Source organism: Bos indicus x Bos taurus, chromosome 2, assembly GCF_003369695.1.
Source record: "Bos indicus x Bos taurus breed Angus x Brahman F1 hybrid chromosome 2, Bos_hybrid_MaternalHap_v2.0, whole genome shotgun sequence".
In the NCBI taxonomy this organism is placed as follows: domain Eukaryota; kingdom Metazoa; phylum Chordata; class Mammalia; order Artiodactyla; family Bovidae; genus Bos; species Bos indicus x Bos taurus.
This window is the reverse complement of record NC_040077.1, coordinates 9,379,030-9,500,925: the sequence shown is the minus strand read 5'-3', so window position 1 is coordinate 9,500,925 and position 121,896 is coordinate 9,379,030. Positions and strand designations below refer to the sequence as shown.

At 38.8% G+C, this 121,896-nt stretch overlaps 2 protein-coding genes across 2 annotated transcripts in view; one reads left to right on the top strand and one right to left on the bottom strand.

The window, feature by feature from the left end:
- The first annotated feature begins 963 nt into the window (after positions 1-963).
- Positions 964-81,152, top strand: FAM171B (family with sequence similarity 171 member B). Its single transcript, XM_027555846.1, has 8 exons — positions 964-1,330; positions 54,759-54,992; positions 60,988-61,080; positions 64,373-64,531; positions 67,247-67,417; positions 71,462-71,578; positions 76,211-76,334; positions 76,577-81,152. The coding sequence occupies exons 1-8, from the start codon at positions 1,114-1,116 to the stop codon at positions 77,922-77,924; spliced, it is 2,463 nt and encodes an 820-aa protein (XP_027411647.1). The 5' UTR covers positions 964-1,113; the 3' UTR covers positions 77,925-81,152.
- Positions 81,153-121,652: 40,500 nt separating this feature from the next.
- Positions 121,653-121,896, bottom strand: part of ZSWIM2 (zinc finger SWIM-type containing 2) — a 21,205-nt gene continuing 20,961 nt past the window's right edge. Inside the window, exon 9 of the mRNA XM_027555832.1 lies at positions 121,653-121,896. This exon is cut by the window's right edge and continues 627 nt beyond it. Coding sequence (XP_027411633.1) covers positions 121,717-121,896 — 180 coding nt within the window. The 3' untranslated portion in view covers positions 121,653-121,716.

Sequence of the window (121,896 nt, the reverse complement as noted above, 5' to 3'; positions counted from 1 at the left end):
TCCTTTTCAATCTAAAACACTGTCACTCTATGACAATTATTGCTCACAATTTTCCGAGCACACTGCACTGTTAACTCTAGGTGTATGCGCGCGCACACACACACGACTCCACTTTTTAGATGACCTGGTTGCCCCCACCTATGCGTGGAACTCGTAATCTTCTTTAAATCTCACCTCTCATAGTGTTTCATAGCCCCCTTCCATATACCACATTGTTAATTTCTTCCAATTTGATGTAATTTCTGCGTGTTGTAGTGTTTCTTCATCACCTTGGGTTATAATCTGCTTTTATGTTCCTCTGCTCTAACAGGGAGTGAGCTCCTAGAATGCAGGGATTCTAACTTGCTTATTCAAATCCTCATCAAAATACTGGAACGCACGCGGTAAGCACCTCGTAGGCATTTAGAAAAATATTGAGCAAATGAAAACTGTAGACTATAATTAGACAAAATGTAATTAAGGACATTTTATGATACAGAAAGAAAATTCAACTTGGGAAGAAAAAGGGAGTTTAATCAAAATCTGTAGAACTGTAGTTTAATTTCGAGCTAGCCAATGATGGCCGCGGTGCCCCCAAAGCCCATATGGTTAAGAGATGCTGGCTTTTGGATTCGTTGTTGCGGCCTCGCGTGTTGTAGGAGTGTAATCAATATGTTAATATCACCTGCTCTTCTTTGCGGTCAGGAGGAGGGAATTTTATTCCACTTTCTGCAAAATTTCTGTGTCTCAGTAGGGGTTGGAGGACCTGGTCTGCCAGTCCCCTGAAAGGCTTTCCTTTTTCCTTTACCCTCGGAGGCCACCAGTGGCACGGCGCCCCAGCACCCCGCCGCGTGCGCTCCCTCGGAGCAGCCCAGCCCCGGGTTGACCGCGGAGACGCGGTCCCTGGCGCCGGGTTCGTCCCGCCTCCAGCATCACGTGCGCCAAGGATGCTAACTTCCCCCTCCTCCTCCCGCGGCGTCCCCTCCGCCTCTGCGGCCTCCTTCTGCTGAGCGTGTGCGAGTCAGACTGCGCGAGGGGGCGCGAGCGGGCGGGCGCAGCCGGAGCCCGCAGCCCTGGCGCCCGTCGCCGCCCGCAGCTCCGCAATATGCCGCCGCGGCCCTCTGGCTCTCGGCCATGGCGAGGCTCAGCCGGCGCGTCCCTTGCACCCTGCTCCTTGGCCTGGCCGCGGTGCTGCTGAAGGCGAGGCTGGTCCCCGCGGCCGCCAGAGCCGAGCTCAGCCGCTCAGACCTCAGCCTCATCCAGCAGCAGCAGCAGCAGCAAAGGCAGCGGGAGGAAGCTGAGGAAGAGAGGCCGGAGGTGCCCGGGGCATCCTCTACAGCCGCTGCTCCAGGTAGGTCCCGGGAGCCCGGCCCTGCCTTTCCATCTCCGCCGGCGACTCTTCTGATTTCACTGGCGGCCTCGCGCAATCCCTAGCCAGATGGTTTTCCATCGCCTGACTCTACCCACCCCCCACCTCCCCAGCCTTCCTGCCCAGGACTGGGGCTTAGCTTTGGTTTCTGGAATCTGCCCTTTGGGTGATGAGCTTTCTGGTAAGCGAAGAGTACTGCAGTGGGGTGGGGAGGGGTCGGGAGGGATGGGATTGAGAGACTGCCTCGATTGATCCTTTTCTTCTCCTCCCTTCCTGAATTTTCCCTCTGCCCTGGGGATGATTGTGTACACACACACACACACACACACACACACACACACACACGGTTCTCAAATCCTTTTAGCCTGGGGATGATTTACACACACACACACACACACACACACACACGGTTCTCACATCCCTTTAGCCTTCTGTTCTGTAACGTTTTCTCTCCTGGAGACTGAAAAATTTTGCGATAGACACCCACACACCCCTTTTCATCATCTGGCTCAGCCTGTATATTTAAATTTGGCTCTAGAGAAAAATCTCGATTTATTTATTATTTATTTCTATCTCTTCTTATGCTGGGAATGGTTTTAAGGCAGTTTGCAAGAACGCCTTCTGTTTAATAAAAATGAAACAAACCAAAAATGAAATAGGAGTTTGTGATTGAAAGAAAGGGAAAAGGAGAGAGGGGGTGGTTGAGATCAAGTCTGTAGTGGATGTTGGTATAGCAAAGCCTGCCCCCAGAGAGGGGAATCTCCTTACTTGTTAGTAGGAGTAATGAGGCAGATTCTCCGCACTATTCAGTGAGGGTGAGGAAGTCCCTTTCAGTACTGTAACAGTCCCTCCATTCCTGCCTGGTTCCCCTCCATTAAGGCTCCACCGGTAAGCAAAAAGCGGATTGTCCATTTTAATAGCCTCTCTCCACCCCCCACCCCAGTTGCCTTCCCTACTGTAGAAGCTGCCTGCTATTTGGAAAGAAAAAAAGCCATCAGTTTTTTTTTTTTTTTTTGGCGAATGGACTTAGGTTTCTGCAAAACCAAAGTGAATTGTAGCATTTAATTTTGCTTTAACATCCTGCCTAGTAACATCATACCAGATGCCGAAAATGAGATTTTTGAAGAGTAGGATTCAGTATCTTATTTTTTACTGCTTGTTCATCCTCAAAGAGCAGTATTCTGACAACACCAGCTGTGATTCCTGACAGAGCCAGGATGATTTAATTTATCAGAGTGCTCTGAGCAAAGGATGAAATCACCAAAGTGTGGAGGAAAGGATGTGTCTCTGGCACCCTTTTAAACCAATTAATAAGACTTGAGCATGGCTGAAAGTCCTGAAAGGTGTGTGGAGGGTGGTGGTTTTCCTTCCTGGCTTTTTATAACTGACATTGCTAACCACAGAGCTTCGATGAGGCAGCTGTTAGACACAATGTTTGCTGAATTTAAGGAAATCAGAGATAGAGTGATTGAGAGCCTGTCTTCATGATTTCATAAATTACGGAACAGAAGTCTGAGAGTAGAGATGAATTATGGTTTGCAGTATATTTTTATTTGGATTTATCTTTCAGAAATATTCGTAACATGGGTTTTGACTACTGCCGTTGTGAAATAATATGAGAAACTTCTGTATCCTGCATGCATGTGAAAATATTTGCTTTCTGATATTTGGGATAGAATATTTTTGAAAAGGATTATTTGGGGGGAAGTACAGTTTTGGAGCATATTTACCTATTAGATTAATGGAGATAAAGGAACCACTAGTGAACAGAGCAGACTCGAGCCTGAAACGTAATATGACTCTTGCATTTCCCTCAAAAACTCTACCTCTCCAAGGCAGTGCCAACCAGGAGAGCAATTCAGATGATTGCTGTTTTAGTTAGAGATATTGGGTTGCATCTCTGGAGAAGGGAACGGCAATCCACTCTAGTATTCTTGCCTGGAGAATCTCAGGGACAGAGAAGCCTGGCAGGCTACAGTCCGTGGGGTCGCAGGGAGTCGGACACGACTGAGCGACTAACACACACATTCGGCTGCCCATTGAAACACAACCCGTACACAAAGAAGTTAAAATATTCCTCTCAGCACATTGTGGTCTACATTGAACTGGTCTTCCTGCTTCAACCTTTGTTCCTCTACTCTCTGTTCTCCTCACACAGTTAGTAATCTTTTAAAAAATATTAAAAAGGACCATTTCAGCTCACAGTCCCACAGTGGCTTCCCGTGGCTCTCACACTAGATGCCCAGACCCTGAAAATGGACTTCAAAGGCCTGGATCCTCTATGCCCACCTCCTTCCTGTGTCCCTTGGCTCTCACTCTGAGTGCTGGGGCCACACTCTCCCTCTGCTTCTTCAGTTGGCAAGTGGGCTCTGGTGTCGGACCTTTGTGCTTTTCATTTTCTCTGCCTGGAATTCTGGACCTTCACATTCATCAGATTTGCTCAGATATCACTAGAACAGAGAAGCTTTTCTGACCGCTATATTAAATAGCAATCTGCATGCTCTTTTCCTACCAATTCTCCTCCATGGCATTTAATATCCTCAGCCCTTCTTGTAAACCTGTCTCCTCTTACTAGAATGTAAGCTCTCTGAGGGCATGAACTTTGCTTTGTTCATTATTACATAGAATTATTACATATCTTTCTAGCACCTAGAAGAGCATATGTGACTCATAGGCACACATTAAGTTTTTTGAATGAATAAACTAAAATGCTGGCATTGGGCATCTCTTTTACTTTGAGTTTATGTTATTTAACATCTTGTGAAATTCTTCGTTGAAATTTAGCAGGGGCATATAAAAATAAATAGTAGGTAGAAATATTTATAGGAGGAGGTTATAAAGTGCATTTATCTTGGACTTTTAATTTTAGCTAATTTCACTGTTTATCTTGATTGCAGACAACTTCTAGAACAATACTTAAGTCCACTTTTTAGGTTCTGTCAAGAAGATTCTTTACCCAGGCGCACTTATAATTCTCTTATGACCTAGGAGGGTATTATATACCTTTAAATAGCTCTGACTGAGCCTGGCAGTTCTTTCTTTGCCTCTGTATGGTGCTTCTGATTTTTCAGACATTTGCCCTTCTCAGGCAAAATGTAGAAAACTAATAAGATGTGTTTAGTGACTCGTATATGATTGAGCTTCATAAGTCCATATAGAAAAACTGACGACTTTTATTTCAGATTTTATTATTTTCAAAATTTTTGTCTCTTTATATAGCTGAGAAATAAGAAAGTGATGTTAAAAGAAGTTGAATATGCGATTTATAAAATCAAGGTATAAAAACAAATCTTTGTTACCTCATTAATTTCCAAAACATCATCCTCAGAGTAGCGAGAAAAAAGACGAAAGTTGAGATCTATTTTCTCTAGTGTCTACAGCAGCTCTGATTTCTCCATCTGCACCAGTAACTGTTAGAAATAAATATTTGAGGGATGAGGGAAGAATTAATTTGAGGGTTGGTAATAACTGAAACAATAATATCATATCCAGTCTGATGGCCTATTAGATGGGAGACATACTGGGGGTTGGGGTGAGCAGAGCTGGAGAAAATGACGAGCTTCATTGCAGATTCTCCACGTGAAGTACAGACACAGGGAACCTCCACGGATTTCTATAAAAGTCTTCTGCATACAATGAAAGCTTGTTGAGGGGTATGTTTTCACAGTATAAATGTGTGTTTATACTGATATACTGTTTATATCAGTGATTGTGTGTTTCACTGATTCAGTTCAGTTGCTCAGTCATGTCCGACTCTTTGTGACCCCATGGACTGCAGCACACTAGGCTTCCCTGTCCATCACCATCTCCCCTTGCTTTCTCAAACTTACGTCCATTGAGTCAGTGATGCCATCCAACCATCTCATTCTCTGTCGTCTCCTTCTCCTCTCGCCTTCAGTCTTTCCCAGCATCAGAGTCTTTTCTAATGAGTCGACTCTTTGCATCAGGTGGCCAAAGTATTGGAGCTGCGCATCAGTCCTTCCAATGAATATTCAGGACTGATTTCCTTTAGGATTGACTGGTTTGATTTCCTTGCAGTCCAAGGGACTCTCAAGAGTCTTCTCCAATGTCATGGTTCAAAAGTATCAATTTGTTGGTGCTCAGCTTTCTTTATGGTCCTACTCTCATATCTGTACATGATTACTAGAAAAACCATGCTTTGACTATATGGTCCTTTGTTGGCAAAGGACCAATAACCTTTAGAGACAACATATAGACAACCATATGTTGTCTCTGCTTTTTAATATGCTGTCTAGGTTTGTCATAGCTTTTCTTCCAAGGAGCAATTTTAATTTCATGGTTGCAGTTACCGTCTGCAGTGGTTTTGGAGCCCAAGAAAATAAAGTCTGACACTGTTTCCATTGTTTCTCCATCTATTTGCCATGAAGTGATGAGATTGGATGCCATGATATTCGTTTTTTCAATGTTGAGTTTTAAGCCAAGTTTTTCACTTTTCTCTTTCACTTTCATCTGCCATAAGGGTGGTGTCATCTGCATATCTGAGGTTATTAATATTTCTCCTGGCAATCTTGGTTACAGCTTGTGCTTCATCCAGCCCAGCGTTTCTCATGATGTACTCTGTATGTAAGTTAAATAAGCAGGTGACAATATATAGTCTTGATGTACTCCTTTCCTGATTTGGAACCGGTCTAGTTCCACATCCAGTTCTAACTATTGCTTCTTGACCTGCATACAGATTTCTCAAGAGGCAGGTCAGGTGGTCTGGTATTAATCTACACAGTCAAAAAGGCTTTAGCATAATCAGTGAAGCAGAAGTAGATGTTTTTCTGGAACTCTTGCTTTTTCTATCATCCACCGGATGTTGGCAATTTGCTCTTTGGTTCCTCTGCCTTTTCTAAATCCAGCTTGAACATCTAAAGTTCTCAATTCACGCACTGTTGAAGCCTGGCTTGGAGAATTTTGAGCATTACTTTGCTAGTGTGTGAGATGAGTGCAGTTGTGCAGTAGTTTGAACATTCTTTGGCATTACCTTTCTTTGGGATTGGAATGAAAACTGACCTTTTCCAGTCCTATGGCCACTGCTGAGATTTCTAAATTTGCTGGCCTTTTGAGTATAGCACTTTAACAGCATCATCTTTTAGGACTTGAAATAGCTCAGCTGGAATTCCATCACCCTCATTAGCTTTGTTCATAGTGATGCTTCCTAAGGCCCGCTTCACTTCGCAGTCCAGGATATCTGGCTATAGGTCAGTGATCACACCATCATGGTTATCTGTGTCATTAAGATCTTTTTTGTATAGTTCGTCTGTGTATTCTTGCCATCTCTTCTTAGTATCTTCTGCTTCTGTTAAGTGCATACCATTTCACTGATAAGTAGTTTTAAACCTTTTAGCTTGGAAAATGTCAAATATATAGAAAGTAAAGGATAGTATTCATAAAGCCATACCCATCACCCAGCTTTAACAGTGATCAAATTCTGCTGTCCCTGTTTTCCTTCACAGTTCCATTCATTTCTACTATGTGGGATTTGGGGGAAGTGGAGAGGTAAAATGTACTTATATTAAAATGGACATACCTAAACTGTACACTTTTTAAACAATAAGCTAGTTTATTAGGTGGGGAAAGTGGTGCTTGATTTAGAGTTGCCACATTTTATGTATATATATATATTTAAACTGACATTAAAACTTTTATTACTCTATTTTTGTCTTGCAAAAAATTCAAAAGTCATTTTCAAGTTAGCTTATGATTATATACACTTTGTAAATATTAGTTTAAAAATATCAAAAGTCATAAAATGAAAAAAAAAAGAACTATAGGAGCTATTTAATGGACATCCATACTTCAGATTCTGGTAGTAACATAAACTGTAGTCTCTTGACAAACAGATACACCCCTGTAAGCATTACCCCTATTAAGACAGAAGACATTTATATCACCTTAGAAAGTTCCCTCATGTCCCCTTCTCAGGCAGTCTTTGACCCTGACCCATTGACCACTGATTTGATTATTTTTGTCATTAATTTTGTGTTTTCTAGACTTCATAAAATAGAAGCATATATCATGTACTTCTTTGTCTAGCTTCTTTAGCTAAGTCTAATTTCCAACGGTTTTGTTGTTGCTTGTTGAGTAGTTTATTCCTTTATACTGCTGAGTAGTATTCCATTGTATGAATTATTGCAGTTTGATTTATCATTTCTATTGAAGGATATTTGGGTTATTTCAGTTTTAGCCATTGTAAATGAAGCTGCTACATTCTTGTACTTTTAAAGTTAAAACCTTTTTTATATTCTGTATAGCTGGGACCTATTTAACTTAATGAAATTTAAAAATAGTGAAATTCAGTGTAGAATATTACTCAATATATTACTCTATAATTTTTATTATGTTCAAAAAACTTGATTAAACTTCTTGATTTAAGCAGACCTGTTTGAAATCTCCCATCCATGAAGGCATTTGTTTAGATTTTTTTTTCTGTTCAAGGAATTTGAAAATCAGTAGAAGTAGGACTAGACATTGACTGTTTTATTTAAAGTACTCATGCTTTGAAGGCCATCATCCCAGATGGAGTAATTATGATTTCTTTCCAGGATTTTAATCACTAAAGGGAGCCATTTCTTGGTGTTGATTACAGGTTGAAAAACTCATGCCATTGTGTTGAATTTCAGTTTGTTTCAGTGGTGGTTTTTCATTGTTCTTAATGTGCCTGAACAGAAACCATGAAATATTTTTCGGAAACAAAACTCTTCCACCTAAGTATATAAACATTGAACTTGAGTCTCTTTCAACAGTCTGTTTGACTAGGTTAGTGGCAGTATTGTCATTCATTGACCTGGTTTAGTGTAATGTGTCCTAATTTCTTTTTCATAGCCAAGTTGCCTTCCCTAGGAAATCGATACAAGATTTTCCATCTGCTGTTGGTAAAAAAAAGTATGCTTTGGAGTAGTTACCTGGAAAATTCTAAAACTATGAAAGCTGTGTGCATTGTAGTGAAATATATAATAATCTTAAGAAAATAGCTTCTGTTTGCTTTGAAGATTCTGTTTGGAGATGTCTCTGTAATTGCCCTTTTGTGTAAGCACAATATGTCCAAGACATACCAGATTCTCTGCCTCTTACTTTTTTGTGACTGGGTTATAAGGACTAGGCAGCATTCTTGACTACTTGTTGATGATGTCTGTGAGTGTAAAGGCCAGTTCATTTGGACCTGAAATGAGAAGTGATTTTTGGGTGCCGTTTCATGTAGGGTAGAGGGTGTCAGTGAAGTGAAGCGAAAGTGGGTCAGTCGTGTCCCGATTCTTTGTGATCACATAGATGGTAGCCTGCCAGGCTCCTCTGTCCATGGAATTCTCTAGTCAAGAATACTGGAGTGGGTAGCCGTTCCCTTCTCCAGGGAATCTTCCCAAGCCAGGGATTGAACCCAGGTCTCCCTCACTGCAGCTGATTCTTTACCAGCTGAGCCACCAAGGAAGCTCAGCGGGTGTCAAGGAAAATAGCAATGCTTGTTTCAGATCTGCCTCAGTGACCTAGTGAACCACGATTGCAGAGTGTCTCAGCAGTGTCTTGGGCTTCTCTGAAGCCTTGAGTTGATAATACCCGTAAATCTCTCCATGTTAAGCTTCTCTGTCTTGCATGGAAACTAAGATTTTAAATTAATTTTATTTATATGTGACCGAGGTTTCAGTTGCTATTTACTGTGCTTTTTTTTTTTCTCAACTAGGTTTCTATATCATAACGTTTGAGGGGCTAATTTAAAATTAAACATTTACTGGTTATCATCAGTTATTGTACCTAGTTTACTTTGGTTTCTGTTCAGTAGAGAAATAGCATTTATAAACTATATACTCTTAACTCACTCATTAGCTGTGCTGAAATTTAGAACACTCATATAGCTAAGCCAATGACACTTCTTATCTGTGGACCTAAATATTAATTGGGCTTTCATTGACCACTTGACTAGTTGGAAGCTGGTTGAAATATCCAGCCTCAACTCAAGGCTTGTACTGTGAGGCCTTTGGGTTACCTCGGTGGTAAGTGCTCCAGGGATGTTGTAGAATTTCATATCCATTGTCTTAATACCAGTGTCCCTGGTTTTATTCATACCTACCTATTCCGATTCTTTTTTGTAACAGAAATATGATACAATAGAAACAGAATGGGAGATGGATGCTTTGTTTTTTCTAATGGGTTGACTATAACCAGGAGTTGAAGCTACAAAGGTCCTGGATTTTGTGACCCATTCCACCCTTGCCTGTCTCCCCATCCTGCCCCCCACCAGCAGTATTTTTAGAAATGATAGAAATTAATCTGCCTGCAGTGTGGGAGACCTACATTTATCCATGGATCAGGAAGAGCCCCTGGAGAAGGGAATGACTACCCACTCCAGTATTCTTTCCTAGAGAATTCCATGGACAGAGGAGCCTGGCCGGCTACAATCCATGGGGTCGCAGAGAGTCAGACATGACTGAGTGACTAACCCTAGGTTAAAGCTGTCAAAATATGGCTGTATATAGTTAAAACTTAAGTCTTGGAATAGTTGGCTCTTGGAACTGGGATGAGGTAGAAATGGCCTCCTAAGTGCTTTGCTTTGGCTCTGTTTGAAAAGTATATGACATAAGCTGGAACACTTTAAGAAAAAAATCTGGTAATTTGTAAATCTTTTTTTTTTTTTTTAAGACAGTTATTTTTTAATTGAAATATCATTGATTTACAATGTTATATGTTTCAGGTGTACAACTATAATGATTCATAATTCTTAAAGGTTATATACTCCATTTATAGTTATTATATTCTCTGTGCTATACAATACATCCTTCTAGCTTATTTATCTAATATGCAGTAGTTTTTGCCTCTTAAATCCCTACCCCTGTCTTCCCTCTGCCCCCATAACCATTAGTTTGTTCTCTGTATCTGAAGTAGTTTGTTTTTATTTATTCTTATTTTTAAATTTTTATTGATGTATAGCTGCTTTATAATATTGTGTTAGTTTTTGGTGTACAGCAAAGTGATTCAGTTATTTATATATATATATATATATATATATATACATACATATATCTGTACACATACACGTGGCTCAGACAGTAAAGAATCTGCAATGTGGGGGACCCAGGTTCGATTCCTAGGTCAGGAAGATCCCCTGGAAAAGGGCGTGGCTACTCACGCCAGTATTCTTGCCTGGAGAATTCCATGGACGGAGAGGAGTCTGGCCGACTACAGTCCATGGGGTTGCAAATAGTCGGACACGACTGAGCACCTACCTCTTTCACATACATACAAATATCCATATCCATATATATATATTTATGTGTGTGTGTGCTAAGTCACTTCAGTCGTGTCTGACTCTTTGCAACCCTGTGGACTGTAGCCTGCCAGTTTCCTCTGTCCATGGGATTCTCCAGGCAAGAATACTAGAGTAGGTTACCATTTCCTCCTCCAGGGGATCTTCCTGACCCAGGGATCAAACCGCATGTCCTGCGGCTTCTTCATTGCAGGTGGATTCTATACCATCTGAGCCACCAGGGAAGGCCGTATATATACACACGTATATTATATGTTCTTTTTCAGGTTTTTTTCCATTATACATCATTAACAAGATATTGAATATAGTTCCTGTGCTATGCAGTAGGTCCTTCTTGTTTATCTGTTTTATATATAATAGTGTGTATATGTTACTCCCAAATTCCTATTTTATCCCTTCTCACTGTCTTTCCCTTTTTTAACTATAAGGTTTTTTTTTTAATGTCCGTTTCTGTTTTATAAATAGGTTCATTTGTATCATTCTTTTCAGATTCCACATATAAGTGATCCCATGATATTTCTCTTTCTCTGATTTACTTCACTTCATATGATAATCTCCAGGTCCCACATCCACATCTTAAAAGAAATTGTGGTACCACCTGGCAGATACAAAGCCTGATAACACTGTTACTTAAGGATAATTTGATTTTCTTCACAGCAAATATGACTAAGATAAGTGAGCTCTTTCCTTACCAACGAATTCAATTTTGTGAATCAGAAGAGTCAAAAAAATGTATTTTTAAATTGCTTCTATGCCATGGTATTTCAGATAGGAAAGAAGTCGTGCGAATCAGTAAAGCTTGGTGAATCTTCTTCTCCCCTGGTATGTGTAAGGGACTCACTGTCCCTTATACTTATATGGCAGAGGTTCTAGGGAACCAGTGCAGGGTGTAGTGAGCTCCCTGCAATTAATTACACAGTCAGCAGTTACCTAGTGTTGAGATCAGCTGTAAGATTTTCAAAGCAATCCTTGACCCCCAAAAGGTTAAGAAAACCTGCCATGGTTAATTAGGCCTTTGTAAGTGGACTCAAGGAGAACAAGGGTAACATTCAGACTCAGATAACATTTTTCTGTTCTTTTTTAATATGTAAAGTTCCTGTTATTGTGTGTCTGTGATGGGTAAAACTAGCGTTTCAGTGACATAACCAATCCTGCCAGAAGGCCTTAACCCTTAAAGGAACTGACTGCTTGAGATGCATGTACCTTGGCTGATTCTTTCAACCTTTGGCTTTTCCTTTCTGTTTATAGAATGGCTACCAAAATGCAGCAGTTATCTTTTTTCAAAATTTTAATTAATGTATTTTTGGTTACACTGAGTCTTCACTGCTGTGCTCAGGCTTTGTCTCATTGCAGCGAGTGGGAGCTCCTCGCAGTTGTGACACACAGGCTTATCAAACAGCGGCTTCCTTTGAAGCGCAGCCCAGGTTGTAGGCAGCGGGGCTTCGGTAGTTGTGGTGCATGGGCTCAGTTGCTCTGCAGCGTGTGCAGTCTTCCCGGACCAGGGATCGAACCCATGTCCCCTACACCAGCAGGCAGATGTACCGATACAGTGGCGGTATCCACTGTACTGCTAGGGAAGTCCCAGGTTTATCTTTTGATAAACTACGTGACTTTGAATTGTTTTGCATCCAGGTTTCATTATATAATAACCTGGTGGGATATCTTATACCTGAAAAAAGCCCTCTGTTCAGAATTTTTTGGCAGTCAACCCAGAAACTCTCTGGATTTTGGCTCTTGGCTCTTGCACTGAAGGATAGAGTCACAAAGATTAAGTTAATATCTTAACAAGGGCTCTGATGACTTTGTGATTCATCCAATCCCTCAGGCCTGATGATAAACTTCAATCAGTTTTAGCAGATGAGGGCCTGCCCTGGTTCTTATTAGTTTACAGAGAAGGCATTTATAAAAATGTAAGCTCTTTCCCACCTGCTGAAATAAGTATTAATCTTTGGTTTTAAAACAGTTTCTGGGTCAAAATAGTAACTTCAGCCTACTGTGACTCAAGTTTGTGGTTTGAACTTGCTCTCTTTATCACCAGTGCTGTTCTAGGCTTTCAGAATTTTAGAATATCATCTCTAAACTTACTGAGACTCGTTTTCCTTACGGTTTTTGATTTACACCTCTCCTACTTTCACTAATAACTGACTGCGTTGGAAAAGCTAGATGCTACGAAGAGTGAATAACAGAGTGATTCCTTGTTTTGAGAAGTGGCTTAATATTGCACATTTTTTCTTTCATTTGAAAGTCCAAATGGAAAAATTTATGTTTCAACACATTTTGATGTTCCAAAGATAAATAATAGCATGTGTTGAGACTTGGAAAACTAAAGCTTCAGAAAACAGTGTAAGTGCACAGGCAGGGAGGTAAAAACAATGTAAGCTCCCTGACAAATCTGGGTTTTTCTGTGGCCATTGTGTATCCTGTCTGTAAGGACTGGCTCACAGACTAGAGCTCTATGCAGGGTCTACGTGTGGGACCCTTTATGGATCCAGCAGCTTAGAGATCTGACAAAGAAAGAGGAAAATACAGTGACTCACATTTACTCCCCTTTCTTTGTATCAGTATTCTTTGTAGTGAAGTCTGAAGTTTGTAACTTTTGAATAATTTGCTATGCAGTAATTACATGATATTTTAGAGTTATACTTAAGTATCATTACAACCATAAAATATTCGATACTGTAACATGTAGATAATTAAAATGTCTTTATGTTCTAAAACGTTAAAGTAGAAAAAGATTTTTTTCATTCCACATTCTCTCTTCTCACTCTCCCTTCTCACAAGGTGATCTCATCTACTCCAGTTGCTTTAAATACTATCTATAGGCTAAGACTCCCCAGAGTGTACTTCTGAATATATCCACCAATTATTTTGACATCTTTATCTGGATAGATTTCAAGATTTTCTGTTAAACCATGCCTAAGTCTGGATTCTTCATTTCTTACCACACCTTCCAGGATAAAAAAATCCTCTCCTGGCTTTTTTTTTTAACTGCAGTCCCTATGCTATACACTACCTTCCAGAACTTACGTTAACTAGCAGTTTTTACCTTTCACCTACCTTCAGTCATCCTTGTTGTTAACTAAAAACTCCACTGTTACTAAAGTGCCCCTGTGACCAATAAGGAGAATTGAGGATGCTGTCCTTGCGATTTCCTTCTTCTCCTGGCCTGTCACCAAACCCATCAAGTCTGTTTCCTAAGTATTTCTCATCTGTTAACTTCTCTTCATCTTCACTGCCCCTCCGTCAGCCCAGGTTACTCTTAATGCTCTAGTTGGGTTCTCATATTGACTGGCCTCCCTGTGTCCATTCTTGGTGCTGTGAAATCCATGCCCTAGAGCAACGATGGAGACCATCCACCCACACCCACAGTAGCGGTTATTTTATTTTTAAGTACAAACCTGATCAGGCTTCCCAAGACATTGAGAACCAATGACCTGTGTGTAAAAGTCTGTGTGCTCTCCTGCCCAGTCTCAGTGCCAGCTTCTCTCCTGCTTCATCACTACACTCCTGCTCTCTGTGCCTTGAGTGTGACAGGTTTTGCTCCTCAGCACCTTTGCAGGTTGTTTCTCTGCTTGCAGTACTTCCCTGCTCCAACATGCACACACCTTCTGCCCCCGCCCTTCCCTCCCCTAATTCATCCAAACTTCCAGTATTAGCTTAAGTGCTACTTCGTTGGATTTTCTTTGGCTTTCCAGTCTGAACTAGGTTCCTCTGCTATTCTGTGCTCTCATAAGCATTTTATAATTGCTCAGGGTCTGTAGTTGAGCTGTAACTAGGCACCTTAATTCCTAGCTAGGCATCTTGTTCCATAATTCCATATTTGTCTTCACCTCTATATTGGAAGCCAGGGGAGGCCAGCTGCAATAATTGTTTTGGTTGGGGCCATATCTTGTATAAATAGTCATTGAGTGAAAAAAATAATAACTCCATGTGGATAAATATGTGCCATTGAGTATCTTCTTTCTTCCCTAGCTTGAGTGGGTTTCTCTAGCGAGTATATATATGAAAAGAACATTATATAGGGAAAAGGCTGTAGTCTTGCAGAATGAAGTGGCCAAAGTATGCAGGTTTTGGATCAAGAGCAATGTTGGCTTTGAAAAAAATTGATTGAAAGAGGAACTGATATTTATTTGGATTTAACTCAACATCAGATCAGATCAGTCGCTCAGTTGTGTCCGACTCTTTGCAACCCCATGAATTGAAGCACGCCAGGCCTCCGTGTCCAACACCAACTCCCGGAGTTCACTGAGACTCACGTCCATCAAGTCAGTGATGCCATCCAGCCATCTCATCCTCTGTCGTCCCCTTCTCCTCCTGCCCCCAATCCCTCACAGCATTAGAGTCTTTTCCAATGAGTCAACTCTTCGCATGAGGTGGCCAAAGTACTGGAGTTTCAGCTTTAGCTGAAACTAAAGGATTTCATTCCTTCCAAAGAAATCCCAGGGCTGATCTCCTTCAGGATGGACTGGTTGGATCTCCTTGCAGTCCAAGGGACTCTCAAGAGTCTTCTCCAACACCACAGTTCAAAAGCATCAATTCTTCGGTGCTCAGCTTTCTTCACAGTCCAACTCTCACATCCATACATGACCACAGGAAAAACCATGGCCTTGACTAGACGGACCTTATATGTTAGTTTATATATGGTGCTGCAGATAACATACGAGATTCCTATAGGAACTGATTTCATTCATTTTTTTTTTCCTTTTTTAAACAAAACTCTCATTGCAGAGAACACTTGGTGGGGACATAGAAAGACCGCAAATGCTAAGAGTGTGATAAATGCTGTATTAGAGGAATATATAGAAGACTGTGGGAACCCAGGTTTGGGGGAAATGATTTAGCCTGTTTCCTGGAAGAAAGAACACTTAAAGTGAAACCAAAGTGATAAAAGCAGAAAGAAATATTTTTTTTAAGTCATTTTATTTATTTTTAGCTATCCTGGTTCTTTGTTGCTACATGGGCTTTTCTCTAGTTGCGGCGAGCACAGGCTACTCTCTAGTTGCGGTGATAAGGCTTCTCATTGCTGTGGCTTCTCTTGCTGCAGAGCACGGGCTCTAGGGCATGCGGGCTTCAGTATCTGCAGCACGTGGGCTCAGGAGTTGCAGTTCCTTGGCTCTAGAGCACAGACTCAGTACTTGTGGTGCATGGGCCTTGTTCCACGTATATGGGATCCTCCCATGTCGGGGATCAATACTCATGCCTCCTGCATTGGCAGGCAGGTTCTTTACCACTGAGCCACTAGGGAAACCCAGAAATAATTTATTTTTGACTAAGGTCTATTTTTTCATTTCTTTATGATTAACAGTACGATAATTCTTTTCCCTTTAGTATCTTATATTCTCTAGAATTCTTTTTCTTTCCTTTAATTCCTCTTTATTTCGTATTCCTAATGGCTCACCATTCCATACTGTTATGAAGAAAAAGAGCATAGTTCTTCCACTGTGCTCACATTTCCTAAAGACCAGACTGATGTGCATACTTCTTTCTAAATAAAGGAATGGAATTCAGGATTCAAACATAAGCCCCATTTCTATCAGTTTAGATCTGCTGTAACCTAGCAGAGACTTCATCTTGCCTCTGCACTGATATATAGCCGAAATACTTTCCCCTGCAGTTAGCTATGAGCTGTCGCCACCTTGACCAACTTGTGCTGTTTTTTTAGCATCTCAGCTCTCCACATGAACACAACACTGAGAGCTGTGTCTTGACATTTCTTGTAACCTCCCTCTCCCATCTGGGCCAAACTGTTGGCCATTACCCCAGTCTGTCTCGGAAACAGCCTGGCTTCTCTTCTTTCCTCTTCAGTGACCCGCAATTTCATTTCCACACCCCACCGCAAGGCAGTGAGTGATTTAAAATTTGTTAATGATTGTGATTGTACCATCTGAATTGTACTTTAAAGAAATGTAATTGCACATAACAATTGCCTGGTTTTCTGCTAAATGGGAAAGTTTAAGAAAACTAATAGAGAGGAATTTTATGTATTCATGAACTTTTTCTCCATTAAGATACTCTAGAGGTGTCTGCATAGCAAGAGGCCATTTAACTGACATTATCTAAGCATGAGAAAAGGTCTCACACTTGTGTGTAAGTCACTTCACTTGGGTCCAACTCTTTGCAACCCTATGGACTGCAGCCTGCTCATGGGGCTCCTCTGTCCATAGGATTCCCCAGACAAGATTACTGCAGTGGGTTGCCATGCCTTCCTCCAGGGGATCTTCCCCTCCCAGCGATTGAACCCACGTCTCTGTCTCCTGAATTAGCTGGCAGGTTCCTAGGAAGCCCTCTCACATTTACGTGAAGCTGTAGGCTTGGATGTATTTTTGTGGATCAAGTTCAGGTTTGTTCTTACCACTTTAAAGCACCCTATCCTGCAGTTTTTGTGTTTTTTAAAAAGCCCTTAAATTTTGTACATCTTCCCGGCTGGGGGAGCTGAGACACTGAGGCAGGTGGCTTGCCAGGGGGAGCATATGGGCTGACGCACGCTGTTCCGCCTCGGGCTCCAGCTCACTGTGTCTGCTGCTCTTGCTCTGAGGATGATGGTGTGCTATGCTGTCTTTTGGGCTTTCAGAGACTGAGGAGGAGATGATAGCACATACACCACCATTCAGCATGTGAACTGTACTTACATGATTCACAGGGAAGAGGCAATATATTAACCTATTTAATGAAAGACATCGTCTTAGCCCAACAGATCTGCTCCCTGCTTTAGATCTGTTTCTCTCCCTTCTCTATGTGACCTGGGAAACCAGGATTCATCGATTCTGTCCTCTCCCCCACACTCACCTAGCACTCACTGGTTTCAGTTAAGTATTCATCAGAGTGTCTTCCGGGTTCATTCCTTCTGTTTCATTCTCTCGGCCACTCGCTCATCTAGCCCATCCCCCTCTCCATCTGCTTGGACTCTGACAGTAATCTCCTAGGTCTCCCTGTGTTTTTCCTGCCCCTCACTCAAACCATACCCTTACTCCATGCGTCTTCCTGAAACACCATTTTCATTTTTAAGCATTCATTATGTTTTCATTTAAAATGTGAAGCCGTCTGTCAAGCTTCTACTCTTCACATTTTTACAATGAATAAGGTACTGTATACCAAAAAATTGAATTATTGTAACAGGTATCCATATATCCTCCAAAATGCAACAGTTACTAAAATTTTGTTATTTTTACTTTATCTCTTTTATTATCTATCTACACACACACACATGGTATAGCAGAACCAGTTGAAACTTAGATTTATATATCCTGACTTCTCATGTCTAAAAGCTTTAGCATGCCTCTTTTAAGATCTGGGGAAACATTTAGTGGGCAGGTAATACATTTTTTTTGAAATGATAATTTTTTGAAATGGTAAAACAAGTACTAAAAACTTTTAATTGAACTGTATAAAAATGATCAAAGAAAAGATATAGAGCTTCAAGTACAGGATGAATGAATAAATGAATCTTACAGATTGTGCAGTATAGGTTTCACTTTGTTAATATTTGTACAATTAACATGTTACAAATCCACTTTCAGTTCAGTTCAGTCGCTCAGTTGTGTCCGACTCTTTGCGACCCCATGAACCACAGCACACCAGGCTTCCCTGTCCATCACCAACTCCTGGAAAAAAAAATCGACTAGGTTGTGATAAGACCGAGTTTTGTATTGTTGTTCAGTTGCTAAGTCATGTCCAACTCTTTGCTATCCCATGGACTGCATAAAGGTAGCATTTTAGCTTCATTATGCTCCAAAATGGGAGGTTCTGCCAGGCTTTCAATTTATCTTGTCTTTTGGTCGTTTCCTACCAGTCTAAGATCAATTCCCATTAGTCAGCTTTTTAAGTGTATCTTTGATGGTGGACATATATAGAACCATGTCCGCTTGGTACCTCTCTCCCCCTTTCTTCTGCTTATGCTGCCCTCATCCATCCACGTTTGATGGTCGAAATGGTAAGACGTAAAACCTGAGAGTTGTCATCAGTCATGTTCCCCACCGTGTGGAGAAAGTGAGTCAGCCTGTGGATGGAAAGGATGAAGCCGATATAACAGAGGTGGAGCTCCTGGTTACAGTCATTCTCCAGATCAACTGGATAATTGCCATCCCTGTGGTTTGCTTGTAATTTTTCTTGTATCCATCAATTGATAAATTTCCCTTTTGCCTCGGGAAATTCTGGTTGATTTCTGTAACGATTTTAATCCAAAACGTTATAACTAGATTAATATGTTATTTCCAGTGGTAAGTCCTAACTCCAAGCAGATTTTAAATTCATTGACTCTTCCCTCCTCCCCCATTGTATGTGCTCAGTCATTCCTGACTCTTCGTGACCCTATAGACTGTAGCCCACCAAGCTCCTCTGTCCATGGGATTTCCCAGGCAAGAATACTGGAGTGGGTTGCCATTCTCTTCTCCAGGGGATCTTCCTGACCCAGGAATCGAACCTACGTCTCATATGTCTCCTGCATTGGCAGGTGGGTTCTTTACTGTTAGCACCACCTGGGAGCTACTGTTAGCACCCCATTGGCATTGCCCTAACTGTTTTATCCCTAACTCCATCAGAAACCAACTTAACTCTAGTCTTTTCATGAAGGTTTTTCAGTTCTCAATTATTTTTCTCTTGCTGCATCACTTGGTGATCTCTCTTTGGTGATTTAGTATTTGATAACACGGTATTTTGAATTAGTCCCTAATTGTTTCTGGTGTGTGTGTCTCTTCTGAATTCCTTTAGCGCATAGATATACTTTTTAATCCATTTTTACCTTCCAGAATGCCTGACACTCAGTAAGTGCGCAATAGAAGCATGGCATGTTGATTCCTAACATGCTGTGACACTGTATATTAAGACACATAGCTAAGGAACCAAGGGTCTTTTGTTAGGCACGTTATTCATTTGCTCTTCATGCCTGCTACAGTGCTAGAAAAATGGTAGGTGTGTGTAAATTCATGTTAATTAAAATATTCTTATATTTATGAGTTTGGAGGAAATACTGATGATATTAAATGAATTTGAAGATGATGAAAATTGTATGATGCTCTAAGGTTGAGAGTGGTCAGTTGTGTGCAGTTCTTACACCTGGACTGCTTTGTCAGAGACAGTTTTTTCCCTTTTCTATATCTTTGTTCCCTTTTACTTCTACTTTTATTTTTTTGTCTCTCATTAGCACTCAGTTTTATCACTTTTTGGTCCGTGATGAAAGCCTCATGCCTCTCACTCCCTCTCCCTCTTTTTTCTCACTCACTTTCCCCCCACCTCACTTCACAGGACCAATTTAGATGTCCTAAGGATTCCAAACTGAAATCTTTTTTTCTCCTCCAAATACTGCTCTAGAGCCTCTGACTTACATAAACAAATCTCAAAATCTACATTGCAAACAAGTGCATTTAATTAATCAGTCCTCAGTAATTATCAAATAAAAGTTCTTTGTCACAAAACTCATAATAAATGAGGGCAGTCATGAGACTTCATGGCACTTATAAAAAGCTGCCTGACTAGCTGACTTATGGTTCTTGATTGTGATGTTGAAGTGGAGAGGCCTTGGAGAATTTGAGCCACAGAAGAAGGCCCATGTGGCGTGGCTGCCCTGAGGGGAGTGAGGTGAGAAGGTGATGGGATTGGGTGGTGAAGGCAAGCAGGACTTGGGTGTGGTTGTTTATGGCAGCTCTCTGGGTTCTGTGCGCTCACTTGCTCCTGTGTCTTTGTCAGAAGAGGAATTGTTCTCAGGCTCTGTAGTTTGGTGGCTATTCCATGGGCTTTGGAACTTGGACAGCTAGAATTCAAAATCTGTTCTGCCCCTTCTTAGGCGTGCTCTTGGGCAAACTAAACTTCCTCTGAGATAAAGATACTGAGACTTAACGTTGCAGCATTGTCAAGTATTAGAGTTGTTGTGAAACACCCAGAACTTAACAGGTACCTATCTATTACTGCTGTTATTAGAGATGGTTTTTAGTAAGTTAAGTATTTCAGAACTATGAGTGTTCTGTCTTGGTCTCTGGTGGTAAGGATTGAATAAGTAGACAGAAATGATAATGTGTCGATTTTTACCACTTTCTAGTAAATGAGGCTGGATTTCTTTTCATTGCTTTAATGCATTTCCTATAAGTTGATTCTAAAGAGAATGTTCTATTAATAAGAAGTTTTAAAGCATATTGTGGAATAAAGTTTCTGTTTTTCTTTTCAGACAACCTAGAAATGACATTGTCTTTGGAACCTTACCTCAAGCAAGCACGCAAAATATATTTGAAAGCCAAAAATTCATCTGTGAGCTTCCTGCTTTCACTGTTATAGTGATTACTTTTGTTTTGCTGAAAACACAACTTGGTTCTTAAGAAAGGCTGAATTCAAACATAGTTTATATTATTCTTTTGTTATCTGTCCAGAAAATCTTAACACGATCTAGAATATTTTCAGCATACAAATAAGCCAATGAATACTGGCTGTGGTCCTTGGAAAACTATGTATTGAAAAGATAGTGTTTCTTTGTTGAACAAACAGGAATATTTTGCACTTCACCTCCTGTCTTTTTGCTAGCCTTGGATTGTGCTGGGGAGAAGGATCTGTCCATGAAAATGATGTGTCTGGAAGCATTCTTGTTAGAAAAGAATTCTGCAAAGCAGATGAAATCTTATTTATTTTTGAATACAGCGTATCTCAGAGGAGTAGTAAATTATGTTTCTCTCTAGTATTGTGGTTCCTACCATAGCAGAGAAGGGCATTAACATCCTAATGGAGGCAGCTGATTGATTAACATATTGATTAGATCTAGAAGGTTGTGTTCTGTGAATTTGGTAGGGCAGTTGCATCTGACTAGTTTAAAATTTTCTGTTAACAACATTCACAAGTAAAACAAATTCTAAGGTGTTTTCATTAAAGGACGAGATGGAAGAATGAAATAGAATTATTATAAACTACACATTAAAAGTATTCAGAAATGATTTGCCATTCTTCTTTCTATAAGTAGGAAGCAAGAGGACGTCATGCATTGTAAAGGCCAAATAAGATTCATCAGGAGTTTACTGAAAATTCCTAATCATGATGATATAGTTGTGTTCAAATTAAAGTAATAAACAAGATGAAGGTTTATAAAGCTAGTAGGACAAAAATAAATGAAAGCTCATAGTTTAGGAGTTATTTTTAGTCCACTTTGAATGTACACAGAAACAAAGGATTCAGTGTTAGTGATTTTTTTTTTTTTTTTCCCGCTCTGTACTTACAGAGCCTGGCAATTGGCAGGAAGGCAATTATCAATCCTGGACTTGTGTTGGGTTCACAGTAATAACTTCCTGGGTGGTTGGTTCAGTGGATATATGTTTGCTTCTTGATTGGTTAGGTGGAATTGATTGACAGGTTGGGCACAGGCTAATAAGTCAGCTGTGTCTAAGTTGATGGCTGGCTAAATATAAGATTTGATCTTGTTCAATTCTTAGCATAAAGCAGCTTATGCTATCCTCTCAGGTTTTGCCAAAAGAGAACGACCTAGAAACGCTTAGTTTAAAGGTGGTAGCTTCCTATGGCTGATTCATGTTGATGTTTGGCAGAAACCAACACGATACTGTAAAGCCATTATCCTTCAATTAAAAATAAATAAATTTAAAAAATTTAGCTCTATATTTAAAAAGGTGATAGTTTCTTAGTCTATTAAACCTGACAATTGAAAATTGAATGTGATATACTGAAATTCTAAGATGGAAAATGATCCAGTCAAATAGATGGACATAGAGAGTAACACTCAAATTCAGTATAGCAACTGCAGGTGAACATTTACAAAGTCTTACTTTTTGAAGGAACTTTGAAGAGCAAGTTTTTTGCTCTCAAGATACTTAACATTAAATTGATTAAGAGGGCATAAACATATGTAAATATAATTTAATGTAAGATGCCATAATATATCCCCTTAGAGTTAAAAAGTGTTATGGGAACCTGAGGGAAGGAGAAACAGACTTTCAGTTTTTAAGGGACTGATTTCCCAATTGCTATGGCTTAATTACCTTCTTTATTGTTACCACAGTTTTAGAGCCTACGTTAAAGGGAGTGGCTGGAAAGGAGTAAGGAGAATTTTTTTTTAATTGTCTCTCATTAGAAGGTTAGCTGTTAAGAAGGAGAAAATGGAAACTAAGATTTTGGTTTGTGTTTTTATATTCACTCACCTATTCACTGTAGGAATTCATTTTCCCACTTCTGTTTTTATATTTCATATTATATGAAAGATTCCAAACATATAGAAATGTAGTCTGTATGTCTACATAGTTTCATCAGTGAAATTAGTCAAATATTAGCTTTTTGCTATTTGCTTCAGATTTCTTTTTTTCAAGAAGCAAAAATTAAACTTAGACTCAAGCTCCACTCTCCACTCTGAATTAATCACTGTCCTGAAATTGGTGTTAATCTTTCTGTTTAAAAAACTGTTTTATATATATAATATATATGTGTGTATATGTGTGTGTGTGTGTGTGTGTATTAGGTATGGGTTGGTGGTGTTCTGCCACAGGGATAGGGGCTCTGGGTACAGCAGACTTGGGTATGGCATAAGCCCTCCTGGAGGACTGACTGAGGTCTGACAGAATGTGGTCCACTGGAGAAGGGAATGGCAAACCACTTTAGTATTCTTGCCTTGAGAACCCCATGAACAGTATGAAAAGGCAAAAAGATAGGATACTGAAAGAGGAACTCCCCAGGTTGGTAGGTGCCCAGTATGCTACTGGAGATCAGTGGAGAAATAACTCCAGAAACAATGAAGAGATGGAGCCAAAGCAAAAACAATACCCAGTTGTGGATGTGAGTGGTGATAGAAGCAAGGTCTGATGCTGTAAAGAGCTATATTGCATAGGAACCTGGAATGTTAGGTCCATGAATCAAGGCAAATTGGAAGTGGTCAAACAGGAGATGGGAAGAGTGAATATCGACATTCTAGGAATCAGTGAACTAAAATGAACTAGAATGGGTGAATTTAACTCAGATGACCATTGTATCTACTACTGTGGGCAAGAATCCTCTAGAAGAAGTGGAGTAGCCATCATAGTCAACAAGAGTCCAAAATGCAGTACTTGGATACAATCTCAAAAACAAAAAAGAATGATCTCTCTTTGTTTCCAAGGCAAACCATTCAATATCACAGTAATCCAAGTCTATGCCCTGACCAGTAATGCTGAAGAAGCTGAAGTTGAAAGGTTCTATGAAGACCTACAAGACCTTCTAGAACTAACACCTATAAAAGATGTCCTTTTCATTATAGGGGACTGGAATGCAAAAGTAGGAAGTCAAGAAACACCTGGAGTAACAGGCAAATTTGGCCTTGGAGTACAGAATGAAGCAGGGCAAAGGCTAATTGAGTTTTGTCAAGAGAAATCACTGGTCATAGCAAACATTGTCTTCCAACAACACAAGAGAAGACTCTACACATGGACATCAACAAATGGTCAACACCGAAATCAGATTGATTATATTCTTTGCAGCCAAAGATGGAGAAGCTCTATAGAGTCAGCAAAAACAAGACAGGGAGATGACCGTGGCTCAGATCATGAACTCCTTATTACCAAATTCAGACTTAAATTGAAGAAAAGTAGACCATTCAGGCATGACCTAAATGAAATCCCTAACCATTATACCAGACCACCTGACCTGCCTCTTGAGAAATTTGTATGCAGGTCAAGAAGCAACAGTTAGAACTGGACATGGAACAATAGACTGGTTCCAAATAGGAAAAGGAGTACGTCAAGGCTGTATATTGTCACCCTGCTTATTTAACTTATATGCAGAGTACATCATGAGAAACGCTGGACTGGAAGAAGCACATGCTGGAATCAAGATTGCCGGGAGAAATATCAATAACCTCAGATATGCAGATGATACCACCCTTATGGCAGAAAGTGAAGAGGAACTCAAAAGCCTCTTGATGAAAGTGAAAGTGGAGAGTGAAAAAGTTGGCTTAAATCTCAACATTCAGAAAACAAAGATCATGGCATCCGGTCCCATCACTTCATGGGAAATAGATGGGGAAACAGTGGAAACAGTGTCAGACTTTATTTTTCTGGGCTCCAAAATCACTGCAGATGGTGACTGCAGCCATGAAATTAAAAGACGCTTACTCGTTGGAAGGAGAGTTATGACCAACCTAGATAGCATATTCAAAAGCAGAGACGTACTTTGCCAACAAGGTTCGTCTAGTCAAGGCTATGGTTTTTCCTGTGGTCATGTATGGATGTGAGAGTTGGACTGTGAAGAAGGGTGAGCGCCGAAGAATTGATGCTTTTGGACTGTGGTGTTGGAGAAGACTCCTGAGAGTCCCTTGGACTGCAAGGAGATCCAACCAGTCCATTCTGAAGGAGATCAGCCCTGGGATTTCTTTGGAAGGACTGATGCTGAAGTTGAAACTCGAGTGCTTTGGCCACCTCATGCGAAGAGTTGACTCATTGGAAAAGACTCTGATGCTGGGAGGGATTGGGGGCAGGAGGAGAAGGGGACGACAGAGGATGAGATGGCTGGATGGCATCACTGACTCGATGGACTTGAGTCTGAGTGAACTCTGGGAGTTGGTGATGGACAGGGAGGCCTGGTGTGCTGCAATTCATGGGGTCACAAAGAGTCAGACACGACTGAGCTACTGAACTGAACAATTATATAGTGGAAGTGAGAAATAGATTTTAAGGGACTAGGTCTGATAGAGTACCTGATGAACTATGGATGGAAGTTTGTGACATTATACAGGAGACAGGTACAAGACATGTCAATGTATGGCAGAAACCACTACAATATTGTAAAGTAATTAGCCTCCAATTAAAATAAATTAAAAGAAATGCAAAAAAGCAAAATGGCTGTTTGAGGAGGCCTTACAAATAACTGTGAAAAGAAGAGAAGTGAAAAGCAAAGGAGGAAAGGAAAGATATATCCATCAGAATGCAGAGTTCCAAAGATAGCAAGGACAGATAAGAAAGCCTTCCTCAGTGATCAGTGCAAAGAAATAGAGGAAAACAATAGAATGGGAAAGACTAGAGATCAAAATTAGAGATGCCAAGGGAACATTTCATGCAAACATGGGCTCAATAAAGGACAGAAATTGTATGGACCTAACAGAAGCAGCAGATATTAAGAAGAGGTGGCAAGAATACACAGAAGAACTATACAAAAAAGATCTTCACAACCCAGATAATCACAATGGAGTGACCACTCACCTAGGGCCAGACATCCTGGAATGTGAAGTCAAGTGGGCCTTAGAAAGCATCACTATGAATAAAGCTAGTGCTGCTGCTGCTGCTAAGTCGCTTCAGTTGTGTCTGACTCTGTGCAACCCCGTAGACGGCAGCCCACCAGGCTTCCCCATCCCTGGGATTCTCCAGGCAAGAACACTGGAGCGGGTTGCAATTTCCTTCTCCAGTGCATGAAAGTTGAAAGTGAAAGTGAAGTCCCTCAGTCGTGTTTGACTTGTAGTGACCCCATGGACTGCAGCCCACCAGGCTCCTCCGTCCATGGGATTTTCCAGGCAAGAGTACTGGTTGCCATTGCCATTGCCTTCTCCAAAAGCTAGTAGAAGTGATGGAATTCCAGTTGAGCTATTTCAAATCCTAAAAGATGATGCTGTGAAAGTGCTGCACTCAGTATGCCAGCAAATTTGGAAAACTCAGCAGTGGCCACAGGACTGGAAAAGGGCAGTTTTCATTCCAATCCCAAAGAAAGGCCGTGCCAAAGAATGCTCCAACTACCACACAATTGCACTCCTATCACACACTAGTAAAGTAATGCTCAAAATTCTCCAAGCCAGTCTTCAACAATACGTGAACTGTGAACTTCCAGATGTTCCAGCTGGTTTTAGAAAAGGCAGAAGAACCAGAGATCAAATTGCCAACATCCACTGGATCATCAAAAAAGCAAAAGAGTTCCAGAGAAACATCTATTTCTGCTTTATTGACTATGCCAAAGCCTTTGACTGTGTGGATCACAGTAAACTTTGGAAAACCGTGAAAGAGTTGTGAATACCAGACCACCTGACCTGCCTCTTGAGAAATCTGTGTGCAGGTCAGGAAGCAACAGTCAGATATGGACATGGAACAACAGACTGGTTCCAAATAGGAAAAGGAGTATGTACTTTTTATATGCAGAGTACAACATGAGAAATACTGGACTAGATGAAGCACAAGCTGGAATCAAGATTGCTGGGAGAAATATCAATAACCTCAGATATGCAGATGACACCACCCATATGGCAGAAAGTCAAGAAGAGCTAAAGAGCCTCTTGAGGAAAGTGAAAGAGGAGAGTGAAAAAGTTGGCTTAAAGCTCAACATTCAGAAAACAGAGATCATGGCATCTAGTCCCATCACTTCATGGGAAATAGATGGGGAAACAGTGGAAACAGTGTCAGACTTTATTTTTTTGGGCTCCAAAATCACTGCAGATGGTGACTGCAGCCATGAAATTAAAAGATGCTTGCTCCTTGAAAGAAAAGTTATGACCAACCTAGACAGTATATTATAAAGCAGAGACATTACTTTGCCAATAAAGATCCGTCTATTCAAGGCTATGGTTTTTCCAGTAGTCATGTATGGATGTGAGAATTGGACTATAAAGAAAACTGAGCACTGAAGAACTCTTGAGAGTCCCTTGGACTGCAAGGAGATCCAACCAATCCATCCTAAAGGAAATCAGTCCTGAATATTCATTGGAAGGACTGATGTTGAAGCTGAAACTCCAATACTTTGGCAATCTGATGTGAAGAGCTGACTCATTGGAAAAGACCCCAATACTGGGAAGGATTGAAGGCAGGAGGAGAAGGGGATGACAGAGGATGAGATGGTTGGATGGCATCACCAACTCAACGGAAATGCTGCTGCTGCTATTAAGTCGCTTCAGTCATGTCTGACTCTGTGCGACCCTATAGTTAGCAGACCACCAGGCTCCTCTGTCCCTGGGATTCTCAGGGAAGAATACTGGAGTGGGTTGCCATTTTCTTCTCCGTCAATGGACATGAGTTTGGGTAATCTCAGGGACTTGGTGATGAACAGGGAGGCCTGGTGTGCTGCAGTCCGTGGGGTCGCAAAGAGTTGGACACGACTGAGTGACTGAACTGAATATATATGTATATTCATATTATACATATCCTTTAGCAGTTTATTTTTCACTCAGTATCCTGTTTGGGAACTTCCGTTGTTGATGGATTAACATGTTATTACTTCAGTTTAATTGCTACATAATAGCCCATCATATAAAAGAGCCTCACGGGGCAGTTAGATTTTATCTAGTGCTTTTTCAGTTCAGAAGCTTTGAGAAATATGAGAATTTTAAAAGAACCTATACAGTATGTTCTGGAGAAGGCAGTGGCAACCCACTCCAGTACTCTTGCCTGGAAAATCCCATGGACAGAGGAGCCTGGTGGTCTGCAGTCCATGGGGTCGCGAAGAGTGGGAGACGACTGGGCAACTTCACTTACACTTTTCAGTTTCATGCATTGGAGGAGGAAATGGCAACCCACTCCAGTGTTCTTGCCTGGAGAATTCCAGGGACGGGGAAACCCGGTGGGCTGCCTTCTATGGGGTCACACAGAGTCGGACGTGACTGAAGTGACTTAGCAGCAGCATACGTTATATTCAGTATATGAAGTTATTTGTATTTATATCATATTTATATAATATAAAGAGAACTCTTTATGAAATAATAATAATTCTCTTTATTTATGAAGTAATCCTGCTTTCAGAGCACTCAAAATGAAAGCAGTTGATGAAGGATGGGATACTAGGCTTGGAACAGTGTTAGCAAAAAAAATTTTTTTTTTTTTTTTTATGTGGCAAGTATTGTTTTCAGTGTCTGTTTAGGCCTGAAATAGCATGCTTTATGTCAAAGGATGAAACTACCAGTTGATACCTGAAGCAAAAGCAAAATGCTGAATTTGTTGCATACTTGATGGAGAGAGCTATATGATCAGGCAGTTTTTCGAAGCAGAGCAGGAAACTGGCCTTACGTGAAGGTGTTTGGTAAGTGTTGAGTTCTTGGATTGGCGGACTTCCAGGAGTGCCAGTGGGATGACATTGGCAATGGAAACTGGCTTCTCAGGTGAAGCTTTTGCTGTCTGGATGGCAGGACAGAGGCACCATCCATGAGTATCTCTGTTCCAGATTGGCTGATGCTCAGGAGTGTTGGTCACTGATTGGTTGCCTTATAGAGGCGCCTTCACTGTGGCAACTTGTCAATCATTGGTTAAAGGAGTTTCAAACCAATTCTCTGGTTTAAAGGCTATTTCAAGCTGTCATATATTAATTAAGCATGTTTAAAGCCTGTTCTTGTGCCTACCTATTGCCATGGTTACAGAAGAGTCTTTTTTAGGAGTGTGGGAACTTTTATTCTTGCATGAATAATTTATTTTCAGAGTTGGCTGCTTCAGAAATTAGATTATTATATAACTTCTTTGGAGAAACTTATATTCAGATTTGAAGGTAGAAAAGAGCAACTTATCTGGTTTTGTCGTAAATTTGCCTTTGCACCAGTTTTGGTATTGCTTGAGATTGGGAAAGGAATTGTATACAAGTCCAGCTGCTGCTGTGGAATCTTCCATATAATGGCTGATGTCACACTACTGGATGCTTCAGTTTTCTTCTTGGGAAAGAATAATGTATGTAATTGAGCAGTATACTATCTTCACTCTTCCTTGAGGATTTCAGTACTCAAGTAATGAGACCTTGAGCAGTTTCTTTTTTGAATCCTGTTTCCTCACTTTTAAATTGTGAAGGGTAATGCTTAAAATGGGTTAGTGAGACTTGAGATGAGTTCATATATACAAGATACTAAACACTGTAACTCAGAAGGCAAAACTGTTGTTAAATCCATCCTGGTCTCAGTGTTTTTTGCTTAATGTTTGTTGAATACAGAAAATTTCTTATTTGAACTAGACTTCCTTTTCTATACAGTTTATTCCAGATCAGTTAAATGAAAGCTACAATATACAAGTAATATCTTTGCCTAACAGAAATAATAAAAACAGTATTTTCTAATTGTTAACTCACCTATATGGATCACTTGTCAAGATTTGCTGTAAGACTTTTTAGTAATTTAAGTATCCATATATATATGTAAAATTTTTGTTTCATAAAAGAATATTTTATTGAAGGTAATTATTTTCAAAGAAATAAACAGCCCCCCCCTTTTTTTTTAGCAGACTGTTTTCTTTTCTTTCTTTCTTCTTTTTTTTTTAACCACACTGCTCAGCATTCAAGATCTTAGTTCCCTGACCAGGGATAAAACCTGTGCCCGCTGTGGTGGAACCACTGGGACACCAGGGAAGTCCCAACAGCCTTCTTATACAAATATTAAAGTGAAGACAAAAGTTCCAGGAAGGCCAAAGTATACAAACTGAAATGTATATAAATATGTGCTCATTTTTCTGAGAAAGATCTTGGTAAAGTGAGAGTGATTCTTCAAAAATACCAGAGGAGACTTATGTTCAGAAGCTAAGGAAATATTTACAAATATGGAATAACAGTACCAAATGCTAGTAATACTCAGGGCCAGGAGCTGTTCTAAGCATTGTTTAATATTTCATTTAATCCCGCAGTAACTTTATGATATATAGCCATTGCCTGGGTCCTGTTATTCTCACTTCATAGATGAAATTCAGGCACAGGTTAGCTATGTAACTTGCCACAGTCACATAAATAGTAAGAGACAGAGTTGGAACTGGAACTGTGGCTGTTTGGCTCTTAAAATAGACTGTATTGGCCTCTTGGAAAATTACCTGTGTTTATAAAACGAAGACACATTTTTGAAATTAAGATAATGATAGTTAAAATAATCTTGTTTTTAAAAAATGTGAAGCAGGGAATATGCTGATATCCTCAGCAATTTAGAAACCCTAGTTTATGGGAATGTTTGAGCCCAGTGAAATTAACATGCAAAATTGTTGTGCACTTTCTTTTTTGTGGGGTGGAGATGAAGAGAGACCATGGACTTGTCAGATTCTTGAAGGGATTGAAGTATCACTGGCACGAAGAGGGCAGACCTTTTCCGTGGAGTTATATCATAGAATCACTAGGCTGGGCAACCTATGAAAGTTCATTCACATTGCTTTCCAGAAGGACAGTAGCTGAATCTACTATAATGGGTGCTTCTGTTCAGATGCTTCTTGCTCGTAGAGCCCTGACGTTCTGGGCTCTAGGCAGGCTTTCCTGTCTCCTGCCTTCTACTGCCTCAGCATTTTGCTTCACTCTTCTGTCTAGATCACTGTCTGGAGAGCTTCTTCTCGGTAATGTAGAAGAGCTTTCTAGTGTCAGCTTACCTGTCACCTTTATTAGGGGCTGTTCTGGCTCCTCCGGGTCTGGGTTGGTGTCCTGCTCTAGGTTCCATGTCATTGGACGTCTTAAAGCACTCTTGGTTCTCAGTTGAAATGGCCTTTGATTTGTCTGTGTCTTCCCACTAGACTTTTCTGTCCACAGAGTAGGGAGTATCTTGTTCTGTTCGGCTGACCATCAGTTCAGGTCAGTTCGGTCACTCAGTCGTGTCCGACGCTTTGCAAGCCCGTGAATCGCAGCACACCAGGCCTCCTTGTCTATCACTATCTCCCAGAGTTTACTCAAACTCATGTCCATCGAGTCGGTGATGCCATCCAGCCATCTCATCCTCTCTTGTGAGTCAACTCTTTGCATGAGTTGGCCAAAGTATTGGAGTTTCAGCTTCAGCATCAGTCCTTCCAGTGAACACCCAGGACTGATCTCCTTTAGGATGGACTGGTTGGATCTCCTTGCAGTCCAAGGGACTCTCAAGAGTCTTCTCCAACACCACAGTTCAAAAGCATCAATTCTTCGGCGCTCAGCTTTCTTCACTGACCATCATTGCCTGCCATTTTCATCAGCAATGATTAGGTACTCAGTAAATAATATTAAATAACAAGAATATTATTTCTGTTCTCCTAGTTGTTGAAGTTCAAAAATCTCACGTAATTTTAACTTTACCTCATTCTCAGTTATTGTCAGTGGCCAGATCCTAAATGTTTTTGTTTCCAATCCTCCTTTGCTCTGCATCTACTCTAACTTTGACTTTCTTCACTTGATCCTAAATTATTTCTTCACTTGATCCCAAGTTATTTCAATAGATATATCTATTTCTCACTATCCAAGTCGATTTTTCCCCTCCACTGCCAGAGAAGTCTTTTTATACACTCCTCAACCTTTCATCACATAGACAGTGGAATGAAATCCTGTCCTCTCCCATTGTACATGGACTTTTAAATTTTCAGGCTACCACTGACTGTCGTGTTCTGAATACTTCATTTATTTTCTTTTTTCCCCTAACTTTGGTGCCCATTCTCATGCTAGTCCTTCTTCTTGCTGTGTCCTTACATCAAGCCTGTATTTTAAAATTTATCTTACTCTTTTAAGTTTGTTGTTCAGTTGCCCATTCGTGTCCGACTCTTTGCAATCCCGTGGACTGCAGCAATCCAGGCCTCCTTGTCCCTCACCATCTCCCAGAGTTCACCCAAGTTCATGTCCATTGCATTGGTGATGCCATCTAGCCATCTCATCCTCTAAAACTCTCTTCTCCTTCTGCCCTCAATCTTTCCCAGCATCGGGGACTTTCCCATTGAGTCAGCTATTCACATCAAGTGACCAAAATACTGGAGCTTCAGCTTCAGCATCAGTCCTTCCAATGAGTTTTCAGGGTTGATTTCCCTTAAGATTGACTGGTTTGATCTCCTCGCTGTCCAGGGGACTCTCAGGAGTCTTCTCCAGCACCACAATTCCAAGGCATCAATTCTTTGGCATTCTGCTTTCTTTATGGTCAGCTCTCACAACCGGAAGACCACTTTTAAGTTTAGCCTCAGTTAATTGCTGCTTGAAAATGTCTCACATTCTCTCACTTAGAATTCATATTTCCCTTTTTGCATACCTGTAATACTTTGTTCATATCATTTCTATATGCCTTTCTTGCTAGATTTTGAACTATTTCAGATCTAAAACTAGGTACTATTAAATAGAATCACATAAAAATTTAGAAGAGCATAGTTTCTGATACAGAGATCATGGTGAATAAATCCAAGTTACGATATGTGCTCCACTGGACCTGGCCCTTTACCTGATGATGCCTGGTCAGTATTCGATAAATGTTTACTCAGGTGAGTTTCATCTGACTTTTTAAAAATACTGTGATTTTTAAAAAGTAATTTTTTAAATATTTTTAAAGTATTTTAAAAGTATTTTAAAGTATTTTCAAAGAAAAGTCCATTTCTTTCATACAAAATTCATACTGCTTTGTCTTTTAAGATCTTTTGATTTCATGTTATTTTTTTCACTGAAAAAATAAATTAATGAATGATTCATTTTGCTTAAAATGTGCATACCCATATATTACCTCTCTGCCATACTGTAAACTGCATTCCCTTCAGGCTGTAGTAGTCTTTCTGTGGTCATGGCTTAGGTACTTGTTCTTCTAACACCTGAATTTCTATTTTCTGGTCACTATTCCTTTCATATGTCTATTTGCAGGGAAGTTGCTTCATTTTACTAAGTTGTTAGAGGAGCACTGGAGAAAATGCTGGAACGCAGTCTGTTTAAATCTGAGCACTCTCCCCGCAGGGTGGGTCTCATCTGCTTAAATGAAATGCTGACAGTAGTTTCAGACCCTTTTAAAAAGCTACTCTGCTTAAACTATAAGCAAAGTGAAAAGACAGCCTTCAGAATGGGAGAAAATAATAGCAAATGAAGCAACTGACAAAGGACTAATCTCAAAAATATACAAGCAACTCCTACAGCTCAATTCCAGAAAAATAAATGACCCAATCAAAAAATGGGCCAAAGAACTAAATAGACATTTCTCCAAAGAAGACATACAGATGGCTAACAAACACATGAAAAGATGCTCACCATCACTCATTATCAGAGAAATGCAAATCAAAACCACAATGAGGTACCATTTCAGGCCAGTCAGAATGGCTATGATCCAAAAGTCTACAATCAATAAATGCTGGAGAGGGTGTGGAGAAAAGGGAACCCTCTTACACTGTTGGTGGGAATGCAAACTAGTACAGCCACTATGGAGAACAGTGTGGAGATTCCTTAAAAAACTGGAAATAGAACTGCCATACAACCGAGTAATCCCACTGCTGGGCATACACACTGAGGAAACCAGAATTGAAAGAGACACGTGTACCCCAATGTTCATCGCAGCACTGTTTATAATAGCCAGGATGTGGAAGCAACCTAGATGTCCATCAGCAGATGAGTGGATAAGAAAGCAGTGGTACATATATACAATGGAGTATTACTCAGCCATTAAAAAGAATGCATTTGAATCAGTTCTAATGAGGTGGATGAAACTGGAGCCTATTATACAGAGTGAAGTAAGCCAGAAAGAAAAACACCAATACAGTAAACTAACGCATATATATGGAATTTAGAAAAATGGTAACAATAACCCTATGAGACATATGAGACAGCAAAAGAGACACTGATGTATAGAACAGTCTTTTGGACTCTGTGGGAGAGGGAGAGGGTGGGATGATTTGGGAGAATGGCACTGAAACATGTATAATATCATATGTGAAACGAGTTGCCAGTCCAGGTTCGACGCACGATACTGGATGCTTGGGGCGGGTGCACTGGGACGACCCAGAGCGATGGTATGGGGAGGGAAGAGGGGGAAGGGTTCAAGATGGGGAACACATGTATACCTGTGGCAGATTCATTATGATATATGGCAAAACCAATACAATATTGTAAAGTTAAAAAATAAAATAAAAAAAGCCACTCTGAAGCATGTATCTGGCAAGTTCTAAGTAAGTTCTATTTTCTTTTTATTTATTTAAACATACTTTGCATGTAGAAAGAACAAGGAGAGAACAAGAAGAGAGCCTTCGGAAAAAGGGAAGATAGATGTTTTAAGTCCTTTCCACCTCATTTGACTGCGAATTAAGTCTATAAGTTCATCAGTGCAATCCCCAAACAACAAAATAGGCAGTACATGTTGGCTCTTTGTCAGGCTATTTCTTACTTAATTTTGTTCATAAGAAGGCTCCTCTCAGCCTCTCAGGAGGGTATCAAAAGAAAAATAGCAAAAAACATAAAATGACTAAAAGGTAAAGTAGAAAAAAAAAGTAGAATAAATAATTTCAAAACTTTAGTATTTTTCATGGCAACTCCCTGGAGAGACAGAAGCAGGCATATTGATACGTTGACTACAACAAAATAAAGTATGAATACTCTTCTGTTTCCAAATTCGTATCACATTCTGGAAAGCAATTTAATAATTATATATCAAGACTCTTTTTTTAAAAACAGGAACCTTTAAAGAGTTTATACCTTTGGGCCTATTATTTTTCCTCCCCCCAAAATAATGAAAGATTCAGATGAAGATATTTGTACATGGATTTTAATTAGAGCATTGTTTGCACATGTGAAAAGTTAGAAATGACTAAACATATACTAATGAGAGAAGTATTAGGTGAATAAACAACCATAGAATATTCTTCACTGATGAAATATGGTAATTTTGAAAAATACTTAATAGCATGGATACATGTTCACAGTATAATCTTAACAAAAGACACAACATATAGCATTCTTTATTTTTTATTTTTATTCTTCCTACCTCTAATGCATGCTCACTGTAGTAAGTCACATCACGTTTTAGCAAGTCAAATGGTATCTTCCCGTGACCCAAATAATACAGTCAATATTTGGTCAATTTTTTCACACCTTACCTCATGCTTACATAAATATATACACGATTATATACATGTATACAATATGCTTTTAATTTTGTAAGTCTTTTTTTAGTATGCTTTTAAAAGTACTGGATGGAATCCAAGTTATTTCTGAGAAATTGGGTTAGAAAATTTTATTTTTCCATATTTTCCCAATTATCTATATAGATCATTTAAAAGACATTGTGTGGAGCCATATCTAAGTTAACCAGTTGTTTTTAATGTGAGAAGGACACAGAAATAAATGATTAGAAAATAGTAAATATCAGATTAAAAAGAAAAAAAAAGCAGCTAACAATAACTATTAGTAGATAGCCACCAAGGTTAGCTTTCTTTCATGTCAGTATCCTATGTCTCTGATTCTCTGGGGTACCTGTGCAAGCCTTGGAATAAATAAATCTCATTTCAAAGATAAGTTTATATTTTTTTATAGTAAAAGAAACCAAACAATTGAAGAGGATGACTTTAGGTCATGTCCCTACCCCCTAGGAATATCCAATATTTTTTTATGTCAGCGATTCTCAACCATGGCTGTACATTAGAATCATCTGGGACCTTTTGAAAACTTGATTCCCTGGACCCCATCTGCAGTGATGCTGACTTAATTGGAGTGAGGTGGGGCCTGGGAATATAAAGGTTTCCGGGCAATTTTGATGTCTACACAGGGTTGAGAACTACTGTCCTAGGCCAAGAGAATTGGACATACTAGAAAGGTAACAATAGTAAACACATCATTTGCAAGTTGATAATTTTGAGATTTTGTAAGAGTTTCATTTAATATATCATGTATTTTTTATTCAATCACACATTCAGAAAATAATTGAGTAAACACATGTGTTTATAATTCTAAATGTGTTTTGTTCCCCAAAGAACAGTTGTTTCCTGAAATGTTCTTACTAACAAAAGTGAACTGGCACTTTTAGAAAGATGGACACTATGAGTTCACATGTGACTCATTTCTTGTTTAATGAACCAGCATAATTTAATCATACACTTCTCTTAACTCTTAAATATCTTTGTGTGCTTTTTTGGTACTATTACTCTTTTTATTTGACTCTTGTCATGTACATATTTGAAGGCAGCCGACTCAGTGATGAAGAATCGCCTGTTATGCAGGAGCCTCAGGAGACATGACTTCGATCCCTGGGTCAGGAACATCCCCTGGAGAAGGAAATGGTCACCCACTCCAGTATTCTTGCCTGGAAAATCCCACAGACAGAGGAGTCTGGTGGGCTACAGTCCATGGAGTCCAATGAGTAGGACACGACTGAAGCGACATAGCACACAGTTTCTTTGTGTCTCTCACAGTGACTAGTACAAATCATGCATATAGTCGGTGCTTAATAAAAGTGTGTAGCATAAAATGACTGCTCAGACCCAGACTCTGAAACTTTCTTGGTTCACACTCGCTTTAGTAGCTCAGTAATTTTTCATGTGGCCACACAGCAACTTCTAACAAATTAGTAGTCATTTGAAAAAAATAATACATATTTGCTATTTACTTAGTGGGATGTATTTTTCTGTTAGACACTGCACAGCTTCTCAGATATTGGAGTAAAACTAAATATGGCCATCCTTATTTCCTGTTCAGCATTGGTTTTCATGCGCTGTTTACCTTTTAGCAGAACAATCACTAAATATTCAGCTACACAAAAATCTCATGTCATTGCTTTGAGTATAGAATCTTGAATTATGAACTCTCTCGAGTTGGTTTGCTTTCATGAAAGTTTAAAATACCTTCTGTCACCCCTGTGAGTTTGTTGTATAATCTTTGGTGGCTTCAAACACAGTTTAGGAACTGTGGCCCCAAATCTCTGGCTTTGGTATTTTTCTGTTTTGGGCATGACAGAGGATTTGTCTGTTAAGGGTGTGTTGATTGTTTTGTTAGCTTTCGATATCTAGTTGCTAAGCCTATGCATACATTCTAACAAAGAAGACTAATCATAGTCTTCGTTTGTATCATTGAGATGTGGGAACACTAAAAATGATTACTTTAAAAAAGAAAAGCACTTCACTGGATTCAAGGCGCTGCACTAATAAGTACTTTATAGTACTATATTCTTTGATGTTTTTGAAATTGGAACGCATTTCACAAACAGTGGTAAAGAAAACCACCCTGGTTCTAAAGAAAGAGTAGGAGGTTGTTTTGTAGGGTGGGGCTTGGAGGTGGTGGTCTTCGGGCAGTGCTGGGCTGTTCACTAGACAAGTGGTGGACGCTGCTGGCCATTCCAGTGGGTATGGACTGTGACCCTAGCTCATTATGGAGAAATGTGCTAATGTGGGCTCCAGGGATGAGTTCTGTCTTGTACCAGGTCCCCTGGCTTAGAGTTGTGCAGCTCAAAATAGTGATCACACTTTACAGTTATTTGCTCTTGGAGTGTTACATCCTTACTGGAAGCTTGGTGGGGAATATTTTGGGGAGATCATTTGGGAAGACAGTTTAGTAAACTAAATCCTTTTCAGGATATTAATTGTATAAATAGCAGTCACTTAATTCTTCTTTTTGCCTGGATGACATAGTCCTTTCCAGACTTCATCCATCAATTATACTAAATTAGGAATGCTTAGTCAAAGCTATGGTTTTTCCAGTAGTCATGTATGGATGTGAGAGTTGGACTATAAAGAAGGCTGAGCCCTGCAGAATTGATGCTTTTGAACTGATTCTTGAGAGTCCCTTGGACTGCAAGGAGACCCAACTAGTCCATCCTAAAGGAAATCAGTCCTGAATATCCATTGAAAGGACTGATGCTGAAACTGAAACTCCAGTGCTTTGGCCACCTGAAGTGAAAGGCTGACTCATTGGAAAAGACCCTGATGCTGGGAAAGATTGAAGGCAGGAGAAGGGGACGACAAAGAATGAGATGGTTGGATACATCACTGACTCCATGCACGTGAATTTGAGTAAGATCCGGGTGTTGGTGATGGAAAGGGAAGCCTGGCGTGCTGCAGTCCATGGGGTCACAAAGGGTTGGACACAACCAGCAACTGAACTGAAGGGCATTGACTCATTAAGTTTCAAAGGAGGCTAGAGTACCCTGTGTTCAAGTAGTTCATACTTAATTCTTCCCCAAGCAGGTGTTGCATCCCAACTAACACATCTAACCTGATTTCCATGTTACATTCATGGGAGGGAGCATTCAGTGATTGTTGGTTCTCTAAAGGTCCTCTCTCCTATGTATCATCGTTAATATATTTGAAATACCTAGGGGAAAAGCATTTACTACTCAACCGATTCCTAATGGATTGTTCCTATTAAATAGCAATTTATTAAGAAGCCTAAATCTGTGTGAAATAGATTTTGTAACAACTTTTTATTTTAAAATTCTTTAATTATTTTTCTAGATAGGGGTCCCCCCCCCCGCCTTATAGCAGTCTCTTGTTTTCACTCATATTACTTGTTTCCGTTTTTATTGCCAACTTCAATTTTGGTTCCTTGATGATATGCTAAAGAGATTTTTTACAGTTATTTAGAATTGGGTAATAATTGGTAGAACTTAATCTTCATTTAATTGCTTTTCTAAGGAAAAGCCACAATGGTTGCCTTAATCTTGTTTTTAAAAGTTCTTTCTTGACATCACAAGAATGAACATATCTGTTGAAGAAATTATTGAAGGAAGAACTGGTAAGGAATCAAAGAATCTGTACTTTGCTTAAAGTATATAACTTACGAATATTCTATGCACAGAAGTTGTTGATTACACATTATCTCCTTGTCCCAGATGCCACTGCAAGGCTTATCCACCTCATTTCACATGTTTGTATCCTCCCTTGCAATTATTGCTTCCCTGGTGGCTGAGACGGTAAAGAAGGTGCCTGCAATGCGGGAGACCTGAGTTCAGTCCCTGGGTTGGGAAGATCCCGTGGAGGAGGGCATGGTAACCAACTCCAGCATTCTTAGCTGGAGAATCCCACAGAGGAGCTTGGCAGGCTATAGTTGATGGGGTTGTAGAGTTGTACACAACTGAGTGACTAAGCACAGCACACTTACAGAAGTGGTTCTGAGTTGTAGTCTCACTTTGTGATTTCAGAGTAAGGAATTCATTCACTAATTTGATCATTAATTCGAAAATAAGGATTGATAGTTTAGGATACAACAATAAATAAAATGAAAAATCTCAATATCTCATAGAACTAATAGGGGAAACAGAAAATGAACACTCTGAGTAAATTAAACAGTATGTAAAGATGGTAGTATGGAAAAAATAGGATATAAGAAAAGTGATAACACAGCAGGTGTAGTTGCTCAACCCTTGCGTGTCTCCAGCAGACCCTGGAACCATGGCTGTTCCTTGGCCAGCTCCTGAGACTAGGCTCTTGAAATGTTCTTTCTGTTACTAACGAATGATGATATGCACAGAGCAATAGGGTGTACTATTCCAGCTTGTCAAGACTTCTCAGGATTATTTAGCAGGTACACCTGGTATCTTTGCTTGGGTTCTGTGTTTCAGCATCCATGGCTAGTTACGTAACAGGAATATGGCTACATGACCGGTGTCCCCATGGCAGGCTCTGACCCTAAGATTCCATGTGCCTGCAGTTCACAGCTAGAGAAGAATTGTGTCTTGTGTAAACTGAACAGGAGAAGGACTTGAAAGCCCATGCCTGACTTCTCTGGGCTTGCCTGATGCATTTAATTTTCCTGTTGTTTTTACTTTTTATCCTTGACTGTTACAAATCTTAGTTTTGAGTATGACCTCCTATTAAGTGGTGTGAGTCCTTCTGATAAGTCACTGAACTGGAAGTGGTCTTGGGACTCCTGAAACATAGAGTAAGAAGGACTGGGAGAGTATGGAGTCATGAGAAGTGTAATTTTGACAAAGACTCTAAGGAGGTGAGAAAGTAAGCTGTTCATTTATGGGGGTAGGGTGGGAGGTAGGGAGAGAATTCTAGGCAGAAGGGACAGCCTGTGCAAAGACCCAGAGGTGGGAACTTGCCTGGTTCAAGAAAGTGCTGGAGCCCAAGTGGATCAGAGGAGTGAGGATGGAACGGGGAGGATTAAGCTCAGAGACTCAGGGGCCTATAAGGACCTTCTTGAGGGAAGCGGGTGATATTGCTCAGTGCATGTTTGTGGGGTCGGTCACTAAATTCCCATCTTTCCTCTGAGGAGGAATATCTGCTTCTCATGTTTTCTTAGCTCAGTTGTTTCTGGTTTTGGCAGAGACTTAACATATTCTTTTTAACCTCATTTTTTTCTTTCATCAGTCCTTAACTTTTTTTTTTTTTGCTGACTTTTCACAGGAAAATAAGTCTCACCTTTTTATTTTTCTTTTAGTCTTTTCATCTGTGTTGCCACTCACTGGGCTATTGGTTCTTCTGTCACCCCATACTTAGTGCCTCCCTATATAGTGTGCTCAATTCATGCGTGTTGGGTGAATGTGTGAGTGAGTGAATAATTGTGATCCTGAGGCAGGATAAGAGATTGCAAAGAAAAAAAGAGTGAGAAATGCCTGTGGAGTTTGATTTGTTTATTTATCAGACTGAATTATTTCCACTGAGGGAAAGGGCCCTTTGGGTAGGCAAGAAGGGACTGAGTCCAACTGCAAATGGCTCACTTTCTCACTGGCTCCCTATTGAGGCCTCTGCCATGTGCTTGTTCTTAAGTTATAAGGACTTTTTCACGTTACTCATCTCATTAGTTTTGGCAAATCACACTCAAGTTTCTGGTCCTAATGAAGACAACGTGCATTTTACTTGCTTCATACCATTTTTCACCTTTGGAGATCATGTCTTCATTCCAGCTCCATAATTTCTTCTTCGATTTGACATTTTCTCTGTAATAAGTATTAGTGCATTAAGTTTGTTTTTGCTTCAGACAGGCGCAGATTGTTTTTTTTTCCCTTAAACTCTAAAGCCTGTAAGAATTTTGGATCCAATATGGTGCTTAAGCAACGAAAAGAAGCCTTTTCTGATTTGTTGAACTCGTTCTTTAATTCAGCTCCCTTTTGTTCCTTTAAAAGAAGGAGGCTGTGTGTCCATGTTTGAAATGCTGTAAAGCTTAGACTGTTGAAGTCCTTTCCATTCTGCTTTATAGAATGTGGAATAATATGGTCCTTTCTCTCATAAACTCCTTGGTTGTCCTTATTCTTTCCTAAACTTTCAGTCCTCCTTCCAATTAAGTAGGAAAATTGGGCTGGTATCCTGGGAGAAAGAATTGTAAACCTACTTTGTTGGTATTGTTTTGTAATAGTGAAAGTAAATTAGACTTAATCTGCTTGCATTATATTTATTTAGCAAATTTTGCTACTTATGGGTTTTTTTTTTAATAAAAATTTCCGAGTTAAATTTTCTTATAAGAAGGAAACATTAATTTCCAAAAAGAATGCACTCTTAATATTTGTTTTTGTGATTATTGTAATAATGTGAAATATTTGTCACCAGCAACTATGGGGTCAAGCCCAAAACTTCACCAATCCTAGGACTGGAAAGCTGGCTATAATTTCAAGTGACTTCTGTGGATATCCAACAATTATCACTCTTTACCCTGGTGCTTGGTCACTTCTGATTGTCTCTATCTTCTTTTCTTTTCTTCTTCATTTCTTTTCTTTTTCCTACTTTTCCCAACTTTCTGCTCTTCCTTCCTCTCCCTGTTCCATTCACCTAGAAGCTACATGCTAACTACCCTTAGTAAACCCTGGCAAAACACAAGGCTGAGTTTGAAACAGCATTGACTGTCAAGAAGCTTGTTCTCACAGAGAAGATCAATACACAGAGAATAAAAACATACACCACAATATATCATGTGCCATTAGATGAGTCAGTACAGGAGAGGAGGGCCATCTAACTGGGATAAGTGCAAATTTATCCCAGCGCAAGTTTATGAAGAGGGTTGTTTGTCCTAAACTTTGAAGGATAGGTTAGGGTTTTTGATGGGTAGAGATTAAGATTTTCTTCAGATAGAAGAAAGGAAGGATGTAGCAGTAGAGTGGGTTGGTCTAGGATAGTGACTAGTGACCCATTTATGTCATGGTCATTGGAAAAGACCCTGATGCTGGGAAAGGTTGACGGCAGGAGGAGAAGGGGACGACAGAGGATGAGATGGTTGGATGGCATCACTGACTTGATGGACATAAGTTTGAGCAAGCTCTGGGGGTTGGTGATGGACAGGGAAGCCTGGTGTGCTGCAGTCCATGGGGTCACAAAGAGTCGGACACGACGGAGCGACTGAACTGAACTGATAGAGCAGAGTTCTTCAGACGTTTTCAGTAAAGTGCCAGAGAGTAAATAATTTCTTTGCAGACCATGTGGCCTCTGCTGTTGTAGCAGAAGCAACCATAGGCAATCCATAAATGAGTACACTGGCAGTGTTCCAATAAAACTTTATTTACAAAATGGGCTGCAGGTCTGAGTTTGCCCATGGGCTATCGTCTGCTAATCCCTGATAAAATGGTGGTTAGTGGGAAATAAATATGCTGTGCTTAGTAGTCAGTTGTGTGCAACTCTTTTCGACCCTTTGTACTGTAGCCCACCAGGCTCCTCGTCCATGGGGATTTTCCAGGCAAGAATACTGGAGTGGATTGTCATTTCCTTCTCTAGTGGGAAATAAGGCTAGAATGGGAGGTGATGGCCAGATGTCAGCTTATAAATGCTAAGCTAAAGACGTGGAAATTAATTGTACTCTCTTTAGTAAAACCATGATTATGTCTCTACTAAAGACTTTAAATACCTTGATATTTAAATATGGAACCAGATGTTTTCTGTTTACATCCTTTAGATACCTGTATAGCTAGCTCAATACTAAGATTTCTCTGATTAATATTTAGTATAAAAATAGTGGATAGAGAACAAACTAGGCCTTTGAATGCCCCGCAGTAAAGTTTGAGTCATAGCATCTTTGGGCTTCTTCTTCTTTTTTTTAATTTTATTTTTTATTTTTATTTTTAAATTTTATTTTATTTTTTAACTTTACAATATTGTATTGGTTTCTCACAATAAAGTCTTCACTGGAATGGATCAAAAAAATCAGAGCTCAGAAAGTGGGAGAGAATGAATGGGTGGGCCCTTTGGAGATCTGGACTCAAAATGTCCATATTCTTCCCTGTTCAAAAACTGATAGTGTGAACTTGATTCCAAAGTAGATATAAAATCCACATTTTTTGATACTCTTTAAAAGGCATTTTATTGGGCATGATTGACATGTAAAGGCTGTAGATATGTCACGTATATAACTTAATGAGTTCAGGGATAAATGTACACATGTGAAACCATCGCCACCGTCAAAGCCATAGACATATGCATCACCTCCCAAGGTTTCTTCCTGCTCCTATTATTATTATCTTGTGGTAGGAACACTGAAAGTAAGATCAGTCCTGTTAGGAAGTATGAAATATGCAGTGTTGTTGGCAGTAGGTACTGTTGTACACTAAATCTCTAGTACTTATTTATCTTGTGTAACTGAAACTTCACACCCTTTTACCCCCACGTCTCCTTCTTCTCTGCCCCTGGAAACTCCATTCTAATCTTTGACTGTTTTGTGTTATTGTTCAGTCACTAAGTCATGTCCAACTCTTTGCGACCTCATGGACTGCACCCTGCCAGGCTTCCCTGTCCTTCACTGTCTCCTGGAGTTTGCTCAAACTCATGTCAATTGAGTTAACTCTTTTAGATTCCATGTATAAATGAGAGCATACATTATTATCTTTGTGCATCTGGCTTATTTCACTTAACATAATCCTCTAGCTCTATCCATCTTGTTGCAAATGGCAAATTTCTTTATTTTTTAAGACTGAATAATATTCCATTGTATGTATATACCAGTTTCCTTTATTCACTTGCTGATGGACATTTATGTTTTTTCCGTGTCTTGGCTGTTGGGAATAATGCTGCATTGAACATGGGAGTACAAGCCTCTCTCTTCAAGATTGATACCTTCAGGAATAGTTACACGTGTTGATTCTAAAATTCTACGTAATTTCATAGAAGATTGTATTAGGTACTATAGACAGTTCTTCTCTTGTCTCTGGTTCATTTCCTTTTTAAAACTTCCTCTACGGTAATATCAGACAAATCTGCAGTACTATTTCTCATGTCTTTCCTCAGAATCTTCCTCAAGGTAAGGATGTACCTTATTCATGTTTGCAGCCCTGTTATCTCCTGGTGTAAATCTGGCCGAAAGCAGACTATCAGTCTACATTTGCTAACTGAATGAATGTAGGTAAACATTTCTAATTGTTCCCAACAAGTTATTTCACTATATTTTGTGTTTTTCATTTCTTAATAGTTCTCATATAGAATGCATAAACCTCAAAGTTTAAAAGTCTTCAGTGTTAAAATATTAAATTTCATCTGTGATCTGTTTACAAAAACTTTATATACTTAGTGTATTTGTAGCATTATATTCCTAGAGAGAAAAAAAATTGTATATGAAATGAAATTATTGTAGATGCTTTATACATAGTTGAAAAGAAGTAGGCTAGTTTTTGTACCAGAGAAATCTGAAAATAGAGTTTCTCCATACGTACATTTGTAACCTACATAATAATACCAACATAATAAGATGTCAGATTCTCTTGGAAAGAAGTGGGGTTGTAATTTCTCAGCCCACCCTACTCCAGATGTTGCCAGATAAATGACTAGCAGTACTTTTTGTTTTAGCCCTTTCTGAATTTTGAGTTTTACCTATCTATACCCTATAGTCGGAGAAGGCAATGGCACCCCACTCCAGTACTCTTGCCTGGAAAATCCCATGGACAGAGGAGCCTGGTAGGCTGCAGTCCATGGGGTCCCTAAGAGTCGGACACGGCTGAGCAACTTCACTTTCACTTTTCACTTTCATGCATTGGAGAAGAAAATGGCAACCCACTCCAGTCTTCTTGCCTGGAGAATCCCAGGGACGGGGGAGCCTGGTGGGCTGCCGTCTATGGGCTCGCACAGAGTCGGACATGACTGAAGCGACTTAGCAACATACCCTATAGCAAAACCATAATACAGTGTTGATTCTAATAGGCTTTTTCAAGAACATTTCTTTATACCTATTTAGCAGTCTTTTGAATTTTAGTGATTCTCATTACTTAATGCTTCTAATCATGTGCTAAGTGGTTAAATCTTTGCCAGCAACCTCAGGGTCTTGCTCATGCATGTATATTTTATTTTTACTTGTTTCTTTCAATGTTTAGATTATATGTTTTCTAAGGGTGTAGTTGAAATCATTTGATATTGAACCATTTTTAAACCAATGCTGACATACTGAAAAGAAGATTGTGTGGGCAAGACATAATGATTATAATTAAGTGACAGAGAAAATAATATGGGCATGGAGAGCTGAAAAATACAATGGAGAACAGTAGGTAGATTATGGAGACAAAAGCACCTCTGGTGGAAAATCATATATTTAACCACACAATCTGTCCAATCTAAATGCCAAAGTATTTTTGTTGAAGAAGAAAGCTAGTGAGGGGGATTATTATGGCTATATATTATTTCTGGCTGCCAGTACCATTTGCCTGATCAAACTGTTGACATCACAGAAGCCAGAAGCATCCTGTTTTTTAAGTCATGGCAGACAATTCTTTTTTTTTTTTTTGTGAAGCATCTTTTTTTTTTTTTTTTCTATTTTATTTTTAAACTTTACATAATTGTATTAGTTTTGCCAAACATCAAAATGAATCCACCACAGGTATACATGTGTTCCCCATCCTGAACCCTCCTCCCTCCTCCCTCCCCATACCATCCCTCTGGGTCGTCCCAGTGCTCTAGCCCCAAGCATCCAGCATCGTGCATCGAACCTGTACTGGCAACTCATCTCTTACATGACATTTTACATGTTTCAATGCCATTCTCCAAAATCTTCCCACCCTCTCCCTCTCCCACAGAGTCCATAAGACTGTTCTATACGTCAGTGTCTCCTTTGCTGTCTCGTACACCGGGTTATTGTTACCATCTTTCTAAATTCCATATATATGCGTTAGTATACTGTATTTATGTTTTTCCTTCTGGCTTACTTCACTCTGTATAATAGGCTCCAGTTTCATCCACCTCATTAGAACTGATTCAAATGTATTCTTTTTAATGGCCGAGTAATACTCCATTGTGTATATGTACCACTGCTTTCTTATCCATTCATCTGCTGATGGACATCTAGGTTGCTTCCATGTCCTGGCTATTATAAACAGTGCTGCGATGAACATTGGGGTACACGTGTCTCTTTCCCTTCTGGTTTCCTCAGTGTGTATGCCCAGCAGTGGGATTGCTGGATCATAAGGCAGTTCTATTTCCAGTTTTTTAAGGAATCTCCACACGGTTCTCCATAGTGGCTATACTAGTTTGCATTCCCACCAACAGTGTAAGAGGGTTCCCTTTTCTCCACACCCTCTCCAGCATTTATTATTTGTAGACTTTTGGATCGCAGCCATTCTGACTGGTGTGAAGTGGTACCTCATAGTGGTTTTGATTTGCATTTCTCTGATAATGAGTGATGTTGAGCATCTTTTCATGTGTTTGTTAGCCATCTGTGTGTCTTCTTTGGAGAAATGTCTATTTAGTTCTTTGGCCCATTTTTTGATTGGGTCGTTTATTTTTCTGGAGTTGAGCTGCAAGAGTTGCTTGTATATTTTTGAGATTAGTTGTTTGTCAGTTGTTTCATTTGCTATTATTTTCTCCCATTCTGAAGGCTGTCTTTTCACCTTGCTAATAGTTTCCTTTGATGTGCAGAAGCTTTTAAGGTTAATTAGGTCCCATTTGTTTATTTTTGCTTTTATTTCCAATATTCTGGGAGGTGGGTCATAGAGGATCCTGCTGTGATGTATGTCGGAGAGTGTTTTGCCTATGTTCTCCTCTAGGAGTTTTATAGTTTCTGGTCTTACATTTAGATCTTTAATCCATTTTGAGTTTATTTTTGTGTATGGTGTTAGAAAGTGGTCTAGTTTCATTCTTTTACAAGTGGTTGACCAGATTTCCCAGCACCACTTGTTAAAGAGATTGTCTTTAATCCATTGTATATTCTTGCCTCCTTTGTCAAAGATAAGGTGTCCATATGTGCGTGGATTTATCTCTGGGCTTTCTATTTTGTTCCATTGATCTATATTTCTGTCTTTGTGCCAGTACCATACTGTCTTGATGACTGTGGCTTTGTAGTAGAGCCTGAAGTCAGGTAGGTTGATTCCTCCAGTTCCATTCTTCTTTCTCAAGATCGCTTTGGCTATTCGAGGTTTTTTGTATTTCCATACAAATTGTGAAATTATTTGTTCTAGCTCTGTGAAGAGTACTGTTGGTAGCTTGATAGGGATTGCGTGGAATCTATAAATTGCTTTGGGTAGTATACTCATTTTCACTATATTGATTCTTCCAATCCATGAACATGGTATATTTCTCCATCTATTAGTGTCCTCTTTGATTTCTTTCACCAGTGTTTTATAGTTTTCTATATATAGGTCTTTAGTTTCTTTAGGTAGATATATTCCTAAGTATTTTATTCTTTCCGTTGCAATGGTGAATGGAATTGTTTCCTTAATTTCTCTTTCTGTTTTCTCATTATTAGTGTATAGGAATGCAAGGGATTTCTGTGTGTTGATTTTATATCCTGCAACTTTACTATAGTCATTGATTATTTCTAGTAATTTTCTGGTGGAATCTTTAGGGTTTTCTATGTAGAGGATCATGTCATCTGCAAATAGTGAGAGTTTTAAATGGGTTGAATGCCCCAACCAAAAGACAAAGACTGGCTGAATGGATACAAAAACAAGACCCCTACATATGTTGTCTACAAGAGACCCACCTCAAAACAGGGGACACATACAGCCTGAAAGTGAAGGGCTGGAAAAAGATTTTCCATGCAAATAGGGACCAAAAGAAAGCAGGAGTAGCAATACTCATATCAGATAAAATAGAATTTAACACAAAGGCTGTGAAAAGAGACAAAGAAGGTCACTACATAATGATCAAAGGATCAATCCAAGAAGAAGATATAATAATTATAAATATATATGCACCCAACACGGGAGCACCACTGTACGAAAGACAAATCCTAATAAGTATGAAAGGAGAAATTAATAATAACACAATAATAGTGGGAGACTTTAATACCCCACTTACACCTATGGATAGATCAACTAAACAGAAAATTAACAAGGAAACACAAACTTTAAATGATACAATAGACCAGTTAGACCTAATTGATATCTATAGGACATTTCATTCCAAAACAATGAATTTCACCTTTTTCTCAAGCGCACATGGAACCTTCTCCAGGATAGATCACATCCTGGGCCATAAAGCTAGCCTTGGTGAATTCAAAAAAATAGAAATCATTCCAAGCATTTTTTCTGACCACAATGCAGTAAGATTAGATCTCAATTACAGGAGAAAAACTATTAAAAATTCCAACATATGGAGGCTGAACAACACACTGCTGAATAACCAACAAATCACAGAAGAAATCAAAAAAGAAATCAAAATTTGCATAGAAACGAATGAAAATGAAAACACAACAACCCAAAACCTGTGGGACATGGTAAAAGCAGTCCTAAGGGGAAAGTTCATAGCAATACAGGCACACCTCAAGAAACAAGAAAAAAGTCAAATAAATAACCTAACTCTACACCTAAAGCAACTAGAAAAGGAAGAAATGAAGAACCCCAGGGTTAGTAGAAGGAAAGAAATCTTAAAAATTAGAGCAGAAATAAATGCAAAAGAAACAAAAGAGACCATAGCAAAAATCAACAAAACCAAAAGCTGGTTCTTTGAAAGGATAAATAAAATTGACAAACCATTAGCCAGACTCATCAAGAAACAAAGGGAGAAAAATCAAATCAACAAAATTAGAAACGAAAATGGAGAGATCACAACAGACAACACAGAAATACAAAGGATCATAAGAGACTACTATCAACAATTATATGCCAATAAAATGGACAACGTGGAAGAAATGGACAAATTCTTAGAAAAGTACAACTTTCCAAAACTGGACCAGGAAGAAATAGAAAATCTTAACAGACCCATCACAAGCACGGAAATTGAAACTGTAATCAAAAATCTTCCAGCAAACAAAAGCCCTGGTCCAGACAGCTTCACAGCTGAATTCTACCAAAAATTTAGAGAAGAGCTAACACCTATCCTGCTCAAACTCTTCCAGAAAATTGCAGAGGAAGGTAAACTTCCAAACTCATTCTATGAGGCCACCATCACCCTAATACCAAAACCTGACAAAGATCCCACAAAAAAAGAAAACTATAGGCCAATATCACTGATGAACATAGATGCAAAAATCCTTAACAAAATTCTAGCAATCAGAATCCAGCAACACATTAAAAAGATCATACACCATGACCAAGTGGGCTTTATCCCAGGGATGCAAGGATTCTTCAATATCCGTAAATCAATCAATGTAATACACCACATTAACAAATTGAAAAATAAAAACCATATGATTATCTCAATAGATGCAGAGAAAGCCTTTGACAAAATTCAACATCCATTTATGATAAAAACTCTCCAGAAAGCAGGAATAGAAGGAACATACCTCAACATAATAAAAGCTATATATGACAAACCCACAGCAAACATTATCCTCAATGGTGAAAAATTGAAAGCATTTCCTCTAAAGTCAGGAACAAGACAAGGGTGCCCACTTTCACCATTACTATTCAACATAGTTTTGGAAGTTTTGGCCACAGCAATCAGAGCAGAAAAAGAAATAAATGGCAGACAATTCTTTATAACTTTTTATTTGAAGGAAAAAGAATTGTTTGTGCCTCTTTAATTTCTATAACTAGGCTTTCAGCCAAGATTCTGTTTTTAGGGTTTTTTTTTTTTTTTTTTAATGCTGTTTTTTTGCTGCTGCTTATGCTGGGGCCAGAAAAACCAAGCTGAAGGAGGGAGTGGGTGGCTCAGAGGGTCAGCAAATGAGGGCTTCCTTCTCTGGTTGGGAGGAAATAAGCTAGTGAATATTTTTTTGTTGTTCAGTTGCCAAGTCACGTCCGACTCTTTGAAACCCCATGCGCTACAGCACTCCAGGCCTCCTGGTCTTTGCCCAAGTTTGCCCAGGTTCATGTCTATTGAATTGGTGATGCCATCCAACCATCTCATCCTCTGTCACCCTCTTCTCCTTCTGCCTTCAGTCTTTCTCAGAGAGCATCAATGTCTTTTCCCGTAAGTCGGCTCTTCCCATCAGGTGGCCAAAATACTGAAGCTTTAGTTTGTGCATCAGTGAGTGATATTCAGGGGTGATTTCCTTTAGGATTGACTGGTTTGATCTCTTTGATGTCCAAGGGACTCTGAAAGCAGAAACTAGTAAATATGGTGGAAACCAAATTCCTAAGGCTTTTCGGTGAGAGAGAAAGTACAAATACATGGAACTTGGAGTAAAATGAACCTGTTAATCCTGCCTGTGCTCTATTAGCTGCTCAATGTTTGCCTCAGTTTTCTTGCCTTAAAACGGGGGAAGTCTTGCGGGTTTGTATTGAGATGAAATTGGACAACGTATATAAAGTTTCTAGTACTGGGCCTGGGGGAAGAGGTGTGTGTGTGTGTGTTACACAAATACTAATTTTTTTCCTATTTGAGCTTAGAAAGACAGTTTTGGTCAGGCCTACATTATATCCTAAGTCTGTCAGGCAACCTAAGGTATAGATAGAGGAGATCTCCTCAGAGAGAGACAGTGTGTTTTTGATAGTGAAGATTTGACCTTTGCAAGTTGTTTTTTTCTGAATTTGATACTCATTTCTCATCAGATTTACTAACAGTATTGGACTTCCCTGGTGGCTCAGAGGTTAAAGCATCTGTATTAGTACATGTGAAAAAGTAAAATCATCCATTCTGGATTGGAAGACATTTTGTGAATCAAACCCAGTTTCAGAATGCCAAGAGGTTTTTGGGTGTCTTATTTTGGTAACTGTACTTTTATAAAGATGGAACAGATGGAATATGCAGAGTTTTTAATTAATTTAGTTTAGACTCTTACTACACTTGGACTTTGTCTATAAATCCAAAGGCTCTGAGAATTTCTGAAACTAATCTTTGGAGCAAACAAATTAGTAAAAATTCCCTATTGAGTCCCATTCCTGAAAATGCTGTTGAAAGAACCATTGTAGTACCTTTGGTTTGAATAAGGCCCATGACCAAATTTTAAAAGCTTTTAAAATTATTAGTTTCCTTATCTTCTAGTTCAGTTCAGTTCAGTTCAGTCACTCAGTCGTGTCCAACTCTTTGCGACCCCATGAACAGCAGCATGCCAGGCCTCCCTGTCCATCACCCAACTCCCACAGTCCACCCAAACCCATGTCCATCAAGTCGGTGATGCCATCCAACCATCTCATCCTCTGCTGTCCCCTTCTCCTCCTGCCCTCAATCTTTCCCAGTATCGGGGTCTTTTATAATGAGTCAGCTCTTCACATGAGGTGGCCAAAGTATTGGCGTTTCAGCTTCAGCATCAGTCCTTCCAATGAACACCCAGGACTGATGTCCTTTAGGATGGACTGGTTGGATCTCCTTGCACTCCAAGGGACTCTCAAGAGTCTTCTCCAACACCACAGTTCAAAAGCATCAATTCTTTGGTGCTCAGATTTCTTCACAGTCCAACTCTGACATCCATACATGACCACTGGAAAAACCATAGTGTGCAGTATTCCTCTTATATGGTTTATCTGAGTTTGGTACATTATCCTTCCCTCCTTCTCTTTCTCTTACGGAAGATAGCGTGTAAAGAGAAAAAAGTGAAAGGGTTAGTTGTCAGTCGTGTCTGACTCTTTGTGACCCCATGGACTGTAGTCTGCCATGCTCCTCTGTCAATGGAATTCTCCAGGTAAGAATATTTGAGTGGGTAGCCATTCCTTTTTCCTGGGGATCTTCCCAACCAAGGGATTGAACCCAGGTCTTTTGCGTTACAGTCAGATTCTTTACCATCTGAGGAATAAACTATTCTGTACTTACAGTTGTGTCCTATGTCATTTAAGGTACTTGCTTTGGAAACAAGCAACAGAACCCAACTCATGCTATAAGATTCAGGGGAGTTTGATACAACTCACAGATCATCAGGAGGGGCAGTATAACACTTCTTCTGGAAGGAGAGGGAAGCACAGAGAGGGGAAGCTTATAGACTCCCAGAGATGATTCAGCTTCAGCAACTGTTAGCCTCTGTGTATCTTTAATCAACATTTCAAGGGCCTAACAGACTGTCTGGCCTGCGGTTTTGTTGTTGTTCAGTCACTAAGTTGTGTCCGACTCTTTGTGAACCCATCGACTGTAGCCTACCAGGCTCCTCTGTCCTCCTCTGTCTCCTGGAGTTTGCATTAGTTGGATGCTTTATGCCAGTGGCTCAGTACATTTTGTCTCGGGGTTTAGGGGCAGGTGGCTGGGCTATTTACTTTAGATTGAGCAGCAGCTACTTGTCCTCTACGCATAGTTTATTGTACTAGGTGGACCTGTACAAGGACATCTGGTTTAGAAGCTCATCATACCATTTTTATTACAACCTTTTATTATTTTGCCAAGAGTTATATTTCCCATTTGAATTTGAAGCCATGGTCTGGCACAAGCGTGTGTTTGTGATTACTTTTTTATTTTTAATTAATGTTATATAAAAATTTAATGATTCTATTTTTGACAATTCTATTTTGATCTAAATGCCTTTGTTGTGGTCCAAAAGCAATTTAAAGTCTCGATTATTTTAACAAAGAATAGATAAGGTGTGATAAGTTTTGTAGCAATACTAAATTCAGTCAGTGCTGCAATTGCTTCACTGCAATTCAGTCAGTGCTGACTGGGATTTTTTACCTGACATGATGTTCTTGCTAAAAATTCTTAAATATAGGTTTATACAAACGCATAGCAGCATAGTTAATCCTTATGAGCTCTTTCTTAGTGATGTTCTCATGTTTGTGAAGTGGTCTCCAATTGTGAAGTAATAATTTTTGTTATAAATAACAATATTATAATTTGATTTGACAAACACTATACAGAGCACATTATTTGCATTATTTCACTTTATTAGCTCAAATTAGTGGCTGCTGTCCTGATTTTACAGATGAGCAAATGGACTGAGAGGTGAGTAACTTACCTAAAGTCACACGTCTAGGGAACAGCAAAGATGGACCTTGACTGACCTCAGAGCCCATAAATAGTGGAAGAGAAGAAAGACATTTTTAGCAAAGGTGTTGTGATGCTGGCTTTGCAAAGGTATTTCCATGATGGTAAAAGTTCTTCCGTAGCCAGATATTATCAATGGTAAATCCACGAACACATTGTCAAAATCTGTAAGGCTGAAGGTGTTAAGTAGAAGCCAGCCTTAGTTCTTTTTTCTTGAATTTATCGTCTATATATTTAACTGATAATGTTTTTTATATTTTAGTAAAATTTTTTTTAACTTAAGGTGGAGCTAGGGGCAAACGTATCTGCCAGTGCAGGAGACTTCAGAGATTTGGATTAGATCCTTGGGTCAGGAATACCTCCTGGAGGAGGGCATGGCAACTCACTCCAGTATTCTTGCCGGGGGAATCCTGTGGACAGAGGCGCCTGATGGGCTACAGTCCGTAGGGTCGAAAAGAGCTGGACATGACTGAAGCAACTTAGCACACACACATAGGTGATCTACAGTATTAGTGTCAGCAGTACAGCATAGTGATTCAGTATTTTTGTAGATTTTATTCCATTATAGGCTATTACAAGATAATGGCTGTAATTCCTTGTGCAATACAACACATTCTTGTTGCTTATCTATTTTATAAATAGTAGTTTGTTAATCCCATACCTCTAATTTGTCCCCTCAGCTTCCCTCTCACCTTTGGTTATCTTAAGTTTATTTTCTATGTGAGTTTGCTTGTTTTGGGTATACGTTCATTTGTATTATTTTTTAGATTTTATTTAAAAGTAATATCATAGTATTTATCTTTCTCTAACTTATTTCACTAAGCATAATATTCTCTAGGTCCATCTGAGATTTTGTTTTGATATTTTGTAATTTGGAACTAAAACACATCCTCTGCTTTCCAGACAACAGAGCAAAATAAAAGAGCTATCCATGCACTAATGGGTTTGGTGAATAGCATTTTATTCTAAGACCTTTGACTGTATTTTATTAGTATTAAATCTATGTAACTTGATAATACCCACTCCAGTGTTCTTGCCTGGTGAATCCTGGGGACGGAGGAGCCTGGTGGGCTTCCATCTGTGGGGTCGCACAGAGTCGGACATGACTGAAGCGACTTAGCAGCAGTAGCAGCAACTTGATAATATTAGAAATTTGTCATATAAAGTAAAAATTTTCCTAAAGCCAGAAGCTGTCTTTGCATTATTTACTATTCTCACTTTCCGTTATTCACTATTCTCCCTTCTTTTCCTTTTAACTGGCAGACAAAATAGTGATAATACTATACCTTATTAATAATATTCAACTTAATCAGTTTTAGGAAGAATGAATTTGGTGGAATGTTTAACACCTTTCTATCCATCCGTATGTATGTATCTTCTAAGTTTTTCAACAGTTTGGTATTGTTCAGGTGTTTTAAATGACATTTTACAGTATAGTGACATATGCTTTCTAGGATTTAATGTGCTGTGATTTTGTCTTTTCTAGTGTCTGTATTTATGCTGAAAGTCCAGGTGAATGACATCATCAGTCGTCAGTACCTGAGTCAAGCAGTTGTAGAAGTGTTTGTAAACTACACAAAGACAAATTCCACAGTAACTAGAAACAATGGAGCAGTGTTGATAAGCGTTCCCTACAAGTTAGGACTCAGCTTAACCATTATTGCTTACAAAGATGGCTACGTGTTGACGCCTCTACCTTGGAAGACCAGAAGAATGCCAAGTAAGCACTTAAATAGTGTTTTGCCTTCACTAAATGTAAATGATTTTTTACTCTTTGAGAATTGCTTGTTCTGGTAAACTGAAAATATGACTGTCTATGTGAAGCCAGTATAAGGAAATTAGAAAGGTGTGCCAGTTTGAAGAAAATATGAAGGCCTTTTTCCTGCTACAGAGGCCTGAAGGAATCCTGAGAAACATCTCTGCTCTGGTATAAAACTTGTCTGCAGGTGTATGGGGGTAGGGGGCATGGCATGCCTACAGGATTGCTAAGTTGTTTCAGTCGTGTCTGACTCTGTGCGACCCCAGAGACGGCAGCCCACCAGGCTCGCCTGCCCCTGGGATTCTCCAGGTAAGAACACTGGAGTGGGTTGCCATTTCCTTCTCCAATGCATGAAAGTGAAGAGTGAAAGTGAAGTCGCTCAGTCTTGTCTGACTCTTAGCGACCCTATAGACTGAACCCAACCAGGCTCCTCCGTCCATGGGATTTGCCAGGCAAGAGTCCTGGAGTGGGTTGCCATTGCCTTCTCCGGCCTACAGGATTAGGATGGGCCAAAGTATTGGTGAAGGGACCTTCTCTAAAGGTAGATGAACAGTTTAGATTTACATGATGACTAATAAAGCCATTCTTATAGATTCTTGAACACATGAATTTTAGTTGTTTAGAAACTGAGTTTACAGCATATAGGGAATAGGTCAACAGCAGGGCTAAAATAGATTCAGGGAGTCTAGCTATGAAACTGTGGCTGTGCTGGGGGACTGTAAGGCTAGCCTGATGTAAGAAAGGAGATGAAAGGAGATGTAAGCATACAAGAGGCATACTAGAGAAAGAATCAGTATTTATTATGGTAATCATTTTACAATATATACAAATATCATGCCATTGTATACCTTAAGGTTATATAATGTTATGTGTCAGTTATATCTCAACAAAGCTGGAAAAAATTGGTAGTACTTAGTATCACTAATTTGGAGAAGGAAATGGCAGCCCACTCCAGTATTCTTGCTTGGAGAATCCCATGGACAGAGGAGCCTGGTGGGCTACAGTCCATGGGTTGCAAAGAGTTGGACATGACTGAGTGACTACCACAGTATAACTAATTGGATATTGGGGGTAAAATGGCCAACCAGTTTCCAGAATACAAGTCTGACTGGAAGGATGATCCATTCGGCAGTCAGTCTTTTCAAAAATTTTATATTTTATTGTTCTTGTTAAATTTTAGATATTATAGTTCATATTGGAAACATTTTAATCATTGAACTATTTAAAATTAGATTGAGAAAGAAAATGAAAAATTAGGTAATTTAATAAGATTCACATGAGTAAAATTCTAGAAAATAATGACTAGAAAATCTGTATAGGGATATGGTTGAGATAAATTCATGGTCTCAAATGATTTAATTTTTTTTAAAGATAGAAATTAAGCACAACTATTCATTCAGAAAAAGTGAGAAAAACAATGAAAGAAGAAACCAACTATTGGGAAAAGGAAATAATAAAGACAGAAGTATATTGGCATATGTTAGAAAAATATAAAGAAATAGTTGACAAAAATACATAAAAGTTTTAAAAGTCATAAAAGTTATTGATAACAAATTTGATGGCAAATATCTTAAAAATCCAATAAAACAAACAATTTTGTTATAATGTAAATGATTATTGCTTTTAGATGAGGTAAATTAATCATGCATAAAATGTTCTAGATAAAAATAACTTCTGAGGCTATAAGGAAAAGTACTGCAGGTCATTCCACCATATCAATCAGTACAGCCTTGATCCTGAGACCTAACAAAGGTCAAAATTAAATGCCCTCTTGTGAGCATACTCTTTCTCATTTACACATCCCTCTATAGATCAATCTTACCTGTAACTTGAAATGCAAAAATCCTAAGCAGAATAGTGAAAAAGAATTTCACCATTATTTAAATATAGCGTACTGTCCAGACCAAGTAGAATTTTTCTCTTTGCAGGACTATACAGATGTCAGACTTTATTAATTTTATATATCATACTATTAGAACAAGTTGGAATCAAGATTGCCAGGAGAACTGTCAGTAACCTCAGATGTGCATATGACACCACTGTTATGGCAGAAAGTGAAGAGGAACTAAAGAGCCTCTTGATGAAGGTGAAAGAGGAGAGTAAAAGTCAAGTGTTAGTTGCTCAGCTGTGTCCAACTCTTTGCGACCCCATGGACTTAGCCCACCAGGCTCCTCTGTCCATGGAATTCTCCAGGCAAGAATACTGGAGTGGGTTGCCACTCCCTTCTCCAGGGGATCTTCCCAACCCAGGGATCAAATGTGTGTCTTCTGCATTACAGACAGATTCTTTACTGTATGAACCACCAGGGAACATTCAAAAAAATGAAGATCAAGGCATCTAGTCCCATCACTTCATGGCAAATAGATGGGGAAACAATGGAAACAGACAGATTTTATTTTCTTGGGCTCCAAAATCACTGCAAATGGTGACTACAGCCATGAAATTAAAAGACGCTTGCTCCTTGGAAGAAAAGCTATGAAAAACCTAGACAGCATGTTAAAAAGCAGAGACAGCAAGGGTTTTTCCAGTAGTCATGTATGGATGTGAGAGTTCGACCATGGAGAAGGCTGAGTGCTGAAGAATTGATACTTTTGAACTGCGGTGTTGGAGAAGACTCTTGAGGGTCCCTTGGACAGCAAGGAGATCAAGCCAGTCCATCCTAAAGGAAATCAATCCTGAATTTTCATTGAAGGGACTGATGCTGAAACTGAAGCTCCAACACTTTGGCCACCTGATGCGAAGAGCCGACTCATTAGGAAAGATCCTGATGCTGGGAAAGATTGAGGGCAGGAGGAGAAGGGGACAACAGAGGGTGAGATGGTTGGATGGCATCACCGACTCAATGGACACGAGTTTGAGCAAGCTCTGGGAGATGATGAAGGACAGGGAAGCCTGGTGTGCTGAAGTCCATGGGGTCTCAAAGAGTCAGACATGACTGAGCGACTGAACAACAACAATTAAAACAAATTAAAACTAGTATGTGATAATATCAACAAGTGCCTGAAATGTATTTTGTAAGTTTACCATTCATGCGTAACCAAGAATAAACTCTTTAAAAACTAGGACCATAAAGATATACTTAGATATCTCAAACTCATACTAAGCATAAAATATTAGAGGTGATCCTACTAAAGTAAGAAACTAAATACAGATATCTGTATTATTTTACATTGTAGTAGAAGTTCTCATCAGAACAAAAAGATATTAACAGACAAAAAAGAGGAGAGCTATTAGGAAGAATCAAAGCCATTATTTGTGGTTATGATCATATCCCTGGAAAACTGAAAGTTAGCACTGGTAAAAATCAATAGATGTTCTTACATACATTTCCAATTAGGAAAAAGGAAAATAAATGCTTCTCAGAACACTATGAGAAGGGAAACCTACAAAAAAAGTGAAGTAACTGTGGGGAGGAAAATAAAACTACCAAATGTTACTGATAGAACTAGAAAAAAAAATCAACTAAAACACCGAATAACTGGAAAAATATATATTTTTCTTACTCTGAATATTGTAAAGATTTTAATTCTTCCCATATTAATTTACAGATTTAACGTATTAGCAAAATACTTGGCAAAATAATTCTTGAAGAATAAATATGTAAAAATACCTGAAGTTTTAAGAGATTTACTAGAGGCAGTTTGAAATTCCAGATAACTAAAATATCTAGCTACAGATTTATTGTGATATTTTACAAATCAGATACTAGTAGGTATAAAAAATATAATCTATGGTAAGGAACTATTATAAATCATTGAGGAAAAAGCTGAATATTCAATAAGTAATACTGGAATATTTTGCTAACCATTTGCAGTAAATTAATTTGAATCCATATTCCAAAATACATTGCTCAAAGAGTTCGAATGTGGAAAATTATATTTAATATAATAAACTATCTTTTTTTAGGATGGTCTTTTTAAACTGAAAAGCAATGAATGATGTCGTAAAAGGTAAATTTCACCATAATTTTAAAAAGTAGGAAAAATATGTGAAGTAATAAGGAATGATACCTTTTATGTGCTAAGAATTCATTCATGTCAGTAAAAGACACCAGGACACTGCCTAAATAATATAAATGGACAGAACCATGACTTAGCAGATTTAAAACAGGAAATACAAGTTAAAGAATGTGATAAAATATTTACCTTTCTAATAATCTAAGTACACCCCCAAAACATGCATTTCTTAGATTTTTCACCTCAGGGAAGTTTTATAGAGTGAACATCCTCAGTATTGACAGGATGGGCCTCCTCTAACACTGCTGGTGGGAGAAGTTGGCAGTATTATTGGGATGACAGTTTTGAAATATGTGTGTCGGAGTCTTTGAAATCTTCATCTTTGCTGGGAATCTTTTCTAAACATGAACATACAAATAAAGTGGACAGATACTTGTGCACAAGGATAATGAGGCGAATATTCTGTAATCGTGAAAATGGAAACAGTCTGCAGTATTATACAGTTTAAGTGAATCTTGATACTTTAAGGAATATGACCTTGAAAATGTTATGAAAAGTTTCTACTGAGGGACAGAAATGCTTACAACATTATCTTAAGTGAAAACTCAGGGTGAAAATACTCTGTGTATGATATCACACTCCCTCTTTTTTAAACCGCAGGACAAATCCAGGAAGAGCTACAGTGAAATACTAATGGTGGTGGTCTCTGTGGTGGTCCTGTGATGACCATCATTTTCTTCCTTTTCTGTATTTCTCAGCTTTTCCAGAGAAGATACACATCCCTTTTAAAATCAGAAACATTTCTGTAAATCGAAGGAAATCTGAATGCAAATTTTAATGAGATTCAGAAAGATTCTCCTCAGGCTTAATAGGAAAAGCTGTCAGGGTAGCCCCTTTCCACAGTGTGGGATCCAGTCATCTCAAGGTCCAAGCTATTATCCCACCACCTCCTCTCCAATCTTGGAACTCCAGCAATCTGTCTAAATATTAATAATTTCTGAATTAAAATTACTTTCATTGATAGTCTTCCTTTTCTATTTAATAAAAAAAATTGTTTTACATCCACCCATAATTTTTGTATAGTTTTATATTTTATCTTCTTTTTCATATTTCCTTTAACAGTAAGCTCTAATTAAAAGTATTCCCAGGCAAGTGTATTTTATCTTTTACGTGATTTAGGGGTACTATATAGTTTCTGCTGATATTTAAATACATTGCATGGAGGAGATCAATGAGAACTTGTACTTTAGGTAATGCCTCAAAACATTTTTCTTTTGCAGGATTGGTAAGCTTATCTGACTTGTTCTTGCTTATAAAATGATGGTCTTTTATCCCTGCCTCTTGCTCCTCATCTGGAAAGAATTGTTATCTTTCAGGGATTTGCACTTACTCATCCCACCAGTCATTTCAGATGCCTACTCTTGTAGACAGGTTCAGCCTCATCCTGCCTACTACTAAAGGTTGCCTATGGATCATGTGTATGTTAAACTGTTTTATCCTTTGCCAACTCAGTCTGTTTGGTGAACCACGCTGTGAAGAAAAGCATTGAACCTTTGTGTGGGAAGTTAAAACAGAATGGATGTACTCCCCTTAAAGAACCTAAAATCATGGAGGCAGGAAAAAAGGTTTTAAGAATTATAAGAAGGAAATAAGTAATGATTGTATAGAGAAAAGAGCAGAGGGTTGTTTAAGCATTTAGCTTGACCACACACACACACACACACACACACACATAGGGTTAGAGAACATCATTAGTCATCTTGGTACAAAGTATTATATGAAATTTTTAACAAATTAGTAGTGATGCCCAATCTTCTCACTTTATTATGTTCCTTTTTTCCCCTCTATATTTTACATTCATTCTTCCTTGTTTTGAATTGCTTTTCCCATCACATAGTTTGTTTTTCCTACGTTTTTAGGGCCTGCTGGAGCAGAACTGTATTTGTCCCAGTTTTACTTCCATGTCTAATAAAATATTCTAATTGTGCTATATTTCACAGTATATTCATCAGTTACACTTTCATTGTTCCCACAAAACCAAGCAAATATATGGCTATTTGAAGACACTATTTTAATTACTGGAAAATTAGCTGGTAAGTACTCTACTTCTTCTTAACTAGTAAGTAAACACTTGAAAGTGACTGTATTGTATAACTGTACTACTTCACCAATGGATCAATGTTGATTATAAGGTGGGAAAAATTTTAATTGAACTGGGATGACTAGTATTGACTATAAGTTGACCTGAACCGATTCTTATTTCACTATCAAGCTATAGCATACATATTTTTTTGTGTGTAGTGGGACTCATTCTCTTTTATCATTTTAGCCACCCTCAATAGAACATTTGACTTTCAGAAATACTGGAAAGAGTTTCTGAACTTCTCAAATCACAGCTCTTTCTGGGCTTTGGTGGTTGATGAAATTGGGAAAAGGACTCAGACCTTTGGGGCATTCTCGTCGGCAGGTCACCTTCATTCCTGCCTCTGACATTAATCTTGCTGCCTTCGAGGGAAAGGTCTGAGGCTGGGGAATTCAGTATCTACTGAGCAGACATGATTTGCCCCACTCACATGTCCCGAGGGCAGGAATACAAGAAGCCTGATTTGGGCTGTGATTCAAACTGTGTTTTCCAACTCTGCTTAGCAACCTCGAAGATGCTAGCTTTCATCCTCACCTACCTCCTCCCCTCCCTTAACTAGTCCTTAGGGAACATCCCAGCATTTTGTAACTCTTACTGCGTATTATGTAAAACGTCTGTAAATGACAATAATTCACTTATTTCTTTTGGGAAATCAATGTTTAGAACCAAAGCATATTAGGAATGACTGGTAAAAGTAGAAAATCTTAGAGTCCAAGACAAGAGTCATGGTAAAGAAACAGTTTTTGAAATTCTTCATTTTTAGAAGCTATCTTATTTAGTCCTAATGTATTAAAGAAAACCTAATACTATCATTTGGGAAAAACTGGGGCTTGATTAATCTTGGAGTCATTTACTGAGCGAGGTAGTAGAATCTCTCACTCTTGCACTGATTTTGCTGGTGCACAGCAGGATGGATGTAGAGCTGTGTGTGAAGGGTAAAAAGTAAATAGGACCTGCATGTGTGCAGAGAAAGGCCATTATCTTGACATAGTCCCACTCCTTACTGGCCTCTTCAAACTCTTTCCATTTTTCAACTTTCCGCCCCTTATTGTCTATTTTCAAATGAGTTCTCATTTCTGGTCACAAAATGGCTTTTGCGACTCCTGGACATACCTGCTCACATTAAATCTAGTAGGGAATAGCATGTCTTTGCCCCTAGAAGTCCAAGCAAAATTCACATTGTCTGTGCTCAGATGCTTAGTGTGTCCTACTCTTTGTGATCCCATAGACTGTAGCCCACCAGGCTCCTCTGTTCATGGGAATCTCCTGGCAAGAATACTGGAGTGGGTTGCCATTTCCTATTCCAGGGGATCTTCCCAACCCAAGGATCGAACCCATTCTCTTGCATCTTCTGCATTGGCAGGTGGATTCTTTATACTGTCTGCTGCCTGAGAAGCCCAAAATCCACGTTGGGTCTCACTAACTGTGGTTGGCACAGGTTCCATCACTCAGCAAGTCACTGTGGTCAAGAGGACAATGAGATGCTGTTGATTGCTTTCAGCCCATTCTAGCATGCTCCAGTGCCTCTACTCTTGTTGCAGAAATGAAACCCCAGATGTGCCACATGGGTCAACGTGTGGTTCCCCAGAGTGAAACTCAAAGGTGAAGAAATTCTGGGCAGATGAATCAAGCTCAAGCAGGCTCTAGCCTAAATGTGCCTTGTGTGATCTAAGTTCAGTTCAGTCGCTCAGTCGTGTCCAACTCTTTGCTGCTCATGGACTGCAGCACGCCAGGCTTCCCTGTCCATCACCAACTCCCGGAGCTTACTTAAACTCATGTCTATCAAGTCGGTGATGCCATCCAACCATCTCATCCTTTGTCGTCCCCTTCTCCTCCCATCTTCAATCTTTCCCAACATCAGGGTCTTTTCAGAGTCAGTTCTTCACATCAGGTGGCCAAAGTATTGGAGTTTCAGCTTCAGCATCAGTCCTTCCAATGAATATTCAGGACTGATTTCCTTTAGGATTGACTGGTTTGATCTTGCAGCCCAAGGGACTCTCAAGAGTCTTCTCCAACAACACAGTTTCAAAGCATCAATTCTTCGGCACTCAGCTTTCTTTACAGTCTGACTCTGACATCCATACATGACCACTGGAAAAACCATAGCTTTGACTAGAAGGACGTTTGTTGGCACGGTTATGTCTCTGCTTTTTAATATGCGGTCTAGGTTGGTCATAACTTTTCTTTCAAGGAGCAAGTGTCTTAATTTCATGGCTTCAGTAACCATCTGCAGTGATTTTGAAGCCCCAAAAAATAAAGTCTCCCACTGTTTCCACTGTTTCCCCATCTATTTGTCATGAAGTGATGGGACCAGATGCCGTGATCTTAGTTTTCTGAATGTTGAGTGTTAAACAAACTTTTTCACTCTCCTCTTTCACTTTCATCAAGAGGCTCTTTAGTTCTTCTTCATTTTCTGCCATAAGGGTGATGTCATCTGCATATCTGAAGTTATTGATATATCTCCCAGCAATCTTCATTCCAGCTTGTGCTTCATCCAGCCCAGTGTTTTTCATGATGTACTCTGTATGTAAGTTAAATAAACAGGATGACAATATACAGCCTTGATGTTCTCCTTTCCCGATTTGCAACTGGACATTGTTCCATGTCCAGTTCTAACTATTGCTTCCTGACCTGCATACAGATTTCTCAGGGGGCAGGTCAGATGGTCTGGTATTCCCATCTTTTGAAGAATTTTCCACAGTTTGTGATCCACATAGTCAAAGGCTTTGGCATAGTCAGTAAAGCAGAAGTATATGTTTTTCTGGAACTGTCTTGCTTTTTTGATGATCCAGCGGATGTTGGCAATTTAAACTCTGGTTCCTTTGCCTTTTCTAAACCCAGCTTGAACATCTGGAAGTTCACGGTTCATGTACTGTTGAAACCTGGCCTGGAGAATTTTGGGCATTACTTTGCTATCGTGTGAGAGGAAAGCAATTGTGTGGTAGTTTGAACATTCTTTGGCATTGCCTTTCTTTGGGATTGGAATGAAAGCTGACCTTTTTCAGTCCTGTGGCCACTGCTGAGATTTCCAAATTTGCTGGCATGTTGAGTGCAGGACTTTGAGTTAAAGAAAGGGGCATTTCTTGTTTATTCAGATCTGAATATAAAATAATCATTATAATAAGATGTTAGTAATGTTTTAGAAATAACTGGTTCACTTAGAGTAACATGTCCTGACCAGTAGTGCTGTGCTTTCTGTGCATTTGTTTTGTTTATTGGCTAATGAGGTTTTCTTTTTCCAGATGCCAAATCTCAACCAAGTGTTCAGTTTTCAAAAGCCTTAATTAAACTACCCAACAACCATCATATTAGCAATGTTACAGGCTACCTTACAGTTCTACAACAGTTTTTGAAGGTGGATAATTTTCTGTATACAACTGGCATTACTCTCAATAAGTCAGGTATTTCCTAATTTTTATATAATCTCTTTATAAAAATAGTACATATTCAAATTCTATTTATTTAGATGTTTGATATTAATTTACACTTTGGAGGAGACATCAGTTTTGAAACATAAACACAGTTATTAAAGTGTTTATAGGCAGTCCTTTTATTCTAGTACATTATGAAAGAGATTACATCAGAACCTTATGCATAAATTACAAGTTAATGGGGAATTTAATTTACAGGGTATTTTTATTCAAAGTAGGTAAACAAACTATAGAAAACAGTAATGTTTACTGTAAAATTTTGCAAATTAAAAAATGCATTTAAAAGTGGAAATTTGACTAAGAAGTTTAGACATATGATTTGACCAGTCATTCTCAAATTGATCAGAAGTGTCAATAATTGTTGGAAACAAAAAAGTTTGTAGATTGGAGTGAGCAATTGGAAATTTTGAAATATTTGAAATACTTCAAGTAAAAGGGTAAATATTGAAAAAGTATATTTTTCAGTTTCAACAGTAGTAATATGTAAGGCTGTCATGACCTAAGTTAAGGAGGTGATGGGATTTTACATTTTATTTAACAATTTACTTATGAATGACCCCTGTAAAAGCTGTATCTTTCCTCTGTACATCCATACTTGTTCCACCATTTCTGCCACTTGTTGCCAGTAAGAAACTCCACAGTTTTAAAAATCACCTCAGACAATCTGTAATTTTTATGGTTTCACGTGAGTCAAATTTTTGGTCCATATCATTTGGGGGCTAGTCAGAAATTAGAGTAATAAGCAAATACGTGTTATGGTTACATAGGCATTTTTTCTACCTGCTGTAGCTGATGTTATTGATACCCCAGGCAGATGACCCTCTCTTCTGTTACAAGCCTAAATATTTCCTACTGCATGTATCTGTGACTCTGCATAAGGGCATTCCCTGGCCCAGGAAGTAGACTGAGCCCTCACAAGAGGCAGGCTCTCAAGCAGTGACAGAAAAGAGTACGTAAAGTGTACACACCTCTTCATTAACACATCGTGTGTTGGCTTCCTTCCTTCTTCTGTATTACTCCTCCATTCCCTCAGTGGTGGGTGCTTCCTTCCTTCCAAAGTGTTATTTCAGGGTCTGCTTCTTGAGGAAGCCAATCTAAGACACCTGCCAAAGTTTTCCAGGTATAAGTTATAGGATGCTCCAAATAAAAGCATTGCAAGCATGGTAGCCAATATACACTATCACAAATGAAGCTCATGTTGCCCTGGAGGGTTTTTATGAACAAGACTCATTAGATTCAGTGGGAGGAAGTTATAATATGTTCTGCTCTTCATCATTTCTCTACCACCTGCTTTTGAGATTGTTCATTAGACGTTTCAATGGTCCTGAAGCTGCTAACATTTGAAAAGTCCTAGAGCCATGGTGTCAAATGAAAATGTTCTGTCCTGCCCAATATGGTAGCAGTTAACCACAGGTGGCAGTTGAGCTCTTGAAATATAACCAGTGCACTGAGGAACTAAATTGATAATTTCATTTAAATTGAAATTGCCATATGTTGCTCATGGCTAATATACTGATTGCACAGTTCTAGAGTTCTGTGAATATGAAGATGCTTTTTTAAAGTCTCCTCATTGTCTTTCAGACTCTTTTTTCCTTTTCTTTTAGTTGGCCTTATCCCAAATGATAGGGTGTTGACCTCATCAGTTTCAGACGCATTCAGTATGTGAAGCCACTGACTTCACAGACCCGAGGGGTGGAGTTAAGAAAGCCAGCTGGTTTTACAGTTTGATATGAGATATTATAATTACTCACATAGTACTTTTTATAGTACATTACTTACCAGTGCAACTAGTCTACAGAATATGTATGGCACTATTTTGCTTATCTTATGGATAGAATTTTAGGATGTTTACAAAGGTTAAATCTGTTACATTTAACAGAAAATCTCCAATAAGCCCAGTGGTTGCCCTGTCTGATAACTGGAGATACATTCCCAGGTTCGGTGGCAGCGATAATTAGAATTCCTTTCCGTGGCCTCATGCTGGTTCCATCTCCCTCTGCGCTCTCATCTGCCTTCTTACACATGCCAAGATCACTTCTGATTTGGGGGATTTGCCCTGGTTTCCTCTGCCTGGAAGGCTCTTCTCTGAGGTCTCTGCATGGATGGCACCTGTCATTTGGCCACTGCTCAAATGTCTCCTCAGAGAGGCAGCCTTCCTGATGGTTTTGTAGGTTTTTAAAAACATCAAATTATTGAAATAGATAACCAACAAAGGCCCTACTGGATAGCACAGGGATCCCTGCTCAGTATTAGATAACAACCTAATGGGAAAAGAATTAGAAAATGAATAGATACATGTATATGTATAACTGAATCACTTTGCTGTACACCTGAAACTCTCACAGCATTTTTAACCAACTATACTCCAATGTAAAATACAAGTTAAAAACAAAAAAATATTGACTTTTAGATTCCAGTGACATTAAATCAGAGGAGTCTGAGAGAATTAGATCATTAGGCTCATAACATGATGTCTCAGTGTTACATAAGTATAGCATTTACTTACGATATATTTTATAGTTTAAAAATCTTCGAATAGAATCTAGTATCTATTTGGTATTACACTGGATAGCTCTGGTTGAAATAGAGGAACTAGATATTTTAGGCCAATATTAGTTTATTGTTAATATTTGTTGTTAACAGTTTGTGCTTTACATATTTTAATGAACTGTCTTCTGTTTTTAGGTTTTGAAAGCATTGAATTAACTCCTCTTGCTGCAATATGTGTGAAAATATATTCTGGAGGAAAAGAATTAAAGGTGGATGGCTCTATTCAAATTTCTCTTCCTCTTCTACATACAAATGATGTAAGTGCAGGCGATCACGTACCTGCCTGGACATTTGATATGAACACAGGTATGTGAACTATGGGAAAAAGTTCTGAATATTTGGAATTTTTTGAATATTTGCAGGTTTACCTTAAAAATAGGTTTCTATTGTTATTAAAAATTTTCAGCTTTATTAAGGTACAATTGACAAATTTCTATTTTACATAGAATATTAAATTTTAATATTCCTTATTATTTAAACATTAATATTTATATATGAATGTTTTATCTTTAGTAGAGCACTAAATCAGTAATATTATAATTTTAAGCACTTTATCAGTGACCAAAAGTGGCCCCACTTTGATTAGTATAATAAAATTGTAGGGAAAATGATATCACTATTATTTTAAAATAGCATTATTTACTCACATTCCCATGTTTTATATTTTGAGGTTCTTATGGGTTTTTGCTATGATAGTGCTAATGCTTAGTTGCTCAGTTGTGTCCAATTCTTTGTGACCCCACGTTCTGTAACATGCCAGGCTCCTCTGTCCATGGGGATTCTCCTGGCAAGAATATTGGAGTAGGTTTCCATGCCCTCCACCAGGGGATGGTCCCCACACCAGGGATCATACCCAGGTCTCCCTTATTGCAGGTGGATTTTTAACCATCTGAGCCACCAGCGAAGCCCAAGAATACTGAGCCTGCCCCTTCTCCAGGGTATCTTCCCGACCCATGAAGCAAACTGGGGTCTCCTGCATTGCAGGTGGATTCATAGGCAGTATAAACTTATATCTAAAAGCCTGGATAAAGCAATTAATAAATGTATGCAAATTTCATGAAAATAAATAACATTGTATTCTGTGTGTATGTGTGTGTGTGTGTGTGTGTGTGTGTGTGTGTGTATAAAGGTAGAAAGTGATTATTTTCCAAAAAAACACTTCGGTACCAATTTTGTTTCCTGAGATTAGCCTCCTAAATAGCAACTGGATGCATTTTTCTCTTCTGCTTCTCTTGGTTTTGTTTTTCCATGTAAATAAAGTGGAGTCCTGATCAAAAAACAAAAAAAGATGATCAGTCCCCCACAACTGAAAAGCCCCGGGGTAGAGCTGTGTTGGATTAAGTCACGATGCACAGACTAGACTGATTTGTAGGGCTTGATTTCTTTCTCATCTGTTTCCTCTGTTAATAACCTTTCTGAAATAGGATTTTCCTTTGGAGTAGCAGGAAGGCCGTAGGCGCTCTCACTTTATACTACCCAGGTTAAAGTCCAGAAGGTAGAGAAATTCTTTTCCTATAGCTAGTACACAAGCCCTTGGAGTCCGTGCATTTCTAGAAGGAGGTTTGCATGCCTATTCTCAGAACAAATGTCTGTGGCCTGCAAATAGATTTCATAGATTTATTTAGGCTTAAGTCATGTGTTGGAGCTGGGACTGGAGCCCTAAACTAATCATGTGGACTAAGAAGAGGGAGCAGTGTATTCTCAAAGAGATTTGGAATTGAGGTTTCATTGTAACTGAAAAGGTACGTAGTGAGGCACAAACATGTTCACTACAGAAGATAAAAACAGATATGTTATTTTTAAAAGACTGGAAATTATGTAAGTAACAAAGGTAGTTGTAAGCGACAAACTCTTCTTTCAACTCTATTCTGCACTCAGAAGTTTCACTTCTGGTCACCAAATGTGAGGGTATTTTTCTTGTACCCTCCAACATGAGCTAAGTGTCCTAAAATTTCCTTCAGTGGTCCGTCTAGTCAAAGCTATGGTTTTTCCAGTAGTCATGTATGGATGTAAAGAAAGCTGAGTGCCAAAGAATTGATGCTTTTGAACTGTGGTGTTGAAGAAGTCTCTTGAACTGCAAGGAGATCCAACCAGTCCATCCTAAAGGAAATCAGTCCTGAATATTCATTGGAAGGACTGATGCTGAAGCTGAAACTCCAATACTTTGGCCACCTGATGTGAAGAACTGACTCATTTGAAAAGACCCTGATGCTGGGCAAGATTGAAGGTGGGAAGAGAAGGGGACGACAGAGGATGAGATGGTTGGATGGCATAACTGACTCAATGGACATGAGTTTGAGTAAACTCCGGGAGTTGGTGATGGACAGGGAGGCCTGGCGTACTGCAGTCCATGGGGTTGCAAAGAGTCGGACACAGCTGAGCAACTGAAGTAAACTTACTGAGATCCTATCTACCTGGAGTTAGTGTCAGATCCCGCAGGTTAAAGGCAAGCTCACAACCTGCAACTCAAGAGGCCAACTGCAAGTCCAGCTTATCAGCCATGCTCCTGCTGCGATTGGCTATAAGTTGGAAGCTTCAGTGACCCTCTCCTCAAGTTTGGTAACTTGCTAGAATAGCTCACAGGAAGACAGGTTACTAACTAGGTCATCGGTCTTCTGTAGAAGGATACAGTTTGGTAATAGCCAGATGAAAGAGATGCACAGGGCAAGGGGTTTGGAGCCACAGTGCTCTCTCCTCTGGGCGCATCACCTTCCTAGCGCCTCCACGTGTTCACCAGCTCTGCTCTCTGAACCCTGCAGTTCAGGGGCTTTTGTGGAGGCCACAGTATGTAGGCATGCTTGATTAAATCTTTGAACACTGACAATTGAATTCAAGGTCCAGCCCCTCTCCCTTCTCTAGAGGGTTGTGTGGGGGTGGGGATGAAAGGTACATGCAGTTGGTTCCCCTGGCAACCAGCCCCCATCCACTGGGACTTTCCAAAATTCACCTCATTAACATAAACTCAGACATGGTTGAAATTAGCTTGTTGTCAACAAGAAAAGACACTGTTTCCACCTTTATGGATCTTATCACATAGGGAATTACAAAGTTTTAGGCGCTCTGTGCCAGGACTGGGGATTCAAGACCGTATATATAAATTTCCTATTATAAGTCGCAGTGTCACAGTGGTATGGTACTGTAAAACACTGGATTAAAAGCTGTAAGACCTGGATTCTGTCCATTTACCAGCAACATGATGTTGAACAAGTCACTGACTTATTCTGGCCTCAATCCCCTGACTTGTTGAATGAGAGAATTGTTTCAAGGCACTTTAAAGAAGAATATCTGCTTTGAGTTCTGCTTTCTGATTGTTTCTCCTGAAAAAAGCCTGTGTTTCTCATGTACCTTCCAGTGGCAGAATTTTTGAATTGATTCATCACATGTACTGCTTAAGTTTAACGTGACTATTCAAAAAGCAGGTTGACTCACTCCCATAATTTCATCTATATACATCATTACAATGAATCAGTAAACCAAATACATAGACCAAACTTATAAACAAGCTTTGTAATGCTGGACTTCATAAAAGATACTGGTTTTACTGAATTCTTTTTTCTGTGGTTGATATTTAAATGAATCAGAATAGCACTTTTTAAAAGACGTTTAGTTCTAAAAGAACCATGCCAGCAGTACTAGAACAAAACACCATTTAATAAAAATATTAATAAGGTCATAAAACACATACTATAAGCATTTAATGAGAACCCCAGAGCAGGTAACAACCATCTGTTGATAAATTTGGATTTAATTACATTCTTACTAAGACATATCTCAACATACACAATTTAGACATTATTTGGAGAGTATGATTTCCCTAAGTTGCTGCTAAGTCACTTCAGTCGTGTCCGACTCTGTGCAACCCCACAGACGGCAGCCCACCAGGCTCCTCTGTCCCTGGGATTCTCCAGGCAAGAACACTGGAGTGGGTTGCCATTTCCTTCTCCAATGCGTGAAAGTGAAGTCGCTCAGTCATGCCCGACTCTTAGCGACCCCATGGACTGCAGCCCACCAGGCTCCTCTGCCCATGGGATTTTCCAGGCAAAAGTACTGGAGTGGGGTGCCATTGCCTTCTCCAACTCTTAAATAAATACCCTTTTTATATTTATATAAAATTTATATTGATTTTATATATTATATAAAGTTTATTTATATTGATTGTATATTCTTTGGTCATAAATTATTCTATTTAATATATTATGATATATATTATCCCATGAAAATATATTGTCACAGTTTTCATCTTTGAAAATATCCTACAAAGTATTCTGTACATGACTATCAGCAAACTCCTATTAGCATTCAAGATAAATAAGGTAACTGATTAGTACTTTTTTTTGCCTTCCTTTTTAGGTGCGTGGGTAAATCATGGCCAGGGAATGGTCAAGGAATATAACAGTCATTTAATTTGGACATATGATGCACCACATTTGGGCTACTGGATAGCAGCTCCACTTCCAGGAACTAGAGGTATGGTAAAAATGAAACAAAATATAAACTTAAAAAAATCCAATAGTCATGCTGAAACTGATATTAGTTTCCCATTTTATTGTAAGCATTGCTACTTACTGTATTACACTGGAAAAAGCTCCTAGTCTCTTGATCTCAGCTTTATTTTACTATAGTAAAATTAGAAAATATCTATATTTTACTATATTTACTATAGTAAAATATAGAAAATATCTATATTTTCCAGATATATAGGGAAAGATTAAGTTCCATGAACTCTAGGGTCCTTTACAGCTGTAATACCTGATGAATCTGAAGTACAAAGTTTATTCAAATGAAGAATTTTCTTAGTTTGCTTTTTATGAATGAATTCTACCCAGATCAGTTAAGAGCTTTTGATTGCAAACAACAGGAGCAGAGTTTGGATAATTAGAAATATGTAGTAGGATATCAGGAGTTTGCAGGATCCTAGGGAAGGCTGAAAAAGCAGACTGTAAAAGGCAGGAATCCTAGAGGACCCAGTTAGCAGACCTGCTCCACTGTCTTTGGAAGATTGCTGCTTCAAGATAGCGGAACCTAACCCTTTGCAGTCTTTTCCTCACACTGTTCCTGATCTTTCTAGGGATGAAGAATTTGCAGACTTAGATCATGAGCATTTTCCTTGGTGGGGGTGTGGTGGGGACGAGGGACTGTTGAATAATAGTGTCCCCAGTGTTCATAGGATAAGACAGGTGATGGCCCAAATGAAGATTGGCCTGACATGTGAACAGAAGGTGGGCAAAAACCAAGAGCTGTGTGCTAGAAATGGTCTTATTCATATTCTAGGAGAAATAAGTGTTTCATTTTTCCTGGATTTAACTGGTATCAAATTAACATGGTATCAGTCTATCTATATACTTTGTACTTAGAAAACCTACATCTTGAGTTGTGTAAAAGTCTCAAAATTCTCAAACATTGCATATCTCATCCATTAAGTCATCTTAAAAAAAGAAATACTCTAACCAGCTGTCATGTAGCCTGGCTGCACCGTGGGCCGGCAACCACTCATTAGGTCTCCTGGGTGTTCACTGGTATGAGTTGAGTTGCTTCTTGGTTTTCCCTGCTGCACACTCTGCTAAGTCAACTCTCCAGCTGTCAGCATCTTGTTGCTCCTGTCTTTGATCTCATTCTCCTTTAACCTGTGGACATGTATATTTATAAAAACAAGACAGAGCAAAACTTTCAGTGTCCTTTTTGTAAAGTTTAGGGAAAGTGTAAAAGCTGAATGCATATGTCCCTCCTTCATCTTTAATTGGGTCAGAAGTAATTCTTTTGGTTTAGCTAGTGTCTTGGCTTCCAGCTGAAAGGCAGCTGCAACCTGGCTATTTCATACTGTTCAGGAATAGTCCTTGTACATGCCCTGATCCAGGTTACGGATAACATTTTACATCCATTTCTCAGTAGCAGTGTATCAGCTAACTTTGTTATGGCTGCCTATTTGAAAGCTTTGAGTTTTTTGAAACTTTTTATGTAGTTTATTTTTATTTTACATTTGACAACCGTCCATTTTTAAACCATGCAAGGTAACAAGACTTTATTTCAAAAATGAAGCTAAAATAGAGTATTTGAGTAGAAGAAATATGAGCTATTAACCATTATAATCATGAGGAATGTTCTGTTTTTATTTCAATGTAGTGCTTATGAGTTTATATTTATCCAGAAAACAGAGGGTGATTGCTTTTGTTGTTTATGGTGCAAAATATCATGCAGTCTTGCCAGCTGTCTGATCTTATTGTATTCTAAATTTGCAACTATAAAATATTGATGAAAAAGAACAATTAATATTTAATACTTCAACTCAACTAAATCCAAGTTATTTCATTTCTGATAAAAATAACCACAGGAGCACTTGAGTTTTACAGAGAAATGTGGTTTCCACTAAAAATATACCATTTATGCAAGATGACTGAATTATAAGAGCTGAAGTAATTTTCTAAAATAGAAGTTTTATTTTGGCTTTTATGTTGGGAACAATTTTGTGTGAATCAGAGTACTAACAGAAATGTAGGATTATTAAGATAATTTCTAGTTATGCTTTTGAAAGGTCCATATGAAAAATATGGGTAACATTAATTTGATTGTAGTTCTGGCTCTGACAGTAATTAACAGGGTGAACTTGAAATAGGTACTTACCCATCTGAGTATTAGTTTTCCTTTTTCTAAATTGCAGGAGTTGGATATGAGGATCACTCATGTCCCTAAACAGTTTAGGATGCAAATATTACTGTAAAATCAAACTGGTTTTGTGATGGGCTGGTTAGTGTCTGGTGTGCTGAAGCTATAATTTGGTTAATAATATTACTAAATATGTTTTTAAAATAAATCTTAAACCAATTTCTAGAAAAAATATTAAGTGCAAAAAATTAAAATCAATTAGTTTTTCACATATTATTATAGGTAAGTAGGTAGCTGAGTATAGAATTAAACAAGTACCATTAATTTTCAAATATCAGAATGAAAATTTATGTAATTTTCTAACTTTCTGACCTCTCTTGGGCACGTGCATACACACTAACACACACACACATGCAGTTGTATGCTTTTCTGCTGTTGTCATACACGTAAGATCTGGGACAGATGTAACAATGTCAGCCTCTTAATTCCAAAGGTGAGTTCTGTTGGAATTCTGTGGAGTGAAAATTGCTTACATTACTCAATTGTGAAAACGTATATTCAGATATTCTTTGGAGAAGAACTTGAATTTCACCCAGTTATAGTCTAACTACTCTGTTGCAGCTCTGGATCGTAAATAGTAATCTACAGATAGAGTTGTTACTCTTATCTTTTTTCTTTGAAGAAATTTCATATTGTGCGATGCTGTGCTTGCTTGCCTACTCAATATGATAAACATTTTATTTTCAGTTACCAGTTAAAAGAGTATTCAGTACTAGAGTGCCCGTTCTTCTATAACCTTGACATTTCATTTAACAACAGTGGTATTATATAGCCAACACTTGCTGAGTGCTTATCATGTGCTAAACACTGTTCTCAATATTTTATTTAATCATTGTAACAGGTATGACAGCTGTGCACTGAGACATAAGTGAATGAAGCTTGCCCAACACCACACAGAAAGGGTGAAGCCAGGATTCCAGTTCAGGCACTCTGGCTTCGAAGTCTGAATGCATAAACAAAACACTGCTTCTCCAAATCCTTTAATGTCACTACACTTTGGTCAACTTAGATGATGTAAAAGTTAAAGGATCTAAGTCTTTATGTGTCCTTAGTCTTTCCAGTGTCCTTGGTGAAGTTGAAAGCCTCATGCTGGACTTTTTCTTATGGTTGAGATGAGCGGAAAATCAGGTGTCTCATCACCCCCAACACACATTAGAATCCAGTTGATACTGATCAGTAGACTTGTATACATTTCTGAGCAAAATTAAGTCCTAGTGATGTTGAAACATTACCTCAAGGTAAGTTACGTCTACTTTCATGCAGGATATTCAGAACCTCCACTGATCATCCCCATGCTTAGTCTGCTTTTACTGCAGTTAAGCTAATTCCAGGGGCTTCCTTGGTGGCTCCATGGTAAACAATCTGCCTGGCAATGGAGGAGATGCAGGTTTGATCCTGGGGTTAGGAAGATCCTCTGGAGAAGGAAATGGCAACTCGCTCAAGTATTCTTGCCTGGAATATCCCATGGACAGAGGAGCCTGGTGGGCTACAGTCCATGGGGTTGCAAAAGAGTCAGACATGACTTAGCAACTGTACAAACACAACAAAGTAATTACCACAACATTGTATATATGTGTTCTCATAAAGAAGAATAATGGGTCACCGTCTTCTGCTGGGCTTAGCTTATGGGGATCATGGCGCCATGTTATTCTAGAGTCCTGTCAAGGAGTTACAACTTGATTCTTCAGGCCCCCTAATTTTTGCATTCTCATTGGTCTTTTCATCCCTGTTTACTTTAGCAAATTCTTTTTAAAGAATTTTAAAGGATTCTTTTTATCTTTAAATTTTCTTTTTAAATTGAATACAGCTAATATCAACGCTCACTATATTCTATCTCAAAACCTCTTTGCACAAAGCTCTCTTTAGAAATATTTTTGTTCCAGCACACATTTTGCTACCACATAATTTCGGTCACTATTTTTACTACCTCCTGCAACAGTTTCCTTACTGCTTGACTTGGAAGCCAGTGTCACATATTTTAAGTTCTGTAACAGCAGGACTTTAGCATCTTGGTATCATTTTCTATAACATTCAGCATCAGTAACAAATAAGCCTGCTCTCTATTTGTTGCTTTCATTTTGTGACTGTTGGGCTTGACTTGGTTCAGTTTTAAGATTTTTTCTCATTCCAGAACCTAGGTTAAAAGAATAGCAAAACTTTAGGATATACTTTTCACTTAGTAGAAGACCTTAGCAGAGGACAGGCAGTTTATACAGTCTCATTTAAGGTGCTCATATCTCACTGGGCACAGCAAGTCAACTGATTAAATCTAACGGGGGTAGGGAAAATATTTTCCATCCACAGAGAAGCCTGCCATGGGAGGGGGACAAATTAATAGACCTGTGTACACATCTTTAATCTGCCTCACCCAGGATAGGACACAGTTGAAAGTCTGACCTAAAGTAATATATTTTCTCTTTGTTATTTTGAACTATTTAGGGTCAGGTATGAATGGAGATTCAAAGGACATAACTGCCTACCACACAGTATTTCTTACAGCCATATTAGGAGGAACAATAGTCATTGTCATTGGATTTTTTGCTGTACTTCTTTGTTATTGCAGGTAAGAACAATAGTAATGTGTGCGAACACAAACTGATATTAGTGTCATGTAAATTCTGTGTGTTACAAAGTTTGTAGAAAGCAGTGGTTTGATATTTAAAATATAGATTAAAATAAAAAAGATACATTCTAACAGTAGCATTATATATATAAAATAAACATGAGATTTTTTTTTTTTAATGAAACCTTCTAGATAAGTTTGAAAAAAAATTTTTTTTTTTTTTGCCTTCTCTTCTACTCTAGGGATAAGTGTGGTACTCCACAGAAAAGAGAAAGAAATACCACTAAACTTGAGGTCCTCAAGAGAGACCAGACAACTTCAACAACTCACATAAATCACATCAGTTCAGTCAAAGTTGCATTAAAAACCGAGGACAAATCACAGTTATTCAATGCCAAAAGCTCCTCGTACAGCCCTCAGAAAAAGGAATCATCCAAGGTGGAAGCAGAAGAAAGAGTTTCCATGGTGAAAACTCGGGACAATTTAAAAATCTACAATGAAGATGTTTCGTTTCTGTCAGTCAATCAAAATAATTACTCCAGAAACCCAGCACAGTCTTTGGAGCCCAATGTGGGGTCCAAACAACTTAAACATGTTAACAACAATATGTCTTCGTCTCTAGGTGATACGCAAGAGGAAAAGAGGTACCTCACAGGTAATGAAGAGGCATATGGGCATCCCCACGTTTCAGAGCAGATCATGCACATCTACAGCCAGCCCATAGCCATCCTTCAGACATCTGACCTCTTCCCCACTCCAGAGCAGTTGCATCCTGCTAAGTCAGCTACTCTGCCAAGAAAGGGACAGTTAGTCTATGGCCAACTGATGGAACCAGTAAATAGAGAGAACTTTACACAGACATTACCAAAAATGCCAATGCATTCTCATGCCCAGCCCCCAGATGCCAGGGAAGAGAACTTCCCACTGGAAGGTCAACAGAGTTTGCCATCCCAAACTTCAGATTGGAGTCGGTATTCAAACAGCCTCCTGGAATCTGTTTCTGTTCCTGGAACACTAAATGAAGCTGTTGTAATGACTCCCTTTTCATCGGAGCTTCAAGGAATTTCAGAACAGACCCTCCTAGAACTGTCCAAAGGAAAGCCCTCCCCCCACCCCAGAGCCTGGTTTGTGTCTCTTGATGGAAAGCCGGTCGCACAGGTGAGGCACTCCTTCATAGACCTGAAAAAGGGCAAGAGAGCCCAGAGCAATGACACGAGTCTGGACTCTGGGGTGGACATGAATGAGCACCACTCCAGTAGAAAACTGGAGAGGGAGAAAACGTTCATCAAAAGCATGCATCAGCCTAAGATCCTTTACTTAGAAGACTTAGACCTGAGCAGTAGTGAGAGTGGAACCACTGTCTGCTCTCCAGAGGACCCAGCTTTAAGGCACATCCTAGATGGAGGGAGTGGAGCCATCATGGAGCACCCTGGGGAAGAGTCCCCAGGAAGAAAAAGCACCGCTGAAGATTTTGAAGCCAATATATCCCCCACTAAAAAAAGGGGCAGACCACCACCACTAGCCAAGAGAGATAGCAAAACTAACATCTGGAAGAAGCGAGAGGAACGCCCACTGATTCCCATAAATTAACACCAAGAGTGGTTGTGTCTCTGTTGTCTCGTGCTGTTTATTCTTGCTTTTTATTGTAAATTGCTGTGTGAACTTCTGAAGAAGCTGAGACTGAGCAATCTCATGGTCCCTGGACATGTCTCAAGCAGAGTAAATAGTAAACTGGTAATTCAGTAGTGAGAAGGCTACCAAGAAATGCTTTTTTCTGGCCTATGCTTTTTATTTATTTTTGGGTGATGAATTTGAAGTATCTGAGGGTTCAAAATGTAAAATAGTACCTGAAATTGTTGCTCAGTCATCAAGTTGAGCCCTGACTCTGAAGAGTAACAGTGAAAAGTGTACTTCTAAAGTTGCTAAAGTTCAAAAGTACTGCTTTTGCTTTAACTACCCCTGTGAAACATTTAGAAATGAAACTGTATTACTCTTGTGAAATGTTACTATTATATTCTCCACTGCATATACTTGAAAATAACTGGATAAATGTTCTGGATTGATGTTATTCTAGAGTTCAAAAGCCAAACCACATTTTCTTTCATTTTAAACAGCATGTATATTGTATCAACCCAAAAGTAAATTCCATACTCACCTAAGATGGGCAAGAAGCTACTTGGTTGTTAGAGAGGGAAATGCCAGCTCTTTGGTTGTTTTTGGATAAAACTTCACAGAATAAAAAGATGTTAGTTTATCTAGAAATCTGAGAAATGAATGTTCTGATACTGAATTTTTACTTAAAAATTTCTTGCCCCCTTCCCCATTACCAAAAGGGGAAGTGAGCTTAGCTGTCAAGAAAATTTTTTACCAGTCTTTAAAAAAATAAGTCATTCCTCCCACTCCCCAATCTTTAAGGCTCACTGATACATATAGACTGAAATTAGTTTTCAGATATTTCTTCTATTCAAAAAAAGTCACTTAAACTGTTAAACTTGATTTTTAAAAATCAATGAATTGAAAGTTTCTTATAAACATCCAAACTTAAAATATGTGGAGCTAAAGGAAATAAACGTTTCAATTTTTTCTGAAATGTCAAGCAGAAAAAACGTGCCATTTCTCTTGAGATTCAAGAATACCTTCAGGATCCCAGGTATACATCCAGATTTTTTTGTTGCTGACATTCTAAAAATGTTTGGGAACAACAGTTTCAATTTCACAGGAAAAGTAAAAGATTTTTATTAAATCACGTAAATGCTTTTAAGTTATATAACATTTTTTTTCCAGATTTGGAAGTAATATATTCTTTCCATCATAGCAGAGAATTAGTGTGAACACATTCAAGAACTGTTTTTAAATTTTAAGTGCTTTCAACTCTGAATTATCATTCATATCCTAAAAATGAAATTTTGTTAATTAAAATCAACTCATCTCATTTTTCTTAAAATTTCCATAAAGGCAAATGTCTGAAGCAGCTTACCCTTTTCCTTGGGGCGGGGCGGGGGCAGAGAATGAAACTAAATTGCTTTATTTCTCATGCACTAGTAATTAAGATGGGAGCAACATAGAGACCCAAGGCACATAAACAAGTTGTAAGAACTAAAATTAACCACATTAGCTTCAGTCTGTAGATAGATAGACAACAAAAGACAACAGCTTTTCCCCCAAGGCAGTAGACTTCAGCCAGGTTTTCCCTGTAACCATTTCTGAAGCATAGAACCTGTCAGATAACATTCCTTTCTGTATTAACCCAAAGAATTTAAAGATCTAGGTAAAAGTTTGCTATATTCTACCCCAATCCATAGAAGAGAGAAATGTTTTGGTTAATTTACTACATTTACTTTTTTGAGGGAGGGGGTGATAAGGTCCAAAATTAGAGGCAGTTTCTTACTGGTTTTACACAGAAAGATGTATTTAAGGTGACATAAATGAAAATGATTTGGAAAAGGTTAAGGAGTTAGTGCTCTGCTGAAGTGCCTTTGATATAGACTTGCTTTATTAGAAGGATATGATAACATCTTTCTTAAATGTGCATTTTCTTTCTGTTAGCCAAATTAAACAGATGTGCAGTTTTTATTATAAATATAGACCTAGTGTTTCACGTTGGAACAATGAATTTTGCATGCCAGTAACATCTCTTTGTGTATTTAATTCTTTTTTCAGTCTAGTTTATATTGATAACATTATGTTGGAATGAAGTTAGAAACTATATAGTAATGTACTGACTTTGACATTTTAAGTGTATATTTTTCCCACCCTTAAAAAATGTTCAATCTCTCATCTTGGTAATGGAATACACACTTTGATATAAGGGTATGCCATTAAGGTATGCCACTTACTCATTCTTGTGTAAAGGAAATGAGAAGATGTATCCCCAAGGGCTTTTCTAGAAATACTTTTGTTGGTTTCAGAATAAAATCTTATTTTTTTATACACTGCACATTCTGTTCTCAATTGGGAAGTATAGGTAATTCATCTTTTTCTAATGATCCAAAATGTGTAACTTCTCATTTGTGAGTAGTTCACAAATTTCCTGTTAAAGAGCTGAAGCCATCTACTTTTTCTTAACCCAAGTGATAATAAACCGGCAATATTCACAACTTTCTTAAAATTTTTAAATTGAAAACCACCACAGTTTTTTGCAAATGAAAACCTTGAGAATTTTAGTCACAAATTGTTAACATTTGTGGATCCTTTGTATATACTTTGGATATAACTTAAAAGCAAAATTATCCCTCAAGGAACTGATGGATTCATTTACTAAAGCACAGCTATATGTATTTTTGAATACATATGATATTGAATTTGTAAAATCCATTTGTATGACATTTATGCAATTGTATAGGGATTACGCCCTTTTATAATACACAGTATACCACGAAGGTCACAAATATTGAGGAATAAAAGCACTTCTTTGCTTTGGCAATCATTTTCAGATCACTTTCTGTATGTTTGAATCCTCTGGTATCAATACATAGTATAAAGTTTTGGGGATCTTTGGGTCAAATGATGTCCCTCAAAACTTCCAGGAAGGTGAAGCTCAAAGTTACGTATTCATTTATAGGGAATGAGTTACTCATTTCTCCGTGTACTAGAGTTGTAAAGAATTTAACTATGTTAATTTCCGTCTCAGAACTAGAATTGACATTTTGCCCTCCGTTTCCAGGTGTTTCTATCTTTTGTATTCTCTCCTCAGAGGAATCTCACATTTCAGTGTATTTATGCCATCACTACTATATTTACTGCTGGAAATTGTTAAAAATCTGATGATTTGTAAAAATGTTAAACGGTTCATTAAAGATAATAAAATCTAAAAATGTATCTGATGCACTGTTTTATTTTGGGTAAACTATGAAACATTCCTTCCTAAATTGTTATTTAATCTGGTAGATGAATATTCAATTATTTTCTTGATTACACTCCCTATAGTAAAATAAATATTTGAATACCCTATGTTTATATAATGAACTTGATTTCTCTTTGTATTTCATGTTCTCCAAAGTTCACATTTGACTATTAAAGCTGAATATAGACAAATCATTTTCCCATTCAATGAGAAGACTTTACAAGATAATGAAAATGAAAGTGTTAGTCTCTCAGTCATGTCCAACTCTGTAATCCCATGAACTGCAGTCTGCCAGACTCCTCTTTCCATGGGATTCTCCAGGCAAGAATACCGGAGTGGGTAGCCATTCCTTTCTCCAGGGGATCTTCCTGACCCACAGATTGAACCCCAGTCTCCTGTACTGCAGGCAGATTCTTTACCATTTGAGCCTCCAGGGAAGTCCAGAAAATATGACAGCTATTTTCGGAGTTGTAGTTTTTATATTCTAAGTAAAAACAATAGAGTACACCCTCCCATATCCCCTGTAAAAAAAAAAAGAAAAAATTCTTTTAGCTTTAAACCTAAGACTAATGATAACACTAAGGCTGTTTGCTCAGTTAATTGAACAGTGCTTAGGTTCATGTATTGGGTTGGCCAGAAAGTTCATTTGGGTTTTTCCAGATCATAGAGAAAAACAAGAGAATTCCAGACAAACATCTACTTCAGCTTCATTGACTAGGCTAAAACCTTTGTGTGGATCACAACAAACTACAGAAAATTCTTAAAGAGATGGGAGTATCAGGCCACCTTACCTGCCTCCTGAGAAATCTATATGCAGGTCAAAAAGCACCAGTTAGAACCGGACATGGAACAATGGACTGGTTCAGCACTGGGGAAAGTGTACATCAAGGCTATATATTGTCACCCTCTTATTTAACTTAAATGTGGAGTACATCATGTGAAATGCCGGGCCGGATGAAGCTCAAGCTGGAATCAAGATTACGAGGAGAAAAATCAACAACCTTACACGTGGCGGAAAGTAAAGAGGAACTAAAGAGCCTCTTGGTGAGGGTGAAAGAGAGTGAAAAATCTGGCTTAAAACTCAACATTCAAAAAACTAAAATCATGGCATCCAGTTCCATCACTTCGTGGCAAATAGATGGGGAGAAAAGTGGAAACAGTCACAGATTTTGTTTCCTTGGGCTCCAAAATCACTGCAGATGGTGACTGCAGCCATGAAATTAAAAGACACTTGCACCTTGGAAGAAAAGCTATGACTAACCTAGACAGCATATTAAAAAGCAGAGACATTACTTTGTCAAAAAAGTCCCTCTAGTCAAAGCTATGGTTTTTCCAATAGTCATGTATGGATGTGAGAGTTGGACCATAAGAAGGCTGAGTGCTGAAGAATTGACACTTTTGAGTTGTGGTGTTGGAGAAGACTCTTGAGAGTCCCTTGGACAGCAAAGAGATCAAACCTAAAGGAAGTCAGTTAAGGAGTCAATCCTAAAGGAAATCAATGCTGAATATTCATTGGAAGGACTGATGCTTCAATACATTGGCCACCCAATGTGAAGGGCTGACTCATTAGAAGAGACCCTGATGCTGGGAAAGATTGAGGGCAGGAGGAGAAGGGGACGACAGAGGATGAGAAGGCTGGATGGCATCACTGACTCAATGAGTCTGAGAAAACTCCGGGAGATGGTGAAGGACAGGGAAACCTGGCGTGCCGCAGTCCATGGGGTTGCAAAAAGTTGGACACGACTGAGTGACCGAATAACAACAAAACCTGACTTCCATGTTTTTAGGCATTTTGTACAACTTATATAAATAAATATGGTACCAGAAATAACTTTGGTCAATTCTAATGGGAATTGTAGTCTGAATCCACTCACAAATACAATGGAGATTATAACCCTCAACACTGGAGTTGAAATAGACACTTCAGTTTGGATCCCTCCCAAGGGCAAGCCAGGCCATAGCTACCTTTGTCAGGGCCTGGTCTCCATCTAGGAGAGTATGGAGTCTTAACAGAAATGATGCAGCCCCTGGAGGAGTCATGCAAGACTCAAACTCACATGGAATTGGTTGTAATAGAAAATAAGATTTCATAAATCATAATGAGAAATTTAGCTGCCAAAGAGATTGAAGTTCACATTCTCAAGGGAAATTAACGTGTAGGAACTATATGAAAGGAAAGGGGTGGCGTTAGGAGGTATTTAACAGCTCATCAGGGATCCTTCAACTACATGCTGGAAAAATGTTAAACTATATGGCAGTGCTGCTTTATCTACACTTCATAAAATCACCTTTTAGCTTTCTTTTTATAGATGGATTTCTTTATCCTAATATGCAGTGAGACAGCTTAATTTCAACAGTAAGCTCTCTCAACCAATTGTGGGGTTAATTTCTTTTGTCTTTGGTTTTGATATGTTTTCTCTATCAAAATAAATATTTTTCCTTTGACTTGTTTTCTTTTTCCCTTTATTTTGAGCCTCTGTTTAATGTGGAACTGTGGAGGACCTGGAATTGGACTCTGTCCAGTGAGTTTACTTTTTTGGATAAAAGCATTTTCAGTTTGACTAGAGAAAAACTGATTTCTAGACAATCACAATTTATAATGTTAAGTACCAAAAATTAATAAAACCAATTATAAATGATGGAGAAACATTATCATTAGATACATATGGAAAGTTACTTAGGGGAAAAGTAACTATTTTCTTTCTAAGCTAAGCTTAAAGATCACATTTTAAAATTATCTGTGGTGTTTATCAAAACATTGCAATACAATTTTTCTCCACATTGCTATAGTAGATGACTATCTGTCTATTTCCATTGGGAAAGTTTACATGTTGAGAAGTAAATGGTATTTTTTAAACCTTTGGTGGCAAAAATCTCTCTTGATTGTACCCTATATTTCCTGTTTTTCAAACCTACATTTGCTATGGTTGTAAATATTCTACAGTCCTTTAGGGATATTCAAATTTCCCACATGATTTAGTCTTCTATTTTTCCTTCTTATGTTCTTCTGGTTGACTAGAAGTTTCATAATTCATATATTTACTAGTTCTAATCCCTGTGGACCTTATTAAAACACTAGACTAACTCCAGACAGTCTGATTCAAAACAAACCAGATAATTACATTCCCAGGAGTCTCTGGGCTTATTATACTTGAACATCTTAGTTAAGAACATTTCCTAAATACTATAATGAAAGGTAGAATTGTAACTATTAAACAATGTGCATTACATATCAAAATAATTTTTATATATCCCCATATTTCAGTCTGGAAAATAAAGATATGTTTTATGTAGAAAATATTTTAAAGTGAATTTATTCAGTTTAAATTTATCTCTAATATCCATCATTTTGAAATAAATACTACCTTGAAATCCTGATTTCTAACTTCAGTCAGTCAGTTGCTCAGTTGTGTCTGACTCTTTGCGACCCCATGGATTGCAGCACACGAGGCCTCCCTGTCCATCACCAACTCCCGGAGTTTACACAAACTCATGTCCATTGAGTCCGTGATGCCATCCGGTCATCTCATTTTCTGTCGTCCCCTTCTCCTGCCCTCAATCTTTCCCAATATCAGGTTCTTTTCCAATGAAACAGCCCTTCACATCAGGTGGCCAAAGTATTGGAGTTTCACCTTCAGCATCAGTCCTTCCAATGAACACCCAGGACCAATCATCTTTAGGATGGACTGGTTGGATTTCCTTGCAGTTCAAGGGACTCTCAAGAGTCTTCTCCAACACCACAGTTCAAAAGCATCAATTCTTCAGCGCTCAGCTTTCTTTACAGTCCAATTCTCACATCCATACATGACTACTGGAAAAACCATAGCCTTGACTACATGGACCTTTGTTGACAAAGTAATGTCTCTGCTTTTTAATATGCTGTCTAGGTTGGTCATAACTTTCTTTCAAAGGAGTAAGCGTCTTTTAATTTCATGGCTGCAATCACCATCTGTAGTGATTTGGGAGCCCCCCAAAATAAAGTCAGCCACTGTTTCCACTGTTTCCCCATCTATTTGCCATGAAGTGATAGGACCAGATGCTGTGATATTAGTTTTCTGAATGTTGAGTGTTAAGCCAACTTTTTCACTCTCCTCTTTCACTTTCATCTAGAGGCTCTTTAGTTCTTCTTCACTTTCTACCATAAGGGTGGGAGAAGGAAATGGCAACCTACTCCGGTATTCTTGCCTGGAGAACCCCATGGACAGAGGAGCCTGGTGGGCTGCCTGCTGTCCATGGGGTCGCACAGAGTTGGACACAACTGAAGCAACTTAGCAGCAGCATCTGCATATTTGAGGTTATTGATATTTCTCCCGGCTATCTTCATTCCAGCTTGTGCTTCATCCAGCCCAGCATTTCTCATGATATACTCTGCATCTAAGTTAAATAAGCAGGGTGACAATGTACAGCCTTGACATACTCCTTTTCCTATTTGGAACCAGTCTGTCGTTCCATGTCCGGTTCTAACTTGCTTCCTGACCTGCATACAGATTTATCAGGGGGAAGGCCAGATGGTCTGGTATTCCCATCTCTTGGAGAATTTTCCACAATTTGTGTGATCCACACAGTCAAAGGCTTTGGCATAGTCAATAAAGCAGAAGTAGATGTTTTTCTGGAACTCTTGCTTTTTTGATGATCCAGCAGATGTTGGCAATTTGATCTCTGGTTCCTCTCCCTTTTCTAAAACCAGCTTGAACATCTGGAAGTTCTCGGTTCACGTATTGTTGAAGCCTGGCATGGAGAATTTCGAGCACTATTTTACTAGCGTGTGACAGGAGTGCAATCGTGCGGTAGTTTGAGCATTCTTTGGCACTGCCTTTCTTAGGGATTGGAATGAAAACTGATCTTTTCCAGTCCTGTGGCCACTACTGAGTTTTCCAAATTTGCTGACATATTGAGTGCAGCCCTTTAACAGCATCATCTTTTAGGATTTGAAATACCTCAACTGGAATTCCATCACCTCCACTAGCTTTGTTCATAGTGATGCTTCCTAGGGCCCACTTCACTTCGGATTCCAGGATGTCAGGCTTTAGGTGAGTGATCACACCATCGTGATTATCTGGGTCATGAAGATCTTTTTTGTACAGTTCTTCTGTATATTCTTGCCACCTCTTCTTAATATCTTCTGCTTCTGTCAGGTCCATACTATTTCTTTCCTTTATTGAGCCCATCTTTGCATGAAATGTTCCCTTGGTATCTCTAATTGTCTTGAAGAGATCTCTAGTCTTTCCCATTCTCTTGTTTTCATCTGTTTCTTTGCACTGATCACTTAGGAAGGCTTTCTTATCTCTCCTTGCTATTCTTTGGAACTCTGCATTCAAATGGGTATATCTTTCCTTTTTTCCTTTGCTTTTTGCTTCTCTTTTCACAGCTATTTGTAAGGCCTCTTCACACAGCCATTTTGCTTTTTTGCATTTATTTTTCTAACTTCAATAACTTCTAAAACACTTGTGACCACTAAATACAGAAATGTTTATTAACATGTTTTACATATATTCTTATTATCTTTTCATTTGATGTTTATTATTGATTATTGGGGTAACTAGGTGGCCGGAGGAAGGCTTGAGAGGAGACCTGCCACTTTCTTTTGGATATTCCAAGTTAAAAGGATCTGTGGGGTATCTAGAAGAGTTTCTGTGTACCTCTGAATCCATCTTGGGTTATTAGGGTCACATCAGATGTTAAATCCAATGCAGGCAGTAGAGATTTTGGGAGTTTCAAATGGTTGTTTGAAGCTACAGGCAAAGGTGAGATGGTCAAGAAAGAGTAGGGAGGGCGAGAAAATACTTCCATTGGTGTCATTTTTTGTGTAATAAATAAAATATAAGTAAAATATCAATTCTATTTAAGAATATTAGGTTTTAACAAATAGACTTGTATATGTAGTAGAGTTGAAAGAAAATAAGACAATGACTTTGGTATCTCCTTTTAAATTTCATAAATATGACTTTCAGTTTATATCTCAAATATAATTTTATTTTTTGTAAGTAGAATCTTACTTAAAAATAAGTGGCAAATTATTGTTTTATGTTAATTTCATTAGTTTTTTCCTTTTTTATATTTCATTTTTACAATGTAGATTTTCAATAAATACAAAGAAAGAAGCAAAAATTAGGAGATCTGGGTTCAGGCCATGACTCTTCACATTTCAAGTAAACTTCAGTTTCCTCGTGTTATGTGGGTCTGACAACGTTCATCACAGCAATATGGTAAGACTGAAGGTGGTACAAAGGAAAAGCACAGACCACACAAATTATGAGTTATTGACCTATGACTGTACATTTAACCAATTTATAAATTAGCAGGGTTGCTTTTGAGATTCAACTCTGTTTAACCAATCGGATTATCTCCGATTAAAAGCTGATTTATCACTGCACACTAACACCATGTTAGCTAATTATCAAAGTATAGGCCTCCAGATGCTAGAGTTCTCCTTACAGCAACTACTGTACTTTTTTTCCTTTTAATCAGTATCATTAGGAATTGGGGAAAGAGGAGAACCACTCAAATTACTTAGGGGATTTGACAAACTGGGTAAACTCACTGCTCTCCTGTATCATTTGCCTCCCATACTTCATATTAAATCCCATATAATGCAATAACTACTCAGCTACCTAGAATAATTTAACAGCAAGGCATGAAGAAGAGGATTTTATGAACCCATTATTCAGTGATTCATGAATCAAAGGAATCTACACATCCTCATTCTAGTAGTTTCCTACCTTTTTATTACTCTAAAATGTTTTACAAATTAAAAGTATTCGCTCACACCATTTCCTTCAGAAAAAACTGTTTCTAAGAATTAACATTTTCTTGATCTCTTCACTGATATTTTGAGTGTATTCTAAAACTTGTAAAAGAATGGACCAAAACGTTGAGTAGGAGATTTCCTGGTAACCTGAAGACTCAAGTCTGTAGAATAAAACGCATGTGTTTTAAGTCCAGAGAACCCTCAGTTATCAGATATCAACCATCTCTTTGAAGGTTTGGTTGAGAGCAACCTTTTTGCAGAACTGGTGTTAAATTCACCCTGCTCCCCATTTCATTAATCTAAGAAGACAACAAGGAAGCAGAGAAGTGCTCCTTCTGGGGAGGGGGTGTTACTGAAGGGAGCTATCAGCTCACCTCACCCCTGTGGTGGTCAAAGGAGCAGTTTACTCGTACTCTTCTCAGATGTTTCAGTGGGGGGGCAAGATCACTGGGGAAGTTTGGCAAAGTTTGGGGGTACCTACAATAAGGGGATGCAGACACCTCTTTCTATGATTAGATTGCTTTCCTCTCCTAGAGTAAGTGGGGAAAAAGTACTGTGGGAGTTGGCATTGTGATGCCATCAGATGAAGTGGGAATAAGAATTATTTCTTTGGGGGATCAGATCACGATGGTGGCAGAGGTGGACATGGAGCTCACCTCCTCCCACAAATACATCAAAAATACCTCTACATGTGAGACGATTCTCATAGAACAGCTACTTCAAGCTGGAGGAAGACCTCAGACTTCCAAAAGGGCAAGAAAATCTCCAAGTAACTGGGTAAAACAAAGCAAAAAAAAAAAAAAAAGAAGAAGAAAAGACAAAAAGGAATCAGATGGGACTTGCACCTTAGGGAGAGAGCTGTGAAAGAGGAAATGTTTCCCCACCCTGAGAGGAGGGGAGACCAGTCAGGACAGAGGGGGAACCCAGAGAACACAACAATCAGTTTGTGGAAGGCAAAGCAGAGAGAGACCTGCACAGATGGGGACACCACCTCCTGGCACGCCTTCGCTTGCAATGCGCCTTGCTGGGGCAGGTGGGGGATGGGTGCTGAGGCTCAGGTGTTAGAGTTAGAGCCTGAGAGAGGACTGTGGATACAGTTTGAGGGAGCCAGGGTGTGATACATCACAACCAAGGGAGTATAGGAAGAAATGTGAGTGTGCCAGAGAGGCAAGAAGATGAGGTATGTGAGGAGAGGGCTGGAACTTCCATTAGCACTTCTCTCTCCACATGCGTGCTCCCAGGCAGCAGGACACTGCCTACGTGAGCTCAGGGGATGGGATGTGTGAGCTACCTCTGATACCCTGGACTCCAGAAGCAGGTGCTGATCACTGCTACTGCCAAGAATCCCAAGACTGGGTGCCAACTGCTATCCCCACCTACCTGGGAGCAGGCATGGGCCAAGTGTCTGCACATCCTCTAGAAAAAGGATAATAGCTAGCACATACTGAGGAAAGAGAGGCAAGCATCTAAACCAAATACAGTCCACATTCCAAAAAGATATTAAACTCACACAAGATACACAGGAATTCACCTGCATATAAATAGAGCCCCTAGACTACAATGGCTAATTGTTTCTCCTAAGCTCAGAGAGAAAGAAATATAAGCAAAATGAAGAAGCAGAGGAATGACTTCCAGTTGAAAGACGAAGAGAATTTCTCTGAAGGAACAAGCAATGAAAGAGACCTCTTCAGGCTAATAGACACTAAGTTAAAAAAGGAAGAAATGAAAATATGGAATTAAGAAAGGCCATTAACAGAAATGCAAGTTATTGTAAAAGGGAAAAAAAGGAGGAGCTAAGAGAAATTTGCAAAATTCTTTGCTGAGACAAAAAATGAGCTAAAGGCAATGAATAGCAGAATGAATAATGCAGATGAAAGAATAAGTGATCTGGAAGATAGAATAAAGGAAATTATCCAACCAAAACAGCAGACAGAAAGCCAAATAAAAGCAATATAAGAGGCCTATGCTTCAGCAATATGTGAACCGTGAACTTTCAGATGTTCAAGCTGGTTTTAGAAAAGGCAGAGGAACCAGAGATCAAATTGCCAACATCTGCTGGATCATGGAAAAAGCAAGAGAGTTCCAGAAAAACATCTATTTCTGCTTTATTGACTATGCCAAAGCCTTTGACTGTGTGGATCACAATAAACTGTGGGAAATTCTTCAAGAGATGGGAATACCAGACCACCTGACCTTCCTCTTGAGAAACCTGTATGCAGGTCAGGAAGCAACAGTTAAAACTGGACATGGAACAACAGCCTGGTTCCAAATAGGAAAAGGAGTAAGTCAAGGCTGTATATTGTCACCCTGCTTATTTAACTTTATACGCAGAGTACATCATGAGAAACAGTGGTCTGGAAGAAGCACAAGCTGGAATCAAGATTGCCAGGAGAAATATCAGTACCCTCAGATATGCAGATGACACCACCCTTATGGCAGAAAGTGAAGAAGAACTAAAGAGCTTCTTGATGAAAGTGAAAGTGGAGAGTGAAAAAGTTGGCTTAAATCTCAACATTCAGAAAACTAATATCACAGCATCTGGTCCTATCACTTCATGGCAAATAGATGGGGAAACAGTGGAAACAGTGTCAGACTTAATTTTTGGGGGCTCCAAAATCACTGCAGATGGTGATTGCAGCCATGAAAGTAAAAGACGCTTACTCCTTGGAAGGAAAGTTATGATCAACCTAGACAGCATATTAAAAAGCAGAGACATTACTTTGGCAACAAAGGTCCATCTAGTCAAGGCTATGGTTTTTCCAGTGGTCATGTATGGATGTGAGAGTCGGACTACAAAGAAAGTAGAGCACAGAAGAATTGATGCTTTTGAACTGTGGTGTAGGAGAAGACTCTTGAGAATCCCTTGGACTACAAGGAGATCCAACCAGTCCATCCTAAGGAGATCAGTCCTGGGTGTTCATTGGAGGGACTGACATTGAAGCTGAGAACTCCAATACTTTGGCCACTTGATGCAGAGAGCTAACTCATTTGAAAGGATCCTGATGCTGGGGAAGATTGAGGGCAGGAGGAGAGGGGACGACAGAGGATGAGATGGTTGGATGGCATCACCAACACAATGGACATGGGTTTGGGTGGACTCTGGGAGTTGGTGATGGACAGGGAGGCCTGGCGTACTGTGGTTCATGGGGTTGCAAAGAGTTGGACATGACTGAGCAATTGAACTGAACTGATGGGATAATATAAAGTGTGCCAATCTGTGCACAGCAGGGATTCCAGAAGGAGAAGGAAGAGAAAGGGATTAAAAATGTATTTGAAGAAATATAACTGAAAATTTCCCAAACCTAAAAGAGAAAACCGATATCCAGATAAAGGAAACATAGAGGGTCTCAAGCAAAATGAACCCAACAGACCTATACCAAGACATAATAAAAATGTCAAAAGTTAAACAGAATTCTAAAATCAGCCAGAAAAATGTTAATTACAAGGGAATCTTAAAAGGCTATCAGCTGATTTCTCTACAGAAACATTGCAGGCCAAAAGGGAATTGTAAAATATATTCAAAATATATTTAAATATTCAAATATATTTTAATATACTCAAAAATATATTCAAAGAGCTTGAAAGGAAAAATCTTCAACCTAGAATAATCTACCCAGCAAGATTATCATTTAGAATAGGAGGAGAAGTAATCTCTCAGACAAGCAAAAACTAGAAGAATACAGCAATACAAACTTATTTTTTAAAAATATCAAAAGGTCTGCTCTAAATAGAAATAAAGCAAGAAGATATAAGAAGGAGGAAATCACAATTGGAAAGTAATTCACTTAAATAAGCCAGTATACAGATCAAAAAGGAAAAAACTACTTGTGAGAGTGATAATAAATGCAGGGAACAGCCAAGGCTAAACATGAAGATGTAAAAAAAAAAAAAAGGGATATCAAAATCATAAACTGTGGGGAAAGAGAGTAAAAAGTATAGGTTTTTTTTTTTTTTTTTTTTAAGAATGGCTTCCCTGGTGACTCAGCTGGTAAAGAATCCATCTGTAATGCGGGAGACCTGGGTTCAATCCCTGGGTTGGGAAGAATGCCTGGAGAAGGGAATGGCTACCCACTCCAGTATTCTGGCCTGGAAAACTCCATGCACTGTATGGTCCTTGGGGTCACATGACTGAGCGACTTTCACTTGAGCCTATATGACTAAAAGCCTAAAGCAAGAAGATACAGGAAGGGGTTAACATACTTTAAAAACAGGTCACCACAAATCAAAAACATACAATAGATTTTACAAAAACCAAAAAAGAAGAGAATACAAGCATAAAATGAATAATCAAACCACATACACACAAAAAAAAGGCAAAAAGAAGCAAAGAAGAAACAGAATCATCTGGAAAACAAGGTTTGAAATGGCAATAAATACACGTGTCAATAATTACGTTAAATGTCAATGGACTGAATGCTTCAATCAAAGGAGTGGCAGACTTGATAAAAAAAAACAAGAGCCTACAATATTCTGCCTATGAGAGACCCACTTAGGGCAAAGGACATGCATAGACTGAAGTGAAGGGATGAAAAAAATATTTCATGCAAATGGACATGATAAGAAATGGGAGTTGAAATACTCATATCAGACAAAATAGACTTAAAAACAAAGGCCATAAAGATAGATAAAGAAGGACACTATATAACAATAAAAGGGTCAATACAAGAGGATTTTACACTCATCAACATATATGCACCTAATATAGGAGCACCCAAATATATAAAACAAATAGACATAAGGGGATTTTGATGGGAATACAATAACAGTAGGAAACCTTAAAACTACTCACATCAATGGATAGATCTTCTAGATAGAAAAATCAATGAGGCAAGAAGATCCTAAATGATTCAACAGAAGTCAGGCTTAATTGATATTTTCATAATATTACATTAAAAAACAAAAACAGAACACACATTCAAGTGCACCTGTAATATTCTCTAGGATTAACTACATACTATGGCACAAAACTAATCTCAACAGATTAAAGAGTATAGAAATTATTTCAAGCGTTTTTTCTGATCACAATAAGAATGAGGATGTAGAGTCTCTCAGGGAGGAATGAGACAGGCTGGGACCTGGGACCTTTTATTGTGGTGCTACAATGCTTACACCTGGACAAACCTCTCCTCCAGCAACAAAATACAAAGAAACCGTATGTGACTAAAAATAGCTGCATGCATGTACAATTAGGGCAAATTCTGGACAAAATATACAAAAGACCAGAAAACCCCTATTGCTACTTCTCAAGAGCCAGGAGTAAAATCAGGGTCTTGGGAGCAACAGCAGAGTACTGAGCATGCCCCTATGTTCAACACCACCAGAGCGCTGGGCAAACCACCTAAGCCACCACTCCAGCCTGACCCCTGGACACAGCCCTACCCTCACCCTACATAAGGAACAAGCTCACCTCTCCCTTCTCTATCTCCCACTCCTCCACCCCATGAGTGAGTAGGAAGGGAAACTGTTCTCACTTCCTCCTGGGCCCCAGTAAAGCCTTGCCTGGAAAAAAAAAATGGGTAGAAGACCGGACTAGATATTTTTCCAAAGTATATGAAGATTGCCAACAGGTATATGAAACGATGCTCAATACCATTAATCATCAGGGAAGTGCAAATCAAAATCACAATGAGATATTATCTTACACCAGTCAGAATGACTATCATCAAAAAGAATACAAATCAAAAATTTTGGAGAGGATGTGGAGAAAAGGGAACCCTCCTATACTGTTGCTAGTAATGTAAATTGGTGCAACCCCTGTGGAAAACTGTCCAGATGTTAGTCAAAAAAACTAAAAATAGAACTACCATATGACCCAGCAATTCCACTCCCGGGTACATATCCAAAAAAACCAAGGCACTAACTTAAAAACATGGGCCTCCCTGGTGGCTCAGCTGGTGAAGAATTCACCTGCAATGCAGGAGATCTGGGTTCAATCCCCGGGTTGGGAAGATGCCCCTGGAGAAGGGAAAGGCTACCCACACCAGTATTCTGGCCTGGAGAATTCCATTAACTGTACAGTCCGTGGGGTCACAAAGAGTCAGACACGACTGAGTGACTTTCACTGTCAACTTGAAAAGACACGTGAACCCCAAAGTTTACAGCAACATTATTAACAATTACCAGGATACGGAAGCAACCTAAACATTCATCAACAGATGAGTGAACAAAGAATTTGTAGCATATATATGTATATGTTATATACACACACACACACCCAATGGAATAATACTCAGACATAAAAAAGAATGAAATTTTACCGTTTTAAGCCATGTGAATGGACTTGGAGATTTTATGGTAAGTCAGACAGAGAAAGACAAATACACAATGATATTACTTATATGTGGAATCTAAAAATACATAACAAATGTGAATATAACAAAAAGAAGTGGACTCACAGATGTAGAGAATAAACTAGTGATTATCAGTGGGGAGGAGTCAATGGGGCAATATCAATGTGGAGTGGGAGGTACAAGTTAGCCTCAAGAATGTATTATATAACATAGGGAATATACCAACATTTTGTAATAACTGTAAATGGAGTTTAAACTTTAAAAATTGTCTGAACATTTTAGGATAGTAAAAACATCTTTATTCACAATTAATAAATGGGATACAGAAAACAAAGAGATGTGAAATATGATGTCAAAAGTACTACTCATGGTGTTGGGGACTAAAAATACAGGGTTGTTAGGATGTGTTCAAACTTATGAGATCAATTTAAACTAATTATATATAAACCTCATGGTAACCACAAACTAAAAACCTGTAACAGATACACACTCAGAAAATAGAAAGTTACACAATTATAGCTCTAAAGACAGTAATCAAATCACAAAGGAATGGAGCAAAAACAGAAGAGAGAAACAGAATTACAAACAAAAAAAACCCCCTGTAAACAGTGAACAAAATGGCAATAAATAATACTTTTAAGTGATTACCTTAAATGTAAACGTGGTAAATGTTCCAATCAAAAGACACTGAGTGATTGAATGGATAAAAAATAAGACACATACACATGCTACCAGAAGAGACTCACACCAGCTCTAAACACACAGACTGAAAGTGAGGGGACAGGAACGTGTACTGCATACAGGTGAAACCAAAAGAAAGCTGGGGTCGGAATTCATATACCAGACAAAATAAACTTCAAAACAAAAAATGTAACAGGAACAAAGAAGAATGTCACATGGTGAAAAGGGTCCCAATACAAAAAGAGGGCAGAACATTCATAAATATATGTGCATTCAACACAAAAGAACCTGAAGACATAAAGCAAATATCAGCTCACATAAGTAGAAAATATTAGCAACAAAATAATAGTGTGGGACCTACTTACACCAATGGACAGATCATCTAGACATAGAATCGATAGAAAAACATGGGTCTTAACACATCAGAGCAGATGAACTTAATAAGATATATAGAAAACCTTCTATGCAAGCAGCAGAGTACATTCTTTTCAAATGCACATGGAACATTCTCCAGATTGGTCACAGGAGGTTAAAATCATATCGAGCATTTTTAATGAGAAAATGAAATCAATTACAGTAAAAAACTGCGAAGTCCACAAATACATGGAGGCTAGACAATGTGCTACTAACCAATGAGTCATTGAAGAAAACAAAGAGGAAATAAAAATAACTGGAGACAAATGAAAATGGAAACCCAGTGATTCAACACCTGTGGGACACAGCAAAAACAGTTCTAATAGAGAACTTCATAGCAGTACAAGCCTACCTCAGGAAACAGAAAAATCTCAAATAAGAAAATCTAACTTACACCTAAAAGAACTTGAAAAAGAAGGAAAAAACATAACCAAAGATAAGTTAAAAAAAAAACAATAAAAATCAGAGCAAAAATAAATGAAACAGACTGGAGATAAAATGGCAAGCAAAGCACTTGAGTTTACCTCCTCTCATGAGGACACCAAAATCACAACAAACTTCTGAACAAATATTAACAAAAAAGAAAAAAGACTTGAACCTACCATAAAAGAAGAAGCCTCAACGAGATGGTAGGAGAGATGCTTTTGCTATATAATCCAATGCCATAACTCCAAGTTGGGCAATGCACAACTGGAAAATAATTTTATCGCAGAGTTTCTCCCATAGGACTGAATTCCTGAGCCCCACCTTAGACTCCCAAGCTTAGGATCTGGCTTAGAGGAAGGCTCCTAAGAGCACTTGGTTTTGAAAGCCAGCAAGGCTTTGGTGCAGGAGCTCCTTAGGACTGCGAGAAACAGTGACTCCAGTCATGGAGGTTTCACATGTACAAGGACCAAGGCAAAACAGTGACTCCTTAGTAGCCTGGGCCACATTACTTGCAGGTCTTGGAGGGTCTCCTGGGGAACCTGGGGTCAATTGTGGCTCACTGTGGGGGCAACGACACTGCGATGGACATCCCATGGTATACTAATCAGTGTAAACTCTCCTAGAGGTCACCATTTCAGCACTGAGACAGGCCCCACCCAATGGCCTGTAGGCTCCAGTACAGTTCAGTTCAGTCATTCAGTCATGTCCAACTCTGAGACCCCATGGGCTGCAGCACGCCAGGCTTCCCTGTCCATCACCAACTCCTGGAGCTTACTCAAACTCATGCCCATTGAGTTGGTGATGCCATCCAACCATCTCATCCTCTGTCGTTCCCTTCCCCTCCTGCCTTCAATCTTTCCCAGCTTCAGGGCTTTATCCAAGGAGTCAGTTCTTCACATAAGGTAGCCAAAGTATTAGTTTCAGCTTCTGCATTAATCCTTCCAATGAACATTCAGCCCTGACTTCCTTTAGAATGGACTGGTTGGATCTCCTTGCAGTCCAAGGGACTCTCAAGAGTTCAAAAGCATCAATTCTTTGGTGCTCAGCTGTCTTTATAGTCTGACTCTCATGTCCATGCATGACTACTACTTTTGAACACCACAGTTCAAAAGCATCAATTCTTCGGTGCTCAGCTGTCTTTATAGTCTGACTCTCATGTCCATGCATGACTACTGGAAAAACCATAGCTTTGACTAGATGGACCTTTCTCAGCAGAGTAATGTCTCTGCTTTTTAATATTCTGTCTAGGTTGGTCATAGCTTTTCTTCCAAAGAGCAAAAGTCTTTTAATTTCATGGCTGCAATAACCATCTGCAGTGATTTTGGAGCCCCCAAAAATAAAGTCAGTCACTGTTTCCACTGTTTCCCCATCTATGAGCCATGAAATGATGGGACCAGATGCCATGATCTTAGTTTTCTGAATGTTGAGTTTTAAACCAACTTTTTCACTCTCCTCTTTCTCTTTCATCAAGAGGCTCTTTAGTTCTTCGCTTTCTGCCAGTAGGGTGGTATCATCTGCATATCTGAGGTAATTGATATTTCTCCTGGCAATCTTCATTCCAGCTTGTGCTTCACCCAGCCCAGCATTTCTCATGATGTACTCTGCATATAAGTTAAATAATCAGGGTGACAATATACAGCCTTGATGTACTCCTTTCCCGATTTGGAACCAGTCTGTTGTTCCATGTCCAGTTCTAACTGTTGCTTCTTGACTGGCATACAGATTTCTCAGGAGGGAGGTCAGGTGGTGTGGTATTCCCATCACTTGAAGAATTTTCCACAGTTTGTTGTGATCCACATAGTCAAAGGCTTTGGCATGGTGAATAAAGCAGAAGTAAATGTTTTTCTGGAATGCTCTTGCTTTTTTCAATAATCCAATGGATGTTGGCAATTTGATCTCTGGTTCCTTTGCCTTTTCTGAAACCAACTTGAACATCTGGAAGTTCTCAATTCAGGTACTGTTGAAGCCTGGCTTGGAAAATTTTGAGCATTACTTTGCTAGTGTGTGAGATGAGTGCAATTGTGTAGTAGTTTGAGCATTCTTTAGCATTGCCTTTCCTTGGGATTGGAATGAAAACAGACCTTTTCCAGTCCTGTGGCCACTGTTGAGTTTTCCAAATTTGCTGGCATATTGAGTGCAGCACTTTCACAGCATCATCTTTCAGGATTTGAAATAGCTCAACTGGAATTTCATCACCTCCACTAGCTTTGTTCATAGTGATGCTTCCTAAGGCCCACTTGACTTCGAATTCCAGGATGTCAGGCTCTAGGTGAGTGATCACACCATCGTGATTATCTGGGTCATGAAGATCTTTTTTGTATAGTTCTTCTGTGTATTCTTGCTACCTCTTCTTAATATCTTCTGCTTCTGTTAGGTCCATACCATTTCTGTCTTTTATTCTGCCTATTTTTGCATGAAATATTCCCTTGGTGTTTTGAGTTTTCTTGAAGAGATCTCTAGTCTTTCCCATTCTATTGTTTTCATCTATTTCTTTGCATTGATCACTTAGGAAGGCTTTCTTATCTCTCCTTGCTATTTTTTGGAACTCTGCATTCAAATGGCTCCAGTACAACTCCAGTACACCTCAGGCCAAACTACCAGAAAGACCCAAACTAGCCCCACCTGTCAGTAGACAGGCTGTCTAAAGTCATTGAGCCAACATCTGCCTAAAAACACACCCCATGGCTGCCCACTAGAGGGACAAGACCCACCACTACCCACCAGTGGGTAGGCACCAGTCTCTCCCAGCAGGGAGCCTGCACAAGCCCCTGGACCAATTTCACTAACCAAGAATTATAATTCTGCAGCCTGAGGAACAGAGACCACAACCACAGAAAGTTAGACAAATGAGACAGCACAGAAATATGTTCCAGATAAAGGAACAAGATAAAACCCCAGAAGAACAAATAAGTACAGTGGAGATAGGCAATCTACTTGAAAAATAATTCAGAGAAATGATAGCAAAGGTGATCCAAGATCTTGGGAAAAGAATAGAGGCAGAGATGGAGGGAATATAAGAATTGTTTAATAAAGAGCTAGAAACTTTAAAGAAGAAACAAAGATGAACAATATAATAACTGAAATAAAAATAAACCAGAAGGAATCAATACAGAATAAATGAGATGGAAGAACAAGTAAGGGAGCTGGAAGACACATGGTGGAAATCAGTGCCACAGAACAGAAAAAAGAAGAGAAATGAGGACTAAGAGACCTCTGGAACATTAAACACACAAACATTCACTTTATAGCAGTTTCAGAAAGAGAAGAGAGAGAGAAAGGGCCTGACAAAATATCTGAAGAGACAACAGCTGAAAGTTTCCTTAATATGGAAAAGTAACACTCACTCAAGTCCAGGAAGCAGAGAGTCCCACACTAGGTAAATCCAAGGAGCAAGAGCCACATGTTAATCATATTTACAAAATCGAAGATAAAATATTAAAAGCAACAAGGGAAAAGCAACCAAAAACATACAAGGGAATTCCCATAAGGTTACCAGCTGATTTTCCAGCAGGAACTCTTTGGGACAGAAGTAAATGCCTTGATACATTTAAAGTGATCAAAGGAAGGAAAAAAAAAAAAAAAAAACTATAACCAAGAATACTCTACACAGCAAGGCTTACATTCACAGTCAGTGGAGAAATCAAAAGCTTTATAAACAAGCAAAAGCTAAGAGAATTCAGCACCACTGAGCCAGCTTTATAGCACATGCTAAATGAACTTCTTTTATACAGGAAAAAAAGGTCACAACTGGAAATAAGAAAATTACAATTGGGAAAGCTCACTGGTAGAGACAGACATACAATAAAGGTAGAAAATCATCCACACAAATATGGTATCAAAACCAGCAAACATGAGAAGAGAAAAGTACAAGTGCAGGATATTGGAAATGCATTTGAAATTAAGGGACCAGCAACTTGAAAGACTATTATGTGTGTATGTATATATATAGACTGCTACATCAAAACCTCATGTGAACTACAAACCAAAAAGCTACAATAGATACACTAACAAGATAAACCAATTCAAATACAATAATAAAGATAGGCATTGAATCACAAGAGAAGAAAACAAAAAAGGAAGGTAAGAAATAAGACCTACATAACCAAATCTGAAATAATTAACAAAATGTCAATAAGAACATACATATCAATAATTACATTAATAGAAATGAATTAAATCCTTCAACCAAAAGACACAGACTTGCTGAATGGATACATAACCAAGACATGTATATATGTTGTCTATAAGAGACCCAGATTTATGGACACATACAGACTGAAAGAGAGGGGATGGAAAAATATTTTCCATATAAATGGAAACCAAAAGAAAGCTGGAATAGCAATTCTTATATCAGAGAAAATAGATTTTAAAATACTATTACAAGAAACAAAAGATACTACATAATGACCAAGGAATCAATCAAGAAGAAGGTATACAATTGTAAATATATATGCACCAAACATAGAAACACTTCAATATATACGGCAAATCCTAATAGCCATTAAAGGAGAAATTGATAGTTACATAATAACAGTATATAATAGCAGTTACACAATTACAATAACACCCCATTTACATCAATGGACAGAATATTCAGACAGAAAATCAATAAAGAAATATAGGCCTTAAATGACACATTAGATGATATGAACTTAATATTTATAGAACATTCCATCCAAAAGCAAAATACACATTCTTGTCAAGTGCACATGGAACATTCTTCAAAACTGATCACATACTGGGTCACAAAACAATCCATGGTAAATTTAAGAAGATTGAAATCATATCAAGTATCTTACCAACTACAATGCTATCAGATTAGAAATCAGTCACAGAAAGAAAAAAAAATGGTAAAAAAAGCACAAGCATGTGGAGGCTAAACAATATGTTACTAAACGACCATGGATCATTGGAGAAATCAAAGAAGAAAAAATACGTAGAGACAAATGACAATGAAAACACAATGATCCAAAACCTATGAGATGCAGGAAAAGCAATTTTAAGAGGGGAATTTATAGCAATACATGCTTATCTCAGGAAACCAGAAAAATCTCAAATAAACAATGTAATCTTAATCTAAAATAGCTAGAGAAAAAAGAACAAACAAAACCCCAAAGGTGGTAGAAGGAAAGAAATCATAAAGATCAGAGCAGAAACAAATGAAATAGAAACAGAGATAACAATAGAAAAGATGAATGAAGATACAAGCTGGTTCTTTGAAAAGAAACAAAATTGATAAACCTTCAGCCAGACTCATCAAGAAAAAAGGGAGGGGGCCCAAGTCAATAAAATTAGAAGTGACAAAGAAGAAGTTACAACTGACACCATAAAAATACAAAGAATCCTTAGAACTACCATAAGACATGGATTCGATCCGTGAGTCAGGAGGATTTTCTGGGGTAGGAAATGGCAACCTACTCCAGTATTCTTGCCTGGAAAATGCCATGGACAGAGGAGCTTCATGGGCTACCATCCATTGGGCCACAAAGAGTCTGACATAACTGAGCACACAAGACAGGGCTTTAAGCCACTATATGCCAATAAAATGAACAACCTAAAAGAAATGGAACTATTTTTAGAAAGTTACAACCTTCCAAGACTGAACCATGAAGAAACATAAAATATGAACAGAGTAATCACAAGAACTGAAATTGGAACTGTGACTTAAAAACTCTCAACAAATGTCCAGGACCAGATGCCTTCACAGATGAATTCTCTCAAAGTATACTCAGAGAAGAGTCAACATCTATCCTTCTGAAACTCTTACCAAAAATTGCAAAGGAAGGAACACACCCAAACTCATTCTATGAAGCCACCATCACTCTGACCAGACAAAGCTATCACAGAAAGAAAATTAGAGGTCAATATCACTGATGAAAATAGATGCAAAATTCCTCAAAAAGATAGTAACAAATCAAATATAAAAATACATTAAAAGGATTACACACCATGGTCAAATGGGATTTATCCCAGGGATTCAAGGCTTCTTCAATATGCACAAATCAGTGTGACACCCCACATTAACCAACAGAAGAATAAAAACCCTATGATAATCTCAATAGATTCAGAAAAGTCTTTTGGTAAAGTTTAACATTCTTTTTTGTTTGTTTGTTTTGACAAAAACCCCCTAGAAAGAGAGCATAGAGGGGACCTACCTCAACATAATAAATGCCATAAATGCCAAGTCCACACTAAGATTATTCTCAAAGGTGGAAAGCTGAAAGTATTTCCTCTAAGAAGGGGAACAAGATGAGGATGTCCACTTTCACCACTTTTATTCAATATTGTTTTGGAAGTCCTAGCCATGGCAATTAGAGAAGAAAAAGACATAGACTATAAATTGGAAAGGAAGAAGTTTTAACACTGTTACTGTTTGCAGATGACATGATACTGTACATAGAAAATCCCAAATATGCTACCAGAAAACTACTAGAGCTCAATGAACTCAGTAAAGTTGCAGGACACAAAATTAATACTCAGAAATCTCTTGCATTCCTATATACTAACAATGAAACATCAGAAAGAAAAAATAAGGAAGCAATTCCATTTTTCATCATATCAAAAAGAATAAAATACCTAGGAATAAACCTACCTATGGAGGCAAAAAGCCTGTATACCGAACATAAGACACTGATGAAAGAAATCAAAGATGACAACAAACAGATGGAAAGATATGTTTTTGGACAGGAAAAATTAATATTATCAAAATGACTATACTGAAGAAGGAATTCACAGGGCCTGGACTCCATCTTAGGCCTGTTCATGCTGATCATGCTCGGCCACCTTTCCAATGGACTCTGAACTCTGTGTTTAGTGCCTATGAAAACAGCAACAGGATGAGACCCCCTCCAGACAGGGGAACCTAGATTGTATCTAGGTTATTCATCACCTAAGAGAAAACATACACTAATCGCCCCTTCCTCCAGACAGGCCATAAATTTTTCTGTATCTATCGAAGTATAACCTCGGGTTTATTGATTATTGGCTAATTGTTTGACTGTTTGAGCACATGAGCACATAGTACGTGAATAATGGGGTTATTGGGATTGTATTTTCCTTGGTTTATGTAAGTCTCAAGGAATTTGGAGTGACGAGTTAAGACATGTACACATGGGGTATAAAAAATATTCACAAATGCTGGTCAGGGTCCTTGGCTAAGAGGAGACTCTGCCTTGGGCCCACCAGTGTAATAAACTGAACTCCACTATCTGCATTGTCCTTCTGAGTGAGTTTGTTTCCCGGAATGTGTGGCTACAACAATACTACCCAAGGCTACCTACAAATTAAATGCAATCTCTATCAAATTACCAAGATTATTTTTCACAGGATTAGAACAAAAAGTTTACAATTTGTATGGAAACTAAAAGACCACAAATAGCCAAAGCAGTCTTGAGAAAGAAAAATGGAGCTGGAGGAACCAGGCTCCCTGACTTCAGACTATACTATAAAGCTACGGTTGTCAAAACAGTATGAAACACCATGTTACTTGCACAAAAACAGACATTTGGATTAATGTAACAGGATAGGAAGTCCAGAGATAAACCCACACATTTATGGTCACCTCAGTCAGTCAGTTCAGTTGCTCAGTCATGTCTGCCTCTTTGAGACCCCATGGACTGCAACACGCCAGGCCTCCCTGTCCATCACCAATTCCTGGAGCTTGCTCAAACTCATGTCCATTGAGTCAGTGATGCCATCAAACTATCTCATCCTGTCGTCACCTTCTCCTCCTGCCTTCAATCTTTCCCAGCATCAGGGTATTTTCAAATGAGTCAGTTCTTCCCATTAGGTGGCCAAAGTATTGGAGTTGCAGCTTCATCATCAGTCCTTCCAATGATTATTCAGGACTGATTTCCTTTAGGATGGACTGGTTGGATCTCCTTGCAGTCCAAGGGACTCTCAAGAGTCTTCTCCAACACCACAGTTCAAAAGCATCAATTCTTCAGTGCTCAGCTTTCTTTATAGTTCAACTCTCACATCCATACATGGTCACCTAATCTATGATAAAAGAGGCAAGAATGGACAATGGAGAAAAGGCAGCATCTTCAACAAGTGGTGCTGGGAAAACTTGACAGCCACATGTAAACAGATGAAATTAGAACAAACCTTAACACCATACACAAAAATAAACTCAAAATGGATTAAAGACCTAAATATAAGTTTGATAGAATAAAAATTATTAGAGGAAAACATAGATAGAACACTCTAAGATAAACTGCAGCAAGATTTTTTTCAATCCACCTCCTAATGAAAATAAAAACAAAAATAAACAAATGGGACCTAATTAAATTTAAGAGCTTTTGCATACTAAAGGAAACCATAAACAAAAGAAAAGACAACTCACAGAATGGGAGAAAATATTCGCAAATGAAGGGACTGACAAAGGAGTAATCTCCAAAATTTATAAACAGCTTATGCAGCTCTATATAAAAAACAACCCAATCAAGAAATGGGCAGAACAACTAAACAGACATTTCTCCAAAGACATACAAATGGCCAAAGACACATGAAAAGATGCTCAGTGCTCAACATCACTAATTATTAGAGAAATACAAACCAAAACTAAAATGAGTATCACCTCACTGTTCTGAATGGCCATCATCAAAATGTCTGCAAACCGTAAGTGCTGGATGGGGTATGGAGAAAAGGAAACCTCCTGCACTGTTAGATTGGAAGATAAAGTAAAAGGAGTATATATATTTACATTTGTATAACTTTACATCTGAAACACATTGTAAATCAACTGTATTTCAATAAAAATTAAGAGCTTGCATGGCACAGGAAATCACTGACAAAAGGAAGAGATAAACTTTTGAATGGGAGAAAAGATTTGAAAATTATATGATGATATAGGGTTAATATCCATGATATATTAACAGCTTATCCAACTCGATACCAAAAAAATAAAAAAAATAGGCAGAAGACCCAACTAGACATTCTTCCAAAGAAGACATGTAGATGGCTAACGAGCACATGAAAAGATGCTCAACACTGCTGATCAGAGAAATGCAAATCAAACCCCAATGAGATATCACTTCACAACTGTTAGAATGACTATCATTAAGAAGAATGCAAATAATGAATGTTGGCAAGGATGTGGAGCAAAGGGAAATCTAGTACTTTGTTAGTGGGAATGCAAATTGGTGTAGTCTCTATGGAAAACATTATGAAGATTCCTCAAAAAACATAAAAATAGAACCACAATATAACCCATACATTTTTCTCCTGGTGTATAAAAATATAAAAATGAAAACACTAGTTTGAAAAGATACATCCCAATGTTCATAGCAGCATTATTTATAATAGCCAAGCTAAAATATGGACACTAAACCAGGGTCCATCAATAGACACATGGATACAGATAAAAACACATGTACACACGTGCACACACATACTTGAACATACACATGCATACAGTGGAATACAACTCAGCCATAAAAAAGGATAAAATTTTGCCATTGGCAACATGATTGGACCTGGAGGTTATCATGCTTAGTGAAATAAGTCAAGCAGAGAAAGACCAAAAAAATACTACTGTATGTTACCACTTACATGTGGAATCTAAAAGACAGAACAAATGAATGAAAATAATGAAACAGGAACAAACTCACAGACAGAGTAAGCTAGTAGCTACCAGTAGGGAGGGGAAGGGGTGGACAGGCATGATAAAGGCAGGGGATTAAGAAATACTATATATAAAATAAACAAGATACAAGGATATCACAGGGAATATAGTCTATATTTTATAGTAACTTTAAAAGGTTTATAATCTGTAAAAATATTGAATCACTCTGTTGTACACTTGAAACTAATATATTGGTAATATTGTATTGATTTAAAATATATTACTTTTTTGGAGTATAGTTGATTGATTTAATCAACTATACTCCAAAAAAGTAATATATTTTAAAACTTCTTGCTGCCAAAATAATCAATTGAAGTTTAAAAATAATACATTTGAGAATTATCAAGATCATAGTCCTTTTTTAAATGCACCATTCCTTAGTGCATATACAGTATATAGAAAAATTAGGAACTGAGATTCTTTAAATTGTACTTTTGGAAAGTTTTATCATAAAAAGTATACAAATTAGTGCTATTGCTATATTTTATTTTCAAAATCCATGTTACATGTATAATGGTTTTATTATTTTATTTAAAGTAACTATATAGTTAGTATTACAAAGAGAAATACTCAGAATCTAATTATTCAAAATCCTTCAAGCTAGGCTTCAGCAGTACGTGAACCGAGAACTTCCAGATGTACCAGCTGGATTTAGAAACAACAGAGGAACCAGAAATCAAATTCCCAAATTCTGTTGGATCATAGAAAAAGCAAGGGAATTAAAAAAAAAAAATCTACTCTGCTTCATTGACTATGCTACAGCCTGTAACTGTGTGGATCATAACAAACTATGGAAAATTCTTAAAGAGATGGGAATACCAGACCATGTTACCTGTCTCTTGAGAAACTTGTATGCAGGTCAAGAAGCAATAGTTAGAACCAGACATGATTCTAACTGATTGATTCTAACTAGACTGATTCAAAATTGGGAAAAGAGTACATCAAGGATGCACTGTTACCCTGCTTAATTAACTTACATGCAGAGTACATCATGGGAAATGCCAGGCTGGATGACTCACCAGCTGGAATTTAGATTGCTGGGAGAATTAAACAATCTCAGATATGCAGATGATACCACTTGAGAAAGTGAAGAAGAACTAAAGAGCCTCTTGTTGAGGGTAAAAGACAAGAATGAAAAAGCTAGCTTAAAATTCAATATTCAAAAAAACTAAGATCATGGCATCCAGTCCCATCACTTCATGCAATTAGATGAGGAAAAAGTAGAAACAGTGACATATTTTATTTGGGGGGGCTCCAAAGCCACTGTGGATCGTGACTGTGGCCACCAAATTAAAAGATGCTTGCTCCTTGGGAAAAAAGCTATGACAAACCTAGACAGTGTATTAAGAAGCAGAGACTTTGCCAACAAAGGTCCCTACGGTCAAAGCTATGGCTTTTCCAGTAATCATGTATGGATGTGAAAATTGAACCCTAAAGAATGCTGAGCACCGAAGAACTGATGCTTTTGAATTGTGGTGCTGAAGAAGACTCTTGAGAGTCCCATGGACAGTAAGGAGATCAAATCAGTCAATCTTAAAGGAAATCGATCCTGAATATTCATTGAAAGGACTGATGCTGAAGCTCCAATCCTTTGGCCACCCTATTTGAAGAGCTGACTCATTGGGAAAAACCCTGATGCTGGAAAGATTGAGGGCCAGAGGAGAAGTGGGCAACAGAGGATGAGATGGTTGGACAGCATCACCAACTCAGTGGACATGAGTTTGAGTAAACTCCAGGAGATAGTGAAGGACAGGGAAGCATGGTGTGCTGCAGTTGATGGGGTCACAAAGAGTCAGATATGACTTAGTGACGGAACAGTGAAAAATCATTTTAATAATTTTCATCTGTTCAAAAGTGATTTTTATGAAATTTTGCTTTTGAAAGCTTATTAGATTTTTACTCTATTTTTCTTCTGCGAGGTAGAGTTAGAATTTTAGCACTTAACAGTTACTATTAATTTTTCATTAGAAAAATTAGTAAACAATTGCTTTTATTTTAATTAATCAATGACAGGCATGTGGATTTTGGGAAAATTAACATTGTATTCTAGTGGTTTTTAAAATATAAAAGGATACTATTTCTAGCTTGAACATGTTTCTTTTAAATTTATAACTCACCTGGTGTTTGTTTTTTTTTTGGTAAGAGGAATTTTTGTTAGTATACCTTAATTGTTTTATTCAGATATTATTGACGTATTATTGAAACATACCTCTAGTTCGTGGTTGGCATTTTTTTCAAATGAGAGCAACTACTTACAAATATTTTTATTTTCTTTCTTATCTTGCTTCTTTATACTATAATAATAATATACTAGTATATTACTTTATTAAAGATGCATTTGAAGCACAGTTTGATCTTTAGTATTATGTCTTCTATTTCTCATTCTCAGGGCTTTAATGTTTGAACATACTTCTTGAAAATGTATTTTAATTGTGAAACAGATGGCTGCAAAACAGTACAATTTATTTAAAAACTGAAATCCAACTTTTAAACACTAGAGCCTTTCCAGTGATTTAAACCTCTGTGGTATGCCAGATTGTTTTTTTGTATGAATCAATGGTTTCTATTCTAGCTTGAAAGATGCCTCCTCTACTTCAGAGACATCAGTCACTCACCCAGTAATGATGATATTTTAACTTGAAAGAAACTGGTCATTCTCTTCAAAGAGCACATTAAAAGTAGAATTTGCTTCACTTTGAAAAAAGCAGTTCTATCAGTTTTGAATCCTCTAATTGCTTTTGGAAATGTTCCTGCAATCATGTGTCACTAAATATTTCATTATAATGGCTAATCTGAATAAAATATTTATTACCATATGTACAAGCAACATGGTTTATGTATGCAGTTATTAATCATGATAATACTCACAAAGGTATTTATTCAGTATAATACTGACTCTATAAAAGTTAAATACATCCCACTGTTAAAATTTTGCCTTTACACGCTTCAAAAAACATTTTCTAGCCATGATAAGAAAGATTAGTTTAACGGGATAATACAACATTCCCTCAATTAAATGCTGAGAGGGACTGAAAGAGGGAGAAGGAAGGAGAGGTGGAAAGAGAGAAAATCAAACTAGGAGCAAAAAAATGTGGATTTTTTTTGAATGTAGCTTTGACTCCTTATCTTGGGTGAAACATGCAAGTCCATTAAATGTCATTTTCCTCATAAAGAAAGCAGGATCTCCAAAAATTCTTTCAGCTCCTAAGCTCTGCATCCGGGATGAAAGGCTGAGAGAGATCAGGAGACCACAGAAAAGGGTTTGAGCCAGTCGCTGGTCTCCAGTCTGCTTTCACCCAAGTCTACCCCTGTGATCCCCTCTCAGTCCTGGCTCATTTTGTTACCCTGGAACAGCCCTGCTGACCACCAGCCTCCTGTTGACTTTAGCTCCTTCTGCCTCACTATATGCTTTTCTGCCACAACACTTGGCAACATGACTGGGCCTCAGATTTGCTGCCAACAGACTGACCCGGTTATTGCCATTGCTGCTGAGTTTCCTTGTGTTTTCACCCTTGCAGCCCTCTCTCCACCATCTCCACCTGGGCCACCCCTGGGACCTCACTCAAGCCTGCCCCACCTCTGAAATCTCTTCTTCAGGCATGATCTCGGGTTCAAACGTCCTAGCTTTGCAGTTTGCCTGCCTAAGCAGTCTTCTTTGACCACTCTTTGTCTTCTGATTCATTTACTGATTTATTTTACCTACAGGTCAGCCTTCTCCTCTGTTCTCTTCTAATCCAGTTTAGATTTTGAGTCTCTCTCTTCAATAATTTCTTTGTTAAGGCCCAAAACTTTCTTGTCCATTTTCCTTTAATTCTAACTGTCTACCAAAACTGCAACCATGAGTGAATCCAGCTCTTCGGCTTCAGCTTGCACATAGACTGCTTTGTGCAGCTAAAAATCATCCAAACAAGTCAGATCGGTAACAGTCTATAAATTCATAGCCAACAAACTTAAAAGGACCTTAAAATTGCCTGAATTTCTGTCATGTGTCAGAAGTCAGCTCCATTTCTATTTCTCTGAGGAAAATAAAATGTTCTTTAATCTTCAATGACTGCAAACCTTTTGATTCTTTATTCACTCTGTTGATCTAGACTACAATTTCACTATCTCCTGCCAGCAAGTATTCACACCTGCCTACGTCTCTAATACCCCCCACCCGCTTTCGTCCCTCTGTTACAGGGGCCATGTGTCTGCATCCTGCCATAGGCTGTTCCATCATCTGTGCTTGAGATCTTTGTTACTCAATTATCACTAGCTGTATCTCAATGAGACTTAAACATGTCTGAGTCTTAGCTTTAAAAAATCCCTGAAACAAACACCTTCTTCCAGCTACTTTTATGTTTTTCATAAACTTCTCATAATGAGAGTTATGTATACATCCTGTTTCTATGTCTTCACTCATCATTCTTTCTACACCCCAACACCATCTGGACTAGGCTCCCACAACTCCACTAAAAGACTCCTAGCCATTGTCAGGATTGCCCTCCTCACGGCTAATGCAAAATTGCCTCCCTCAGTCCTGTTCTTACTTGACCAGTCCCTGCTAGTTGACTACACTTTCTTTGGTTTCCTAATAACATATTTTTTTTTCTTTCCCCTCCACTCCCAATCTGGCCATTTTCCTTTATAGTTCAATAGTTCAACAAATATTACAGAATATCCATGGATGTCAAGCATGTATGTTGAGCATGTTAACAGTGAACAAAACAACAAGATCCTTGCTCCTAAGTACTTTACATTTTAAGCGTGGGGGGGATTAACTAATTTCACATAATTCTCAAGTGCTATGAAAATGGTAGAATAGTTATATTAGAACCCAAATTAGAGTGCTTCTCACTGTCCCTCAACATCTTTTGCTAGAGTCTTCTGAATTTTAAATGGTCGAGCTTTCCAGAGCTCCATCCAAAGCTCTCTTATTTACTCTGTATTCACTCCTTACTCAAACAATTTTTGTCTATGTGCCTATAACCCCTACATTTAAAATCTCACTCCATACCTCTTCTGAGCTCCACACTTTAAGTGCTTACCTCAAGGCCACAGGCTGCTGGAGGACCCATGGTGTTGCTGTGCCAGCTGGAGTATGTGGCCTCCCAAATACTGTAGCTGGGGAAAAGAGGCTGGATGGTGAGGGAGCTTTTCACTGTCTCTGTCTGGCAGTGATAGACTTCAATTTTTCCCACATTCTGTCCATCCTGAGCTAGCCACAGAGCTTTACTACAAGGGGGCAGGGCTTCCCTGGTGGCTCAGATGGCAAAGCGTCTGCCTGCAATGCAGAAGACCTGGTTTCGATCTCTGGGTCGGGAAGATCCCCTGGAGAAGGAAATGGCAACCCACTCCAGTACTCTTGCCTGGAAAATTCCATGGATGCCTGGTGGGCTACAGTCCATGGGATCGCGAAGAGTCAGACATGACTGAGCAACTTCACTGGTTCACTGGGGAATGTAGTTTCCCAGATGCCCAGCAAGGAACCAGCTACTGATTAGCTCGAGCAATATCTATCACAAAAAGAATTATTTTAGACTTCTTTTTCTCCTTCCCCTTATCAATAAGCACTTTGCTTATAGCAAACAGGGGATGCATTGCCTATGAATGGGCCTTTACAGAAAGACATGTTGCTGGGGCTGCTGGGATCGCACTTAGAAGACAGCCTGAAGCTGTCAGCTTCTCCAGAGCCAGCCTTAGTTGGCGAGTGCTACCTGGGACAAGATCACACCCTTCCTGAGATGGCAACACCCCCGAATTGACTGTAACTGGCCCACTCCAGTACTCTTGCCTAGAAAATCCCATGGATGGAGGAGCCTAGTAGGCCGCAGTCCATGGGGTCGCTAGAGTCGGACACGACTGAGCGACTTCAATTTCACTTTTCACTTTCATGCATTGGAGAAGGAAATGGCAACCCACTCCAGTGTTCTTGCCTGGAGAATCCCAGGGACGGGAAGCCTGGTGGGCTGCCGTCTATGGGGTCGCACAGAGTCGGACACGACTGAAGCGACGTAGCAGCAGCAGCAGCAGTAGGACCAAGGCTTTACAGTTTGATTTTTCTCTCTGACAAACTTGGTTTTCTTTCTCCAGGAAAGGGACTAGAGTGAGGAAAGATGATGAACAAAACATAAGTATTTTAAATGAAAACAGAATTGGGCACTTTCTTTTCATAGGTGTTTATACATCAAATTCTATTTGTGTGCTCAGGTGCTCAGTTGCATCTGACTCTTTGAAACCCCATGGACTATAGCATGCCAGGCTCCTCTGTCCATGGAATTTTCCATGTATGAATACTGGAGTGGGTTGCCATTCCCTACTTCAGGGGATTTTCCCGACCCAGGGATGGATCACGCGTCTATTGCATTGGCAGGCAGATTCTTTACCACTAGCACCATCTGGGAAGCCCCCAAATTCTATGTAAGCCTTGTTTTTGGAAGAAATAAATTATGCTTGGTAATGAGAGGCATCTGAAAACCGAGATAAGATGTTAATTGGGAGTAGGATCCCTTTCAGTCCAACTGGAAAGGGGAACATAGATGTGCCTGGACATAAAGTGGGTGTCCAGTTATTAAACCTTGCTCCACTGGTGAATGGTGAAGGGTACCACTGCAGGAAGGGAGTATGCTTTAGCTAGTGGAAAGTATCAGACCTCTGAGAAGAACTGGGAAACAAACTTTAAAAATAATGGGAATGAATGGCTATTGTTAAGCCCATTACTGCCCCAGAAAAAGATCATGGAAAGGTGTGGGCAGTTGATCACCAAGGATGAAAGTCTATAAACCTTCTGAAAGCTTACAAAAACAGTCTCTGGCAACAGGAAGGCAGAAGAAACTGATGACTAGTAGTTAATGGAGTGTAGAGTTCCAGATAAGATTAAATGCCCAATCAAGGGAGGTTAGTTAAGACAAGATCAGGGCCTGGTTGGGATAAAATGGGATCTTAATATTTGCAAAGAGAATATCTGGGTGAATGATCCTGGACATTTTGAACCTCTAGACTCTTCTGACATTTCTGTGATACTCTGGTGTTAATAATGCCTAACATTCTAAAGAGAAAATGAGACTTAGCCATTGTGTATTGACAGGTGCTGGAGGAGAACCTGTGGGTCTGAATTCTAAGAGTGCTTAATTAAGGGGACTAGAAAATAAGATTGGGCAGGAGAGCTTATTTATTGGGTTAGCTAAAAAGTTAATTCAGGGTATTAATGGATTCAGTGGACATGAGTTTGAGCAAGCTCAGGGAGATAGTGATGGAGAGAGAAGCCTGACACACTGCAGTTCATGGGGTCTGAAAGAGTTGGACATGACTTAGCGACTGAACAAGGAGAAGAAATGAACCAATTTCTAGGAAAAGATAGCCTTCCAAGACTGAGTCTAGAAGAAATAGACAAGTTGAACAGACCAATCACTAGAAGTGGAATTGAATTTGTAATAAAAACTCCCAGAAAACAGAAGTCCAGGTCTGGACAGCTTCACAGTGGATATTACCAGACATATAAAGAACAACTTTTATCTATCTTCTCAAACTATTCCAAAAAATCTGTAGAGAGAGAACACTCCCAGATTCATTCTGAGGCCACCATTACCCTAATACCATACAAAGACACTACAAAAAAGAAAACTACAGGCCAATAGCTCAGATGAATATGGATGAACAAATCTTCAACAAAATATCAGTAAATCTAATTCAACAATAGGGTCATACACCATGATCAAGTTGGATTTATTCCAGTGTCACAAGGGATGATTCAACAAACTCAAATCCTATATATATATATATATATATATATATATATATATATAAGCTCAAGCTTCTGTATATATATATATAGATGAAGCCCAAGCTGGAATGAAGATTGCCAGGAGAAATATAATAACCTCAGATATGCAGATGTCACCACCCTTATGGCAGAAAGCAAAAAAGAACTAAAGAGCCTCTTGATGAAAATGAAAGAGGAGAGTGAAAAAGTTGGCTTAACACTCAACATTCAAAAAACTAAGATAATGGCATCTGGTCCCATCACTTCATGGCAAATAGATGGGGAAACAATGAAAACAATGAGAAACTTTATTTTCTTGGGCTCTCAAATCACTGCAAATGGAGACTACAGCCATGAAATTAAAAGGCACTTGCTCCTTGGAAGAAAAGTTATGCCCAACCTAGACAGCATATTAAAAAGCAGAGACATTACTTTGCCAAAAAAGGTCCATCTAGTCAAAGCTATGGTTTTTCCAGTAGTCATGTATGGATGTGAGAGTTGGACTATAAAGAAAGCTGAGCACTGAAGAATTGATGCTTTTGAACTGTGGTATTTGAAAAGACTCTTGAGAGTCCCTTGGACTGCAAGGAGATTCACCCTGTCCATCCTAAAGGAAATTAGTCCTGAATCATTGGAGTGACTGACGCTGAAGCTGAAACTCCAATACTTTGGCCACCTGATGTGAAGAACTGACTCTTTGGAAAAGACCTTGATGCTGAGAAAGATTGAAGGCAGGAGGAGAAGGGGACGACAGAGGATAAGATGGTTGGATGGTATCACAGACTCAATGGACATGAGTTTGAATAAGCTTCAGGAGATGGTGATGGACAGGGAGGCCTGGTGTGCTGGAGTCCATGGGATCACAAAGAGTTGGACATGACTGAGCGACTGAATTGAACTGTTACTACAATAAAAGAGGGAATTTGGTAGTACTTATATATTTCTTGATGAAAAAAAAAAAAAACCCAGTAAAATCACTGTAAATATGGCATAGTTTATAGCATTATCAGAATATAATTATATAATAATTATTTTATTTCATTTTCTGTACAAGAAAACTCCTTTAAGGACATTAAGTAGAAAAGAAAACCACCATCTGCAAAATAATAGCAATGAAACAACTGACAAAGGATTAATTTCCAAAAGATAAAAGCAGCTCATTCAACTTAATACCAGAAAAATAAACAACTCAATCAAAAAGTGGGCAAAAGACCTAAACAAACATTTCTCCAAAGAAGACACACAGATGGCTAATAAATACATGAAAAGATGCTCAGCATCGTTCATTATTAGAGAAATGCAAATCAAAACTAGAGTGGGATCTCACACCAGTTAGAATGGCAATCATCAAAAACTTTTTAAATAATAGATGCAGGAGAGGATGTGGAGTAAAGGAACCCTCTGCACTGTTGGTGGGAATGTAAATTGATACAGCAACTGTTGCAGACAGCATGGAGATTCCTTTAAAAAAAGTAATAAAACTATCAGGTGATCCAACAATTACGGTTTTCTCATACACCAACAGAAAAAACATACCTGAAAAAGTCACATATAACCCCAGTATTCATTGCAGCACTACTTAAAATAGCTAAGACATGGAAACCACCTAGATATCCATCTTTAGACAAATGGATAAAGAAGCTGTGATACATATATACAGTGGAATATCAGTTCAGTTCAATCGCTCAGTCGTGTCTGAATCTTTGTGATCCCATGAACCGCAGCACGCCAGGCCTCCCGGTCCATCACCAACTCCCGGAGTCCACCCAATCCCATGTCCATTGAGTTGGTGATGCCATCCAACCATCTCGTTCTCTGTCATCCCCTTCTCCTCCTGCCCTCAATCTTTCCCAGCATCAGGGTCTTTTCAAATGAGTCAGCTCTTAGCATCAGCTGACCAAAGTATTGATGTTCAGCTTCAACATCAGTCCTTCCAAGGAACATCCAGGACTGATCTCCTTTAGGATGGACTGGTTGGATCGCCTTGCAGTCCAAAGGACTCTCAAGAGTCTTCCCCAACACCACAGTTCAAATTCTTTGGTGCTAAGCTTTCTTTACAGTCCTACTCTCACATCTATACATGACTACTGGAAAAACCATAGCCTTGATTAGATGGACCATTGTTGACAAAATAATGTCTCTGATTTTAATATGCTGTCTAGGTTGGTCATAGCTTTTCTTCTAAGGAGTAAACATCTTTTAATTTCATGGCTACAGTCACCATCTACAGTGATTTTGGAGGCCAAAAAAATCAAGTCAGCCACTGTTTCCACTGTTTTCCCATCTATTTGCCATGAAGTGACGGGACCATATGCCATGAGCTTAGTTTACTGAATGTTGAGCTTTAAGCCAACATTTTCACTCTCCTTTTCACTTTCATCAAGAGGCTCTTTAGTTCTTCTTCACTTTCTGCCAAAAGGATGGTGTCATTTGCATATCTGAGGTTATTGATATGTCTCCAGGCAATCTTGATTCCAGGTTGTGCTTCTTCCAGTCCAGCATTTCTCATGATGTACTCTGCATATAAGTTAAATAAGGAGGGTGACAATATACAGCCTTGACATACTCCTTTTCCTATTTGGAACCAGTCTGTTGTTCCATGCTCAGTTCTAACTGTTGCTTCCTGACCTGCATACAGGTTTCTCAAGAGGCAGGTCAGGTGGTCTGGTATTCCCATCTCTTAAAGAATTTTCCACAGTTTTAATGTGATCCACACAGTCAAAGGCTTTGGCATAGTCAATAAAGCAGAAATAGATGTTTTTTGGGAACTCTCTTGCCTTTTCTATGATCCAGCGGATGTTGGCAATTTGATCTCTGGTTCCTCTGCCCTTTCTAAACCGAGCTTGAACATCTGGAAGTTCACGGTTCATGTTATTGCTGAAGCCTGGCTTGGAGAATTTTGATCATTACTTTACTAGTGTGTGAGATGAGTGCAATTGTGCGGTAGTTTGAGCATTCTTTGGCATTGCCTTTCTTTGGGATTGGAATGAAAACTGACCTTTTCCAGTCCTGTGGCCACTGCTGAGTTTTCCAAATTTGCTGGCATACTGAGTGCAGCACTTTCACAGCATCATCTTTCAGGATTTGACATAGCTCAACTGGAATTTCATCACCTCCACTAGCTTTGTTCATAGTGATGCTTCCTAAGGCCCACTTTACTTCACATTCCAGGATGTCTGGTTCTAGGTAACTGATCACACCATCGTGGTTATCTGGGTTGTGAATATCTTTTTTGTACAGTTCTTCTGTGTATTCTTGTGTCCTCTTCTTAATATCTTCTGTTTCTGTTAGGTCAATACCATTTCTGTTCTTTATTGATCCCATCTTTGCATAAAATGTTCCCTTGGTATCTCTAATTTTCTTGAAGAGATCTCTAGTCTTTTCCATTCTATTGCTTTCCTTTATTTCTTTGCATTGATTGCTGAGGAAGGCTTTCTTATCTCTCCTTGCTATTCTTTGGAACTCTGCATTCAAATGGGTGTATCTTTCCTTTTCTCCTTTGCTTTTTTTTTTTTTTTTTTTGCTTTTTGCTTCTCTTCTTTTCACAACTGTTTGTAAGGCCTACTCAGACAGCCATTGCCGGGAGCCGGTGAGGCATTCCGCTCGTGACAAAGGTCATGAGGAAGGAGGCTCGGCATACACAAAGGCGGGATCGAGCCTCAGGAGTCCGCCCGGATATTCTCGAGCATTTTCCCCCCCAAAAAACCAGAGTCTGCCTACTTTATTGCTTTGTGCTCTCACCTCTGACTTTACTGGGCGCTGTCCCCTACCACCATCTCGCTCTCTCTCTGTCAAAGAGTTAACTTACAGCTCCAATTAATAAAGTTCCTGGGCAATTAGGAGTGTTTAAATCCAAACCCCTCAGATGGCTCTCTAACTCGCCTGACAAGTTTACCCGGACTCCTGCAGCTATGCATACGATTGTTTACAGTCTCCCAGCCTCGAGAGGCACGGGAAGCTTAAGATATTCAAATAGCTTAGAGCCTCTCAGAGAGTTAGAAACTGTCAGAATAAACTAGTAAAGGATTTCATTGATGAGTCAATGCTTGTTGCCAAGTTTTCACATCCCCTGAATTGTATCCTTGAATGTGTATTAATTAATAGTTGGTATATAGAAAAAATAAGTAGTGGCCTTGGTGTTAGTAACTTTAGACCCTTAAGGTAATAAATTCTTTTCTTTGTTGTAAGCCCATTACACATCCGCCCTATAGGAATGCAATTTTATCTTTGGAAGATGGCGCCAAACCTTAAAATAATTACTCTTAGAGAAAACAAGTCTTTGTTGATAAGTCCTTGTCAAGAGTCATAAAATGTTAGTAGGCCTTCTGGCCAGAAGATGATGTAAATCACCTAAACCATTTGTATACGATAAATTTGCAGGAAAGAAACCCTGGTTTTTGATAAGAATCAAAGACTGCTGACTTTGCATCCCCTATTATCCTCTATGTGTAACTTAGGGTATATGAGCCCCGGTTGAAAATAAAGCTACGGGCCTTGCTCACCAACGCTTGGTCTCCCCATGTCATTCTTCCCTTTAACTTCCAGCTGAGTCTCCATCTGGAGCGCGGAACCCACCACACTTACTAATTATGCCTGGGCTTCTAAGACCCACTCGAGAAGGTATCTAGGGTGAGGCACCTTCCGCTATTCGAGAGGGCGCCTGCGGCCTACGTAAGTGGTGCAAACTTCTTGTCTTGAAGTTTTATTGGTCTCCCGCGTAAACCAAGCTACTCAGCCTCTTTTCTCCACTGAATTTTCCTACTGAGCTATCCTCATTCTATTATTCTTTATATCTCTAATTAGCATATAAATAGTCGCCTAGGCCGTCTCTCCTTCGAATACCCTGGATCAGCTGGGGCTGGTCCCCAGCAAGCCATTTTGCTTTTTTGTATTTCTTTTTTTGGGGGGGGATGGTCTTCATCCCTGTCTCCTTTACAATGTCATGAACCTCCGTCCATAGTTCATCAGGCAGTCTGTCTATTAGATCTAGTCCCTTAAATCTATTTCTCACTTCCACTGTGTAAGGGACTTGATTTAGGTTATTCTTGAATGGTCTTGTGGTTTCCCCCACTTTCTTCAATTTAGTGTAAATTTGGCAATAGAGAGTTCATGATCTGAGCCACAGACAGTTCCTGGTCTTGTTGTTCCTGACTTTATAGAGCTTCTCCATCTTTGGCTGCAAAGAATACAATCAATCTGATTTCGGTGTTGGCCATCTGGTGATGTCCATGTGTAGAGTCTTCTCTTGTGTTGTTGGAAGAGGGTGTTTGGTATGACCAGTGCATTCTCTTGGCAAAACTCTATTAGCCTTTGCCCTGCTTCATTGCATATTCCAAGGCCAAATTTGCCTGTTACTCCGGGTGTTTCTTGACTTCCTACTTTTGCATTCCAGTCCCCTATAATGAAAAGGACATCTTTTGGGGATATTAGTTCTAAAAGGTCTTGTAGGTTTTCATAGAACCTTTCAACTTCAGCTTCTTCAGCATTACTGGTCGGGGCATAGACTTGGATTATGCGATATTGAATGGTTTTCCTTGGAAATGAACAGAGTTCATTCTGTCATTTTTGAGATTGCATCCAAGTACTGCATTTAGGACTCTTTTGTTGACCATGATGGCTACTCCATTTCTTGTAAGGGATTCCTGCCCACAGTAGTGGATATAATGGTCATCTGAGTTAAATTCACCCATTCCAGTCCATTTTAGTTCATTGATTCCTAAAATGTTGACGTTCACTCTTGTCATCTCGTTGGCACTTCCAATTTGCCTTGATTCATGGACCTAACATTCCAGATTCCTATGCAATATTGCTCTTTACAGCATCGGACTTTGCTTCTATCACCAGTCACAACCACAAATGGGTGTTGTTTTTGCTTTGGCTCCATCCCTTCATTCTTTCTGGAGTTATTTCTCCACTCATCTCCAGTAGCATATTGGGCACCTACCGACCTGGGGAGTTCATCTTTCAGTGTCCTATCTTTTTGCCTTTTCATACTGTTCATGGTACTCAGCAACAAAAGGAAATGCATTTGAGTCAGTGCTAATGAGGTGGATGAATTATTATACATGGCCTATTATACAGAGTGAAGTAAGTCAGAAAGAGGAAAACAAATAAAGGACAGAAATGGAATGGACTTAACAGAAGGAGAAGATATTAAGAAGAGGTGGCAAGAATACACAGAAGAACTGTACAAAAAAGATCTTCACAACCCAGATAACCATGATGGTGTGATCACCCTTCTCAGCCAGACATCCTGGAATGTGAAGTCAAATGGGCCTTAGAAAGCATCACTACAAACAAATGTAGTGGAGGTGATGGAATTCCAGTTGAGCTATGTCAAATCCTGAAAGATGATGCTGTGAAAGTGCTGCACTCAATATGCCAGCAAATTTGGAAAACTCAGCAATGGCCACAGGACTGGAAAAGGTCAGTTTTCATTCCAATCCCAAAGAAAGGCAATGCCAAAGAATGCTCAAACTACTGCACAATTGTACTCATCTCACACACTAGTAAAGTAATGATCAAAATTCTCCAAGCCAGGCTTCAGTAGTACGTGAACCGTGAACTTCCAAATGTTCAAGCTGGGTTTAGAAAAGGCAGAGGAACCAGAGATCAAATTGCCAACATCCGCTGGATCATAGAAAAGGCAAGAGAGTTCCCGAAAAATATCTATTTCTGCTTTATTGACTATGCCAAAGCCTTTGACTGTGTGGATCACAATAAACTGTGGAAAATTCTTCAAGAAATGGGAATACCAGACCACCTGACCTGCCTCTTGAGAAACCTGTATGCAGGTCAGGAAGCAACAGTTAGAACTGAGCATGGAACAACAGACTGGTTCCAAATAGGAAAAGGAGTATGTCAAGGCTGTATATTGTCACCCTCCTTATTTAACTTATATGCAGAGTACATTATGAGAAACGCTGGTTGGAAGAAGCACAAGATGGAATCAACATTGTTGGGAGAATATCAGTACCCTCAGATATGCAGATGACAGCACCCTTATGGCAGAAAGTGAAAAGGAACTGAAAAGCCTCTTGATGAAAGTGGAAGAGGAGAGTGAAAAAGTTGGCTTAAAGCTCAACATTCAGAAAACAAAGCTCATGGCATATGGTCCCATCACTTCATGGGAAATAGATGGGAAAACCGTGGAAACAGTGTCAGACTTTATTTTTGGGGGGGCTCCAAAATCACTGCAGATGGTGATTTCAGCCATGAAATTAAAAGACACTTACTCCTTGGAAGGAAAGTTATGACCAACCTCGATAGCATATTGAAAATCAGAGACATTATTTTGTCAACAAAGGTCTGTCTAGTCATGCTATGGTTTTTCCAGTGGTCATGTATTAATGTGAGAGTTGGACTGTGAAGAAAGCTGAGCACTGAAGAATTGATGCTTTTTTGTTTGTTTGTTTGTTTGTTTTTAGAATTGATGCTTTTGAACTGTGGTGCTGGAGAAGACTCTTGAGAGTTCTTTGGACTGCAAGGAGATCCAACCAGTCCATCCTAAAGAAGATCAGTCCTGGGTGTTCACTGGAAGGTCTGATGCTGAAGCTGAAACTCCAGTACTTTGGCCACCTCATGCGAAGAGTTGACTCATTGGAAAAGACCCTGATGCTGGGAAGGACTGGGGGCAGGAGGAGAAGGGGACGACAGGGGATGCGATGGCTGGATGTCATCACCGACTTGATGGACGTGAGTCTGAGTGAACTCCGGGAGTTGGTGATGGACAGGGAGGCCTGGCGTGCTGCAGTCCATGGGGTCGCAAAGAGTCAGACACGACTGAGTGACCGAACTGAGAAAGATGGTACTGATGAACCAATTTTTAGGACAGACATAGAGAACAGACTTTTGGACACAGGGTGGGAAGGAGAGGGTAGGATGAGCAAAGAGTAGCATGGAAACATATACATTACCATATGTGAAACAGATAGCCAGTGGGATTTTCCTTATGTTTTAGGGAACTCAACCTGGGGCTCTGTGACAACAGAGGGGTGGGATGGATTGGGAAGTTGAGGGAGGTTCAAGAGGGAGGCTGATTCATATATTCCTATGGCTGATTCATGTTGATGTTTGGCAGAAACCAACTGAATATTGTAAAGCAATTATCCTTCAATTAAAAAATAAATAAAAAAAGAAAACCACCATCTGGATTTTCCTATAGGGTTGTGGTGATCATTAGTTCAGAAAATGTAAAAAATAACTGGAAAGAATCCCTGTATGTTACATGTCATCAAATGAAATGTTTGAAAACAGTAACTCAATGCAAGGAAGATCTATTTCCTTAATTAAAAATAATTAATTTAATCAATGTAAAGTCATATATAAAATTTCTAAAAATCATTTATAATTCAAAAGACCTTGAAACATGCTTATCGATGCTTTAAGTCTTATAAGAAATGAGGCCATTTCCTTAGGTTGTTATTCATAAACAACAGGCAAAATAAAAACAGAGAATTTTGTATATATATATAGGCCATTATTCATAGACAAGTAGGCAAAATAATAGCAGAGAATTTTATATTTATTAGTCAAGAGTATATAGCATTTATTATGTTCTACAAAAATTTTACATTTGATATTCAAATATTTTCTGATTTTAAGAAATTAATTTTTATAAATGAACACCTTCCAATATTAAAGATAGCTCAGGACTTTTTGTATTTAAAGGGTGAGATACAGGCCTTCTGGATAAATGACTACACTTTGGTCTAATCTTCCCCATACAATTATACCTTTTAGACAAACTAAGTTTTGTTGTACCCCAACTGACAATAAGACTTAAATCTGGAAG

Bases quoted from the DNA above. Each gene is read 5' to 3' on its own strand.
- FAM171B (XM_027555846.1), top strand. From the start codon at position 1,114: ATGGCGAGGCTCAGCCGGCGCGTCCCTTGCACCCTGCTCCTTGGCCTG. The intron at 54,993-60,987 runs GTAAGCACTTAA...TATATTTCACAG, and splicing joins GAAGACCAGAAGAATGCCAA to TATATTCATCAGTTACACTT. The intron at 67,418-71,461 runs GTATGTGAACTA...CTTCCTTTTTAG, and splicing joins GACATTTGATATGAACACAG to GTGCGTGGGTAAATCATGGC.